The sequence below is a fragment of the Oratosquilla oratoria genome, chromosome 9, assembly GCF_046742065.1.
Source record: "Oratosquilla oratoria isolate Oo_2021 chromosome 9, ASM4674206v1, whole genome shotgun sequence".
Lineage (NCBI taxonomy): Eukaryota > Metazoa > Arthropoda > Malacostraca > Stomatopoda > Squillidae > Oratosquilla > Oratosquilla oratoria.
In genome coordinates, this window is record NC_134785.1 from 50686685 (window position 1) to 50805291 (window position 118607).

Genomic DNA, 118607 nt, shown 5'->3' on the forward strand with positions numbered 1-118607 from the left:
TATGTAAGACAGATGATTGGATAGGTGGTGAGATAAACTCAGGGAACCGTTTAGGGATTCATTCTGACGTTTCGTCCTTACCAGGACTTCTTCAGAGTACTCTGAAGAAGTCCTGGTAAGGACGAAACGTCATAATAAATCCCTAAACGGTTCCCTGTGTTTATCTCACCACCCATCCACTCCTATGCTTATGTGCTGCTATTTCCTAATCTTCTGGAGATCACTTCAAATATGAATTAAATCGCTAGACAACCACGAACTCCCACTCGGGGAACTCCTCGACTTCCAAAGGATCCACGAACTCCAGGTCCAGGAGGCCCAGGAGATCGTGACAAGGCCCCAGGAGTTCGTGACAATTCTCCGCCCTCCTCACCTATCTGCTTGAGGTAGTTCTCCGCCTTCAAGAACCTCTTCCCGATGGCCTCCTGCAGGCCCGTTCTGAAGGCTTCCCACTGAGGCTCAGACAGCGTCACCGAGAGCACCTCCCGGCGAGGTTCCAGGAACGTCCGCGGCTGAGGAGCTGCCTTTTGTCCTTCTCCTTCAGGAGGCTTTGATTCCCCTCCGGTGACGTTGCCCTGCTGTCCCTTTTCTGTGTCAGCCGGCTGGACCTTCTTCCTCGACAGCAGAATAGGCTCGGGTTCTTCCCACGTCCCTCTGTACAGGTGCACGCAGTCGTGTAGCTGGTTAAAGAAGAGATTTGAAGTCAAAAGATCCGAAGACGCCCGAAGGCCTCGGTCTTAATGATACTATAAACAGGGTGGAAGCTAAGAGCGAGGTGAGGGAGGTCAAGAGAAAAACAGATGCGAAGTGGGGCAGGTGTATATCTGAGAATTTTTAAAATTATCAATCATACTGTTGCTACCTTGGTTTTAACGACATTGTCCATGTACCGCACTTGATTAATTTTGTTATGTCTCACGCCTGATTACTCTAACTAGCTGAAGGTAGTCCGCAATAGATCAGTATCACTTATACTCCGGGAGTACCCGTCCTTCTGGTGATTAAAACCGCATAGAGGAGGGGTGCTCCACCTATCTTTTCATACATCCCATACTTATGAACTGCTGTTGTCTATCTTTCTTAAGGTTACGCCAACATTGAATAAAATCGCTATACCTCCACTAACTCCCCCTAGTCTTTAGTGTGTGACCTCACTTGTGAACCACCGTGGTCCACCAGGGGTTCGTGGTCCACAGGTTGAGACCCACTGATCTGGAGACCACCTTCAATTGGAAAAAGAAGACTATGTCATCGACTAAGGCTCACGATCTTTTGCAGTTTATTCGTACTCCACATTACCTCCTTTGAGACCTCGACTCTCATTCTTCCGATCCTCTCAAAATTATGATAATAATATTCGATACAAGAAGTACTTGGCCCTCTTTTGAATTAGAGGTTCCTCTAGGCTGAATGAAATCGTGCGGCCTTAGCAAGAACAAAAGAATTAGGTAAAAATTGACCTAATGACCCAAAACAAGTTTAAACATTACATGGCAAAGGAACTTCAGAGATGACAAAAAAATCCTATAAGTTTCTTTTGACATCGAAGCCCAGTTTGTCCAGATGAACAGTAATCACCAGATACTTCAACCAGGACATCAGAAACATCAGGGATTCCTTCCTTTGATATCGAGGCCCAGCTTGTCCAGATGATACCAGAACCATCAGAACGTCCTTCCCTTGAGTGCAAGACGCCAACCACGGGCCAAGGGTTCCCAAGAGTCGAGGACACCCTGACTCACCTCTCTGAACACCTCCATGAAGGCGGTGAAGACCTCGTGTTGGTTCGGTTGAATATCGACTTGGTTGTCCGTGAGGACCAGGTACAGTTTGACCCTCGGCCCGACCCAGGGCTCTTCCTCGTGGGACAACCACTGAAGGATGACCTCGATGCTGCGTATGAGGACCTCTTGGAGCTAATATGAGGGGAAAAAAACAACAAGGAAAAGTATTGGGAAATAATTATAAATAAAATAACGGAGGAAGAATGGCGGAGTGTAATAATGAACGAAAGATGTTTTCTGATATCAATGGGCAGAGACTAGATTTGATATTTGATACGAATGATAACAGTAATATCGATAATGGTGATGACAATTATGATAAAAGGGCACAGAAACGACAAGAGCAGCTATAATGACATAGTAAAAGCTGAAGAGTGATACTAATCTAAAAAATGGAATTGCTGTGACAAAGAAATACTATGACAGTAAGTGAGGCCAAATCATTACAATATATACATATGTGTATATAAATTTGTATGTATATATATGTGTGTGTGTGTGTGTGTGTGTGTGTGTGTGTGTGTTTGTGTGTGTGTGTGTGTGTGTGTGTGTGTGTGTGTGTGTATGTATATCTATATACACACACAACTATGAATGCTGTGCTGCTTCTCATATGGAGCTTGGGTAGGTTTTCTGGGAAGAACGAGAGCAAGAATATCTTCTTGAAAACCATAACAATAGAATAATATCTGTGTGTGTGTGTGTGTGTATGTGTGTGTGTGTGTGTGTGTGTGTGTGTGTGTGTGTGTGTGTGTGTGTGTGTGTGTGTGTGTATGTATATCTATATACACACACAACTATGAATGCTGTGCTGCTTCTCATATGGAGCTTGGGTAGGTTTTCTGGGAAGAACGAGAGCAAGACTATCTTCTTGAAAACCATAACAATAGAATAATATCTGTGTGTGTGTGTGTCTGTGTGTGTGTGTGTGTGTGTGTGTGTGTGTGTGTGTGTGTGTGTGTGTGTGTGTGTGTATGTGTACGAAAGCGTGTGTGTGTGTGTGTGTGTGTGCATATATATCCACATGTATATGTCTACAAAAGTGTGTGTGTGTGTGTGTGTTGAGGTATATGCATTCACGACAGGAAGACCAAGAGGTCTGCTTTCGGTAGTACTCTACTCGAGGACCCACCTTGGAGGCCAGCAAGTTATTGAAGGCGTGCATGATGGCGTGGCGCCTGGATGGGGACAACCCCGTGGCCGTGGCCGCTTCCCGGATGGCCTCAAGCGCCTTCGGGAACCACTGCTTCCGGAGGCGCGCCCGCTCGCAGCGAGCCGTCGTTCTCCATCGCGTCGTCAGTATGCTCAGGTCCACTGCCTCGCCGCACCCGACGCCGCTCCTGGTGGGGGAAGACCGATTGTAATAGTCGATCTTGTTTGTCTCTCTCTCTCTCTCTCTTTCTTTTTCTCACTCTCTCCTTTTTTTTCTCTCACTCTTTCTTTCACTTTCCCTCTCCCTCTCCCTCCCTCTCTATCTCTCTCTCTATACATATATATATATATATATATATATATATATATATATATATATATATATATATATATATATATATATATACTATCAATGTCCACTGTCTGAGATAAATGAAAAATTATATACTAAAAGTTGTGCGCATTACGGCTGCTAACTGCAGTCCTCCTCAACCAATAGCAACAACAGAGGATAGGACAAAGAATGGAATAGAATAGAATGGAAAAAACTACTCTCCCCTTGACCTCATTCGAGGTCAACAGCCAGGTCAGCCTACCTTAGGTCACGTTTCTCGAGTTTCCCTTTGTTTCCGCCCACGCGAGCATCCTACAGTGTCTGCAGACACAAAAGAGAATATTTGCTTGGTGAAGAACTCGCTTCCTTTGTTTGCGGAAGACAAACACGAGGGACACTTTCCTCGTTCGTCTTCTGCAAATCCTTAAAGGCGGCGGTGAGTCGAGTCACCGAAACGAATAATCCCTTATGGTCCGCAGATACTATAAGACGCTAAGCACAAGACTATTGAGCGCAGTAATATTTGAGCGCCGACATTTGAGCGCCATAATTTCAAAATACAGTTAGATGTAAATAGAATTATATTTAAACAAAATCATGTAAAAAACAGAAATGTGAAAGCTTAATTTTTTATTCATATTGGAATTACCATAAAATACCTAAAAAAAATTATAAAACCAAGAGCAGCGTTTCTCAACCTTTTTACCCTTGCGTAACCTTTAGAATAAATTGCATGTCTCAGGGAGCCCCTGCGCAAAAACAAACACATATGCCATATTTTTCTCATTTTATTTTCATCGTAATAATAGATTAGATAGGATGATGTCTATATTACATTATTACAATAACCAAGAATATGTCGTGCGTGTTTGATTATATTACGTATATGAAATGAAACAAAAAATCAAAAGTGCATTAGCTTATCTCACTTGTTCTCGCGGAACCCTTAGGGACCTTTTGCGGAACCTAATTAGGGTTCCGGGGAACCCTGGTTGAGAAACGCTGGCCAAGAGAACCTCAACCTCGATAACGCCAACCCCGGTCGTGTTTATCAATATAGGCAACTGTACACACGAAGACTTCTTTGACTCACGACTCCCTGACGTGGACGAGGGCCAGGCCGTCCAGGGGGCGGACCACGTGGGCCATGACCCGGCGTACACCCGGGGGGAAGGACGCCATAGCCTTCTCGAGGGCACGACGCTCCCCCTTCACCCAGGGGACCCGCATCACCCCGGGACTCCCGTACCTGTGGCAGGAGAGAAGTCGAATGCAGAAGGAAAGAGATAAAAGCAAATCTGCTCAAATTCATCACTATATCAGGTTTCACATTTATCAGATTAAATTAACTTATTCACCTAAACACTTTTTTTTGTGTGTGTGGATTCGAAATGGTGAAGATAAGAGCTCACGATAGAACACCCTTAGTGTGGGTTTACATACTCACGACTTTATCTCTGACAACGCCACGATCTCGCAATCATGGCCGAAGTCGTGACTATGTTAACCCACACTTAACTATGGACAAAGCTATTACCTTTGCCATGCGTGCTAGGGCAGCCGGCGCAGGTAGCAGACACTTAAAATTGTTATAAATCGATCCGAGGTCTTTGGGTTACAAGCTAGCTGGAATTATCAAGCAATGTAGTTGGCGAAACAAGTCCCTAGCCCCATTAATTTAAGTGTGCGATCTTTGGGATCTGACGACAATGTACGTAGAAAATGATCATATTTCAAATCGTCACCAATGAACAATCTTTTTTTCATTCGCCCTCACTGAGGACCGAGAGGTCTCGCATCAGCATGCTTTACTGATGTAAGTCGTTATAACTTCCGCTGACACGTTCTCAGCTACAACCCACAGGTATCTCCCACCCGCGATCTGGGAAGAGGGTCCTGGCTTCACGACGCGTCACCTCCTGTTAACCGATTCCCTTCCATTCCCCTTACCTGCTGAGGCTCCTGTCGACTCGGCAGGTGACGGCACGCACCTCCCGCTGCTGCAACTCCTTCAGGAGCTCAGGGAGGCGCCTGGCGTACTTGCTCCTGAGGGAATGCGGCAAACACCGCGTCAGGGCGTCCGAGAGGTCCGAGGGCGCTCGCGGGTGGTGAGTGGCTCGCAAGGAACGACATGACGCTAGCACCAGCCTAGCGAAGGTGGCTTGCCTTCGTCTGCGATCGAAGTGGAGCAGTAGCGAATATGTGTGTTTAATATTTAGCGTCTATTCTAGACACGCAAACACAGACACGCACACACACACACACACACACACACACACACAAAATCATTACAACGTACATACAACCAAAGACAACTCCACGGAACAACATTAGCCTCGTCCTAGCTTAAGTAGGACTGGATGATCATTCCTGTGTTGATGTCGTACCCACCTGTGGAAGCGCGACGCGGCCTTGATCCTGCGTCGTCGCAGACTGAGAAGCTGGCTGTGGTCCCACAGGCTGTGGCCGTCGCCCGGCCGAGCGGGTACGCCTCCTCGCTAGCAAAAGGAAAAAGTGGAATTTAGTGTTTTGTCGGCCATGACCACAGCTATCGCACAGAGAGTATCGCATCGATGAGGTGGCGAAGTTTAGAGATTTAAGGAGGGTAAAAGAATGAGGAATAGTAGGAGTCAAGAGTGACTAGCATTCTTTTTTCTTAGTGAAATTTAGTCTCTAATAATCTAATAAAAAAAAAAAATTATATATATCTGCCCATTTGCATCAGAAATCCCTCAAGGGGACACCTCCCCCTCCGGCCCATGATTAGCTGATTAGCTGAGAGAGTGGTGACGTCACGGCAACAGAGATGACTGAGTGGCTACAAGTGATCTCGCCCGGAGTGCCGAGCCCCCGCGTAGCGGGGTCGGGCGCAGCTTGTTGCTCATAATGAAAAAGAAATACTATGTGACTCTGGTCCTTCGGGGTGTCATCAAAGTCCTTTAAATATTGGCTGCACAAAAAATGGCCGGTCAATACCCAATATGGGGGAGGAGGGGTCGTCTTCGATGCCATATTGTATCTAAAGAAAGACAGAGCGTTAAAAGACGAAGCGTTAGAATTCCCAAAACAAGATCAATAACTCCTAAAGGACGAGACTTGCCTTCGTTGGTCTTGTGATGGGACGGATGACGTGTTTGGAGAAGGACTCGTCTGTGTCTTCCACGAGTTGAGATTGATGGGTCACGGTCGACCTCGAGGTCTTCCTCTGCGAGGTCTGTTTACCCGCTGGGTCGAGGTCGCTGTACTCGTCGCTCCAGACTGGGGGCCCCCCGGCAGTGGGCAACCGGATGTCGTGCCACGTGTCTCCACGGGGCGCCTTCGAAGTCTTCGGGGTCTTCGACTCTCTGGTAAGGACGCTGGAGTCTCTTCTCCTGTTCCCAGGGTCGTGGAACATGTCGTAGTCCACTCCTGCTGCCGGAAGCGCTGCGTCGCCCTGACGGCGAGTCACTCCGGAAGGATCTCCCGGAGGAGGTCTTCTGGAGGTCCGGGTCTTCGAAGAGAGCGGGGTGACGTTGATGGGGAGGGAGTTCTGGTTCCCGGTAAAACCCGGAACCGGGTGTAGATATGCGGCTCCTCTCCCGGAACCTTTGTTTGGATTCCGGACCTGAGACGCGTGGAGATCGACGGGGGAATGCGATGTCCTGGGGCAGTTCGGAGGAAGACCTGCCTGTAGGAGGTGTGACCGATCTGGCGAAGGGGTCCTCACGAAGTCGAGGTACTCGAGGTGGTTTGGGGGATTTGAGGGAGGCAAGGACCTAAGTGGATGATGAATCTGGAAACAGGAGGAGGATTTGTCCTAACAATGGCGTGGGTGTTCTTAATTGGCACCCAAGATCATTAGCTTATTCACATCAATGCCCTTTTTACTACAAAGGATTACAAAGGATGAACATGCTGACAGGAGACCTTTTGGTCCATAACTAGGATGGATGCACTTCCCCTTTGCTTAGATTTAATAAGTTACAATGATAATAAGCATACAAATCATTAATCTAGGCATAATCTTAATCATCATAATCTATATCATTATTATTATCAGTAGTATCGTAATCACGAATATATCAGAATTATTATTGCGATTCTATTAGGCTTATAATCGCGGTTATATTAAATATGATACTACTAATTGCTGTAATCATAATTGTAATTATGTATACCGCCATATCTTTGACTATTTCGTAGTTATATTTATATTTACAATTATAATTAGATTCACACTTTTAAAAGCGAGGTTATTTATTATCATAACTATAGTTATGATATCACTCGTCAGTTATCAGTCATCATCATTGTTATGTTCACTGACGTCAGCGTCGTTGTAATTATATTCACCTTTGTATCTATAGTTATATAGTTATAATTACTTCTATAATTACAAATATATTTTATTTTTTTAATTACGACAGTATTTGCAACAATAACAATTATAATCATCATAATAGTCATTGTTATAAATGATTGTTATATGATCGACATTATCTGAAAACTAACCTGGCGAGGTTGAAGGCTTTGTCGTCGACTTAGTTTCTTTTCCTGTTTTTGATCGATCAGGGACGACCTCCGACTCGATTTCTGCATTTGCAACTGAAAACACAAAAAGTACAAGATTATAGAACCACCATTTTTCCCTCGCAGACATCCTAAATTGACCCAGGGTATAAGGCAGAATAATGCAAACTGATTCTTTGTGTTTTGTTACTGAGCAACACTATGCGTTGTTTTGTAAATAAAAATTGTACGACAATGTATAACGTATTTGCTTCGTTCTGATATACCACGAACCAGCTTTAGGTAACTTCTGTAGGACTTCCATCACAGATACATCAGGCAAAGGGACAGACACTATGTTCCACTCAAAAAAAAAAAAAAAAAAAAAAAAAAAAACTTCACCTCCTCAGAGTGAAGAACCGGATCTGACGTCACCAGCAGATCGTTGTCGTCGACGTTTTCTCTCCGCACTCTCTTTGCGGATTTGGCTCTCTCTCTCCTGGAGGTCTTCGTTCTCCCATTCCTTCCTCCAACGTCAGGTCCACATTGGTCAACAACCTCCATAGTAGATCCTGTCCAACGTGTCGAAAATAAACATCATAAAAAATGTAAAAGACAATCTCTATCAACTATAATAACTTATTAGTGACGTGACGCACCCTACGACCCGTCACACACTGAACAAAGAAATCTTCGGAGCTAGCCTTTCCAAGTTCCCGTAGTGCGTAGTTCGCAAGGACGTCCCGACCAGCCAGCGGTTAGCCAATCAGGAACTTGGAAAGCTCCTCACGTTCTCGCCAGCCTCCTTTAAAAGGTCGGCGTTTCGCCGAGATGGGCAGAACAGTACCCACCAGCGCACACAACATCTCCTCGTCCAATCTTCTAGCCGTCCCATCGAGCCTCGCTGACGTTAGGCTCCACGTCCAGCTACAACCATAAGCTCCACTAAGCTGTGGCCTTAGTCCGAGCTTCACCTACATTTCTCATGTGACCCTTCTAGTGTCGCACCTTGTGGCTAATTACCAAAAGAAAGAGATTAGATATTTTGTTTTTCATTTGTCCTGCCGTTGTTCCGAACCAAATACTACTATAACTTCGCCAACCGTGTAGTTAATGAATGGAATGAACTTCCTGCAGAGGCATTGCATTGTAATTCAGTTCGGAGCCTAAGATTCGTTTAGATAAACATCTAAGCAAGATGCTGTAATGCATGCCATATATTTTATATTTCTTTGTTTGTTATCATTTGTCTGTTCATTATTATTTGCTTGATTTTCATTCATTATCATTTACTATTTACCTGTCAGTTTATTATTTAACTATACATATTTATTATTACTTATATTATTAGATTTTTTTTATTTATCAATCATTATATTTTTTTGCATCCGACCTAGTTATGGACCAAAAGGTCTCCTGTCGGCATGCTCCTTTGTAATCCTTTGTAATATTGCAAAATCGATTGTTAATCCAAATCTATTACATACATATACAAATGGCTCATGTGACGTTTTTTCTCATCTCTTTCATAAATTCGTTTGAGTGGATGAAGCTGTTATCACGCTATGCTTTGTTTCCTCCAAGTTCTAAATCATGGGCTCTACCACCAACCAAGTCCAGCACTTTTTCCACCGTAAAATCACTACTAAGAACTATTTTGCTTCCTCAACAATTTACTTAGAATGTCATTTGATATGCTGGAGGTAAATAATTTCCTCCCCAGCATATCAAACTCCAAATCTGCTCTAACAATCGGAAGAAAAATACCCCAGTGTGATATATATATATATATATATATATATATATATATATATATATATATATAAATATATATATCACACTTCATGAAGAGACCGAACACAGACAGAACCACTACAAACACTGAGAAAGGTCTCCCAGACCTCCAGTAACCCGGATCCCCTATTGGCCCAAGGAGGCAGCCAATCAGAGGAGACCCCATCCCGCAGAGAACCCTATAATTCCAGCTCCAAGTATAAATAAGACATCCACAGACCCTGCACATCAGATCGCCCAGAGGGTGGAACCAGGAAGTTCCGAAACGTCGGCAACAATAGGAGAACTATAAAGATACGTCAAATCTGAAGATAAAAAGATTGTGCGTTGTATTGAAGCTACACGCAATAGAATAATCAACACTGAATCCTCTTTAGCCTTCAACCTCGTATTTCTACAAGATATATATATATATATATATATATATATATATATATATATATATATATATATATGGAGGGTGGGGTATCACTCCCTAAATTCGACAGGTATGCAAGCCTGTATTCATGTCAAGATGTAACACATTAGAGCTTAACATATAGCAAAACTGCCTGTTATGCATTGCGCACACATACATGTGCAACAGGAGAAGAGTGCAACAGAGGGCCACTCTCTGTTGCAGAAGCTGGGGGGTGGGCCTGGGGGCCCTTCCCCCCCCCAAAAAAAAAATATATATATATAATTGATGTTTCCATGTGCATTCTATGATTCTGAGTGTCCCCCAGCCCTTCAGTAGGACATACGGGATTTCAGGGTGGATTTAAGGTCCAAAAAACATTTCCTAATTATGAAACATGAAATTTAAAAAAAGACGTTAGTTTCATTCTGATATCAATGTGAGATTTTGAACTATGTCAACATTCAAAAGTACAACTTTCCCTTGACCAGTAATAAACAAGTCTAGATAAATACTCCCTATTTTTCCTTTAAATTTTGTCTGTTTGTTTATTATCTCCACGATTATCATTTATTATTTAATTATCTGTCAATTTATTATTATTTACTATTTACCTGCTTATTCATTATCTAAATTTACCTATTTATTTATCGATTTATTTTATTTTTTATTATTTATATTATTATTATATCTATTTAGTTATTTATTTATTTTATTTATTTTTTGCAGTCGACCTGTCGGCATGTTCCTTCTTTGTAATCCTTTCTAGTAGTACCCAGTGAAGGGACCTGTAGTTTCTGGGAGAAGTGTATTGGTGGGGTAGTTACCAAAAAAGGTTGAAATAAAATAAAATGAAACATTCTAGTGGGTGGCCAATATTTATAAACATACACATACCTTTGGTTCTTTATAGTTGGATTTAGCTTTTCAAAATATATTGTCAGCCTATAACTATTGTCCGCTTTCTCTACGGCAGAAATACATGAGTTGCTCGAGTCTATTATATTTACTTTGTATCATTGATTTAACAACTCTTTTGTGCACGATATATTTTGTTATCTTATTTCTTTATTCTAACTTTGAAATATTTAGTTATGAATAATCAATTTCCTAATATATCTGTGCATGCAGGTTACTTTCCTATAAAATCGGTATTTCAATAGTCGATAATCACAAGCTTTTACAATATTCAGTATGTTTAATTTATGTCCAAATAATTAGCATCTGTTTGATTAACTTTGACGATGTTGTTTGTTTCATGCAGATACACTATATTTATACCCTGAATATCAACTTTAAAACTCACCTGTTCACGACGATGGTGATGTACAATTTACCTATCAAAATTCACAATGTTTAGCCAACTCATTTTTTGTATAAGCTTCAAACACATTTTCCTGATAAATTTGAAATAAGTAATGGAAATGTTGTCACCTACAAGACGCCGTTTCTATGGCAACCAAGTTATTTTTCCCTATATTTTGCAATACAATGGTTATGGTATTCTACTAATATCATTATGGTAATTATTATTTCAAATATAGCTAGATATACCATAATATTCATGCGGTTTTATTAATTGCTTATTTCATTTTGTAAATAGTTCACCGTTTTAGACTAAAAAAAGAATAAGTTTTATTAACTAAAATAAAACTAAATTATTTTAAGTTTAATAAAAATAGTTTTATATAAATTTATCAAATATTGAATGTCGACACTTTGAAATCAGCTGTGTTTACATCCAAAAAATAGATTCTGAGAAGGAGTTACAGATCTTAGCATAACAAACTGCAGTCAATTTAATGACACTCTCTGTTGGCTTCAATAACTTATTGTAACATAAAAATGAAGTGTATTTGAACTATTCGTGTATATTCATGGGAAAGAAATACCTGTTTTTTTCAGTGATAGATATGAGCTGATATTTTGCATGCCAACTTCGAAGAAAAATGTTGGCTCGATCAAAACTTTCAAACGGCTTGAAGCACTTATTAAGTATAAAATCAGTTTTCTGTGAATATGGTAAGGAAGGGGCAAGAGAATTCAATATATGTGTCAACAGCTTACGTAGATGTCTGGTCAGAGTACCAAATAAAACGTGTGTGTGTCACGATAAAGTTCCTTCTCATATTTCAAATATATTGTATCCCAAACACTCAAGTGCGAGTGCAGCCTTGCAAAACTCGAGGACTTTAGTGCAGTATTTTTCGTCACAAGCAAAGACTTTAAAAAGATCAAGAAAGCGAGGCAAAAATGACGACATGGAAGACGTCTCGATCTTGGACTACGGTTCCGAAAATAATGAAGAGGGACAGGAAGAAGAAGGGAGATTTTGTGATACAAAGTATCACAGAGATTTCAAAATAAGTATGGCTGATATTGGGAAGAAGGTAAGATAGCCTTAACATGTTATGGAACTAGTTCAAAAATGCATTCCTGAGTGCTCCCATCCATTTGAAGATACACTGCCCTACAGATGATCATGATTCAGTAATTCTTGAACATTCACAAGGGTTAGGAACTTTATAACCTTGCAGATGAGATGTTAACATTTTGCAAATAATTGCTGCCATCTCCCCTCCAAGACCCCTCCCCCCATTTCCTTATTAAGTATAGATTAAACCTATTTACATTATCATTAAATCGTAAAGATAATGGTAAATCTTTAAAAGTGCACACTTACATGATATAGCAATAGAAAACTAAATATTGATTTTGTAAATTACAATACATGAACATAATATATGTTTTTCGTGGCAGAAATCAATAATAGAAAAAGATAATAAAAGTGATGCACTAACGAACGGAGCCATGATGACTGCTTGAGATGCCATCATCATTTTGATAGATGTAGAGGTTGAGGATTTTAAACTATGATAAATTTGCTTAACCTAACCTAACCTGCATTTAGTAATGCAGTACCTATAATTATAGAGGTCATCAGGGCTGTTGTCATTGTCATGAATATTAATGGCTGGTTTTGGCATCTGATCAGACTGGAGGGTGTAGAGGAGTTTCATAGCTTGAAGAATAGCACTGTTTTAAAAATGTAGAATGTTGATGTCACCTGGAGTGGGAGAACACCTAGTACACAACGTCAACACCATCAAACTGACATTGACAGGACTGAACAAATGACAATTTGGCATCCTGAACCTATTGTCGCAGCTCCATTCCATAGCATATTTGCTTTTACCAAGATTTTTGGTTATTGATTTCCACCAAGAAAAATGTATACTACATTGATGTATTATAATTTTCAAAATTAGTATTTAATTTTCTATTGGTATATTGTGTTGGTGTGCACTTCTAAAAAATACCAAGATAAGTGTATGTACTGTAGTATCTATCCATATACCAAGGACCTCTTTCTCCTCTTAAAGGAGGTAGCCAGTCGAACCATGCACCCATTCCTACCCAGTCCACTCCCATCGACCACCCATCATTTCCCTCTCATCTTAGTTCCTTGTGGACGAAAAGTCATCCCTGTCTTCTGCCCATTGTCTGGGTGAGAAGCAATGCAGCAAGACATAGTACATCCACAGCAAGGCTGCTTCATTTACAAGGCAACCCTTCTTCCTCATGTGGAAAATAGAAAAGGGAGAAATCCCTTCGGGCTGCATCAAAATATCATCCATTCCCAACCGTTCTCCACTCACACCTCTCTCTGCCTTCTCCCTTCCCTGCTCAACAGACATTCCCCTCTCGCTCAAAGTCCCTTCCCCCCCCCATCCTTCTTATTCGTGGTCATTCCCCAGAAATTCACTACACCTACATCTGCTTTCTACACTTTTCATTAATCTTTCATCACTCATTCTTTTGTTGGTAAAAGTTCAGAATCACACAAGCACGGACATTTAACATGAAATCACATAGTCCAATAGCTTCTAACCTAATCTTACCTAACTTAGCCTAACAGAGCCCATCAAAAGAAAGAATAGATCTTTCAAATGCAAAAATGAAAGACATAAAAAATGTGCATGATTTAACATGAAACTTACATTTCCAATAGCTTCTAGCCTAACATAACCATTCCATAGAAAAAATAGATCCTTCAAAGGCAAAAAAGAAAAAAGTAAAAGATATGTTTGTGTGATGCTGGAATAGAATCCTCTTGTTTTGTAATGTCATTTATTTGATGTATGATGTTTCTTTGTTATTTAAAAATATAGGCTCATCTCTACATATCATATACCAGCTCTGGTATCTTATTCATTGTATAGTTTGATAATTACTTATATTATGATAAAAAAAAATCATAATAAATACCAGTATGACAAAATGCTCATCCCAACGTTGAGAGGTAAAGATATCAGAGAAGTAAATAGGTAATACCATCAATACAAATGTAATATTAACTTTTACCCAATTTAGACCACCCTCACTTATTGAAGTTTGTTATACAACAGGTCACTGTGGGTGAAGTTGTTATTGGAGAATTGAATAGGTTATTCAATATCAGCCGTGCTGAAGCTTTAAAGATGGTCAGATCTCCTCAGTTCCTACTTGTTGCTGATGCAGCTATTCTTGAGGTCCTGCATTTCCTTAAAGAGAAGGAAATTGAAGGGACACAATTGAAGAGAATACAGTGGATATTATTGCAATCTGTAGGTGAGTTAATATATAAAAGAAAAATACAATGAAGTTGAAGTTTGTGCATGCTACTGTATTGCAGTGTATGCTTTGATTCCAGTGAGTCCTTGATTGCAGGATATCAGACAGAAAAGAAGGAATGAAGTCCTCATTTTGTCATAATTTGGGTTTATGGAATAAGTAGTTTGTCCTATCTGTCCATCTATATAGAACGAGTGTACCAATGGAGACGCACTTGCCCTATGCAGACGCGTTTGACACAAAAAACTTCTACATGCCAATGGTGAATAGATAGGAGCATATTTATAGGCTCAAAAAATCACATTATGAGGGGATAGTTAAGTGATTTTTTTGAGCCTATAATTATACTCCTATCTATTCACCATCGGCAGGTAGAAGTTTTTTTGTGTCAAATGCGTCTGCATAGGGCAGGTGCGTCTCCATTGGTATGCGTACCCTACCAAGGGGTTCTTCCCCCTTATAAGGAAGGTAGCCAAGTCAAAGGCATCCACCTACTCCCATCCACCACCCTTGTTTTCCTCTCATCTTAGTTCCTCTTGGATAAAGGGTTATCCCTGTCTCCTGCCCACTGCTCAGGTCAGAAATAATGCAGCAAGATACAGTACATCCACAGCAAGTTCACTTAATCAGTGACCCCACCCCTCCCCTTGCTTGCTTAACATAGAGAAGAGAGAAAATGGGGAGAAAATCCCTTTGTGTTGCATCAGTTAAATCAATAGTGGAATATCCTTATTTAGTGGATTTGTGTTCACTAAATTGGGCCCTTTTCTGTTATCTGATGGCTGGTTGGCCAGGTTTGCGGCTCAGCATCATGCAGGACAGAAGAGGAATTTTGAAGAAAGCTGTAGTCCCGATGTCATGAGTGTGAAGCCGTTGTAATGTACAACCGTCATTATAGTATGCAGTACAGTAGATTTATACATACATTAATGTCATTGTATACACTGCTGTAGTTTTTTTTTTTTTCCTTTTGCTTCTGCTAATGGCCAGTGATATTTAGTGGAATTACTTGAAATAATGAAAATAATTCTGTTAAATGGGGTGTCAAAAACAAACGCTCAATTTAGTGAGCCTTCCCTAGGCTTCATATATATATATAGATAGATATCCCCCTTGAAATTCATCTAATTGCACAGGACTTTTCCCTTTATGTGTTGTAATGATATAATAATAACTGCTGCCCCAAGTTTCACTGAATGGAACATACAGCCACATGGTAGTTGGCAAAAGAACAGTCCTTGGAGCCTTCCAAAGATTTCTTCAGGACAAAACAATGGATTTTTGTCTGTACTGTATGTTTGGAAATGTTTCTTTGTCACTAGTTGGTAGGAGGAAAAGGAGGGGAGAAATCACCAATTGTCAGGCTTCTTCATGAGACAAGGTGGAAGAAAGATAATTGAAGGTAATATGCAAGATTTTAGCCTCAGCCTGGAAGCTGAGTGCCAACTCCTCAGGGCTTGCCTCCAGAGAAAGATGAGAACATTGAAGGAATTGGAAGACAATTAGCTGCTAGACAATTCACCTTAGCATTTGTCTTACAAGACCACTACGTGCAACCTCCCATCATTGATCCCTGTACTGCAGTGCATTCAACAAAATATGTTATGACTGTATACAGCTTTTGTGTCGGTATTTACCTGATAATTCATATCATTCAACTTCTTGAGCTTTAGAAAATATTCAGTGATGTAATTTTAATTTTTCAGATAACCTGAAAAGAAAAATCATAAAGTTGCAACACCCACTAATGTTCAACACACTTGAAGAGGGCTTGGGATTCTGCTACTTCAGTGAGAAGCAATTGTCTACATATACAAATCAATTTCAAATGGAAAAATCAGATTTTCCCAATCACAAAAATAGAGTGTACTACCTTGCTGATGCACTTTCGGTGAGTATTAGGCTTAGTTTTCATTTTATGCTTCTGCTGTGGAGGCACTTTGTCTTGCTGCAAAACCTCTGACCTGAGCAATGTGGAAGGGGACAAAGAGAAACCCTCAGTCCACAAGTTGCTAAGACCAGAGGGGTGATAAGTGGATTTGGATAGGTGTGGAGTGGATGTACTTTGACTCACCCACAACCCTTATACCCTTTTGAAGGGTAAAAGACTTGTCTGTGTGTATGCATATATGTGTGGATTTTTAAAGGTTAACAATGTTAGTGGTGTGGAATGGGGGGAGCGGTTGTATGTGAATGATAGTTTGACGTAGCCCAAAGGGATTTCTCCCCATCTTCTCTATTTTCTGCATGAAGGAAGAGAGGGAAGGTTGCTGATTAGGCCTTGCTGTGGACATGCTGTGCCTTGCTGCATTGCTTCTGACCCAGCCACTGGACAGGAGACAGGGATGACCCTTCATCCATGAGGAGCTAAGATGAGAGTGGAATGGATGGGAGTGGAATGGGTGGAAGTGGATGCATACCTTTGGCTTAGCTACCTTCCTTATGAATGGGAAGAACCCCTTGGTATATAGATAGAAGCAATGTGGTTGATATTTGTGTGATGTTTTCTCCTCTGATGTGTAAAAGCCTCACTGATTTAGTGTTGCGTTTCTCTTTCAGATTCCTGTGCAGCTTGTAGTAGAGAGGATTTTAAGACCTAACCGCATCCTCATCATGGATCTTGCAAAGATGAATAAAATTCTTGACGTACTTAAAGGTAATTTGTTTACTTAGTAAACACACACACACATATATACATTATATTTGGTGAAATCTACAGCAGTGAGATCATTTAACTTGCATGAAGTTCTGTCAGTATTTCTTTGTGTGCTCAGCTGATTTTCGAAATCCATAATTTTGTTCACTCAAGATGTCTTTTGGCCTTACACAGCCATCTTCAGATGTAACTTGAGAGATGGGAAGGGTGGTCCCTTGGGTTTTATTTATACATGGTGTGAGTGTGCTGTAATATGGCCAACCCAAACCTCTCCCCCATATATGGGAGAAAGTGCTATTGGTGTGTGTGTGTGTGTATACATACATATATATACCAAAGGCTTTTTCCTCCTTACAAAGGAGGTAGCCAAAGTTAAAAGGCATAATTCCACTCCCACCCATTTCATCTCCACTCACATACATATCATATATGTATGGATATATATATAAGTACCAAAGTCTTTTTTCTCCCTACAAGGGAGGTAGCCAAGGTCAAATGGTATAATTCCACTCCTACCTATTTCATCCTCACCCATATATATATATATATATATATACACACTGGAGGCTTAATTCTTTTTATTATATTTTAAGGGCATGGAGTGCTGGCAGAGGATATTTTGTGTGATATGTGGATCTTCTACCATAATGTTGAGCTTACTAGAGAAAGGCTGCAATTGATTACAGAGGCAGGCTGTGATAGACCCAGAATGTGGATGTGTAGATGCACAGATAATGTATTTCAAAGGTAAGGCACAGGTTTGATTTTAAGTTTGGTAACTTTACAAAAGTTAATATATATACAAGTAATCCCCTGCAACATAGGTGAAGTTATCACAGATTTTCAATTATGTCATACATACATACATATACCAAAGGATTTTTCCTCCTACACGGGGGGTAGCCAAAAAGAAAAAAGCATAGAAACCACTCCCACCCATTCCATTTCCTATATATTCCACTCCCCTCCCTCCCTCTTATCTTGGCACCTCCTGGATGACGGGTCATCCCTGCATCCTGTCCACTGCCCTGGGTCAGAAGCAGTGTCACAAGACACAGCACATCCACAGCAAGGCCGCTTCATAAATTCGGTGACTCCCCCTCTCCGTCCCCTCATACAGAAAAGGAGAAGACGGAGAGAAACCCCCTAAGGCTGCGTCAAATTTTTCTCATACATACTTCCTCACCCCCCATCCCCTCCCCCTCATGCATCACAGCATCATCTATACACAACCCCTCTCCATTCACCCCTATCTTCTGTCCTCTCCCTTCCTTCCTACAATGTGATCCTATCCCTCATTATTGTAGTGGACATCTTTCTGAAATATTCAGTACAAGTACAACCAGGACTATTTGATTGCATCAGAGCTCTGAATGTAGCCATTGACTCAAAAGCTTCATGCATTTTTGTCTTGTCTCACCCATTTAACTGGACAAAAATCACTCCCAAACAGCCAATCAGACAAATGTGTAAAGAATGTTCTCACTTGACCCATTACCGCCATCATCGAGCCTCGCCACAGTGCTCGATCTCGCGCTACCCTCTGCCAGTCCTCCGTATCCATTCATACCTAGGTCTTTCAGTTTGAAGCTTTAAGAATCATTTAGATAACCACCTAAACAAGGTGCTGTAATGATTATAATTTATTTTATATTATTTGTTTTGTTATCATTTGTCTGTTTCTTTATCATCATTTGCTTGATTCTCATTTATTATTAGTTACTGGTATATGTCAATTTATTATTATTTACTATTTACCTGTTTGTTTATTATTTAACTATACCTATGCATTTATTCAGGAAGCTCGCTGGCTGAGTGGGTTAGGGCATTGTTACTTGCGGTGAAGGTTGAGGGGATGGCGGTTCGTATCCTGCCACCAGCGAAGTTGAACCAAGGGCATGGTTTATTAAATTCAATGCTACAAAGCCCTCTGTGAGGGGCACCATCCTAGCATTCCGATAGGGGGGAGTTTGTGACGTTAAACCATATTATGCATTTATATATGTATTTTATTATTTACATTAATATAGTTTTTATTTATTTATTATTATGATTTTTTTCACATCCAACCTAGATATGGACCGAAAGGTCTCCTGTCAGTATGCTCTACCTTTGTAATCCTTTGTCTTCTAATGGGTCATTGTCCTTTGTGGAATCCCGTTCATTATTATTTTTAATGCCTCTTGACTTGGCTACCCCCCTTGTAAGGGGGAAAAAGCCCTTGGCATATAGATAGATTTACCTAATTGTATTATACAGGAAAGGAGCAACGTAGAATGGGGGGGGCTGTCAGCAGCAACTATGTATCTGCAATGATCAGGAATTACCTGTATATGTTATGCAATCTTATAAGGTTTATGTACAACATAATTGTAGGGTTTTTGTCTGCTGATTTCATTGAGGTCTTACATTTTGTTTCAGAACATGTGAAAGGTATAAGAGTGAAAAAGAACTTTTGGGTGACTGCAAAAGCAAGGTTGAATTTCTAGCCAAAAGGCTTGAGTGTTCAACAGAGTTCATCACTACCTACAGTGCTGGCAATCCTGGGTTTCTTCGAGTTCATGTTAGCAAACTACAACGCCAGTTGGACCTCCTGGAAGCAGAAGGATTTACCCCAGAACAGATAAGGTAAACTTAGCCGTCCCAGACTCATTTCTCAAAAAAGTTATATATCTTTCATGTTCTCATTTTCAGGAGCCAAGATAAGACGGAAGGAGGGGGTTGAATGGGAGTGGAGTAGGGATGGAATGGGAGTTGGGATGGAATGTGTGGGAGTGAATTTTATGCCTTTGACTTTTGGCTACATCCTTTGTAAAGGGGAAAGACCATTGGTATGTGTATGTTAATAAAATCCAAGTATCATATTTCTGCCATTGAGACAGTAAATAGGATACTAGGATTAATAGAATGGTCTGGGAAGAAATTTTGTATTGTGGTCTGAGTTGTATCACTGTCGGACTATTTCTATTTCACCAGCTGAAAGGTGTAGGAATAGGAGCGTAGTTGCCAGTCATCAGGTTTACATGTGTGAAAGTCTACGAGATACAGCTCAAGTTGATAGAAGTCCTGGGAACAAGTGCCACCCCCACAGGGCTGCACCTCCTGATGGTGATGAGGAGATTGACAGGTTTTGAAGATGGGCAGCTTCAGTGTCCATCTTGCAAGATCACCGTATGCAGGCACCCAGTATCAGTCCCACAGTGCACGAAAACCACCCCAAAAGAATACTTACTACATCACACAAGCACAACCAGCTGAATGAGAAAGAAAATAGATAAATAAATACACCAGCAGCATACTACTCAAATATATGCAGCAACCATCCACCTGCACTGCAGAAAGCATCCACACAAAAACACATTCACACTCCAGTCAAAAAACAAGCACTCCAAGACTAATCACCTAACTCCTTCCAATAAACCCCTCCAAACATTACCCCCACAGAAATATCCCTCCTAAGAGAACCAAAAATCACACTTGCTTGACTGTGTTAGGTCACCATCCAGCACTACCATATACCCAAAATACAAAGGCATAAAATCCACTCCCACCCATAAATAACCATACTCTTTATATCTCCTACCATCAGAAAACATTATTTCCGAAACTAAGAGAGTACCAGCAAGGAAAGGCCTGGCCACAGAAATAAACTGCCCTTGAAGAAGCCCTTACACAGAAAACACAGAATACCTTATATTACACTGTCTATCCATAGCCATACCAGAAAATGGCACAATGTTTCTTCCTTTAGTGGTATATGAGCCAATCTAGTGGCTGTTGTCAAGCTACCTGGGGTCTCCTACAAGAGAGACCCAGGACGGTGGACTATTGACCCAGGATGTAACACTTCACCCCATACTATTCAACACATAATGGAAGACTGCATTATACACAATCACGCACACAAACAACACAGCACACTCTATAAAGGATTTGTGGGAAAATCCTGGTTCAGCCATGGCGTTCCTTGGGGAGACAGGACTGCTCGGACAGACAGTCTAGGAAACAACAACTCTTTCCACCCTAATTCTCTGCCTCACTTCCACATTTTTCACAATCTCCATCTTTACTACACCTCTCAAACACTTCATCTCAAGACACATTCAGGCTTTCCCTTCATATATATATACCAAAATGCCCTTAAAAGGGGATTGGCATATTCAAAGTAAACACCCATTGTTGTTCCTTAGATCCACCTACCACTCAGCTCAGAAGAAATGCAGCAAGACACATCACCTCCAACAGCCAAATCTGATTTATACCTAATCTCTTGTAGAAGACAACACAATGTATCTTCCCTGAGTGCCTCATGGTCACGTCCAGAGGCTGTTGCCAGTTACCTGAAGACCACAGGTCTTTGGGATTATACCCACTGCTTCGTTATCGTTACTGCCTTAATGTCTTCCTCAGATTCCAAGTCTGTGTTCCATACAACACCGAATTAAATCTGTGTTCCATACAGCACTGAATTAAATGTTGCCAGATTTTGTAACAAAATTTTTACTTATTTCAGGCAGTCACCACGTGTTCTCCAGTACTCAGAAGATCGTCTTATGTCTCGGATTAATGCATTTAAGGAGATTGGATATAAACCTACTGGTGTTGCCATATTGTATAAACAACCTCGAAAGTTTGAAGCTTTCTACCGAAAACTGCTGACTATGAAGAGCAGAGGACTTGAATTCAAGAATGCCATTGAAGAATAAAGTTTCCAGACAGGAGGCAAGTTGTTCAATATAAATTCGGTCAATCATAGCTTTAAGTCGCACTACGTGGAAAACCTGCAACCCCACAATAGCTGGCAAAAGATTTCGGAACCCCCACACATATTTCTGGAAAGGAATTTTGGACTCTTGTCAGTTTGGTATAAGTGGTATTGCTTCTGTGTCACTGGTTTAAAGTTGAAGGGGAAGGAGACCAGTCATTAGTTGTTGTTCCTGTTCTCTAGATTGTCTAGCCAAGCAATCCCTTCTTCCTGCTGAACACCTTGGCTGGAACAAGGTTTTCCCACAAATCCTTTATACATACATATATCAAAGGCTTTTCCCCCCTTACAAGGTAGGTAGCCAAAAAACAAAGGCATAAAATCTGCTCCCACCCATTCCATCCCCAACATACTCCACTCCTACCTATTCCATCCCCAACATACTCCACTCCCACCCATTCCATCCCTCAACATACTCCACTCCCATCCACCCCCTTCCCTTTCATCTTGGCTCCTCTTGGATGATGGGTCATCCCTGCATCTTGCCCACTGCCCTGGATCAGAAACAGTGAGGCAAGACACAGCACATCCACAGCAAGGCTGCTTCATTAAATCAGTGACCCTCCCTCCCCGTCCCCTCGTGCAGAAATGGAGATGGGGAGAAATCTCTTCAGGCTGCATCAAATTATTTTTTGCACACACTCCCTCATACCCCACCCACTCCTCCTCATGCATCACAGCATCATCCATACACAGCCATTCTCCCCTGTCTTCTGTCCTTCCTCAACAGATATTCCCATCTTTCCCTGTGCCCCTTTTACCCCATCCATCCATCTCATCCTTGGTCGCCCTCTCATGTTCACTCCTTTACTAATCTTTCTATGTGTCCAAACAATCCCAATACTCATTCATTAACTGTCTCCCAACTCCCTTTCCCCCCCCCCATCCTCCTCATCTCTCACTCTATCCAACCTAGTAACCCCAACCATATTTCTCAGGAATTTCATCTCAAACACATTTAAACCCATTACCCCTTCATATAAGCTTTTCTTGGTATCCATCCCCAAATGTACATTTCTCATTACACTTTATTGTCCCTCCAAAACAATTACTTGATTCTCTCAATCTGCATTCTACCTCCACCTCCAATCCTCCCTTTCCCACCACATTCAACCCCAAGTATCTAAAGCTATCCACTTCCTCCAGTCTCTCTCCCTTAACCTCTTCACATCACACGTCTGGCAACATTAGTTGCCCAACGTGCAATGTTGCATCATAATAATTGCATTATAAAAAATAAAGTCAGTGCTCAATCGTTCGTTCTCTTTCACCCATGAATTTTTATAACCATAGAAAATATGATGAAGCCAGTTTAGAGAGAATGGAAGTTACGTAGGTACAACTACAATAAATATAATCAAGATGCCGACGTCGGCATCATCGCGTACCCACTTGCTCCTCATGCCGCCTATGTAGGCATCACCGTATGGAAGTGGTTAATACTTCCAATTTGCTGCTATCCTCTACCTTTGTACATCTCATCACCTTACTTTTACCCACATTTATCTTCAACTTCCTTCTTTCACACACCTTCTCACTACCAAAAGAAAATTAGTCAGTACAAGCTAGGAAAGAAAATACTCCAAGTAAACTATTTTATTTATTGTATTATATGTACATAAGTTAATATACTTCTTGGAAAGAAAATTGTAACCAGTTAAGTATGTACTTAACAATTTAAACAAATTTATACGGTCGGTCCTTGTAAGCTACTTGGCCAGTGCGATACATATCTTCTTGGTTTTCCTGCAAAGAAATGAAACAGTATAAATTTTGTTATGCTTTTATTTGATAATTATCCTTCAGTACTTTTTTAAAACATACACCAAAGGCTCTTTCCCCTTTAACTGGGAGGTAGCCAAATCAAAGGGCATTATTACACTCCTACCCATCCCATCTCCCTCCCTCTCATCTTGGCTCCTCATGGATGACAGGTCATCCCTGCATCTTGTATATCATCCTGGGTCAGAAACAATCCAGCAAGACTCAGCACATCCACAGCAAGGCTGCTTCATTTAATTGGCGACCCCCTCTCTCCATCCCCTAATGCAGAAACATTGAAAACAGGGAGAAATCCCTTTGGGTTGCATAAAATTATTCACACATTCACACTTTTTTTTTTAATAGATACATATACCAAGGCTTTTCTTTCCCTTACAATGGAGGCATAATTCTACCCCTACCTCCCTCTCACCCTTGGCTCCTCCTGGAAGATGGGTCATCCATGCATCCCACCCACCTCCTCCCTGGGTCAAAGACAATGCAGCAAGACACAGCACATCCACGTCAAGGCCACTTCATTTATTCAGTGACTCCCACCTCTCTGTCCCCTCATGCAGTAATTCTGAAGATGGGGAGAAATCCCCTCAGGCTGCATATCATTCACACATAACCACTTGCTTCTGTGCATCACAGTATCATCCATACACAGCCATTCTCCACTCACTCCTATTCTCTGCCTTGTCCCTTCCTTCTTCTATGGACATTACCTTCTTGCTCAACACCTTTTTACCCCACCCATCCATCTCCTCTTTTTTTATACCAAGGGAATTAGTAAACATGAGAAAGTCGTGTTAAATCAGAATACAAATATCAAAAGGCCCTTTCCCCACTTAAATGGGATTGGCCTAGTCAGGTATGCATCCACCCTTCACATATTCAACAGACTTCCAGGTACCCATAGGTGGTCTCTCATGAACTAAATAATAAATCAATATTAACAAAAAGATTACATTGTAACCCTGTTATTCACTGATTATTTTAAAGTTAGTACATTGCACTTTCAATCTCACCTTGTCTCTCTTTAGTAGGTATCCATAGGCACCAATGGGAAGGGCTATGAGGAGGAAACCCAGCATTGATGTTCGAGGAGTTGCCCGGAAGTGCTCAACCTGAGTTGATCTCATGGCTAAGAAACGCTGAATGGCTGGGTCAACCTGAAGGTGGAGAAGGAATTTTTTTTTCAAAATGTATTGAATGATTTTGTATATAATTTTGTATTATAAATAAAAAAAATCTAAGCAAAATATGTTTCCTTACTACTGCTGTCATCCTCAATATACAAATTTGGTATATAGACTAGAAACTAGTATATAACTGGATTTTATTACCAGATGAAAAGTTAAACCAATGCTGAAACTAACCAGACTGTCTCAATCATGACCATGCATATATTTACACTGTCCATCACAGACATGACCACCATATACACTATATAGAACCTTGTAAAGGATGATCAGGTTCCTCTAACTGATGTCATAACCCAATGACACCAAGAACTACCAAACAACAATCACCAACTAGAACAATAGATCCTTTTGATGTATTTTGTACACCAATGAAAAATAATATGTTATTTTATGAGGACAGGATTAAGTATTTTAATTTGCAATTGCCAACTACAACAATAGATCCTTTTGATGTATTTTGTACAACAAACCAATGAAAAATAACAGTTATTTTATGAGGACAGGATTAGGTATTTTAATTTGCATACATATATATATATATATATATACCAAAGGCTTTTTCCCTGTTATAAGGGAAGTAGCCAAAAAACAAACAAAAAAACCACTCCCATCCCATTCCATCCCTTACATACTCCACTCCCCTCCACCATCTTCCCTCCCTCTTATCTTGGCACCTCCTGGATGATGGGTCATTCCTTCATTTTGCCCACTGCCCTGGGCAGAATGTGGGGTGACCTAACAGAGGTGTTCAATAGAAGAGTTTTACTTCTAATGAAACAACATGTTTAATGATGCGATACTTGGTTTTTTTTTTCCTTTCTTTTTTTCTTTTTAACAAACATGAACTATTCCCCCTTCAGTATCGCTTCTACTCTGGCCTATTTCAAATTGTTCACATTATGCCACTAACATTTTGTCTACCATTTATATGTGACAATTGTATGGTAATAATAAAAGATTGAAAATATAATCTTTTCAAACCGAAATAAGCAAAGTGAAATCCCTGCATGCATACCAAGAAAATTAGGTTTTACCTCAGTATCACGCAATCACCCTTTTCACTTATTTCGTTGATGTGTTTCAAAGATACTCTATGGAATGGTTAGGTAATGATATATTAGACAATGTAAATTTCATGTTAAATATTCATGCTTGCATGGTTCTCGAATTTTAACAAAAACAGGCCTACTAGATCATGTGTAGTATATTGAGAAGACATAAAAATCAGGAAGAGAACGGACAATGTAAATTTCACGTTAAATATCCATGTTTGGGCGATTCTAGAATTTTACCAAAAATAGGCCCTCTGATATTGTATCATGTGAGTAAATTTTTAGAAGTGCAATATAGCAATAGAAAATTAATTATTAATTTTGTAAATTATAATACATTAATGTAATATGTGATTTTCTAGACAGAAATAAAAAACAAAAAAGTTGCTAAAACAGATTTATTAGCGAACAAAGTCATGGCGGTTGAATGATATGCCACGTTTGTTTTGATTGATGCAGAGGTTAAAGAAATGAAAGCCAAAGGATGATAATTTCACCTAAGCTAACTAACCTATATAAACTAACCTATATTTAGTAATTCAGTGCCTCAAATTCTAAAAATCATCCATGTCATCGTCGTCGTCTCGGATACTGACAGCCTCATTATTATTGTATCTCGGGTAATTAACAGACAATGACAGAAGCCAGTGTTCTCTCATAAACCCCAAAGGGTCCCTATTGGCTTTGTAACCGCGCTTACCAACATCACCTAATTAGAGAACACCCAGTCCATAACATGAATGCCATAATCTAACACAGTGACTAGACTGAATCGATGACAACATGGTGTCTGGACCATATCCTAGTGGCTTCGTTCATTAGTAGATTTGCTTGCAGCAAGGTTTTGTTGTTGTTTATTTCCACCAAGAAAATAGCATGTTGCGTTCATGTATCATAATTTACAAAATCAATATTTAATTTTTTAATGCTACATTTTAATATTGCGTTGGTTTCCACAACTAAAATAATATCGTTAAAAGTACGCAATTGCGACAGATATGAAGTACACCATCGCTCATATCACAACATTTATCACTAGGAACACATGAACCACATATCAAGTTGTATAGTTGTGTGCATCTATAAATTGTCCAAACTAACTTATCATAACCATATAAAAAGTAGATATTTCAAATACAAAACAGAAAGAAGTGAAAATGTGTTTGCATGATACTGGAATAGGTAGGTCAAACACCACCAGAGGCGCCACCGTCGATGACGAGCACAATAGCGCGTCATTTTATGCGCACGCCATGCACACGGCCAAATTTACATACCGCCGGAAATTTCATTCATACAAATGTTATGCGAGTGTATTTACTACGATCGTAGTAAATTTCAAACAATTACATCATCAGTTACGTGTTGGTACATAAAAACAAGAGATAAACATGGCGGCTTGCATTCAGCAGTAAATCGAAAATTGGTTTATGTTTCAGCGTAAAAAATGAGCTAAATAAATTCAGAAAACTGGCAACTAACCAAAATAAACGAAAACTAATAGTCTCGCGGATTATTTTAATACCAAAATAAAGGCAGCGTGTTACGGTAGAGCTGAGAAATCGGTTGTTTATTTATTTATTTTTTTCTATCGGGTCGGATTATCGGATAACAACGTCAACATCCATCCCGCCATTTTATCTATCACTGGTGGTGTGGATCAAACTTCACTCTATTAAGTTTCTTACTATTATGTTATTAGTGTAATAGACTTATAGTTGAATTATTTGAACTATTTTCTTTAAAATGTGTGATTTTCATGTAATTTGATCAAAGAGAAGTTACGTTTTTATCCTCCGTAATATTACGGACCACAGCTACGATTCGTCCTGCCCGCTATCTATGATCACTGGTGGTATGGATCAAACTACACTATTAAGTTTGTTACTATTGTGTTATTAGTGTAATAGCTTGCATATAGTTGAATTATTCAAACTATTTTCTTTAAAATGTGTGATTTTCATGTAATTTGACGGTATTCGTAGCTGTGGTGGGTAATTTTGCAGAGGATAAAAACGTAATTCTATGATCAAATTACATGGAAATCACACATCTTAAAGAAAATAGGTCAAATAATGCAACCATATGCTAAATTTTTATATAAAATTGTGCTTGTCAGTAAAAACCGTCATTGTTTACGTTTGATCGGCGATTAGTCAGACCGCACGTTTCGGCCCGATTTCCTCGGACAAAATAGGCCCGATTTAATTCCATTCAAAATGCAATATCTCGAGAACTAGGACAGCTAGATGGATAATTCAAATTGCATTATACTCATAGCGACTTTTTGCATCCCATGAGAACTACTTCAGCTCAAATATCAGGAATTCCATTTTCATGTTGACCTAGCTAACATGGAATAGAACCCACCCTGGGAATAAAATTATTTCTAGAAATGTTATCTACACTGAAATAATGGTAAGAGCACAGAATCGCGCAAACAACATGGATATTTAACATAAAACATATGTTGTCTTGAAGTTCTTAAACTAACCTAAAATTCTAAATATAAAAAGTAGGTATTTTACAAATTATATTTAATATCTGTTGAAGCGGTCTTTAATGATTGAAATTTAAATAAAATATATTATTGTTATTACTGTGAAAAACAAGTCAATAAGATGACTAGCCCACCCAAACAATGCTTAAATCTTTGTGACTGAAAATAAACACATACCGAATCGGATGACGAAACTTCGAAAGGAAGGGAGGGTTGCTTCAAACTTCCCCAATGTACTTAACCATAGCGTTATACTTACAACATGTCCAGCTTGTCCAGCTGCATGTGTATGAGGATTGGTAGCTTGTCTAAGGAAATCCAATTTCAGCTGATTTCGCCTTGTAAGCCTTAGCCGTGCAGCTTCAATCTCGGCATCAGTTGCGGGCGCCATGTTGTTTTCCTTTCCCAGCTGATATTTTAGTATTAAAATGGTAACCTCTAAAAGTGCTAGATTAGCACTTTTCGTTTTATACTTTTAAATTTAATACATGATTTTTAGTTCTGTGGTTGCAGTGATTGAAGATCGAAATTGATTCATCTATATGCTGTAGAAGTATCTGAAAGTTGGTGAAATGAGATATACAATTATTGCTGTAATCGAATTATGTTTATGTCATCTTTATGTTGAACATTTTTAGGTGTGGAGGACAAATCACCTTCCGCACACCAATTTCCTCTTCAGCATTGTTCTACCATACAGTTAAAATGAAGATCCACTGGAGTTCTTGAGAACTTTTTGTTGACGCAGTGAAACTTAGTGTGTCAAATATACCCTACATAACATGATTTGGGTTTACTTGCCATCACAAAGTTCAGGTAATGAAATTGTGTCAGTTTATGATTATGTATATCAGGCAATGGTCCAAGAAAAATGTATATACACGTTAGTAATTGGTGGTATCCATGCCAAACTGGGGGAGAACAAAGGAGGTGAATCGTGCATTGGAAATTTTGGAGAAGGTGGGAGAAACGACAGATAGTATATCGTAGGCATTTTATAGAGCATGCCATTATTATACAATTCCAAAAGCGAAAGCGTATAACAAGACTATAGAACGACAAATAGTCACTTTTGCAGAGAACCCATCTATATATCTACAGTACATACTCGTACCAAGGAATTTTCCCCTTTACCAGCAATCAGTCCTAAAATCCTTACCTAAACAGGGTGCAAACAATTCAATTGTAATTTGTGGAGGATACTCTTGCGAAAAGCACTGTTGTAATTCGACTACATAAATATACAAACAAGATAAAAATCGGGAAAGGAATACAGTTTCAACCAAGCTATTTACAGTATAACGTTTTTCAGATGGTTGAGTTGGGAAGGGATTGATTTGAAGATTGATGGTGAATACTTCAATCACAGATTTGCGGATATCATTCTTATTTTAGAAATAACAGAAAAATTGCAAGATATTCTGAGTGATCTGAGCAAGGTAGGTCTCAAAGTCGATTTGAAGATGAATAAGAGCACAGTCATACTACAGTTCAAGGTAAAATAATTATAAGTAATCGATGGCGAGAGTCTTGAAGGAGTTAAAAGCTATGATTATTTAAGCCAGATGAGAACAATTACTAGAGATCACGGAAATTAAAAAAAAGTGTCACAATTGACTGGATTTTTTTTTTTTTTTTTTTTTTGTAAATGTTAGAACATCATGAAAGGCTCTTTACCTCTGTCTGAAATGCAAAGTTTACAATGTACGATGCCAGTTATAATCTACGGATGCGAAACTTGGAAACTATGTCGATGGAGACAAAGCTGTACAGAGTAGAATGGAGAGATCGATGTTGAGAATAACGCTGAAAGATAGGGGGAGGGCAAAGTTGGGTTACAGGGCCAACTGAAGTTTAATATACTGTGGACACGAAAAAAAAAAGAGGAAATGGAATTGGGCTGGAAAATTAACGCGAAAGGACAGGCGACTGAGCAAGTGTGTTACTGAGCGGACGCCCACCACGAGACGGGAAGCGTGGAAGAGGGAGACCAAGGTAAAACGAATACTTTAAGGTAAGTTAGCGGGGGGGGGGGGGGCAGAAAACCTCTCCACTGCGCAGGTAGATGATGACGTCAACGGAAATATCGAGACCAGGGTTCCGCGGGTCGAGAGCTGTCAGTCACTCACACACCAGTGTGTGGAGCGAAGCTCCATCTTCTGATTGAAGGGGTAGCTAAGGCAGACAAATAACACATAAAAATGCCAGCAGTTTGTATAGTGCAATACCGTTAGACTGAAAGGTGATCAAAATATACATTTCTTTTCACTACCCAAACTTAAAAAGAAATGGATTGAATTATGTGGCACACACAATACTCGCTCATCTGGTATGTATGCAGCTGTCATTTTGAAAGTAACTATTTATTAGCAACATTTCCTGAAATTTCCATTCAATTGCAAATAAACAGACTAAAGAATCCGGTTAAAACATAACTGAGTTTGGTGGAGATAAAGGTCTACATATAAAATCCACGCTTGAGGAGATATGGAAACCCACGTAAATCCAAAATGTAATATAATAAAAAAACATATGATGCTTTTATGTGTCATTACTACTGGGTTTATATTCAGCTAGTTGGTGTGTATCAACAGTATAATATCTTCCTCATCTACCTGATCAACATGTAAATTGACATGTCATCCCATCTAATAACTCGTCATATTAATATAATCCACCTAATGTGAAAGCATGGAAAACATTTTTATAACTTTCCTGGCGGTCATATCTCAGATACTGATAATTTGAGGATCAGAAAATGATACTGAATAATTTCAGTATTATGTGAACATCATAGTGTAATGTTAAAGTTTACCATACATACAGATGGTTTTCTTTAAAGTTAACATTTTCTTCTACCTCTCACTCTCTCCCCTCTGGATTTCCTATGACGTCACGGTGGAGGTGCGTGGAGGGGGGTGGGTGCTCAACGTAGCTTATAGTATTCGTTTTACCTTGAGGGAGACCAGGCAAAAGTTGGAGAGACGAGGTAGAGTTTACAGGAACGACGTGGAGCAGTCGTGCGAGTCGTGGAGTGGTCTGAGAGGCCATTATTAACAAGTGGACTCTAAATGACTGATTGAGTGATTGGCTAATTGATCTGTTGGCTGGTTGGTTTGTTGGTTGAATGATTGATTGATTGATTGGTTGACTACGTGGTGTGCAGTGGCGGGACTGAGACTTCCAGCACTGAGACTGTCATCTGATACAGAATTAATTTCATTCATGCACTCGCGAGCAAAATCCCCGTAATAAGATTAGTTCTGGTCGTAGTTCTAAACTATTTTACTCGACTGAGGAACAGAACCGAGCAAAAATGGGCCCCCTTTGGTAAATTAAATCATTGGCTACAACAACAAACAAAGGCAACGAGGCAGTCAAGACTGTTTAGCCTAGAAAGTATAAACAGAAATCTTCCCCCAAAGACTCCTTTCTTTTAGGATCCTTTCCTCGATTTCCACTGCACAAACCTAACTTCCTGTATATTTAATTTTATGACACGTGAGATGTATAGACAACCCCAACGCCAAAATATCGGGGAGAAAACACAGTGTGATGCAAAGTGTAGTAGTGGAAATTTGATTTCCACCTCAAGGAAGCGTCGGTTGCAAACACAGCGATACTCTCTCAAGGTAGTGTTGATGTCATACGATGATGCTATGTTTTCTTAAACAACGCTTGTTTTTATTACATCTACCTATTTATTTTATTTCTGTATATATTTCTGTGCCTCCTTTGATTAAATTGACTATATTGTGTTGAGTTCAGAGGAGGCGCTTCTATAAACAAGTGCATTTTGCAACACAGGAACTACGGATACTAAGTTATCGTACATAGGGGCCAGGGCTACATGGATGTGACGCCATGTTAGTAGGCCTCGTTTGTGATGATTTTATTTACCTTAGATAGCAGTAATCCATCTCATTCTTGGGCTTCCCCTCAAGTTCACTCCATCCACCTCTACCTTCCACACTCGTTTTGTAAGTCTCCTCATTCATTATTGAAGGTCAAACCATCCTACAATATTCTTTGATCTGGCTGGAATGTCTATCTGTATTAGGCCGCCGATAACGGCTGAGCTCAGGATCGTCTGATGGATGACGAGATTGTGAGTTTAGTCTTAATTGTCCTTTGTTGGATCAGCGTAACCTCTGGCTGGTAATACAACCTTCATACCTTGCTATGCTGTTCGAGACTTCGAGTAGGTTGTGTGGCGGGAACCACTGGAGAAAGTATGGGCAGGGCGCGCATGTGTTTCAGCAGCCATTTTTCACAAACGGAGGAGAAACGACACACTTGCGATCTGCGCTCGGACTTCCTGAAACTTTATGCTGCTGGCACAGAAACACATTTTTTTTTTCTGGAGCCTCCGAATGCTCAGCCGCTTCACTCACTAATAGGAAAATGATTGGCAATAATAAATTGACACCCACGTTGGTTTAGCGGTGGTCTAAAGAGAAAGACAGCTGTTGGGGCTATGAGTCTTACGGTGGTATCCTAAAAAAATCTTTCCTTCTATAAATCTTATATAAATCCTTGGAAGGGAAATTAAAATAAGAGAAAAAAAAATAAGGATACCACCGTAAGATTCTTACGGTAAAATTCTTAAAAAAAATATTTCCTCATATAAATATTTCCCTTCCAAGGATTTATGTAAGATTTACATAAGGAAATATTTATTTAAGAATACCACCGTCAATTTTTCTCACAGCATGACTGTCATAATTCATTTTTTTCTTTATCTGTATAAATACGAACGCAAATTTTCCAGTGGGATGGAGACTGTCAGCCCCCCTACCAAGGCTTCTTCCTCCTTACAAGGGAGGTAGCCAAAAGGGAAAAGGCATAAAATCATTCCCACCCATTCCATCCCTGAATACACTCCACTCCCCTCCACCCTCCCTCTCATATTAGCACCTCCTGGATGACGGGTCATCCCTGCACCTTATCCACTGCCCTGGGTCAGAAACAGTGTCGCAAGAAACAGCACATCCACAGCAAGGCCGCTTCATTACATCGGCGACCCCCCCCCCTCCGTCTCCCCATGCCACGGGGGGACGGAGGCTGCGTCAAACTTTGCTCACACATACTACCTCACCCCAAGTCCCCCGTCCATTCCACCTCATGCATCACATCATCCATATACAACCATTCTCCATTCACCCCTGTCTTCTGTCCTCTCCCGTCCTTCCTCAACAGACATTCCCCTCTTCCCCAAAGCCCCCTTCACCCCATCCATCCACCTCATCTTGGGACGTCCCCTCATGTTCACTCCCTCCACATCTGCTTTCCATACCTCTTTTACTAGTCTTTCTTCACTCATTCGTTCCATGTGTCCAAACCATCCTAATATTCTTTCATCAACCCTATCTCTCAACTCCCTTTCCACCCCTGTTCTCCTCCTCACCTCCTCATTTCTCACTCTATCCAGCCTAGTAGCCCCCATCATGCTTCTCAGACACCTCATCTCAAACACATTCAAATTCCTTCTCCCTCCCTCTCTTATGTTCCATGTTTCTGCCCCATACAGTGCTGTTGGCACAATCACTCCTTCATACAGTCTCCTCTTAGCATCCATTCCCAAATGTCTATTCCTCATTACACTTTTTAATCCACCAAGGCATTTACTCGCTTCTCTCAATCTACATTCTACCTCCACCTTCACTCCACCTTTTCCTGCCGCATGTGCACCCAGCTATCTAAAACTATCCACTTCCTCCAGTCGCTCTCCCTTTTGTAAAATCAAAATAAACATTAAACTGACAAAGCCTATTAGTAATTTCACTTAGGCTCCTGACAAAAGATTTTATCCAGCTGAAGGAGATACCTGGTGTTCACAGAGTCAAACAGTTTGCCTTTATCAAGATTGTGTGCAAAGATTGAAATACAACACTGGACAAGAACTGGGTCGTTTGTCAGTGAATCAAGGTTTAATGATGATGCGTGCGTCTCAGTTACCCGCCTGTGTGTATATGTGCGTGCGTGTGCATATATATATATATATATATATATATATATATATATATATATATATATGTATATATATATATATATATATATATGTATATATATATATATATATATATATATATATATATATATATATATATATATATATATGCGTGTGTACCTAGTATTATACGGGAAGGGAGCAATGCTCGTAGTAACCCGTCTTTATTTTTCAGCATCAAGTTTGTTATTAGATTCTTGAATAGTGTTAGCACACACTGTTGCCTTGTCTAATTCATTCCATTTGTGTGTGTATGTGGGTGCGTGTGGGTGGTTATGGATGTGTGTGTGTGTGTGTGTGTGTGTGTGTGTGTGTGTGTGTGTGTGTGTGTGTGTGTGTGTGTGTGTGTGTGTGTGTGGGTGTGGGTGTGGGTGCGTGTGGATTGATTCACCTATATACATCTTTCACAAAACTTAGAATGCATTTTCTCTTCAGAAAAAGAGTGAGAAGATGACAGTAATATATATTTATCTCCGACTGAATCTATATCACCTTTGCCCTATGTACTCGTAGTGCCAAGGTAATTAGCAGGATTAAAAGCAACGCCACATACTAACAAAGAACAAAACGTCGACTCAAATCCTTGTCGCCAAATTAAGTCCTGTCGTAACTGCAAAAGTGAGTTTGTTTATTGGTCCACACTACACCAACGAATCCTCAATATCTTTTTCGGTGTGTACAGAGTCCTAAAAGTATCGCTTAGATATTCAGTGAAATAATAAGAAACAACGAACAAGAAATAATGGAATGCGCATGGTTCAGCGTTAGAACTGAAAAGATGTGGATGACTTGCGATAGGTCGATTGAGTGAGGACTATGGGACGGAGTAAGGCAGGTTAGGAAACCTCGGTAGAGAAGCAGGTGTGCCAACTCTACCGGCACGTGGTGTGTTGATATGATAATAAAATTTTGAATTATTTGTGCAATTATCTACATTTTGTATACAAATTAGCACGCATATCTGTGTGTGTGCTTGTGTGTGTGTGTGTGTGTGTGTGTGTGTGTGTGTGTGTGTGTGTGTGTGTGTACTGCCAGGTTATTTTATTCGGTTACGTGAGACTTTCGGTAGTAAAATGGGAAGGAAGCACATCCGTTAGCCTATGAGCGCATGCGCGCGCGATCCTAAACTTCTTACGGATTCATTACCCCCAGCGATGAAGATAATCAAAACCTAAATATAGCAGAAGCATGTGTCATTGCTCGACGCAAGCACGCACACACAATTATGAACACGAACGCACACACACGTACACACGCACACACACAAGCACACGATCACACAAAGGCTATATTCATGTGCAAACAAGTTAAGAGTATTTTTTCCACTCCCGCACTTGCACGGGAAAGAGAGCGAGCGAGGGAAAGAAAGAGAGCGGTGGGTGCGAAGAGAGAGAAGAGCGAGGAAGGGGCGAGGTGCTGGATGGAACCGAGAGGGCGAGAAACGGCCAGTGCCCGGCTGGATTTCAGTGTGGGAGGGTGTGATAAGCGCGTCGATCGACATTGGCTGGCTTTTCCTTCCCACGATTCCTAACCCCATTGCCGCCCTCGGCGAGCTGTCATCTTACCGTCAGCTGGTTCTCCTCCCCTCGGGCAGCTGTCCCCGTGAAAATCAGCAGCTGCAGAGCAGGTCAGTCGGTATTCCGGCGCTCCTTCCAAGTGCCAACTTGCTCTTTCCCCTCAGACGATGCAGCACCAAAGCGATGTTTGTGTGTGTGTATGTGCATGCGTGTGTACGTGCGCGCGCGTGTGTATGCGATTCACTGTGGTACTGGACCATAGGCTGGACTCGTGATCGACAGCTATCACTCCCAGGTTAGAAATCCATCGTTCCTATGGCCTGATCTATGGGTAATGATGGTTTTACACACACGCGCACACACACACACAAACGAAGAGGACTCAGGTGTTTGAAAAAGATCTAGGCAGCATATTTGCATGGATATAAGAATGAAAATGAATTTCAGCACAAAATTGCATAGTATTGGAAACGGACAAAGACTGTAAAAGACCTCTGAAGTATTCCTTTGGAAGCGCATCTATTATAGCAAGGAGAAAGCTTTGGGAGTGTTGGTAATTGACGTCATGTTACCGGATAGACGTATCAGCAAGATTGTGAAAGAGATCTACAGATTGCTTCATGAGACTAGAATACATGTCCTCTCACTGCATGTTCGAAATGATACAGACGGCAGCAACGAAATTGGTTCTAAGTCTGGTAAATAGACCATGTTAGGAAAAACTGAACATTGGGTCTGCCAACTTTGAAAGATCGAAGAGAAAGAGGTGATATTGTGGCAGTATTCAGGTCACTAAAGGTGATAGCTCACACAGGCAGGAGAGATTTCTTAGGAGGGCTTTAAGAGGTTATGAGAACAAATTGAGTATGAATAAATGTCTGGATGATGTGAAGTAGTACCGTTTTCTATACAGATGCATAAATACCTGGAATAGTTTGGACGTTGATATTGAACAACAAGTGAATTAAAATCAAAGTATGATTATTGGAAAATAAAGATATAGGCCAAGTTGGAACTATGGTAAATTTGAGAGTAAGAGGGGGTTTACACGGTTCGACAGACACGTGTTTAAAGTAATGTGTGAACGGGGTATTTGGTTGTCGAACACGTTGTTCACACATCACTTTAAACATTTGTCTGTCGAACCGCGTTCGACGAGCCGTTAGATCGTGTGAACCCCCTCTAAGGGACACCACGCCAACGTGCTTTGTTCCTTTTCTGTACATTACAATTAGGTAAATACACACGTAGTCCTGTTCAGAATAGACAGTGACTGTTTTTAATTTTGTATTTGTGTGTGCGCATGTATTTTGGTTGTTAGTCATATGTTAGTTCACTATGGAGACCCCATCTCCTCAATGTGGGCGTCTTTTTGTTCCCTTTTGCCCCAACCACAATCAACCTGAGATAGACTGTTTATCTACGAGGGAATAATGGTGATTAAATATAGTGTCTTGCGTGGTCCCCAAGACTTCGTGGCTGACCTGTTTGTCGTATTCACGTAACTTATAACGTTACATTATCTCGAAGGGCTTTTTTTAATTGTCTTCTATCCGGATTGTGAACCAATTCCCTGTGACTGGGGTCCTCCAGCGGCCTGAATAGGAGAGCTTCACTAAGGGCTCCGGAGGAAGCTCTGGCATGAGGACATACTACTCGCAACCACTCACTGGTTCGTAGGTTTTGTCACGTTCCTTCTCATCCCTCCAGATCAGTGTTTCTCAACCTTTTTACCCATGCGTAACCCTTGAAATAAATTGCATGTCTCAAGGAACCCCTGCGCAAAAAAAAAAAAAAAAAAACATATACCATAGCTTTCTCTCATTTTATTTTCATCGTAATAATAGGTTAGATAGGATGATGTCTATATTACATTATTACAATAACCAAGAATATGTCGTGCGTGGTTAATTATATTACGTTTATGAAATTAAATCAAAAATCAAAAGTGCATTAGCTTATCTCACTTGTTCTCGCGGAACCCTTAGGGACCTTTTAGGGAACCCTGATTGAGAAACTGCTCCAGACACTAATAGTCTGCCTTTGCTACTGTCCTTATTTAAAGGGTGACCCTTCCGAAGTAGGGACCAGCTTTGTGGTTCTATGTTGTAGTTTTCCCTTCAAGAACTTTATGTCGTTAGCTAGGTCCGATAACCAGGAATGCGCAGGATTTGGGGGTAACAGTACCAAATAAAAAACACGCTAGGATTTCTTGGCTAAGTGTTCAGACATCACTTCTAATTATTCCCAGTCTACTCGTGGCTGTTACAGCAATCATGGCTTTGTGTTCTGAGGGGCTCAAGTCAGGCGACGCCATGATCGCAAAGGCCATCCCCAGAGATGACGTTTGAAAAGGTTTCAGTTAAATTTCAATTTAACAATTTATTAAACAAAATATTACACATTACATTTGCATGTTGAAGATGCACATATATACATACATATAAACATTAATTTGTTGAAAAGGGCTGTTGATTGTGGTGTTCAGTGTACACCATCTTGGATTTGTTGACACAATATCAATGGCAGTTTCCTGCGCCAGACATCTTCGTATTTCTCTTAAGAACTTCAGTATTGTCCTCAGTGTCAGTTGTTGTCTTGTAGGTTTTGGCGTTGGCTTGCAAATAGGGTGGCTGTTGGTTCCATGTTGCCTACGATGTTATTGATATAGGCCAGGAAAATGATTAGTACTGAGGGCTGCGGGACGCAAAAGCTGGAAGTTTATCTGAGGCCTAGTCTCTCTGTCCTATTTGCAAGCAAACTGCAAATCCATCGCTCTTCACGTGGAAATAAGGTGTTTGTTTTTCTTTGTTTTTTATGGTCTGTCTGAATAAAACACCAGGCTAGCGTGGTAGGGTACAAAGATAATTAGTAAATACGCACGGAACACCAGCATCTATTCATTGGGGCTTCACCGAGGATCTGAACTGAAAGTTACTCACACACTACGATCCTAGTAGACGTTCAAAGAAAAAAAATCATTTATTTTTTAGTGTGATTATTGAATTACTGTTATTGTTTACACCTTTATAAATATGCATAAATACACATTTTCCTCTATAACGATACGCCTGGGATATTGTAAAATGCACTGTCCCCGTAGATCAGCAGTTCACAACCTTTTTCATTCCTTTTCGAATCCTGTTTTCAAATGGGATGCGTTCAATAAATAGTTTGAGTTCGCATGGTTGAAAGCAACTATAACGCTAGTAACTGGGCTACATTGTTTTTTATTCCAGTAGAATACAAACGTGAAAATAAATAAAAAATTAATAGGCCTACTGAAAATATCTTATGGAACGCCATTAGGAGCCAATGCTGCAAAAATTGTTGCAAGGGAATGTGTGTTGCTCGTAATCGAATGCGGGTGTGTTTGTGCGTCTTGAAGTCAGGACCCGTATGTTGTCAAGATAACGTTCCTAGAATTGCGATTTTGCTTGTTTCCTTTCTCTGTTCATTCCTCTATATATTCACTTAATATTGATATTATAATTTGTCTGTTTTTTTTAGCTTACGGTGAATGTTAATGAATCTTGGTGTCCATGTGAAAGAAGAGGTGTATGAAAATAGTGTGCTTGATCATTTTTCATATTATTATTAATACTATATACTATTATTATTATTATTATTATTATTGATATGATTATTGTTATCATCATCATCATCATAATTATTATTATTATTATCATTGTTATCATTAGTAGTTGTAATAGCAATAGTAGTTACAATAACCTAACTATTGAGGCGTCCCACTCCCGGAACGAGAATGAGAAAATATGGATGTACGAGGAGCGAATACAGAATGTGGACCAGGGCTCATTTACTCCGATAACCTTTTACAAGTTCAGGTGAGATTGGTCCTAGGGCAAAGACATTCTACGCTCGTCTGGCAGAGGTGATGGTAGAAAAGAAACAACCAAAAAGGAGCATTGTATCGTGGATGAGATGTAGACTGTCATTCTCACTCTTATGTCTGAGAGGTACCAGGTCCCCACCGCCTAAATCAGTCTGATTTCAGAGCGGCGACAGAGGAGTGGGGAGTTGAATAGAAGTGTGATGGTTGAACTGATAGACGAGGATTTGCGAAGAGTGCTTCATTCAAGAAACTCTTGACCTCAAGAAACGAGAAAAGAGGAAGAATTAGCATCACCAAGTGGATCGATTGAAAGAGGCGTCACAGGGAAGAACTGCGTTCGAAAACTGAAAGAGACGTAAAGTGAAATATTTTCGCTGAGCGCGGGAAAGGTAAAAGAAAACGAGAAGAGAATAATAACGAACAATGCATGAGACACATTCTGGATTTTTTTTTTCAAGGTAGAGCGAACAGGTCCACGAACGAACGCAAACAAGAGCTCATGAAAAAAAACGTACCAAGAAGACGAAAAAGAATATTTGAAGAGTCTAAACGGAGACGGAGAGAGTGTCAAATGAGACGACGCCTTGCAACTGCCTGTGGTTTCGTACGCTTTGTCGTAGCCGACACGCACTGGAAGTAGACGCTAAGGATATTGTAAGCGTTACGGGTGGAAGTTGTTTGAAACTAACATCTTCAATGGAGTTGCCTTTCCGGACCGTGTAGCTTTTCTCAATAACTCCCCTATATTGCTCACCGGATCTCTTAGCTTTATGAGTATGTCCGACTCGTACACAAGTTGTAACATTTGGTAATCACTTCCAGCATTGGTAAAGATAGTTGGAATAAATAAATTATATATATATATATATATATATATATATATATATATATATATATATATATATATATATATATATATACATATATATATATATATATATATATATATATATATATATATATAAAATATGTTAAATATCAAAACAAGTCAACAAATATGAAACGTATTACTCGCCGCATTTTCGAAACCCCTCCAGACAACTCCAGTAATTTAACATCCACGTAAAACCACGCCACTAAATTGTCACACGTAATTCTCATTGATATTTACTTTTCAACAGTCCTATTTTTCACAATCATTCTCAAAATTTACGTTATTAATTACTTTTCCATACAAAATTGAGTCTTAATTGTTCCACTCTTCCACTCTTCAATACACCCAGACGGGCTCACAGTCAGGCCTCAGATCAGTAAAAGAGAAAATACAGTTAGCAACTCCACAATATTAGTAAAAAAAGAAAAAAAAAATGGATTTCTGTGAAATGCTGACTGCTGACGAAGCAGATATGGTGAGTGTTCAAGTGTGGATTGAAAAGGCGAAGACTTGCATCTGAACAAACGCACGCACACGCATGTATGTGTATGTGCAGTTTGCGTACACACATACAGATTATACATTATACACATTCATGCTGATATGTATATACATGAACATAGATATATACATATACTGTACATATACAAAAACATAAATATATAGATATATACATGTATATAAGCACACACACACACACACACACACACACACACACATATATATATATATATATATATGTGCATATACATATTCACATATACATATCCCATTTGTACATGTACACATATGTACCTACATACATCCACACGCACGTACACGCGTGCAAAGATACACGCCTGGTAGAGAACATGAGCATTTACACAGCAAATATATGCTCCGACTACCCAAGCTGGTGAATAAACGCGTCTCATTGCTGCTGAAGCGACATATGTTGTCTGAGTTTGCATTTTTTTTTCTAGCAGATGCACGCGAGCTTCAGTTTTTACTATTATTACTACTATCATTTATTAGAATGTTAGTCGATTTTTGTATGTTATCATATGTATGATCTTTTTACTCATTATTTATTCTCTTTGCTAACCGTGTTATCACTTCTCTGTACGCTAAATTGTAATGCAACGAATATAGTATTTGTAATCAGATACGTGTCGAGTTCTGGACTGCTAAAACCAGAAAAAGGAAACGTTAAATTGAGGTGATCTCAAAGTTAATATAATTATTTTTTCTTTCTTTTCAGTTTCCTGCATTATCCCGTCATATGGCGTTCAAGACTACATCGTGAGTAAAATTTGCAAGACTGAAAAAAAAAACATTATGCATGAGCTGAGCATCTATTTAGAGAAAAAACTACATTTTAAAGTGATTATCTATAATGATGGCATGTTTTAGAAGATAAAGGTAGAAGAAGTTAAGTTGATGGCTTTATTGAAATAGAATTGTGCATGATAGTTTCCTGCAAGCATTTCTAAAGTTCTACTTCACGACCTTCTAAAAAATATGATATGCAGAACTCAAGAAACTATTACCTAAGTTAATCTCGGCGAAGTATTATACCCGGAATGTTGAGAAACTTGTTAAGAAAATGCACATCGCCAAATTAATGAGACATTGAAAAACAGAAGAATGGAAATCTGAAGTGTCGTATGGAAAACTGAAACAGTCGTGGACTAACTCCCGTCACCATGAAATCTTTACAGAGATATATGATGTAAGTAATTTCTTTCACGAAAATCTGACTATGTTGGGGCGAGGTTTTATTAACGTTGTACAGTAAAGGGTAAATTTGGATACCTGTGCAAAAAAATTATATTAAGATTAAAGAAAATAGGTAAGGGTTAATTCGTATACCTTATTAGCAAATGATCCTTCCCCGAGCATAATAAAAAAAATTCTAACGTTAATCAAACTAAAATGTGTCATTGCTTCAACAAAAGTAAAACATAGTGATAGAATACCCGTGCAACATGTGAACATCAAGAAGATTAATCAATATCAACAGCATTTGCTGTAAAACAAGTCGCCTATGCTCTTCCATTGTATTCTCTCCTCCCTTTCTCCTCGTCTCTTCACATTCGTATGTGTTTATATACGTGTCAATATTTTTATTTTCTCTATATGCTTCTTATTGTAGCATTTTTGTATTGATTTACAAGACTATGTGTTCTAAATGCAACGAAACCGTTTTATCTCACCATCTTTGATTCGCGTTCGATTTGACTTTTTTTTATCGTGCATTTGTTCCTCACTTATTTATTTTTAGCTAGATGTATATTTGATATTTTAGTATATTGTTTATCGTCTATATTTTATCACTGATTTCAAGATTAGCCTACTTATCTATTTTCTTATTAGCTTGCAACATATTTTCCTGCTAACGCAAATAAAACGGCTTACGCTACCATCATTGAATTTGGCGGGAAAGTTCAGAGCGATCGACCAAGCGATAGCATTGAGAATCAAAGAGCTCGTACATATTTCATGAATTAATTTCTTGACTTGTCACGAATATCTGCTGCAGTGCTATTTTGTTGTTAAAGCCTGTGAAAGAAAACAAAAATTTTCTGTATCCAAATGATATATATATTCAGTATCGCTGCGCTTCGAGCCGTTACTCCAACTATCGTGGGTGGGGAGTTGAGTGTGTGTCAGGTCACAGTATTACCCATTACATAAGCTTTGAGCTCTCATCCGGGAGGGTAGTAGCTGTCGATCACGAGTCCAACACGTGATCCAAGACCATGGTGAATTACACATACACAGACACACAAATACGCACGCAAATACACAACTTGCCCACCAGTGTTGGAGTGCCGGATTACAGTGCAGCGATGCTGAAATTTTCAGCCCTGGGCGAGAGTCGAACTCGGACTGCTGAAGTTATTCTCGAGAGCGGTGTTTTTCCCCGTTTCATATTTTTAGAGTAAATTCTACTTTGTAATCTTTGGTACGCTACTAACGTCTACAGATGAATTTACTGACTCAACTACGGTCTTCCACGAGCAAAGCTCTTGGTAGAATTTTACTCTTTACCATTCTGTCTCTGCATTTAATGAACTCTCCATTTCTATCTTTCAAACATATCATTTGCTGTCTTCTTTAAGCATATCTGCGCTCGGACCCCTTAATACTTTTACCTTTCCGAATAGTTTCCTTTGTTTCATCCCTTTTTCTCTTTCTTTTCTCTAAGCTCTGCCTAATGTTGATAAGCTTGTCTAGCTCTACTCTTTCTATTTCGTCTCTCCTGCTTTTAATATGCATGGTTCTTCTTCCTTTAATTAGGTCATTTGTAGCTTTGGAGTATTTGTTCTAATATTTTTGTACTTCCTACTTTCTCTGCCAATTTCCTAATGATATTCATTCGAATTCATATCTTCGACGGTGTCCTCGTTAGTTCTTAGAGCTTCGAATCTATTTTTGATTTGTAACTGAATTTTCTTATTGTTATCCTTAACCTTTGTAAGGCTTATTTTCTTTTTTAAAACTAGTTTATTTCTCTTGGCTATGAAATTTAATTAAGCTGTGCAACCTATGGTCACTACAAATGTTGACTTTATTTATAACCGTAACATTGCTAACGCTCTTGTTCTCATTTAATATGAAAGGTACTTCGTCCTTCGTTGTTCTGTTTGGACTTCTCCAGGTCCATTTACGACCTACACGCTTTTGGAAGTGTTCATTATCCTCATGTTTTGGTTCTCTGCAAAATTGACTAAGATCTAGCCTCTGTTATTTCATTCACCTACTCCAAACTTCCCAATACACAACTCATCTCCCATCTTCTTTCCCACTTTAGCATTAAAGTCGCCTATTACCACCGTGTACCTACATTTTTCTTGATCCATTACCTGACTTAAATCATCATAGAAGGACTCAATTTCATTGTGTGAACTCTGTGAAGTTGGTGCATAAACTATTTTTAGAGTGTACCTTTTACATAGCTTAATCACAATCCAAGCTACCCTGTCTAATAAACTACTGAACTTGACTACGTTACCAGCAACCTCTCGGTCTATCAAGAATCCTATTCCACTAGATCTTTTGTCCTTACCTCTATGGTAGAACAGGTAGTGACCATCTTGTAATTGTATCAGCTTTTCTTCCGCTCTTCGGACTTCGCTCAGTCCTACGATGTCCCACTTGATGTTGTCTAGTTCATCCATTAAACTCTCCAGGCTGTGGTCTTCCGAGTATTCTTACGTTGTAAGTATAGGTCTTCATTTTCTTCATGTTGTTTAATGTCCAAGACTTGGATCTGCATGGGCAGTGCTTACTCATGTTCGGTGGCACACTGCCCGGAAGCACACAGGGCAATGCGGTTGGACCTTTAGGAGACGATGATCCAACAGGAACGCTTTCTCTCTCTCTCTCTCTCTCTGCCAATTAATTCCCTGTGAGATATTTCTCTGGTGTCATTTTTTTTTCATTATATTCGGTGAAGCCTATAGTGTGCCCATGGTCCATGCCGCCATTATGACAGAACCCCATATATCTATGAGGAATTTCCCTGTTCGCCTTCAGGGACGTGCCATATAGCAGTGGGTCCTGCTACTGTGTATGTGAGCTGCTCTTTGTCTGATCTTTCTTATAAAACCTGTTCGATATATATATATATATATATATATATATATATATATATATATATATATATATATATTACAACACCATGATTCTCTATCTGATGGCTTTTCCAAACACACGCATACTTTAAATAACTAGTTATTTATTTTTCCAGCATATCACAACTCCATCACTAACGAGAACAAAATCGTTGATGCATTGTCGGTGATAATGATATATTTTTAAAAGACCATAAGATCATAGGCATTAATGAGTGTTTGAGTGTTCTTATTTATGTCAATACCGTGGAATTCAATAATGGGCATATGCTCATTATTACAGTTAAGAGACAAATATACTGTCCATTTGTATCTGAATTGATGTCTTACATTACCTACCTCGATCGCATGCAATCGTTTTCCCCCGCCCGCCTCACCTTTCTCTCTGTACCCACCCCGTCCTCCCCTCCGCACTCATGACCTTGCTTGCGCAGTAAACATGCGCACAACGGCGGAATTCAAACGCCTTCTTGCAGAACAGCACCGCTAATGCAAATAATTCACGCTTGACCGAAGACATTGAAGTGGTATATTTACCAGTTGTCAATATGTATATGTATATTTTATTTGAATTCCGTTGCTGCTTCGACTAACGTTCTCTCTTCTTCGTCTATTGGCCTCTCTGTTCTGGTCGGTTGGTAGGGTGGATGTACGAACTCCGAGGTGCAAGTTTACGTTCCGTGCGAACACCGGGTCCTCGGTATCGATGTTGTCAATGCACTCCAAGTGCAGTAGTAGCGTTCGCAACCCATACTCCAGCGGTCCGAGTTCGAAACCCGCCCTCGGATGAAATAGATTAAATATCGCTACGCTTTGATCCGTTACTCCAATTCTCGTGGGCGGGGAGTTTGTGTGTGTGTGTGTGTGTGTGTGTTTGTGTGTGTGTAAGGTCACAACATTACCCATAGATCAGTCATATATGACCTCTGAGCTCTCATCCGGGAGGGTAGTAGATATCAATCACGAGTCCAACCCGTGATCCAAGACCGTGGTGAATCACACACACGTGAATCCACTTGGAAGTGAGAATTAATAAGAATAAAACTAGAGATGAGAAAAGCCACGTATTTCTCATGTTTGTGTTTGTCATGTTTTAAAGACTGGGGTCATGTTGATAGATTGAGATACAGAGGAATCATCTTGTGTGTTCACATTCTCTTAACCCGTGGCCGAAGTAGGGGAAAAGTTGAATATATATATATATATATATATATATATATATATATATATATATATATATATATATATATATGTGTGTGTGTGTGTGTGTGTGTGTGTGTGTGTGTGTGTGTGTGTACAACACTGAATGGGTCCCAGTGATTAGGGATACATTTTTATCAACCACACACTTTAATTCTAAGCCATCTAGGTGCATGCAGAAATTGAAATGTAGGACGTCCGAGGACTCGAACTCATGCGGCGAGAACAACATTACCAGTGCCGAGTGACTAGACCAATACACCATCAAGAGAGATGGTGTATTGGTCTACTCACTCGGCACTGGTAATGTTCTCGCCACATGAGTTCGAGTCCTCGGGCGTACCACATTTCAATTTCTGCATGCGCCTAGATGCCTTAGAGTTAAAGTGCAATGTGGTTGATATATATACATATATATTTTTATATATATATATATATGTGTGTGTGTGTATATATATATATACTTTTTTTTTTTTTTTTTTTTTTTTTTTTTTTTTTTTTTTTTTGTCGCACAAGCATCACTCTGTTCAGACTCTTGGACAAGAGTTCACCAACGCTTCTATCCAACAGAGAATAGACATCTTCGAAGCTCTTAGGCGAGATATTAACCCTTTGCCTCTTACACCAGACTTGCACGTTATCTGTGTCCGTCGTCAGGCGATTTTATTCAGCTGAGAGGGAATCACCAGAGGACCTCAAGGTTGTAGATTTTCCCCCAAAAAACGATGTGACTTTTTGACTTAATATCAATGTCTATTGCGCTGAAACAATCGGTTGTTTTAAGAAACGGTTAGACAACTTTATGGATGGGGATGACAGGTGGTGATGGACATTGAACTACCTAGTGTAGGCCTTATGGTCTCTTGCAGTCTCCTTCATTCTTATGTTTCCTGTTTGTCTTTGGTGGATTTATGACGTCATCGGAAGCGGGATGGTCTAGCAATTGCTTAATCGTGGGTTCGAGTCTCAATTCTCTCCAATTTCCAGCAGTGACTGTGAGTGTTCCTGCCCCGCAAAAAGTCCCTAAATCGCATATATATAGGGCAAAGGTGACGGCTTCGGCCGCAGGTAATCTTCTTATGTCTGCCTCAGAGCGGTTTGCTTCGGCCGAGGGGAAATTCCAGAAAGTCGTGGAGGAGGTTTGTTGCAAGGCGTGTTGCACGTGTTGCACAGAAGGCCCGTTTCACATCAACCCAAGGACTGCACTGCGGGACCTCTCTTACACAGCAGACCACAGCAACTGCGAACAGATCCAAGAAAATGTCCTCTTAACCCTGAACAGGGAACGTCCAAATTTATGATTTTGCATGGAAGTTGTACCACTTCTGGCACGCCCACTTTTAGAAACAATAAAAACCAAAGGTTTATGGGAAGAAGTGCTCCAAGTTATAAAGTAAAGTGGGCGTGCCAGAAGTGGTACAGCTTCCATGTAAAATCATAAATTTGGACGTTCCCTGTTCAGGGTTAAAGCAACCAGCACTAAAAAAAAAAAAAAAAAAAAAAAAAAAATATAAAATTATATATATATATATATAAATATATATATATATATATGTGTGACCAATGTGTGACCAATGTGGAAGGAGTTGTGCCTCTATGGCTGGCCTCAGGAGCCACCAAAGATCCCATGTAAATACATAATAATAATAATAATAATAATAATAAAAAAAAAAAAAAAAAAACTTCACCGATTCACGCACGGAGTGACGTCGTCATCGTATCGATGGACAACAATAACTAACTAATTAATATATATATATATACATATATATATATATATATATATATATACATATATATATGTATGTCAAGGGATCTCCATGATTAAGATAACATCTGAATATAAATACCACAGGATTTTTTTTATAGCTCTTCATACATATACCAAACGGTCTCCTCTTCCTTATAAGGGAGATAGATAGCTAGCCAAAGCACACGACCCTCAGCTTTTTTTTTTTTTTTTTTTTTTTTATCCCTTGTGGATGAGGGGCCATCCCTGTCTTACACCCACTGCCTGGAAAAAACAAAACAAAAAAACAGTAAGGCACAGTTCATCTACAGGAGGGCCAAACAGCTGAGCCTGGTTTACCCCCACTGCTTCTTTTACGTGGCGGCCCTGTCCACTGGTCCCTCCGCGCGTAAATAGAGAAGACAAGGAAAAATTAATCTGAGCTCTGTTACAATGAAATCTAAGATTTAGCAAACGACTGACGGAAACCTTCGTCTCATATAAGGAAGAAACTGATTTTCCACAGTTTTCATCTTCCGTTACTGTTTCCTCAGAACAGGTTTGGTCTGATCAATTTACATTAGTTTGCATTCAGGAACACGCAACATCGCCAGGGACCTTGAGATCAATCTCCATTTTCCCATCAATTTTGCTTCTTTTAGATCCGGTAGAATCTCTCTTTCTCTTGCTCTCTTCCTCTCTCTCTCTATCTCTCTCTTCCTCTCTCTCTCTCTCCTGGTTTCATTACGGTACCTGGAGCGTTACACTTTTTCCCCCCTCTCCCGTCCCAGCTTCCGTTTAGATCGACCACACCCACATGACTTTGCTAATCCTTCGTTTTTATCAAGACATTACGTTTGCGTCGACTTGATTCCTCTCTTTAGGCTTTCGATCCTCGACGTCCCAAACCTTCCTCATTGAGACCTTCGGCCCAGAATTCTTCTTTGGGATCGGCTGATGCGTTCTTCCTTTGTGTCTCCCGGAGACCCTTTGACACTCTGCCTAGTAAATCTGTGGATGTAAACACGGGAGAATATAACCCTTTCTCTTAGGTTCTATCTTTGCCTAAGCTACCATAAGACTTTTTACTTCTGACAATGGGTTACGCAAATACGCTTCACTGATGTTATCAAATCCAGTTAAGTCTTTAAGACATTTTGTTTGTCTCAGCTGAGCAAAAATGTCTGGTGCTAAGCTCGGCATTAGTTATGAAATGTACTTCGACTTTTGAAGGATTGACTAAGGGAGCTTAAGACCTCAGAAGGTCAGGTTAGGTCAGGTCAGGTCACGTTTCGTTGACTTTTCGTGTTCATTAAGTCCCTTCGTATTCCAGTCGATGACCATCAGCTTTCTGTGCTTTCAATCTGATTTCTTCGTTTTTTTTTTTTTTTTTTTTTTTTTTTCTTTTGCTTAAATGTTATTTTCCTTACACTCCTTCCCCCCTCCCCCCCTTTTTTTGGTGGGGATGGAGGGGGAGAATGAACTTCAAATAAGAAAAAATCCCAGGAACCAGGGGGTCACAGAAAATGGAAAACGCGGGAGGAACCATGTTTGTTGAGTGCAATTCACCATGGTCTTGGATCACGTGTTGGATTCGTGATCGACAGCTACTACCCTCCTGGACGAGAGCTCAGAACTCATGTATGACCGATCTATGGGTAATGCTGTGTGACCTTACACGCACACACACACCCAGCTCCCCGCGAGAGTTGGAGTAACGGTTCGCAGCGAAGCGATACTGAAGTTATCTCAGCCCTGGGCTGGATTCGAACGCGGACCGCCGTAGTGCCAGCCGGGAACTGTACCAACAGTGCCATCGCGCGCGCGCGTGTGTGTGTGTGTGTGTGTGTGTGTGTGGAGGGAATCGGGGAAAATGAAAGAAAATGAAAATGTAAAGAAAATGAGTTCCTATGAGACCACAACGAACTCGAGGCAACAGCGCCACATAAAGGAACGACTGTCGACTGCAATTAACGAGGGAAGTTCTCCTGAAGTTTTCCTTCCTCTTCTTCTAACTTCTGAGAACTCGTGCAAAACCAGGAGTTCATTCGAAGATTCCAGACTATTTCGTTTAGTTAAAGAAAATGTTTCTTGTCAATTCATAACAGCGTGTTGCCCACTTAAAGGATTTTGTTTTAACGCCTGGCTATTCTCTGTCCATTAGAGGGATTTCCTGTGTTGAGGAAACTGAGGATTTCTCTCTCTCTCTCTCTTTCTCTCTCCCTCTCTTTCTCTCTCCCTCAATATCTCTTTCTCTCTCCCTCAATCTCTCTTTCTCTCTTCCTCTCTCATTCTCTCTCCCTCAATCTCTCTCTCTCATTCTCTCTCCCTCTCCCTCAATCTTTCTCTTCTCCTTCTCTATCTTTCTCTCTGTCTCTCTCTCTTTCTCCCTCTCTCCCAACATAGTACACGGAAGGTCTTATCCTTCTCCATTGACGCAATCCTCCTTCAGCACACTCCTCCTCCTCCTCCTCCTCCTCCTCCTCTTCCTCCTCCTCTTCCTTTCAGTCTTCACCTCACCTCCATTAGGCCTCCCCACAATGAAAAAAGTTAAACTATTCTTCCTTCTTCGCCTCCTCTTCCTCCTCTCGGTCTCCACCTCCATTAAACCCTATAAAAAATATTCCTCCTCCTCTCCCTCTTCCCCCTCTTTTTCTTTCTCCTCTTTCTTGCTCTAGTAATCTCTTCATTTGCTCTTCAATCCTCCTCTTACAAACCGCTTCCTTTAACTTCACACTTTGCTACCCCTCTCTCTCTCTCTCTCTCTCTCTCTCTCTCTTTTTTTTTTCTGAACTTGTACCACCTGCCCTGAAGTAGTCTGGAGCTGTGAAGGCGAACCAGGAGATTCTATTCATCAACGTGACGTCCCCCCCCCCTCGATGGCAAAAGGCTACATCGGATGACCCCTCACCAGACCAATTGGGTGGTCCACAACATGCGGTGGAACAAGCAGATGATCCACAGAGTTTGAATCTGTTACGAGTCCCAGCGTTTCTCAACCAGGGTTCCCCGGAACCCTAAGGTTCCGCAAAAGGTCCCTAAGGGTTCCGCGAGAACAAGTGAGATAAGCTAATGCACTTTTGATTTTTTATTTAATTTCATATACGAATTATAATTAAACACGCACGACATATTCTTGGTTATTGTAATAATGTAATATAGACGTCATCCTATCTAACCTATTATTACGATGAATATGATATGAGAAAGATATGGTATATGTTTTTTTTTTTCTTTTTTTTTTTGGCGCCGGGGTTCCTTGAGACATGCAATTTATTTTAAAGGTTACGCGAAGGTAAAAAGGTTGAGGAACACTAAGTTAGACAGTTTAACTAATTCCTTAAACGTTTTCACACCGACTGGAGGCAGAGTACATAAATTTTATTCTGGCTAAAAGAAATGAGAGAGATCCAAGTATCAGGAAAGCAAAATATCCACGTCGACTTTCTTCTGCTTTACTAACAAGATTCAGTCACGCTTCAGATTCAGAATTTCAGTAGCGACTCAGTTTTTTGCGAGGATTTGTCACTTTTATAGAACGAAATAAAAGATGTGTCGTGCTTTTCGAAACTGCATTGTATTGCAGAAACGCGTCGTTCCACTGACTGTTAACTTCATATATGTTTTTTTTTAGCGCGTGCGTGCTACGCGCATCGCTCGTCGAATTCCACCAGTCTGTCTAGGTTTTATGTATTATTTTTCTTTTCTTTTATCACATAAACGTGTCTGGTTTCCGTTCACGGTTGCAATATATTTGAAGAACAAGGAACGAAGTCGTCCATTGATTGACTAAATCTAAATCACGGGCGGAATGTGTTTGTCGTTTGTTGTTCTTGTTTGTATTTGTTTATGTCGATTGATTTGTTTACTCGTAAGTTTGTTCACTTATCTATTTGTTCTATTATTTGTTTATTCTTATTAATATATTAATTCATTGATTTGTCAATTTATTTACCTATTTACACATATCTGTTCAATCATTTTTATTCGTTTTGTCTATTACCAATTTTTTAAAGATTTATTCAAATGAAACTGTAGCCATGATGATTACATTAGGCCTGGAAATTTATTATCAAATGCGTTTCAATCTAAAGGGAAGAGCGACTCTAAGACCCTTGAGATATAGAAATGAAGCTTATATATTTTTTCTGGCTAACGACGTGTGATTTATTTCTCGAGGGATCACTTCTCACACCGAAGGATCTTCTATCTTTATTAATCCTTCTCACCCCGCGGACAAGTTTATTCCTTATATTGCGTCGCAGGATCCGGGCCTGGGCTTTTGAATCTTTAGCAGATGTCAACGAACTCCTGCAAGCAACAGATTGGGGAGCGGGGGGCACCTTACCCGGCACACTGAGCAATGTCGTGGTAGCTGTTACATTCCCACCGGCCCCCCTTTCCCTATCCAAACAGAGGTATGGGTCCCTTGGTGTAGGGTCAGTGTTGTTTGAGGGATAGATGAAAGATTGGGTAGTTATTGTAGGCCAGCGACCTAGGGCCAGTAAACTGCTTGAGCTTAGTGCTGATGGTTACTTGTAAGAGTGTTAAACTTGCTTAATAATACCACAATACCATGTAACCTCGACTTTTATTTTCTCTTATATCCATGTGTGATCTCATGATAATGCACACCATACACGTATTCTTACCGTTTTCTATATCATAATCATTAGAATTAATGTTTTTCATTAAATGTTTAAATTATATTCAGAGGAAAGGACGTGTCATAGATGATGAAGCCCTCATCACACTGAACCTGTCACAACTAAGCGATTTCGGATGTCTTCCAAATGCTTCGGTTTCGGCATTATGGTGTAACAAATCAAATAGCAAACAAAGTTTTCGTTATCTAATAGTCTTGAAATAATGAATAAACTAATATTAGATCATCACTTTTGGTATACCAGGGAGAATATTCTGAAAGAAGTGATAAATGTTGCAATATAAGTTCTTTTCAGGCAAACGGACAGCGTGTGGTTGGATGGTGCGTGCCGAATGTCGCCTGAGTATACATCAGTTTTTGACGATAAAAAAAAATGCGACAGCAGATGGTTTCCGGTGCTAAAAATCTGCAAAAATCAGCGCATATTCTCCAAATTCTGTCTCATATCACAACGTGATTTCGTTATAAGTGAAAGAAAATTATCTGTACTCAAAGCACCATTTCGGACGGTTGTCGTCATGAACCCCAGTTGCATCGTGTAGATATTTTGCTTTGTTTAGTAGATGATTTTATTTTGTTCAATAGAGTCCACAAATTGAATATTTTGTCACTGTAGTACGTATTCACTTTGTCTCACCATATTTCAGATTTAAGTAGAATCTCAAATCTATCACATATTCATTCATAGCCCCGCGAACTTGTTATTGCATGATTAAGGGGGAGGTTTTTTCCTCGTGCATCACCGAAGACGAACACGCACATCCACCCACAAACACGCACATTTTAACGAGTTTACCACTATGTAAAATAAGTTAACATGATTTGTACTCATTTTTCACACTCGACATCTTGAAAACTAAACAAAGGACGTCAACAAACCAGGAAAATATAAACAAAAAACGTCTAGACCCCTGGACGGGCGGGGAAATTAAATTTATAATATACGATAGATACCAGGAGTGATAGATTCACCAACGTCGTTGTCTTTCGTAAATCATTTCTATACATTTTTTAAGTTTTCTGATATATAATTTATCCATTTTATCATGGAAGCTTCCGTTTGGGGTATTAGCTATATTAATTTTAATAGTGAAGACTAAGAAATAGAATAAATATTATTTCTATATTTTATCATCTATTCAATCTTCTACTCTTCTTAAATTTTCTGTGACTGACTTCATTTATTTGATGTCATTTTGTTCACAAGATGTGTATACATATGTATGTATATATATATATATATATATATATATATATGTGTGTGTGTGTGTGTGTGTGTGTGTGTGTGTGTGTGTGTGTGTGTGTGTGTGTGTGTGTAATAAAAACACTTGGAAAAAAATGAAAGGTGACCGAACGTTTGTCTATTTAAGGCATTTTCACCTTTCGTTTTATTTTCCAAGTGGTTTTATTACACATTTTGTGAATCACGTGTTTTTTGTGATTTATTCGCATATATATATATATATATATATATATATATACATATATATATGTGTGTGTGTGTGTGTGTGTGTGTGTGTGTGTGTGTGTGTGTGTGTGTGTGTGTGTGTGTGTGCAGTGATTCGAACTGAGGATTCGTTAAACATGCACGACTAAATGTTCTCGATATCCGGCGGGGGGAATATTCCATCAAGGTGCCCCAAGGTCAGCTGGCAGTTGCTCTCAAGCTTCTTTCACTTCGTGAGGGAGGTGGAGAGTCAAGACATGCCCAGTTTCCCAACTGTCACTCTTTTTAGATTATCGTGGACACACGCACGCACACACACACACACACACACACACACACACACACACACACACACACACACACTATATATATATATATATATATATATATATATATATATATTATATATATACGTGTGTGTGTGTGTGTTTGTGTAGGAAAAACCTCAAGTGAAAAATGATAAACTGGACTGAGCGTTTTCGTTTATTCGAACATCTTCAGGGTACATTAAGGAAAGAAACGCGAGTATATATACAAAGGCGGGGAGGTGAACAGAACTAGGGAAAATTGTTGGGGAATCTATAGGCCATGGGGAAATTTCCCGATAACCTTTCCTTAGTTCCTTCTCCTCTCCTCCCTGCCGTTACATTTATACCCATGTTTCTTTTCTCAATGTGCCCTGAAGATAGACGAGAGCGCTTGGTCCACACTGTTTTCCCTTGAGTTTTTTCCGCATATATACAGTCACCAGTCCATGTGATTTATCCTGCATATATATATATATTTATATATATATATATATATATATATTTATATATATATATTATATATATGTATATATGTATATATATATGTGTGTGTGTGTGTGTGTATGTATATGTACACAGCATATATATACTGTACATATATGTATACATCAAGGACTACTATTATAATGGTAGTCCTTGGTGTACATAAATATGCGTCAACTTCTAGAATAGCTTAGATATGTAGCACAAGCTTAAATTATAGAATTTAAAAATGTCTCGTGAAAAAGAATAACCTACGAGTATTCTATTCCTGTATATTACATTTAGGGAAACACCGAGATGTCCATCAAAAAAGACGAATACGTTTAAGAGAGAGCCTCCATGTTAGTTTAGATTTGTGTCAATGCATTAGTTTATAATAGGATTTTTTTTTTCTTTATATTTGTCATAGAGAGGGGAGAGGCGATATGAAGGCAATGTGCCAATTGCAGTAAAATATCATTGTATTTTTCTAAAACAATACATATTTCGTCCTGAAATATAAATGTATGATATCTAAATATGATATGGATAGGTTCGTGTGAAAGGAAAATATATTGATGTGATATTTTTGGTGTGCATTGATTTCCAATAAGATACATTTGGCACCCACGCTTGCGTCATTGTCAGTTGGCGTGTCGCTTCACTTCCCAGTTTCCCGCCAGGCTGTAGTAACGCACTTGTCCTGCGAGAGGGACCACGGTCGCCTCTGCAGTGTCCCGCGTTCTAGTGATTTTTGTTATGCGTCCGTTTCTTTAAATTGTGCAAGGAGGAGCCGATTATATATGTACATTGAATAATCGCTTGTGTAAACGTGGAATCATATCTCTCCTAGTGTATCCTGCTTCCCGCCGCACAGAAATAGTTATTTACACCAAGCTCCAAGATATTTTTCAGTGCTTGCAATTGCGCGAACTGTCCGTACAGATCTGCCAAGCGAGCGGGCATGCCAGAACCGCGGGCCAACAGCTGATGCTTGCACGACTTTGCCAGGTGGATTGATTCCCTGCAATCAGGGAAAATAAGATGGTCTTAGGAATGGCGCGCCCGCGATGTGGGCATAATGCTGATTCAAAGATGAAGTGAGATTTTCTTGTATCTGTATTTTCACTTTTTTCTTCAACTTTCCATTTCTTTCTTTCTCCATTTTATATATATGTATTTAGGATTTTGTTTGTTTGCTTGCTTATTAGTTTTGCACCGTATAGTATAACCTAACAACATTTCAAAGGAAGTAGATTATTCATATAACCTCGCACGTAATCCCTTGATTTTCTTCACGTAGTTCCTGTGAATAATTTGAATTCAAAGCGCATGAGAAACATGAAAATATTATTGAGGGTGCTTGTCACAGTTATTTTCGGTAGGATGTTTAATGTTTAATGCAGTTGAAATGGTAATTTAAATGCGGCGGCGCGTCATCCGTTGATACCCTGCGGTACCTGGGCAATAGGGTATCGGATTTATGTTCATGTATATTTTGTTGTTGAGTATTTGATGATATTCTATTTAATAAAAAAGGTTTTGTAAACAATTTACAACAACAATGAAACAATACTGATATTCATAAAGCATCGGCCTTGAAATTAAATGTCCTTGAGTCTGTGTGTGTGATTCACAATGGTCGTGGATCACGTGTTGGATTTGTAACCGACGGCTATTTCCCTCCCAGAAAAGAACTGATATATGACCGATCTATGGGTAATGCTGTGACCTTACACGCACACACACACACTCAACTCCCCGCCCATTAGTTAGAGTAACGACTCGCAGCGCAGCAATACTGAAATTATCTCACCCCTGGGAGGGATTCAAACCCGGACCGCCGTAGTGGCGGCCGGGAATACTACCACCGCGCCATCGAGTCGTGTGTGCGCGTGCGCGCGCAACCTATTCTATGGTCAAAACCTCAGTTAGCTTTACAACCGTAACATTGGTAAAACTGTTAATGTATTTATCAAATATTCATTCTTGTTCGTATTTTGTTGTCATTTGGTGTTCTCGAAGTCCATTTAAATTTACACGCCAGTGGAAGAAATTATTCTCATTTTGTAGTTCTCCGTAACATTATCTAGCATAATGGCTCTGTAATTTTTCTTATTTCCCAGTGCACGAGTTATTTGACATGTTCCTCCCCACTTTAGCATTGAGGTCGCCGACTACTAACGTGTATTTATTTGTTATTGATCCATTACATGAATTATATATATCACCCCATATATATATATATATATATATATATATATATACACATTTTGCAGAGTATACAGGAAAATCAGTAAAAGTAACATATACAGAAATAAGAAACTAGGAAAAGTCACATGTGCACATATACGTATATATATATATATACGCACGTGAAATATATATATATATATATATATATATATATATATATATATATATATATATATATATATATATATATGGTTAGGATGTATTATTCCTACACGTGCATCCGTAGATTAAAATAGTAATATCCAATAATAAATAACTTGAGCCCCAGATTCTATTTATGAATTCTCGTATATATTCGTCAACAAAAATATGGCTGATGTGTCAGACTGACTTGATCAGCGTCAGCATCTTTGCTGACTGTCAGGCCGCGATAGCGATCACAACTTGGAAGAGAGAGAGACTAGTTCGAGCTGACGATTCACTCTCTCGCTCCTTTATCCAACTCATCTTCTCTGCCTCTCATCTCACCTGTCTCTGTTTAGATGTCAATGGAATTCTTTCTCAAAGGGTGCTTTCCCTTTCTTCAGAATCGCTAACCTAACCTAACCTAACCGCGTGACGTCACCTGAAATGCATTGGGAAGGGATCCGAAGTATAATATGTCGGGTGGAGGTGTTGGGGGGGGAAGGGACCTTCTGGGAAAGGATTCTGTTTCCCGCCCAATATTTTTTCTCCTTAATATTAGAAATAAACGAAAAAGACAACTTCCAACCGTAGCCATGTAAATGCATCTCTTCCATTTTGCCTCCTTTCTGTCTTCCTTCTCCTCTTTACCTCCAATTCTGGTCCAACTTCTCTGCCTCTATCCTTTCCTCCTCCCATGCTCATCGTGTGTTCCTACCTCTTACCTCTGACGACGTCAAACGATTTTATTCAGCCAAAGGGTGAATGTGTGCCTCCTATGAAGAGGTTGAATTATCTCCTCTTTCATGCTGTATGCCCCCCCCCCCACCCACCCGAGTGTGTTAGGCCGGCAATCGTATTCTGGGACTCCGTCATCGTTCTTGTATGCATTCCATCCCCCTACCGTATCATCAACTGCCCCCCCCCCATCATCATCATCATCACCATCACCATCATCACTTTTATCGTTCTCCCATATCTACTCGTAGTTTCTCTGTTCCGGTATTACATGGTCCAACGTCTTTCTGAATTTTCTTCAGTAGTCCTTTGCAATAACTTCTACTACAGTTCTCCTATCTGATTGACTTCATAAGTTTTATGCTGTCAATACTTTAGTGGCACCTTTGCGGACCAGAATCACGCACCAATAACCTCGACCCCCCATACCCCACCTCTCCCCCCTTTTGTCAGTTTCAAACCCCTCTCTCATTCTTCCAAGCGTATCACACGCCATTTCCTCACAAACTCCAAACCCTTGCCGGCTCGGGGGTTGGGAGATGCAACCCCTCTCCCCCTCCCTCCCTCCCCCTCCCAGACGCTAGGACGCCTGCCAGCCATCACACAGTGACCGTTGGCAGGTGCCCTGTGCTTGCATGCGTATGTGTGCGTTCGTGTAAGCTTGGGGGGTCGTGTGCGTGCATATTCGTGGTCTTGTAAGTGTGTGTTTTTCGAGGCCAAACCGAGCATGTTTTGCATGTCCAATCGGATGTTGAATAGCAAATCTTGATTTGCTCAGGACAGTGTCACGCATCTGGTAAAGATTCGTTCTCGCAGGTACAATTATTTTCTGTTCGGTGCGTTTGTAGCAATACAACATGTCGAGAAAAGTGTATGTGCGTGCGTGTGTGCGCGTGTGTAACCTAATTGTAACATACAAAAAAGGAGCAACGCTCGTCTCCTATTTTCTAAATTTCTAACATAGACCCAAATTCATGCACGGTGTATATTTATGCGTTGTGATTCACCGTGGTCTTGGATCACGTGTTGGACTTGTGACCGACAGCTATTACCCCCCCCCCCCGAATGAGAGCTCAGACTGTATGAATACATATCCCAATCAATAGGTAATGTTGTGACTCTCTCTCTCTCTCTCTCTCTCTCTCTCTCTCACACACACACACAGTTGGTAGAGTTCCCGGCTGTCACTACGGCGGAAAGGGTGCAAATCCCGCCCAGGGCTGAAATAATTTCAGTATCGTTGCGCTGCGGGTTGTTACTCCAACTCTCGTGGGCGGGGAGTTGGTGCGTGTAAGGTCACATTATTACTCATAGATCGGTCATATATGAGCTCTGAGCTCTCTTCCGGGAGGGGAATAGCTGTCGATCACGAGTCCAACACGTGATCCAAGACAATGGTGAATCACACACACACACACGCACACACACACACACACACACACACACACACACACACACACACACACACACACACACACACACACACACACACAACTCTTTGCCCAGCAGATTGGGATGTCAGCTTACAAGGCTGTGATGTTCTTCAATCCTGGGTGGGAACCGAACTCAAAACCGCTTAGTTAGCAGGCAAGGTCGGTACCACTACACCAGCAAGCGGTGTGTATCTGTCCTCACTCCACAGTTTTCAATATCTCGTCTGCAGAATATAAATTCTACCGGGTTGTAACGGACAGTATACTGAAAGTTTAATCCCAAATCGACCAGACTCCCTCAGGGACATTCTGGACCTAAGCACTCAGATCAATTGCTTTCTGGCGAGTCTTCAGCGAAGGAGGATAGAAGACTATTCCAGAGTATCTTCAACGATTTTAACACTCCACCTAAATCTACCTTCCTCTCTTCGCAAGCCATCCATTATTCAAGGTTCATAGTTTATTTATGTATTTCATAGTTTATTTATTTTATTTATTATTTACATTATTATAGTTTTTATTTATTTATTTATTTTTATTATGATTTCTTTTTTCGCATCCGACCTAGATATGGACCAAAAGGTCTCCTGTCGGCATGCTCCGCCTTTGTAATCCTTTGTAGTGCATTTCGACGGTGATATTTCACCAATGCTTCTGTCCTTGAGGACAAAACGACGCCTGAATCGAAGATCGTAATTGGACTAAGGAGTAGGTGGGAGTTAGTAAGGCGGCGGATATAAAAGGAGTGTGGACTTCGAGCAGCAGAAGTGGTTGGGCACTTCACCAGGCGTGCATAGGATAAGGGGATTGTAGTTTGAAAAGGTGGCGATTCTGTGTGTCATTTTGACAAATGGAAAAAAAATAAGCTCCACGGCAAGAACTCGAACCTTTGCCGTAGCGACTGCATATTCTGAAACAAAGGCGATAGTATCGTGGGTCGACGCTATCGCATTTGTTTCAGAATAAGCAGTCGCTACGGCAAAGGTTCGAGTTCTTGCGGTGGCGATTCTCCCAGAATACGATGTACAAGTAATGGAATCATTGTTTGAGGAGGTGAAAAAGGGAAGAGGAATGCGGTTGCGAGAAATTGAGTAATGGATTCGAAAAATGAGGTCGCCACTAGACGGACGTGAGAAAACTATGGGTAAGACGAGAGTGATCTGTTCTAAATCATGTGAATACTGCCTCAAAGCCCCGGTTATGTTCGTGGGGGAGAAACCCATGGGCGAAGATGATATTTGATGATCTAAATCTTTGCCACAGACTTAAGCCAGGGACACGCTGAGCTTCGTGCCGCGCTGCACGAGGCAGCTGGCAGTGTTGAGCACAGCGCCGAGTCTGTGACTACCCAGAATGCAGCAGCTCGTCAGTCGCCTCCGAACGTTGTCCAGGGAGGGACGTGCGTCCTCGTTGTCCAGTTCACAGCTCATAATATGAGACATTTCTGCTTTAATTACCTCCAAAGTTGCACTTCTTATCTTTAATTTGTTTATTCTCATTTGATTATATTCTTAAGTCCCTCTGCTTGTACTTGCGCTTATGTTACAAAGGCAAGGATGCTGCTGTAGTAAATATATAGATATTTTGGATGGATGTATTTCTTTTGTGAGCTTTGTTAACATACATGTATTATGAATCAGGTAAAACAAATTGTCGGTCCTACAGAGCGCTCTGGCGTAGTAGGACAAGATAAACAAGAAATACGAGTGTTGCTGCTTGTCCACTCGACTATTGGTGCCATCCTGGTCAAAGGATAAAGTTCATTGAAGGAAGTGATGGATACAGGGGTGGAGATAAAGGTTCCTGATACAGAAAAGGGACAAGTCGTTGTGTCCAATCCGGGGGCACTTCCAGGGAGTGTGTGTGTGTTGATATGTCGTTGATGGGTAGGGTGAAGACAGATACGCTAAAGAAGTTTCCCTTGGGGGCGTCGTATGTAAGGTGAGGAGGGACAGACCCACGCGGACACAAAAGTTCCGTGAAATAGAAAATGGGCTATGAAGATTATAATAAGAGTTCCGCGGAAGATTAGGAGAGTGTGCGTGGCATCAGACGTCGCCAGACAGTTTCGTGGGTTGTTTTTTTTTTTCGCCAGACAGTCTCGTAGTTTTTTTTTTATTTTTATTTTTATTTTTTTACAAAGAAGAAGATAACGAGAATAAAATGGCAGGTTCTCCTGCCCTCCTTAATATCCACAAGGTTAAAAAAAAAGATATCGGTTACCGGTGGTTAAATGATTTTTTTATTTGCTAAGCTTCTGTGTATCCATGTTTTCTTCCTACTCTCGCTAAGCTGCATTTGTTCGTGAAGTATACATGATATCTACCTCCTAATATAACTTATATGTATTTTTTGTGAGGTTCTGCTGATGTATTCAGTTCCTTTTCACCTTTCAATAACATCCTTCTACTTCTTCGTCTCCTTTTCCTGCTTTATAAGAAGTTCCGGTATGTTTCAGTTAGTTCTGCATCGGAAATGTTTTGGGCAATTTTATATCTAATATATCTGTTCCACATTAGACCATTTTCTTTCACTTTCCTGCATTTTATAGCTTCTTCATGACGATTCTCTCTTTAATTTTGAGTATAGAATAATTGGTATTCTTTCGACCCTTTAACTGACTTTAAAAGGTCAACTGAGGTTTTCAAAGAGGTGGTGAATATTTGCTGGATGTCACTTTTTGTTGAAATAAAGCAAAAACAAATCCTAATTATTTAGTATGAAGCTTGGCATCCAAATCCGATAAATCTTCATCACTCGGTGTGAAATCACTTCCGTAACGCTGGCCATGTCCGAAAATGCAAACAACAAACCTTACGTCATCAGTTGCCCTAGCGGTGGAAAATGTAACTACGACATAAAAAAGTTCGTCTCCTATCAGGCACGTTAAGATCATGCTGTTTGGATAAATTCAAGATTATAGAATACTAGAAACGTGCATTTTAGTGTTCTAACGTCTTCTAAGTTATATTTTCATACATGAAATAGCACAAAAGTAAAGAAATCCCAAACCTCAGTTGACCTTAATGACTTGCATGTGTAGTCTAGCTGCCGTCTGGCGATTTTATTCAGTCGAGAGGACAACCAAGACTTAGAGATAGAGTTTATAGTTCAAGATGTTTACTCCTGGCTTACCTCCTTAAAAATGAACGAGTTTAAAGCTTGTGTGATGGTCTCACTAGCCTAGTCTGTCCTCTCGTATGTCGATATTTCTACCACCTTGTGGGTCACCGTGTCACCAAAACCTTTAACCTTAAGATATCTCTTAAAGGTCAGATATCAACAGATATACCATTCACTAAAAATCATCGAAAAAGTAATTTTTAAAAGCATACAAATAAAGTTTTTACCAATTACAGAAGTCTTGATATCTGACCTATAAAGGTCAGATATCAAGACTTCCATAACTTTGTATTTACAGTTTAATGTACATAAAAAAACATACTGACAGTATTCTATATAATTCCACCATCTACATCTTATCAAATTTGGCAAAAAACAGTTTTGTCTTCATTTCATTGCGTCGTCTGCTATTCGAAACATTCCGCCCGTGCGCTTCGGGAAAGGTTCGGGGAATTCCGCGTTCGTGACGTCACAGTTGCCAAACAAACAATATTGTTATTCTGAATATCTAGACTTCGGAAAAGTGGTATGCGAGGCGCAATTAAAAGTGAATTTTCTGAATAAATTCTTCTGTAATAGGTAAAAACTTTATTTGTATGCTTTTAAAAAGTACTTTTTCGAGCAATACGATGATTTTTAGCGAATGGTATATCTGTTGATATCTGACCTTTAGATGTGTGTGTGTGTGTGTGCATTGTGCGTGCATGTGTGTGTGTGCATTGTGCGTGCATATGTGTGTGCATGTGTGTGTGCATTGTGCGTGCATGTGTGTGTGTGCATTGTGCGTGCATGTGTGTGTGCATTGTGCGTGCATGTGTGTGTGTGCATTGTGCGTGCATGTGTGTGTGTGCATTGTGCGTGCATGTGTGTGTGCATTGTGCGTGCATGTGTGTGTGTGCATTGTGCGTGCATGTGTGTGTGTGTGCATTGTGCGTGCATATGTGTGTGTGTGTATGTATATGTGTGTTTGTGTCTGCGTGACAGTGTGCGTTTACCTAATTGTAGCATACAGGAAAAGAGCAATGCTCGTGGGGTTCTGTTCAACCTGGTTTGTATCCTTATTTCCCAATTATAATACGTAGATTTGAATCCATGCATTTCTCCAGCTTTGTGTATATCAACTTCTAAGTTATTCTAAATATTTATGGAACCGTATGGAAAAATGTGTGTGTGCGTGTGTATTTACATAGTTGTGTTTTACGGGGGTAGAGCTATGCTCGTAGTGACCGTCTTTGTATCTTTCAGCATCAAATTTCTTCTTAAATTCTTGTGTGTGTGTACATTGGCATACTAGAGGATAACATTTTCATTAACACAAGTTTTCAAAGATAACCACCTAATTGCAACTTGCAAGCTTTTGGTGTGCCTTTTCTGATTTCCTGATGGTATACTTAATATCGGATGGAAAGACATGTGCGTGTGTGTGTGTGTGTGTGTGTGTGTGTGTGTGTGCATTTGCTTAGGGATTACAAGGGCGGAGCATGCCGACAGGAGACCTTTTGGTCCATATCTAGGTCGGATGCGAAAAAAAAAAAATAATAAAATAATAAATAAAAAACTATAATAATGTATATAACAAATAAGATACATAGATAAAAGCATAGGTATAGTTAAATAATAAACAAACAGGTAAATAGTAAATAATAATAAATTGACATATAACTAATAATAAATGAAAATCAGACAGACAAAGATAACAAAACAAAAACAAATAATACAAAATAAATTTGTGTATTTGTGCACAGTCCGCGCATATTTAAGATGATTGTATAGCTAGGCATGTGCTCACATAAACTCCGTTAGGTTAACTTTGCCTGCATAATCAATAAGCAAGACAATGACGTCACTTCCGGTGTAACGCCCTCAGTTACATATCATGTGGAACTACATGCACACATGTACACACTACTTGCATACACGTGAACGACCAAACTTGACTCAAGTGGACCATTATCATGAAAATAGATCTCTTGTTAATAGTGTTACATAAACGCACTATCGTATTTGGAGATATACTTCCAGTTCAATGTACAAACACACAAACACCGTTCATTGGCATGTACACGCGCGCGCACTTGATGTAAACAGCGTACAGTTTTGTGTGTACACTGAGATACAAGTAAACCCATTGAACACGTATTGTACACATTAACCAGTGTATGGAAGCGCAGAGGGGGATTTAGGTAAAGAAAATACAAACTGGATTACTGAAATTGTTATACGTACTCACACCATGAAATGATGTATGTATCCAGAAAAATAGCACGTAACAATATATATATATATGTGTGTGTGTGTGTGTGTGTGTGTATGTATGTATATTGGGGTCACATGAAGAATTGTCACCCCATGAAATCCCACCAGAAGAATTGTCACCTTAGGTTAGCCCACATGAAGAATTGTCACTCGTTCGAAGTCTGAGGTGACGATTCATCATGTCGTTGAGGCATTCTGACAGGTTGACATCAATAAGAAATCCAAACACAAGATTAAAAGTGATTTAAAGTTTTATGTGAATGCATTAGGGACATATATTATCAACCCCGACGCACCGGTCACGCTATGTATTATTATTATTATTATTTTATTGTTATCTCATTAATCTCCACCCAAAGAAGAAGGCTGACGACTTTCAATATCAAGAATTATGGCCTCTACTTCTGCAGGGGCAGTATTGTTCCTAGATAGCTTTATTTATTGATGTTTTGTTCGTGACATGACACTGCAGTTAGGCCAAACATCATAAACGTACCACCCATTTTTGCTTTCGTAAATACTCCTTTTATCATGAACTAGCCTATCCCAACCCATATCAGCATAATCTATAGCATAACCTAACGTAACATAACATAATCTTTAACATAACAGAACTGTACGCATTGAAACACGAAAAATAAAATGAATTTGACTTCTTGAAAATGGTCTACCCGGAAGAACAGTAACGCGAAAATGTAAACAAACTGATCGTACCGAGACGGTTCAGCCGGGAAACTCCTCCTCCCTACCGCCACCACAGAAATAATATTGGAACCAACTTGATCACCTTGATATTCAACAAACCCCCGTCCACCCGGAAGGTTCGAATATTTATTAGAGGATCTTTGTCATATTTGCATGAATACAGCAGCAAAGATAATTGTTATTAATAATGATAAAGAGGTAATGCCAGGTCGTGTAACTGCGGCCGAAGCAGTCAACTTTGCTCTAATATGCGCTTGGACTGTTGGGGCAGTTAACAGTTACCGATTCTATTCAGGGCGAAGTGCGGGATTCGAACCCACTACTAGGCGAATGCTAGACCAGCACGCTTCCTATGACGCCACCAGCTCATACTGTTGATGGTAATATTAATGACAATAATTGTCATAATAATAATAAAAGCTATAGTAGTAACTGTTATTGATAATGGTAGATATCATAACATGATAATAATGATAATAGTAATAAGAATATTTAATAACGAAAATGTAATTGCCTACTGCCCCAACCCCCCTCCTCTGACCCCGGGTCAGGTCAACACTATTGTAAGCCTTTCCATGTATATGTAAAGACGTCTCCTTGTTCAGTCCGTGAAAATGTAGTTGTTCCGTACCTGTTTAATTGTGTTGAATCATTTTGAGAATGACTCCTTGAAGTCGAAACGTTAAATTGTATTATTAAAACGGATAACTTTGGACAATTGGTTTATGATCACCCTCCCAGAGTCAGAACTATTGTGAGGAGAAGATAAATAATTGTAACAATGCTGTGGTGTTTAACTCGGTGTGTGTGTGTGTATACATATTATATATATAATAATGATAGTGATAAATGTCCTTAATTTCTTGGGGTACCGCTAGATCGGAAAAAAGAGGTTCTCACACAAAACTGCCTGGCCTCAGCGACACCCCTACGGCTCCGTGTCCCGCAGTATGCTGTTCTACTCTCAGTTTTTACTCTCCCTCCTTTCCACTGCATTTCCCGAATCTTCTTGACCGCCCTTGGGGATAGAAACGCAGGTTATCGCCAAAGAGATAATAAAAATGCGCCATAATTCGACAAAAAAAAAACAAAAAAACAAAAATCTTTGTCCACTAAGGTAATTGTTTTTTTCAGAGAAGTGGATTTCTTGGAAGTGTGTGTGTCAAGTCATGCATGAAGTCGACTTGTTAACCCTGGTCTAAGGGGGGGATTTTGCCCCCCCACACTGGACTTGGGGTACGTTGCCCCCACTCTGGTCTAGGGGGTACGTTGCCCCCCACTCTGGCCTAAGGGGTACATTGCCCCACCTTGGTCTAGGGGGGACATTGCCCCCCACTCTGGTTTAGGGGGTACGTTGCCCCCCACCTTGGTCTAGGGGGGACATTGCCCCCCACTCAGGTCTAGGGGGTACGTTGTCCCCCACTCTGGTCTAGGGGGTACGTTGCCCCCCACCTTGGTCTAGGGGGGACTTTGCCCCCTACTCTGGTCTAGGGGGGACTTTGCCCCCCACTGGTCTAGGGGTACATTGCTCCCTACTCTGGTCTAAAGGGGACTTTGCCCCCCTCCCTGGTCTAGGGGGGTACGTTGCCCCCCAAACTGGTCTAGGGGGTACGTTGCCTCCCACACTGGTCTAGGGGGTACGTTGCCTCCCACTCTGGTCTAGGGGGACTTTGCCCCCCCCCCCTTTTTTTTTTTTTTTTTTTTTTTTTTTTTTTTTCTTTCTTCTACTGGTGCTGATTCCTGCCCGGACTTCAACCTTGCAGAGGATCCGAAACACTTCAAACATGAACGCAGGAGAGACGGTGTCCACGCTATGGCCACATCAGTGACGACACCTCGAGGAAGCTGATGCATCATACACACAGTGACGTCACCAAGTCACCTCAGGTCCTGAGGTGAACAGTCAGTGGGCGGGGGGGGCCATGACTCAGAGTGGACGCCGCATCCAGGGTTCGAACATACGCCCAAAATCCCCCGTGCGATTACCAGACAAGAAAGTGTCTGACGTTTGTGTTGTCGATTCGACTTTTTGTTGGACATTATGTGCAACTTTTCCTGATCGCACCGTATCGGGTTGGTAAGAATAGTTGCAGATATACATCGAAACGTATAGTCGGTATCGCACTAAAGTAAAAATTTAAAAACACCGAGTGCCAGCTCCTCAGGGTTACACCTCCACATGGAGTCGAGGGTGTTAATTGATCTGGAAGACGAGCGGGGGTGGGGAAGGGGGGTGATGTTCCTCTTCGACGTCCGTCTCCCAGGACGACCGCGAGTACCTGTCTTTGAGAGAATGAATAATTAATCTGTATTCATGCGTCTGCAAGACTCTTCATGGATCCGTAAATATCGCGCGTGCCGACTGGAGAGTCCGTTTCCGTTTTCTAACAGCTCGAGAGTCCGTTTCCGTTTTCTAACAGCCCCTGGCGTCGTCTTCGGCGGAAGCCTAGCACCCAGGCCAAAGGTGGGGACCTTCTTGGTGGTGGTTCAAAGCACCATGGCGTGGGCGAACTTAAAATGCGTTTATTCTCGTTCGGTCAAATCATCCACACCATCTTGCGCGGCGCCATCGACCTGCGGGGTCAATACGACATGGATCATATCACATTCCGTTTGCTTCGTTTCATGTCCGCTGCACCAGATTCTCGTACCTGGTGCTGTGGACTCGCGGTTCAGAACTGGGGCAGAACTGGCACGGAATTCGCAAAAGTAAAATTCTCCAGTCAGTTTAGTAAACTGTATAGTGCGACAATGCACGAATGTGTCATTGCGGTAGGGTCTGATTTGTTGCACAGGAATGTGTAACCACGATAGGGACTGGTTTGTTGCACATCCATGAGTTATGCAACGTGGTGGTGAAATTGAATGCAGTCACACAAGCCTAGGAAGGAAGAAAAATGGAAAGGAAGGAATGAGTAATGTATAAGAGTTGTGTGGATTTATCAAATCCCCCCCCTTTTTTTTTTTTTTTTTTTTTTTTTTTTTTTTTTTTTTTTTTTTTTTTTTTTTTTTTTTTTTTTTTTTTTGCAAATGACACCTCTCGAGATGCCTTATACCTAGTTCACCTGAACTTGGCATAGGAGTTCTTTATAATTGTTCATTTGCAGAACATACAAACTGTTGTTCACAACGTTTTTTATTCTGCTTCTGACCCAGGGCAATGGACAAGGTGCAGGGATGACCCGTCATCCAGGAGGTGCTAAGATAAGAGGGAGGGTGGAGGGGTGTGGAGTGTATTCAGGGATGGAATGGGTGGGAATGATTTTATGCCTTTTCCTTTTTGGCTACCTCCCTTGTAAGGGGGAAAAAGCCTTGGTATATGTATGTATTATTATTGTTATTATTATTATTATTATTGTTATTATTATTATTTTACAATCTTTGTTTTCCTGGTAAAATATTCAACGTAACTGCCTCAAATAACTCATCGCCAAGTGATAGTAAACCCACACTAACTAGCCAATAATGTGGGTTCTAGCAGCGCTAGAAACTCTTGGGACTGGAGCATTCTATTAGTGGGACATTTCGCATGTTGGCGCTTTATCTAGTACATAGACATGGCACACAAATCTCCCAGAATAATCAGGAGGACAGAGGTTTGTGATCTTTTTGATACGCTCGTCGGAAACTGACAGTTGCATACTTTTACCACTACTGCTACCACTATTACTATTACTACAACTACTACAGCAACAACAACTACTACTACAGCAACAACAACAACTACTATAACAACTACTACTACTACGACAACAACTACTACCTGTGTCAGTATGCTTTTGACTGTGTGACCTATGATCCTGGCCTCGTTGGTAAAAAAAGTTTTACTATAAAAGAATAATTGCAAGTGCCCTATCAATCCACTCCTGTAACACATAGATCTTCCATGACACACACGGCGTGAATTGTAAAAATATATATTTTTTCGTCCGTGTTTTAACAGGAAGAAGTACCGAGTGTCAAATTACAGTACCTCTCTCTTTAGAATTATGCATGGCATATTTAGTTTTGTCCTTGTTTGTGAGGTTATGTATTATTCCACGATGATTTATGATACTCGATGTTTGTCACGACTTGACACAGTATTTTGTAACCGTCTCTTAAGTATTTGGAAATCTTACGGACACCGTAAATTTTAGAGAAAATATTCGTGAAATTTTTGTCAGTATTTTCTCTCCGCCAACTGTAGCGATGATCCCTTTCATACCTCGTGGTCCTGTTCCTCGCCTTCTCCCTGTCGCCAGTCGATTTCATTCATCTGGGAGGTACTTCCTCGGTATCACTGGCCTTGTAAACTCTTATCATTATTGTTATTATTATGATGATGATATGGTTTAATGTCACAAACTCCCTTCTATCAGAAGGCTAGGGCGGTGCCCCTCACAGAGGACTTTATACCGTGGAATTTAATGAACCATGCCCTTGGTTCAACTTCGCTGGTGTCAGGATTCGAACCACCATCCCCAAAGTAGTGAAAGGGCTTGAACCAAGTGTTCACTTGGAGTGTGAAATGTTCATTGTTCATCGTCCCCTGTTCACCCCTGTTGTTCAGTTGTTCTTATTGATCAATCATGTAATGACGCTACTCGCCTCTCAATTTTTTCTTTTCTTTCTTTAATGAGCTCTTTGTGATAGCTGGGACAAGTGCACATCACTGTACCCAGTCTATTCAATTAATACATTTCACACGGGTCGACCGTGCAGTGGTACCGCTCTCGACCGCTGATTCAGTGATCCGAATTCGAGTCCCGCCCAGGGTTGAACAGATATCAACATCGCTGCACTGCGAGCTGGTACTCAAACTCTGGTGGGCAAGGAGTTGTGTGTGTGTAAGGGAAATAGCAAATCATCTGATGTATAGTTGGTTAAAGATGTTTGGAATTTTGAAGACAAAACGCCGTGCTATCAATCCTAGAACTACCTGCTTGCCCCTAGGAACAGAAATGAATAATTTAAGGTCATTATTGATAATTACATCAAGATTTTTTTCTGTTTGCACAATTTTGCACCGATTTGAGTTAAATTTCCTTTACCTCGTTTGTCTAATTCTCAAATATCCAGTTGACGTGAGCGACCATATGCCGTTCCGCAAAATTGAATATCTTAATTAGATTTGAATGCAGAAGTTTACATCAAATTACCCAAACGAATAAACCGCTCAGTCAGACGCCATGACACTTAAAGCTCCTGTTATGCAACTTTTTATGTTCCCTTGTTATGACTAAGCAACCGTGGTCAGTGGCCCCTCCCCCCTCCCCGCCACCGTGCATGTTCAGTTATCGCCAACTCTGATCTTTTCGTCATAAAGCGATTGCCAGTGGTTGGTATCGATCTGACCCACGGTTTATGCGCATTGCGAACCCACAGGCACCACCAATTCGCGCCAAACCTCGGTTTACGAACCAAGGCGTCCTACGACAAGCCCCTCGTGAATCCAACATGATGTCAACATGTCGACATCATGGGATCCATCACGGTCTTGGATCACGTGTTGGACTGGTGATCGGCAGGTATTGCCCTCACGGATGAGAGCTCGGTGCTCATATATGGTCCGATCTATGGGTAATGCTGGGACCTTACACGCACACACACACATACTCAACTCCCCTCCCATGAGAGTTGGAGTGCAGGCTCGTAGTACAGCCATGCTGAAAGTATTTCAGTCCAGGGCGGGAATCGAACTCGGACCGCTGGATAAGCGGTTGCGAACGGTACCACTGTGCCGTCGAGCCGTATCCTAATGTTGCTCCTCGTCCACACAGTCTCCGTGTTAGAGACATGTTGGAAACACATCTCTGTGTTGGACACATGTTGCAGACACATTTCCGTTTCGGAGACATGTTGGAGACACATCTTCATGTTGGAAACACATCTCTGTGTTGGACACATGTTGCAGACACATTTCCGTTTCGGAGACATGTTGGAGACATGCGCGCCATGACCCCAACCTATAGTAACTGAGGGAATGGGAGGTTGTGTATGTGGGGTGGGGTGGGTGGGATTTGAGTGAATAAGATCACCTGACGACAACCAGAATTAAAGAGTGGGGTAATGCCACATAGTACAGAAGGAAGTGATCAAGTAAGAATAGAGCCCTGTACTGCTGAGTCCCATAAAGATGAATGAAATTGCTTGGTGGCAGTCAGAATGGGATGAAAGAGGACCTGCTGAAAATAAATAGATAAAAAATAATCCGTGTCAGTTATCATTTATAGCAAATTACAAAGGAGGAGTATGCCGACAGGAGACCTTTTGGTCCATAACTAGGTCGGATGCGAAAAAATATATAATTATAAATAGATAAGAAAACAATATAAAAATGAAATAGAGAAGTAAATGCATAGGTACAGTTAGATAATAATAATAAAGCGTCTCCCAACTGAAATGTAAAGAGAATATGAGCTGCTCCCTGGCCGGCAGATGCGGCCAAGACACAGATAGAACCTCACCACACTGCACCGATCCTGCGCTCTCTTTCGAGCCAAACATCGACACAACATGTCATCCATGAGGGACTCACGGGCAGGACCCGTTGTCGTGACCGGTTGCTTTGGGGGCTGCGGGTCTTCTGTGAGAGAAAACTACCACGTTTGAATTTCTGCATGTATGCCTCCTCGAGATTCTCGATGTTGATGGCTTAGAATTAAAGTGAATTGGGGTTGATAAATGCAAATCTGTTCACTGGGACCCATTCAGTGATGTACATATGTATAACAAGGTCATTATATTAAGACAACAGGGCAGATCTCGCAGTAATGTAGATTTAACAAGGAAATAGTCAAGAATTAGTTTACTAATCCGGTAGTCAACGAATGGAATAGACAGGTAACCATGTAGTAGTGAGCACTGAAACTATAGGTTGTCTTAAGAAACAGTTAGACAACTTTATGGATGGGGATGACAGGTGGTAATGGACATGGAACTGCCTAGTGTAGGTCTTATGGTCTCTTGCAGTCTACTTCATTCTTATGCTCATATATATATAGAGAGAGAGAGAGAGAGAGCAAGTACATTTTGCCAAAGCTCTTTATCATTCTTCTCTCCTTCGTGATGCCTTCGTGCCTTCTGTAGGCAGTAGGCCAAGTATTTCTCTTTTTTATGCTATGCTGTTGGGTAACAGCCATGATCCGTTTATAGCCAAAAGGGTCGTTCAACCTTCCGGTGCTTCTTCAATCCCAAGAAAATATCTTGAATATTATTCTATTTCACGGAGTTTAAGCACTTCGCTCAATTACACATTCTTAGTATATAAACATTGCGAAATATAATAATATTAAGATACTCTCCTGGGATTGAAGATACATCAGGAGGTGGGGAAACACTTTTTGGCCATTATCGAATTATGGCTTAGCTAACAGCATAACATAAGGAGAAATAATTGGCCTACTTAAGGCAAGACTCTATTACGAAAGAAAGAATATTGCAAGATAAAACTTTGTCAAAATAAACTTGCCATTCACACCAATGATATATATATATATATATATATATATATATATATATATATATATATATATATATATATATATATATGTGTGTGTGTGTGTGTGTGTGTATTTAATTCACCGTGGTCTTGGATCACGTGTTGGACTTGTGATCGACAACTATTACCCTCCCGTAAGAGAGCTCAGAGCTCATATATGACCGATCTCTGGGTAATGCTGTGACCTCACACGCACACACACACCCAGCTCCCCGCCCACGAGATTTGGAGTACCGACTCGCAGCGCAGCGATACTGAAATTATTTCAGCCCTGGGTGGGATTCGAGCCCGGACTACCGTAGTGGCGGCCGCGGTCGCTACCAATGCGCCGTCGAGTCGTGCTTGTATTCACTTGGTCTTTGGATCACGTGTTGGACTCGTGATCGACAGCTATTTCCCTCCCGGAAGAGACCTCAGAGCTCGTAGGTCCGATCTATGGGTAATGCTATGACCTTACACACACACACCCAACTCCCCGCCCACGAGAGTCAGAGTAACGACCCGAAGCGCAGCGGTACCGAAATAATTTCGGCCCTGGGCAGAATTCGAACCAAGTACTACGGGCACCACCATGCTAGTAGTTCAACGCTCTACCAACTGCGCCACCGAGTGTGCGTGTGTGTATATCCATTAGCATAACTTGCCAACACATGAACAAATTCCTGTTGCATATTTATTACACCCACGGCCTCTGTGATCAAACTCGAGAACTTTTGCACGTAGAAATGTATTAAAATGATATAAAAAAGTTCACAATGAAAGATGATATTTGCAACATATCGATAAAGACTCGTGGAATCCACATTACATGACTGAAATCGCCGACATCATTTAACCCATCATAGACGACACAGAGTAACAAACGCATGAATTCCCCTCCCCAGTATTACTAATTACCTAGCATGATCATGTTGGGCAAATTTAGGTCTAAGAAGGAAATAGGCAATAACGGGTTTACCTACTTAGTGGTTAACGAATGGAATAGACTTAGTAACTACGTAGTTAGTGAGCGCTTAAACAATTGGTTGTTTCAAGAGATTAGATAATCTTATGGATGGGGATGACAGGTGGTAATGGATATGGAACTCCCTAGTGTAGGCCATATGGTCTCTTGCAACCTCCCCCATTCTTTTGTTCTTATGTTATATTCTTATATTCATACTGACGATTTATTTTTCTTCTCCCCCCCCACAACCTTTCTCGCCTCCTTACAAAAAAAAAAAAAAAAAAAAAAAAAAAAATCTGGTACCTTTCCCCCCTCTCCCCCTTTCTCCCCCCCCTCTCCCCCTTCCCCCCCCCCCTCGATCGCCCCTCCGAAGCAGTTCGATAACGCGCCCCCCAGCGCCCCGGTGGGGAAGGGCACTTCTCTACGCTGTCATCGCCATTCTTGGAATCTCCTACACCGTCCTGCATACCACAGGTAGGTCGCCTTTTCTCTTTTCGTCTTAATTCATTTCTCTCTCTCTCTCTCTCTCTCTCTCTCTCTCTCTCTCTCTCTCTCTCTCTCTCTCTCTCTCTCTCTCTCTCTCTCTCTCTCTTTTCAGCATGAGCTCCCTTTAGGCAACAGAAAATGATTCCTTCACTGGGGTTTTGATATTGAATAAAGTGATTTTATGACCACAAATGCATCCAAATATTGAAACAAATACATTTCATACATTCGACCGGAATTATTCTAAGGCGCCTCGCCCATTCCCATATCTCTATCTGTGTATCTATCCGAGTATCTATCTCTCCTATTATCTATCGGTGTATCTGCCTTTCCTTTTATCTATCTCGCTTCCCCTCTCCCTTCTTTCCTTCTCCCTCTCTTTCACTCTCTCTTTCCTTCTGTCTCTTTTCCTACCTATCTCTCTTTCCCTCTCTCTCGCTCGCTCTTTCCCACTATCTCTACTGTTCTCTCCCTCTCTCTCCCTCTCCCTCTCTCTCCCTCTCCCTCTCTCTCCCTCTCTCTCCCTCTCCCTCTCTCTCCCTCTCCCTCTCTCTCCCTCTCTCTACCTCTCTCTTTTCCCTCTTTCTCTTTTCCTCTCTCTCACTATCTATATGTGTATCTCTCTTTCCTTTTGTCTATCTCTCTTTCCCTCACTCTTCTTTCCATCTCTCTTCCCCTATCTCTTTTCCTCTCTCTTTCCCTCCTTCTCTTTCTTTCCCACTCTCATCCTCTATTTCCCTCTCTCTATCTCTTTTTCCCTCTCATTCAATTTATTCCCTCTGCGAGTTATTTTTCCCCTTCTTTTGTGACGGGCAAACTTTCTGTCCCGATAAATGACCCAATATTAAATTCGATTTTTTTTTTCTTTCTTTCCTCAGTTTTGGAATCTCCTTTAGCTTCACGCTCAATACTTCCAACAAATTCAGCGCAGTGCCCGCCCAGCGCTGGCAACAATGAGGTACGAGTAAGTCGCATTTCACTTGTCTAAATTTTCGGAAACTGCACCTCATAAAAAATAAACTGCGAATAGTTTACGAATGAGCATATATATATATATATATATATATATATATAAATATATATATATATATATATATATATATGCATATATATATATATATATACATATATATATCTATATTATATATATATAATTATATATATATGTATATATATGTATATATACTGTATATATATATATATATATATATATTATATATGTATATATATATATATATATGTATATATATATAATTGTATATATATGTATATAAATATATGTATATATTTATATATATATATATTTATATATATATATATATATATATATATATGTATGTATATGTATATAATATATAATATGTATATATATATTATGATATGTATATATATAATATATATGTGTATATATACTATATATGTATATATATATATATATATATATATATATATATATATATATATATATATATATATATAATGCAACTGATTTGAAAATGGATCTCACAGTCCCACATGGCATGAAACAAATCTGTCCATGGAGTAATTATTAGTATTAAGAAACAGTTTTGTCAATATTAGAGTTGTTTAGATTTATCAGAAATCTTTCCCAGTGGAATTTTCTCTCTACATTTTTACCACCATTCTAACCCATACAACAGGTAGGGAAGGGTTAATAAACTATTTCGATCGAACTGCCATGGTAATAAAAGACGGAGGATTTCCCAATTTAGAGAAAATGGATTCGATTGAGAGATAAGATGACCCTGTTTGCGTGCCGACGATTCGTGATAAAGTTGCGAAGTACCACGAGATATAAAATCTAAGGCATCTGGTGTGGCTACCAGTACCCTGTTTTTAATGAGGAATTGTTTTACGTGGTGCCAGTTTATATCTTAAATTTCTGGTACTGGCGAAAAACAGCAACATTTATCATGGTAATAATAATGATTAATGATGAAATTAATGATGATGATAATGTTAATAATGATGCAATATTAGATTATTATAATGATAATTAATAACAATAACAGTAATGGTATATCAATAGTAATGATACTGATAATGACTAGTATTTCATGTCATTGCATCTTGCATTCATTTAGGTCCCTCTACTCCATTTTCATCATCTGAAACTGCGAAAAGTCCGACGCTACGATATGACGTCATGTCGCTTCTTCTCGTTCTGCCAGTGAACTGTGCGTTTTAGCTACAAGTACAAAACAGCCGAATATATCCCATCGTATTGTGGTTAGACGTGGTACAAGTTGACTAGCCCAGATATATTTGTGCGAGTTTTTTATAGAGTATTTCTGGCTTTGTACTTTTAGCTGTTTGTCCTTTGTGGAATTATTATTATTACTTTTTTTTCGGCTCGCAGCCGTGCAAGATTCATATTCCCCCGTTTTCTTTCTTCTTCGTCAGCCCGTTATCTGTCTACCTCATCTCTTTTTCACTGGATTCCATATTGATCTTTATAATCTGTATACTTATATACATACTGTAAAATCTATATATTTTTAGAATTATAGAGGAAAAGCAACCGTCTTTTATTTATCTATATTATCTTTTACACATTTTTGTGGGTGAAATATCTACTATTACAAATTACTTTTCGTTTTATTATGTCTCCTATTAATATTTTTATCATGAAATATGTAATTATGCAGTATATAGTTTCAATAAGTACGTGATTTTTTCTCAGGTATGATAACTGATGAATTTCTGTAAGATCCAGTATCGTCCTTCTTGATTCAATTTCAGTATTCTTTATATCAGAATTATTGAGGTTTTTATTTATCCACTTATGTATTTATTTATTTGTGTGTTTATTTATTTTGTTTTTATTATATTTTTTCCTCTTCTGTCCCTTCCATATAAATTGGAATCGTGATCACCTCGCACCCAAAGGAGACAGTAACGGCTTGTTTATAGTACTGACATGTCTGTTAATCCCTGGTTGGGCTTGATATTAGTCTGCTGTGTTTGCAGCCCAAATTGGTGACTATGACAACAAGCCATGAGTGTGTTAGTCATCGTGGTAGTGTGGCTATTTCGAACAAGTCCAAAGTTCAATCGATAACGCACTTTCCACCCAGTCTCCCAGACTTCAATCCACCCTGTCTGATCTTCCTCCCCTTCCTCTTCCTCCTCCTTTTCCCCCTCTTCCTCCTCCTCTTCCTTCTCCTTCTCCCCTCTACATATACCCTTTTTAAAAGAAACAGTAATTCATAAGAGCGAGTGTTTTGTACATTTTCTCCATTTGTGCTTTACTTCTGAAATAACAATAAAAGATTATAAATTAATTAACGAATGAGTATGAGACTTCACTGTACATTACAAAAGAATTTCAGCTATTTTGAGACCTCTTTTATCACTCCAAGCGATTTATTCGCCTGAAATGAGCTGAACAACCCTAGGTTAATGGAACACCAGTTTTAGAGTAATCTTGATTAAGTGATTCATGCAGTGGTCGAGGGCTTCTTGGAATTCCCGCCATAATTTACATGCGACATGACGTCACGATATTCTGTTATGTATACATGCGGCGTCGTTACATATTTTTTCAACAATGTAAACAAACTATCTCAGAGAATAATTAGAATAAATATATGTAGGCCAATACGCTCATATCATACGTGCGTTTGTGTGTGCGTGTGTTTTATTCAACATGATCTTAGATCAACTGCTGAACTCGTGATTGACAACTATATCCTTCACAGATGAGAGTTCAGAGCTCATATATAGACCGATCCATGGACAATTATGTGACCACACACACACGCACACACACACACACACATACATACACACACACACACTACAACTTTGCCCAGGGGGAACAACAACGGATTGCAGTGTTAATATTTCAAGTCTCGAACTTGGAACTATTTTGGGTTAACGTCGGTACGAGCCTTTGGTGCAAACCACTTCTCAAGCAATCTATGTGATTCACCACCATGGTCTTGGATCACGTGTTGGACTCGTGATCGACAGCTATTTCCCTCCCGAAGGAGAGCTCAGAGCTCATATATGAACGATCTATGGGTAATGCGGTGACCTTACACACTCACACTCAACTCCCCGCCCACGAGAGTTGGAGAAACGACTCGCAGCGCAGCGATACTGAAATTATTTCAGCCCTGGACGGGATTCGAACCCGGACCGCCGTAGTGGCAGTCGGGAACTCTACCAACTGTGTGTGTGTGTGTGTGTGTGTGTGTGTGTGTGTGTGTGTGTGTGTAAAAAGTCCATGACACTGCCCGCGACTACAGTATTGTTCTTACTTCCCCTGCGGTCAATAGGTTCTGCCCCGGCTGGAGTCTGGGTCCGGCCCGGAGGTGAGGGCACGGTGGGAGGCGCTTCAGGCTCAGCGCAGAACCAGAGTTCAGTCCGCTTGTGAGCAGTTTGACATCAGCCAGAATTACAGCTACGATTTGTACCGACATTTGCTGGTGGATGAAACACACAAAATCGTTTTCTGCTTCGTTCCAAAGGTAAGATTTTCTTTCCCTTTTTTCTTTTTTCTTTCTTTTTTTCACTTAGCAAAAGATGGGTGTGAATGGAAAATAGTTGTGAATAGACTATGAATTGACGCGGCCCGAAGGGATTTCCCCTCGTCTTCTCTATATTCGCATGAGGAGACAGTGGAGAGTCGACATGTAACTAAAGCGATAGAGCCCTGCTGTGGATGTACTGTGCCTTGCTGCATTGCTTCTGACCCAGGGCAGTGGGCGGGATACAGAGATGACCCGTCATCCACGAGGAGCTGAGAAGAGAGGGGTAAAGGGTGGTGGAGGGGAGTGGAATGGGTATGTGCCATTTGATTTGGCTACCCCCGCCCCTTATGAAAGGGGGAAGAATTCCTTTGGTATATAGATAGATAAGAACAAGCTTCTTTCTCTCCCCCCTCCCTTCTCTCTCTCTCTCTCTCTCATTCTTGAGCATTTTGTCATACCTCTCCTGAAATGAACGCCAGGGCCGTTGTTTATTTATTTCAATCCTTGGCACTGATAGGTATATCATATAAAGACTTTTTTTCCAAAAGAGGCATCCCTTATCCTTGTCAAACCGCAGGCCAGAAGCCAAATAAGATAAAACAGCCCATATGACGTGTAAAGGGATTATTCAAGTAAGTTTCATCACTACGTGTCTCTTCCTGTACCGCCATTCCACAAGTACACTCACTCAAGGTGAAAACAGGGAACTTGGGGGAAATTTTATTGATGTAAGGGATTTTGAGGAAAGGGGACGGGAGGTTAAATGGGGTGGGAGGATCGGAGAGGCCTATGGGGTTTGCTAGGATTAATATGAAGGAGGAATTGGATAGAAGAGATACAGTATTTTGGTTATTTGTTGAAGTCGACCCAAATATCGCTCTCTGATTGGTCCATGGAACACAGCCTTGACATGACGTCATCCGTCGATCAGGGAAAAAATACAACTCATTGAAATCTTATTTTCCTTTTCTTTTTATAATGTATCATAGTATATATTTTGTAATATGGCCATTTACAATAAACCATTTTTTCCTAATTGTGACTATGTGCACAGATTAATACAACCACTCCTCGTTTAACGACCTACTCGGTTAACGACAACGCGGAGTAACGACGGGCTTTATGACAGACCAATATTCGTTTAACGTAAATCTCCCGAAGTTACGACGTCGTGTACGATAAGTTGGCTGAGGCAAATTTGTATGATGTTATAAATGAACTTGTACGGTGGATATTAGCTGTGAGGTAAAGTGTTCTGAAGCTTAGGTCTACATTACCATCCTGCAAGCTGCAAAAACTACCTGGGGTACAGTATATACCGGTATTGGTAAATTTTTAGTTTCGACCATGGGCGCAATATAGCAATAGAAAATTAATTATTAATTTTGTAAATTATAATGTATCAACGTAATATGCAATTTTGTGAGCGGAAAAAAAGGTGCTAAAACAGATTTCGTAAGTAACGAAGTCGTGTCGGACGAATGGTACGCCATGTTTGTTATGATAGATGCCGACGTCGAAGAAATGAAAGGATGATAAATTCGTCTAACCTAAACTAAACTAACCTAACCTGTGTTTAATAAATCATTACCTGCAAATTAAATGTCATCCGGCTCGTCCTTGTCGTCGTGAGAGACGTTGGCGCGCTTTTCAACCACTCAGCTTGCGGGGTATACAAAGTTCTTGCAGCTTAAAGGAATGCATATATCTCTGCTCCATAACATTCCTTCAAGAAAATGTACCTGGCGAGGTACTGTCGGAAGTACCGAGGCCGTCAATTGACAGACGACAAGATGGCGTCCCGATCCTATGCTACCGACTTCGTTCATTAGCATATTTGCTTGTAGCAAGGTATTTTTTTATTTTCATTTCCGCCCACAAAATTGCATATTACGTTGATACATTTTAATTTACAAAATTAATGATTAATTTTCTATTGCTATATTGCGCCCATGGTCGAAACTAAAAAAATACCCCGGTATTTAATATGGAATGTCAGCATACGCGGATTTGGTCATATACGTTATTTGAGGGCTTTCTGTACTATCAAAACAGTAAATAAAGCTTTAATGTACTGTATAAAAGCGGGAAAATACACGAAAATAAAGATACATGTATTGCTGGACATTGTACATACAGTACACGTACGTATATGTATACACTTTCGCTTACCGACGGCGACGCCGGTCTCAATTGTCGTCGTTAAACGAGGAATGGTTGTATTACCATTCCCTTACCTTCAGTCTTGCGAGTAGTTTCATCTTGTTTATATGCCTTTGTTTCAATGACCACTTTCTGCTGCCCGTGTCCTTTCTTCGTTAACTCAAGCTCTTCTCTTCCCGAAGGTGGCATGCACATCATGGAGGCGCATGTGGCTGTGGCTCACAAATCTCCTGGAGGACGATGAAGACATCATGGAAATTCCGAGGAAGACCGTTCACGGTTCACTAATACCTTCGCTCACACACGTGTCAGGTATTACCCTAAATGCAAATTGAAATGCAGGCGTTGCAGCACAGAGGAGAGGCAGACTTCCTGTTGCTGAATTGAAGTGAAGTTTGAACCTCTCACTTGAAATACTTCTAGATGTACTACCTCAGTATTTCAAGTGAGAAAGAAGTTCAAACAGTACTTCAATTCATCAACAGTAACTGCCTTCACTCTGTGGTGCATTGTCTGTGTTGCCTGCTTAGGATTATCCTTGTATTTTATCAATGAGGGCTATATATCACCCAGGCATTGAAGATCATACTGAGGTGATGGAGTCAGGTGGAAGGTGTGGATGGGTTGGTGGAGTGATCATGCTTCTTTCTTCCCCCAGATGAACTTCGGGAGGAGGCCTTGAAGAACTACCGGAAGTTCCTCTTCATCAGGAACCCTTTCGATCGTGTGGTTTCCGCCTACAGAGACAAACTGGAGAATACGGACACGGAGAGCGTCTTCGACTTCCACGCTAATGTCGGAGTTGAAATCGAAAGACTGATTCGAGGCAAGGTAGGAGAACTCTATGTACCCAGAAGCCCGTGAAGAACATTTTCCTTTCAACTAATCGCACCTTTATAATTACTCTGCCCTACTGTGAATGTTTAACTTTGAATCCTGAATCATATAAGAATAAATCTAACGAAAGCTCTTGAAGAATAAGTTTTTGGTATAGTGTGATGCTGGGAATATCAGACTATTGTCTTATGTATACCATGTTTATGTGATGCTGTTCATTGACCAACTGGAGACCACCTCAAGATTGGATTGTATCACTAAGCACCCACTAGTTTCCACTAGCTTTGGATTCGTAGTTCCACTTTGGGGACAACTCTGTCCTCACCCCTTGGGGTTCTTGTCTTTGCAATTGAATGGAGGACTTTCGTTTCAGGAAACTGGAGGCCACAACGTCACCTTTTCGGAGTTCATCCGTTGGGTCTCAAAGCCCAGAGAACAGGAGCTACTAGAGCTGGAGAAGAAGGAGGGGGGGACCGTAGCAGAACAGGGAGTTGACGGGAAACCTGGAGGAGGAAGTGATGCTAGCAGACCTGGAGGAGAACAGGGTAATGATGAAGGACAGAAGTCCATAGTGGAACAAGAAAAGCGACTCGAGGCTTTGGTCTCAGACGATGAAGAGGGGAAGAGAAATGAAGAACCCAATAAAGAAGGAGGAGGGAAGAAGGAAAAGAGAAAAGACGAGAAGAAGGACAGGGTTAAGAGGAGCAACGAAAAGGGAGAGAAAGATGGAGGAGTGAGTGACAACAACGCCATCAAGAGCGGAGAAGCAGATGAAAAGAAAAAGAAAATTGCGCCGAAGGGATGGACAGAAGCTCAGTGGAATGAGCACTGGAGGCCAGTCGTCGACATTTGCGCTCCGTGTTTGATCAAGGTACGCAAGCATATCGTTCTCTCTCTCTCTCTCTCTCTCTCTCTCTCTCTCTCTCTCTCTCTCTATCTCTCTCTCTCTCTCTCTCTCTCTCTCTCTCTCTCTCTCTCTCTCTCTCTCTCTCTCTCTCTCTCACTTGTTGCCAGGAGGACTCTCCCTGGTCGGGTGCAGATATCCTGCAGGTACTCTAGCCTACGGGAAATTCCCTCCATCTAGGGCAGGAGTTTTCATCCAGGTGAGGAATCCTCCCAGAAGTGGGGTTTTAGGATTTTTTTTCTTTCATTATTACAATGTCCCACCTCTTCTGGGTACTAGTGATAATGAAGAAATAAGATTTAGCATCAAATGGGGAGAATTGAATACTGGTAGTAAGAATAACGTAGTACCTGACTTTCGGAGAGCCAATTTCAATGATTTAAGTAGATACTTGAGTAAGTTTGAAGTTCCTGTACTAGGTCATGACATGTTGAATGTAGGGGAACTCTCAACTGAGGTCAGTAGCGAGGTCATGAACAAGGTCAGGAGTCTAGATGAATTGTACAACACTTTAACTGCTAGGATCTTGTGCAACCAGTGAAAACCCTTAGGGCAGATACTAATACACCCAAATCGATGACGGATGGATTGGAAAATGAGATTGTAATAAGAAAAAAGAGGGATTTATTTATTCACGAAAAGAGGAAGAAACACACGTTTGGACTAGGTATAATCAGATGGTTGGACTGGTTAAAAAGCACATGTGCAGAGTGAAATATATTGACAAAATTAAGGTTGCCAGACAAGTGAAATTTAACCCCAAGAGCTTCTTTCATCTCCACAAAACTAGAAATTAGGAAATGATAGGCCCAATTAATTACGACAAGGATGTCTTGATAGAATCAGAAAAAGAATTATTAAGGTATTTGATAGATATGTTCTCTTAGTATTTACAAAAAAAGAGGGTAGATAGGGTACCTTAGAACTTTGTGGATAGGGATTATATTGATAGGTGGTAATGGACATGGAACTACCTAGTGTAGTCCTTATGGTCTCATGCAGTCTCCTTCATTCTTGTGTTCTCCTCTTACAGTACGATGTGATCGGTAGCTACGAGAACCTTCTAACGGAGGTGGACTTCGTGCTGGACTGGATGGGTGCCGGTGACTTCAGAGGACGCTTCCCCTCTGCAGATCGGCCTTTCCACGCGTCCAAGTACCACAAGAGCTACTGGCAGAAACTCCTGCCTCAGGAGAAGAAGAGCTTCATGCAGGCGTACTTGGTCGACTACCTCCTCTTCGGCTACGACTTCCTGCAGAAGTAGACGAAGGAGGAGGACCAAGAGCATAGGGACAAAAAGCGCAAAGAGTCGAGTAGGGGCTGGGGGTGACTTTCATTCGGTACAAAGATGGTAATTTGCGTTGGTGTACAGGGAAGTTGTACAGGATGGTGTGATGCACATATGTGCTTTGGGTAAGGGTAGTACGTGTGTAATGTGAGGGTAGTGTGAGAATGGTGTGTGAATGATACACTGAATAGTACATAAATGATGCTACGAGATAAAACGTCATGGAAACATACAATATGATGAAGAATGAAGAGTGCTGTGATCAGCTCCATTGCACTGTGGTTTGTCTTGCTGTGTGGTGCTTTCTTTCAAATTTTGTTTGCTCCCTTGTGTTCCTCTTTGCTGTGCTGAGGCTTTTGTAGTGGATTCAGATTCTTCATTGGACAGGGAAAGTGTTTTAAGTGATTTTTTTTTTTTTTCCTACAAATTCAATGAGTTATGAATGACAGATTAAAAAATAGTTTCCATGATTGCTTCCATCAATGGCTTTAGTTTATGGAGATGAGATGGGACCACATGATCCGACCTGTATTGTTTTCACCCCACAACGAATAGGGAAGGTGGACAAGAACAAACAGTGGCACATAAGGCATGGAAATGATTGATGAAAATCTACCACACAGCAAAGTATTGGCCTGTGCCCTGGCGAATTGTCTCTACAATTAGGAAGTCATACTTTACCCCCTTTAAGTCGAATTCATCTGGCTTACTGGCTTATCCATAAGATAAAACGTTAATTTTCGTAAGGAGTTGGGGAAATTGTCTAGCCAGTCAGGAGCGGGTGAGACTAAGAACACGTATGAAAGAAACAAATTAAAAAAAATAACAATAATAAAGATATGGACAAAAGGGATTTTATTTATTTATTTTCTCTGGGGTTTCCAATGTTTTCTTAAGAAAAAAAAAGCTAAGTCACGTCCTAGAAAATAGTATTATTTACATCGACATAAAATAGAGTGTAGGACCTATAATGTCTTGACTGATGTTACAAGGATTTTGAATACCGTGTGTCTTTTTTTTTTTTTTTTTTTTTTCTCCTTTTCTTAAATAAGAAACGGATAGAAAGAACTGTGTGGAATAAGAATAAGTGAGAATGTACCTCTTTCTCCCATGCTTATAGACCTCACTTTGTGGCTGACTTTTGAAGGAAAAAAATGCATTTAGGGCACATTTGTACATTAAATTTATATGAAGTGGATATGAATTGGTGGTATACAGAATTTAGTAGATCACATTCCGTTTTATATGTGTATTTTAAGTGTATTTATGCGGTTTCATGCAGATTAAGTCTAAGAATTGTCTCCAGCTTGTATAAGCTGCTTATGTACCATTATGCAGACCGAAAGTATTTCCATAACAGAAGGCTAGTCGTTTCACGGAAACAAGCACTAAGATGATTTATTTTTTAGAACTTTCATTTTTCTGTGTCCCAGTGTCATTGTATTGTGTGTGGCTTAATTTCTTTGTTTTCTGTGACCAACGTTACTCCATTTCTTTGTCTGTGAACAAGTTTCTTTTCTGTGACTGAGATTTGGGTTTTTATGTGATTGTAAGTTTTTAAGGTGACTATCCATCCGTGTCAACAGTGATTACTCCAGGAGTTATACTGTGGTCATCGAATCCTTACATTTCAAACCTGAATCTTTATAATCCTTACATCTTCCTGTCTATGACTATGTCATCGAATGACTTCCTCTTATTTTTGTCTTTCCTCTTCTGCACTTTTTCTAGTTTCTAGTTTCCTGGTTTCTTCATAAGTTTTATTATTGAAACTGTTATTACTGGTGTTACTGTTGGCATTAATTGTATTGTAATATGTGCACCAATATCCTATTTCAGTTTTTTACTTAATGCAATTATAGCTTAGTTTGACTTAATTTAACATTGTTAAGCCTATGAATCATAGATGTTGTGCATTGATCACCACAGTTACCAGAGAGAAATGAAGCTGTCATTGCAATTACCACTACAGATATCACGAACTGCCATTCTGCGTATAAATACCGTCACTTTTATCATTAGTGCAATGGTACACTACATGACAACATATTTAATTCACAAACCAGTAACTCCTCATTTTTTTCACAATTTTATTTATTGTCTATTTCATCTGGTTTACTACTTTTGGCTTTTATTTCGTGGTTTTGGGTACCTTAGTTTAGAAAACTTGTGAGAGTAATGACGAAATTCTGACGTCCGTAACGATGATGACATTGGGACCTGCCGTAGCTCGGTGGTATCACGCGCGTCATCATACAGACGCCCAAATCCCCCACGCGGTTACCAGACGTGCGTGATACCATCGATTTACGGCGGGTCCCACTGTTATCATCGTTTTTGACTTCGGAATTTCATCATTACTCTCACAAAGTTTTCTAAACTAAGGATGACTGTTAAGCAGAAGAATAGTAATAGAGTTGTGAAATACTTGTCCGAGCTATGTTCTGAAATTACTTTGTTCGAATGCATGGAAAGATTATTAAGTTATAAAAAGTAGAATATAGAATATTGTGTACAAAAATATTGCGTTTGTAATGTGATATACATTAGATATTTATAATTTAGAGTAAACGTAATTCATGAAGTTTCAGTGAAACTGGGAATGAGAAATATACATTCGATTTTATCGAAATCCGTACATTTGCCCTACGTAAGAGCTACCAGGCTCTGATTTTTTCAACTCTCCAAAATATGTTTTCTTTTCATAAGTGACAAAAATGTTCTGCAGTTTTTAATGCCATTTTGCTTTAATACAGCCTGATAGTGATAAATACACCAAAGAAAAAAACTTAAGTCGCTATAGGTATAATCTTATTGTCAGGCGCTGCAGTTTTATTTTTTATTCGTTGTCTTCTTTCCATGAATCGTAAAATATAATTATTGCTGTAATGCAAAATATCTCAAGTCAGCATTGGTACAGTTGGAGTTGTCAGACTAAAAACTTCGGTAAATTAGATGACACAATTATTCCGTAACTATAAAAAAATGATTGTGTTGTAATACAATCGAGTTATGTTAAACGGACCAAAGAAATTCCTATTTTGACGGCACCATTTGGCAACTTTACCGATGGGGAATGTCGGCGTTCGGAAGTTGTGACGTGATTGTTGTTATTTCGGACACGTTTTGTCGCCAAAAAAGAACTACACGAGCGTGTCACTGCTACAGTAGTCACAGCCACAAGCCCATAAACATATTCTGATTCAAATACTATTTAATGATATTCTGTACAGTTAATGATCTAGTTGAAGACAGTTTCGCTACATCTCCAGTAGAACTGGTAGAAGCAGCATTTGTGCAGTAGTATTTTCATCTTACAATCTGAAAAGTAAAGGCATTATTTCTCAATGTGATTATTGAATAATTCTTAATGTGATTTATGACCATGACATCCTTATTTTTATTTCTAATTGTTTAAGTTGACCTTATTTAATAATTTTATGATGACTACGTAAATAGTACTTACCAGTGCGTATGACTATAACGAATCACGGCAGTCGACATTATCCTGAGCATTTCGCAAATAAATCAAAACTGAAACGTATTTGGTTACAGATTGTTTATTATTATTATTTTTTTTCAAAATCACTTTCCACATCTGGTTGATTTGTTGAACGTTAACACTGACACTTTATCCCAATAGCAACTTCAGTTGGATATTCCCATATGCACGGCTTCCGTATTAGTCTAGAACCTTCTCGCGTCCTACAGTCGCCCAGCTCTTTCGTAGTCCTTTAGTTAAGGAGAAAGACAACATTGTAGTTAGGCCTGTAGCCAAGACTTTTTAAGACTATTTCTATCGTGGAGAAGTCATTAGATTAATATGCATTGCTTTCTGGATATATTTATATTAGAATATATCATATGACCATGTAATAAACTAAGTTATATTAAGCAAATTATGATGGTATAGATTATGATATTGTTAAAAAAAATCATTATGAATATGAAATACACTTAAATTGGTTGTAAAATATTTCTGGCGTTCACAGGAAACTGATCCATGCAAAGCCATAACTATAGGGTTACCCCTAAACTTCGAATTACTTACGGTAGATTGTTTTTGACCCAGGAGCTTTCGTCACTAAAATCGCCTGACGACATCGAGGAGTTGCCGTCAAGTGCCAGAATGATATTTCTGATGTAATTTTCTCGAGCTCAATCCGGGAGCGTAATAGTTACTGATCACGAGCCCAGCACGTAATTTGAGAGTATGGATGGTTCACTGAACAACGTAGAAGTCATCAACTATTTTTTTTTTCTTCTTCTTTTGTTACCTGGGTGGTGCCGACAACCATTTCAAGTATTTGTTTTCATTGCGCTGCGGTCATAGGAAGTCTGTCAGAAACCATTCCACGGATGTAGCCCGCGTGTGTTCATGCACATTTCGGATTAATTCCATTTATTATCCACATTCCAGTCTTTTATAGAAAACTGGAACTCTTAGCTCAGTGAGCGTTCCATATATCATAAGCTGTAACTATTTTTTTTATATATGTTATCCTGTATTTGAGGTAGGCTTTAGTTAACACGACATTGACAGAATGTCTTGGTATGCGTGCGCGTTTAGTGTGTTTACTGATCGCATTTACATGTGTCAATTTGGGATCGTACGCTTTATTTCATAACATAATGATCGTACGCTTTAGTTCATAACATAATGATCGTACGCTTTAGTTCATAACATAATGATCGTACGCTTTAGTTCATAACATAATGATCGTACGCTTTAGTTCATAACATAATGATCGTACGCTTTAGTTCATAACATAATTAGTTCCTTTGAACATTGAATGCTTAGTGTGGCATTAATCTACCTGTAAGTAATTGAGTGTTCCACTGTGCGTATAGTATAGACATAGTACATATACATACTCATCCTCTCGCGTTTTTTTTTTTTTTTTTTTTTTTTTTTTTTTTTTTTCTCTGCCTTTCCTATATCTGAGAATCATTAACCAGTGTTATATGCCTTTGGGTTTCCTTTTTATTCCTCCATCGTACCATAAATGTTATATTAAAGTTAAATTTCTTCGTTTTCTTCTTTGTGTGTGTGCGCGTGCACGCGTGGATGAACGGATTGTAGAGAATTCAACATCTTCCCGCGCGTTGCAGCCATGTCGTCTTGTATACAGATCGATTGGTCTGTCAGGCGTCTAGTGCAGTATTTCTTTCACGCACCATTTGTATGCTTCAAAAACGTTTACTAATGATTTATGTGTGTAGCATATCGTACTGGCTATCTTTGTTTTATTGTATAAAAAATGTACCACAAAAGTGCGTTCATCAAGTAAATATTGTAGCGTTATCTCTACATGTACATTAAGTAATGAGCCTGTATGTGATTATGTAATTCTCGTGCATATTTTCCATTGTTAGGATCAGTTTGATGTATATCATTGTGAATAGTTTGTCTATATTCATACTGTCAAGCACCATAACAGAATTTATTTCCATTATCGGGTGGGAGGAAAGAACCGAGAATTTTAATTTGCAAATTCGCGCGCGTGTGCCCTAAACTCAACGAATATTGAAGGTTTACTGTTTGTATGTGTGTGCGTGTGAATGTTCAAGTTTTGAGTGCACGAGCGTTCGTATGCGTTTAGTAACTACATGGACAAGTTTTGTGGAAATATAAAGAATAAGGAGGACAGGGATGGAAAGGGAGACAAGACGCCTGGCATTCCAAACCTTTCATTGTTGTGCAGTCACCCAACATTTTAAACATACACATTTGCAAGCGAGTGAGCAATGTCAACTTCTTGTCACGCTTCGAATTTGTTCATGCGTTCGAATTGAAAAATAATTTGTATTCATGTTTGGTACTATGAATATTTCTGTTATCCACTATATTAGGTTCTGAAATACTACTTCAGAATCTTTAAGAAACAATCCGTTGTAGTTCAGTTTCGACAGTGATCTAAATATCAGAATTAGTGTGTGCGCTTGTTTGTGTATGAAAGTAAAATAACTTAAAAGTTAAGACTCGAGAAAGTCACACTATTCTCACTTCAGCTCGGTAGAGATTTATGAAAAAATAATTCTTCAGCTACTGCATTGAAACTATTGGAATGTACCTTAGGTAAACATTATGGAAATGATTATATAGTAAAAATCATGTAATAAGTGTGATCCAACGAAACTGGACAAATGCAAACCAATGGTTCAACATAATTAGGAAAGATAATATCTGGGAAGTACAAATGAACTGTCAGTCCGTTGTGTTGATGTCGTGTCACACCACCCAAGAACGACCGGTTGGGCAGCAACCGTGCAACTTGGCGGGAATGAAGCGTCAGATTGGTGACCAATAGGAAACGGAGGAGATACTACGTCATCCTTCTTGCGGGCGGGAGCATCGCAATGACATCGAACACAATATTTCACTGAGATTTTACAGCGCATTTCTATTTTTCCTTTTCTAGTCGTAGATGAAAGACATTGTTTATTTGTTTTCATATGTTATTCTGTAGTTTTAGTTATTAAATCCAATCAATTATTAATGATTTTCAACGGTTATTCATTTCACAAGCTGAGGTGGCAAATCGCCTCAACCATAGGCATTCGTATATAAGGTCTGTTTCTCCACGGTTTCTTTGAAGACTTTAGCCCTTACCCGTGTCAGTTCTTTTGTTTTCTATTCACTGTATCATCCTGACTCAGCTTTAATGCCGACGAAAATTTTGCTTGGAATTAAGAATCGACCACCAGTCCTTTATGTAATCCAAACGGATATTTTGTACAGAATGTACATGTATCGAACAGATACATATTGACAGAAATAACTACTGGCTTGATTTTTTTTTCGCAGATCGACTTAACCCATTCAACTCATGTCAGCCGCTTGTGGTGTAGATACGAAAAACCGTATATGGTAGGCCTCGCGCCGGCCCGTACATCCGAATATAATCTGATGGGGCTTGACAGCGCGAGGATTGACGTCATATTTTTCTGGTGTTTGATCAAACATTTTGGTGTTTTATGATTTTTTGTTATATTTGACCTAATGACAAGACATCTTGTCATCGGAGTTTGAAGGGTTAACTCACCTATTGTAACCTTACTACTATAGTTGGTGTAAAACACTAAAAGTAATAATTTTTTGTTGTGTTCAGGGAAATGTATGTTTTCCGCTTATTCTACTTAAAGAAGACCGTGATTTTGATTAGAACATTTACAAGGTTTCGAGCTGGGTATGTGAACCGCCATTCCTCCATTTACTACGCATCACCATGTCTTATTCGTTGCTGTTGATTGGCCGCCTGGGGACACTTCAACGCGAACTAAAAGCGTCACTATTTGTCGGTGTGTGCTTGTGAGACCCTGTGGGCCCATGGGAACCCCCCCCCCCCCATTGGAGGGGTGGATATGACCCAATTGGACCCCTGGGTTTGAGGATCCTGGTGAATTGAGGGCACCTTCTCGCCCTGCTCGATGATAATAAAGTGCCTTTTTCTGTTGAGGGTATTATTCAATATTCCTTCCAACCCCAAGCAATGCCTACGCAGCTTTTCTGTGGTATCTATCACTTCGCTGGCAATAACCAGCGGTTCTATCCTTGGGGGCAATATTACACAGAAGAGGTGGAAAAGGGGGAGATCAGAACAGAGGGACATAAGTTAAAAGTAAAGATTCTTCTCTGACACCCCAATCGTAAAAGAAAGCTGGATGACTGGCAGAATAGCGTCAACCATTTGAACGCTATTGGATTAAAGATTACGCTTAGAACGTAAAATGACAGTGCCTATAGTTGCAGAGTATTCCGTTACCTGCCTGTCTCCCTCATATATGTCAACGCAACAATTTGAACGTCATCTGTGAACTGGACAATGAAGACGCACTACCTTCCGTCGATAATGTTCAGAGGCGACTGACGCGCTGCAGCATTACGGGTAGTCGCAATGTGGACACTCCTCACTGTATTGAACAATGCTACCTACCTCATTCAGCGCTGCACGAGGCTTAGTGTGTACTAGGCTATAGACAGCACTAAGGTAAGTACATACATATACCAAGGCTTCTTCCCCCTTACAAGGGAGGTAGCCAAAAAGAAAAAGGCATAAAATCATTCCCACCCATTCCATCCCTGAATACACTCCACACCCCTCCACCCTCCTAAGGTAAGTACGGAATCATAATGCAAACGGCACGATACGCGGGGAAACACTTGATGTAGGGTGGGGACAATCTGTCTGAATGCTCATGTATTTTAGATAGGATTTGTTTGTAGACTAGAAATATAAGGTTCTTATATCTAATCTCGATATCTTCCTTTTATGATAATTTATTAGATAGATACAGTTTATTTTCAGGTACTTTTCGTTTGTTACAATTTCTTGTGTTAGGGTTCATAGATCAAATCGCTTGTCGGCAGCTTCCCACATATGCTTGCCTTTACCCATACATTGTATAGGCCTCTATCCTATATATGCGAATACTTGCAATATGTAATAAAGATATATACAACATGTATATTGTGTGTAGGCTATAAGTGATCTGGTGATTTTGGCCCACGGCCCTGGTGGATTCGATCCCCTGGTAATTAGGCCTAATTTCAATGAACGGTGGTTGTGTGGTTGATTGGATCAGTTGATAATGGAAGAAGAACTATTCGTTGTCTGGAGACGTGTATTTTAATGCGTCACCCATTAGTCCATCCCTCTTTTACAAATCCACTCGCGTTTTGGTAATGTACGATTAAACTCAGGGCGTATTATAGAAAAAGCCGAAATCACCGGAGACGGGATCATGGTGTGATATTGTTTTTCAGTCGGAGGAAACTAATGATTCAGTGTTAGACAAAGTTACACTAATTACTGATGATAATGTAACGGGTTCTTCAGTCAGTGACATTATTTACTATATACTGATGACGATGTGATATAATTCCTCCAAGGTGTCAGAGTAACACTTATACCTACTGATGATGATGTGATATGACATGTGAGATTAGTTCGTCTGTTGGAGAAAACCTATGATTCAGTCAGGAAATGTTTGTCGCCAATGTTACTTCAGTGTGAAGTAAGCTAAATGTCCAGCCTGAAACGAGTGGCAGGGAGAGGGAGGCATGGGAAGTTTTTTCATAAGAAAAGTCAGAACACATAATTGAGCTCACCGCAGTATGGTTCCCTTAGGCACAATTGGAATGAACACTTCCGTGTTCATTGCCAACGGCTGGTAGAGTTCTCGTCAGAATGTACGTACCTATCAGAACATTAGTCCGTCGCAGTATGGTCTTCTCTTAAGCACACTATGAACAATGCAAACGGCTGGTACTATTCTATAAAGAACAGCTATCTTGTCGGAATATGCCTGTCGAAACATATTCGGTTCGAAGCGGCATGACCTTCCCTTAAGCACACTTTTAGTACGCGTATAATGCAAATGGGTGGTATTCTTCCATGAGAATACCTAGGATATTTAAAGACGATCCCATGACTGATCTGTTTATTATATATAAAGATAGAGGACAGGATAGATAAGATAGGGGAGTGGGGGATTTGGGAGTTAGTGTAAGGAAAGAATGAAATGGAAGGAAGTTAGAGATAAGATAGATGTGGGGGCAGACCCACTTGATCGGTTATTTTCTGTTTATTAGTTAGAGGGCAGGATAGATAAGATGGGGGAGAGGGAGGGAGGGGGGAATTCAGGGTTTAGTGGAAGGAAAGAGTGAACTGGAAGGAAGTAAGAGTTAGGATAGATGTGGGGCAGACCCACCTGCTCGGTTAGATATGTTTTTTTTTTTTCTTCTTTTTTTTATCAAAATGCCGACAATATTATGTACAATGATGATGAGATTCTTAATTATTTGTTGTTGGTATACAATAGTTTACAATCTATGTACTATATATATATCCTTGTTACGGGATATACAGAAACACATTTTTATTATATTTACAAGAGAAATGAAATTGTTAGAGTGAAAGCATACATATACAAAAGTATAAGATAAATACAAGTGCCCTATTCAGGGGTGACCATAGTCTTGACCTGGTCCAGAGGCATGGCACTTGGTGGTCATACGAATCTTTTAAGGGGGTACTTTTCTTGTTGGCTACAAACCTTTGTAAACTTAGACATATAGATATTCAGGACACTACTTGTACCACTTGTCAGACCTCATATAGAATATGCTATCCAGATTTAGTGCCTTCACCTAGTGAAGAACATTGAAGCATTTGAAAATATTAGCCATAGGAACTTTAAGTTAGTACCGGAAATAGAATACCTCTCCTATGAGGAAAGATTTAAGAGGCTAAATTGACAAACATCGACATATCGTAGATCTCATGGTAACCTTACTAAGGGTTACAAGATAATTGATAATTTCAGAGCATATGTGTAACGTGATGTGATGCTAGCAGTATAGCAACCGGCGTAGTATTGGAGATAGGAGGTGTGGTAGTCGAAGATGGGGCTTGGCAGCCCACAAAAAGGATGACTACCATCACATTAACGTACCGGAGTTGAATACGGTTGTAAAATAAGTCAATTTGGCTCTGAAATGGAGTCTGTGCGAAATCGAAATCAGGACAGACTCAGCCACGGTGGTGGGATGGATGAACTCTGCTGACGGCTGAAAAGAGAATAAGCACGAAAGTGGCAGCAGAGGTCATTGTGAAACGGCGCCTTGGGATCCTGAGGGGGTTAATAGACGAGTTCAGCGTGAAGGTGAGCGTAACCCAAGTGCCGTCGGGAGCGAACAAAGCGGACGCGCTAACCAGAGTAAAGAAAAGGTGACTAAAAGTGCCGGAAGAACAGGAAGAGGAGAAGGTTGAAGTGTGCGCTGCAGGGTCCATATGCGCGGAAGCATTGCATGGAACACATCACCTAGGTGTTGATAGGTCATTGTTCTTAGCAAGGAATGTTGACCTGAATAAAACTAGGGAAGAAGTCTGGCGGGCGGTGAAAGCATGTGTCCGATATCAATCAATAGATCCCGCCCCGAGACCGCACGCAACGGGGGAACTTGGCGTAGACAATAACTGGAGGAGGTTGGCGGTCGACGTAACCCACTATCGACGGGGCATGTACTTATTGATGGTTAATTTTGGCCTAGAACGCTTCGCCGTCTGGCGGGAGCTGAAAACGGGGACGGGAAAGGAAATTGCACTAGTGGTGATGAATGAAAATTTTCTGGAACGGGGTCTAGTGGATGAAGTCCTGATGGATAATAACACCGAGTTTCTGTCGAGAGCACTGAAAGAAATGCTGGACAAGTGAAGCTCGAGACGTTTCTTTAGGGCTCTGTACCGGCCGAGCGGAAATGGAATAGTAGAACGGCACCATCGCGCTATTAAATCCATCGCCGAGAGGACACTAATACCGCCCAAGAAGGCAGTCTTCGGGTACAATATGTCGGCCAAGACGAAGACTCGGTTCCACAGAGAGCCTTATTGAAATATGACTGGTGACATCCCAGGGTAGCGCCGGTGCTAGTGGCCATTACTGAAGAAGACGCTGCCTCAGTACAGGTCGGGGAGGAGATATGGGTGAAGCCAAAGGATAATAAGTTCACGTCACAGTGGACGAGGAGTATTATAGCGGGGATAAATTCGCAGAACAACATCTCAGTCGAGGGAGTGCCGCGACATATCCTGGATCTTCGTCGTGTAGTGAATGGCGGAGAAAACGAAGGAGGAAATCACGATGCGGTAGTGGGTGGGTGGGTGGGGGCGACATCTCGACGACCGCAACGTAATAGACGTTCTCCAGGATGGCTGTAGGACTACGAAGTAGGAATTGGAGGAGACGAAGAAGGCGAAGAATAGGTTGATCTCGAGATCAAGGAGTGTGTGTAGTACGAATGGATGCGCAGTTGGCACGGGGTCAAAGGTCACCGGGTAGAAAGGAGGGTGAACGGGGTGTTGGCTGATGCGTATGGACAGTGCGTATGTGGGGGTGAACGGTGATTCACCATGGTCTTGGATCACGTGTTGGACTCGTGATCGACAGATATTTCCCTCCCGGAAGAGAGCTCAGAGCTCATATACGACCGATCTATGGGTAATGCTGTGACCTTACACGTACACACACCCAATTCCCCGCCCATGCGAGTTGGAGTAACGAGTCGCAGCGCAGCGATACTGGAATTATTCCAGCCCTGGGCGGGATTCGAACCAAACCTTAGCTGGAATAGGAATGATAGGTGATACAAGTGGAAGAGAAACTAGTGAGAGGAGTCTTCGTTAGCAACGTTAGCGAAGAAACATGAATCAGAAGAACCAGGAAGTAACGTGGATAAGGTAAGTGATATGTCGCACCGTGAACGCATACACATATGATAGCAAGCTAACTGATGGAAAAAGAAAATCATAAAACACGACCACACAGCAACAAATGTAGAGCTGGATGTATAGACCTAACCAAGACCTCTTCCATAACTTTTCTATGTTTGAATATTCCGTGAAAAAAAAAGTGTGGTTAAGTGAAACATCGTTTGCTAAAATATCACGGGAGTTTCTTTCGTAGGGCTACGCACGACCAGAGACAAGTACTTGTAGGTAGAACATTATATATATAAATATATATATATATATGTATATATATATATATATATATATATATATATACATATATATAACATAAGGACATAATAAGGTAAGAGAAACCCTTACATAAAATGAGGAGTTTTCATGCAAAAGGGGTGACATTATACTAAATAATAAATGAACAGTCCAAGAGTCAACCCAAAGCATTTTGGAAATTTTCTAACCAGAAGTTGAAAACCAACTCAGGTGTGGCACCTCTACTAGCAGACCCAGAAAATCCTCACTCTCTTTGTCATGATGATAAAGAAAAAGCTGATATATTACAGAAACAATTTGTTTCGGTGCACACGCATGAACCATCTGGACCCGCACCTGAACCACCAAAATATGTTGAAAATGTTATTAATGAACCACATATTTCTGAATCAAGTATTATGAAAAAATTGAGTAGTTTAAATGTCAGTAAGAGCTGTGGTCCAAACGAGATACACCCCAGAATTCTGAAAGAAATATCTGCCTAGATTGCTGGACCAATTGTTGTTCTGTTCCGCAAAAGCATTCAACTGGGTGAATTACCGCCTGACTGGAAGGAGGCTCTAGTAGCACCCATCTACAAGAAAGGATCTAAAAAATTGGCAGCTACCTATCGACCAATAAGTTTAACATCAATCGTATGAAAACTTCTTGAATCTTATATCTATGAAGCATTAATCAATCATCTAACTACCACTAGTGCAATGTCACTACGTCAGTATGGATTTATACATGGTCGTTCTACAGTCCTGCAGCTCTTGCACTACCTTGATCACTGCGCTGATATAATGGCTAGTGGTGGTGTAGTTTATGTTGTTTACCTAGACTATGCAAAGGCATTTGATACATTACCCCATCATCGTCTTCTATCAAAACTCGAGAGCTATGGAATTCAGGATAAAATCCTAACATGGGTTGAAAGTTTTCTTGTTGGCAGGTGCCAAACAGTTATAGTGAATGGAAAAAAGTCCAAGTTGTAATGTATTAAGTGGTATCCCCCAAGGTAGTGTTCTGGGACCCACGCTCTTTACTATCTACATTCATGACCTACCTGACCATGTACACTCAAACACATACATGTTTGCGGACGATACAAAAGTTTTCCGTCAAATAACCAAATATGAGGGTGCCCTTGAGCTGCAAGATGATCTGGATAGGATACAGAGAGGTCCGACATCTGTCTGCTGAAATTTAACCTATCCAAATGTAAAGTTATGTCTGTGGGGGTCTTTGAAAATATTGTGTATGCTCATCGTTATCAAATCTACGGAGAAGAATTAGAGCACGTTGACGAGGAGAAGGATCTTGGGGTGACAGTAGACTCGGCCTTGAATTTTGAACATCATATACTTTAAAAAAAATAAAAATAGCTAATTCAATCATGAGTCTCATCCGGCGTGTCTTCTCACATATGAGCCCTGAAATGTTTAAGCTCCTCTACCCAGCCCTTGTCAGAAGTCATCTCGAGTATGCGCAGGCTTTCTGGTCGCCAAGATTCAAGAGGCTAGAGGATACAATTGAGCAGGTGCAGATAAGAGCGACCAAACAAGTAGATGGGCTCCAGCACCTTGACTATCCGGAGCGTCTAAAAACCATGAACTTACCAACGCTTAAGTATAGACGGTGCAGGGGAGACCTGATTGAAATATGGAAGCACTTCAATCAGTACGAGGAGCAGTTGTGTCCAGCATCTTTCAAGCCCCTGTACAGGCCCAGTCACACAGCAGGCAGTTTTACCAGCATCGTCCAGCAGACGGCGCAACAGCTCCTATTACAGAACGACTACTGTGTGGAACCATCCCCCTGCCGAAGTTGCTGAAGCGACATCACTAAATATGTTCAAAAACCGCCTTGATAGCCATTGGCAAAATCAAGATTTTAAATTTGACCCGACCAAACCGCCACCACAGTCTAGTCAACGCACTGAACATCATGGGGGCGCAGCATAGAGTCGTCACCGACTGGTCTGCGATATGTACGTGTAAGTATATGGAACATAGGCGTGACAACAGCGCTTAAGCTCAGTGTGTATGCTCTAACGACACACGTAGAGCGGTTACGTAACGTAATTACTACGTAGACTACTTACATAAAACATTTACTATATATTTAGATTAAGTACTACATATACAATAAACGAGTATTGCATATACAATAAAAGGGAAGAATGACACATATTAACTTTAAGAGAAGAATTACTACAAATGTATTTACTCGTAAACTTCTAGTAATCATAAGGTATTTTGGCTAGAAACTAGATTGAACATGTAAATTTCCTTATCATATTATAAATGCATATTTTTACCTTGCTTATAAGCATTTGTACTGTCAAATTTAAAATACAAAAGTCTTGTTTCGGAAATTTTTGTCGACAGACAAATCGGACAATTCGTTTGTTTGACAACAAACGTCAGCAGCTGGTAAACAATGAGCAGTACATGGTGACGTCTGGCGGAGCTGGAAACTGAAATGATGTGGCAGTTGATAAAGTAGGTAATCAAGCCCTGAAATCTAAGATTGTTAAGTCTTTTTTACAATCATGAAAACATAGAACTAGAAATGAAACTTATGTTTGGTATTTGTTGTTAGAAATAGACATAATGATCATTGTGGGCGAGGGGCAGCCAAATTAAAAAAATTGGCAAATGACATGTCATTAAACCGGTCTTCATCATTTACATGTTGCCTATTTAGGCTCAGCATGTGCAAGTTTCCAATGATCTTAAGTTGCTTATTTCCGAGATAGAAAGGCTAGAAAACATGAATATAACATTAAAATATTTATATATAGATGCCTTAGCCCTTACCTTTAGATTTTTAATCTGAAAACTAATTTGCCAAGGTTAATAACCAAATTTGCGTTTAAATCTGTGAAAATTTGTTTGATTTAGAAGAATTGGGCATACACTTGCAGAACAACAAGACAATTTGAATGTGATGCACATGTGCTGAACGCTCCAAGCATTCAAATTAAGCCAAACAAATTCCAACGGGCCACAAAATATGGTGAAGTAAACTACATCTGCGATGGTGGCGTCGCGCGCGAATTCGCGCGTACCTACTTCATGGTGATTCTTAGTAAAAAATATAAATGTTATTTAAAGTAACATTAAATGAGTTCAGCCAACTATGGCAATGTTACCGTAGTGAAAGGCTAATACCTCGGTCAAATGCGTTGCTATGTTGACATACGTTAAAACAGAATGAAGTTACGAAAATAGGTTGGGGTATTTTTTTTAGTTGTGCATACCTACACAATATAGCATTACAAAATTAAATATTAATTTCGTAAATTATAATATATGAACGTAATATGCAATTTTCTTGGCGGAAATAAATAAAGAACCTGGCTACAAGCAAGTCTACTAATGAATGAAGCTGCTATGATACTGTCAAGATGCCATGTTGTTGTCTGTCCAGTCTAGTCACTGTCAGTTAGGCAATGGCTTTCATGTTATGGACTGGGTGTTCTCCAACTCCAGGTGACATAAATAAGTGCTGTTACAAGGACAATAGGGCTTCCTTGGACTTTATGAGAGAACATGGACTTTGCCGTCATCTGTTAATTGCCTGAAGTACAATAATAATCACTGCTTCTGACCCAGGTCAGTGGGCCAGATGTAGGGATGACCCGTGATCCAGGAGGAGCCAAGATAAGAGGGAGGGAGAGTGGTGAACGGGAGTGGGGTATGTGGGGATGGAATAGGTGGGAGTGGATTTTATGCCTTTATTTTTTTGGCTACCTTCCATGTAAGGGGGAAAAAGCCATTGGTATATGTATGTATATACATTTCTGTTTTTCCTAGGGTTGCTCCAAACATCACACTGGTGCTGGATAGATTTAACAAAAACCCACCTCCTGAAAGAATGGTCATAGTAGCAGTAGACATAAACAAGGCATTTTGAGACACTCAAAAAAAAAAAAAACACACACACACACACAAGAGATGGATATCCACAACAATGACAAGAAAGGGGCAAACAAACTTTTTAACAGGAAAACAGTTCAGTTACCCAAAACATCTAAACCTCTGAGACTCAAATTCTGTACAATGGAGTCCCCCATGAATCAATATTCTGACCTGTGCTATTTAACCTCTCCACAAATGATCTGTCAACACCAGATCCAGAGTAGAATACCAAAACAATTATGCATATAATCAGACAATAATAACCCATTACAGTATCTATAAAATGGCTGCTAAGAACACCAAAGCACACCTAAACAAACCAGAACAATGGCTGAATAATAACAGGATTGCATTCATTCCTTTAATCATTTTCTTATGTTATTTGGACCCAATCTTTCATTATATCTGTTAGCTTCTTGCCTATGAATTTTTCTTCTTTAAGTATTTATATGGAGTAATCATCCTTGGATTTTTTTTTCTAGAGTTGGTATCCCTAGTGTTTCTCATCTCTTTATATTATAGCACAATCCTGAGCAGCTTTGGGAATTATCTGCTGTGGACCTTTCCAATATTATACTTGGTCTATAGATAACTTTTATTTTATGTGCTCATCATAGAATTTGCTTCTGCAGTAATTGAGGATAATACAGGAACAGAAGACAAGGAAATATACAAAAAATATGTTTTACATCATATTTTTAAACCATTCAAAAATTCAGTATTTTCTTTATAATTGTATAATCAACTTATGCCATGCTTTTTTTTCAGATAAAATTCCTTATTCTGCATCTGCATCACATTGTAGAAAATCTTTAATAATGTATTGAGTGATCTAGTTACAAATATGTAATGGTTATGATTCATTCATCTGTGCATTACTTTTGTTTTTTCCTCTAAGATTTGATTTACCATTCACAAACAGTAATAAAGTTCCTTTCAATAGGACTCTCCAGGACCAGGGGAAGGTATTACCTCTCTTGGTAGCTGTATTATATAGCTCCTGTTCAGCAGTGATGGCATTTTTCAACAAGTTGATTGTAGACACCTATGATTTCAATTTCCCATTCACCATCCTAGGAGGACAGGTATGGATTTGTTATGAATTCAGCCATAGTAATAGCTAGATTCTAGATGTAGATTTGATTTAGACTTCCTCAAAAATGATAATTAAATAGATATATGCTTGGTGTAAAATTTTGCTAATGCTCTGCTTGCGAATCATAGATTAACATGAACCTCGAAATCAATTTCACTCTGTTATTGATATTCTTACAAAGATATGACCAACACTTTTCTAAAAAGAATAGATAAACTGTTTCCATGAAGAAATATTGAAGAGAGCAGACATACAAAATAGTAACAATAGGATGCACCAAAGCCATCCCTATAGTATATTTGTATACAGACACCAAAATCCTCCTCACAGAACATCACATGAAAATGATAGATACACATTTCTATGCTAAAACCCTCAACTCTTCTCACACATCTCATTACATAAGAAGCAAAACCAATTGCTTGCAATAAAAAATTACATCAGCAGCACATTACTCGAACTTCTGCCACAAACTACTACTACCACCACACAACACATCCATACAAAAACACATACACATACAAATCACAAAACAGTCTGTACAAGATCAATCAACCAATCCTTCACCCCAGATCTCATTTGCAGGAGAACCACAGATCTCGGGTAACTGGCTACAGCCTCCACATAGACCCAGGAGTCACTCAAAAGAGAGATATTGTGTTGTTGCCTAGGGATTTTTAATGTAGGGTTTGTAGGATGTGTACAGTGTCCTACGTGTGATGGTTGTATCTAGGGCTGTTTGTTCTGTAGACAGGCCTATTTTATGCTTATATTGTTTTAATGCAGGATGGTGTTGTGAGAGGGATTTCTCTGTCTAGGGGTTAGAGTATTGAGTTTGGTGGTCTGTTTTGGAGAGCTTGTTTGATGATCTGGGTATAGATTCTTTCCTGGTGGTAAGTTATTGTAAATATTAGAGTAGTATAGAGCTTGGTATATATATATATATATGATGAAGGTGGAAAAAGAAGTCACGGGTCTAGTTCCGAGTTCCTGAGTTTATTCCTGACCGATTTCGCTCTATGCTTCTTCAGAGGAATGTGACTGGAATGAAGCTGGCGGTATACATAGTCTGAGTAGGACCGCGTTCCCTCCTTGGAGGTGGGTTCCGTTTTTGGTTGTACAATGGTTTATAATTTTTATAATAACATCACAAAATTTATTGTATACTGTACTATAACTATTGTTCATTGTATTTTTTTTTTTTCTTTTTAATTATAAACCATTGTACAACCAAAACGGAACCCACCTCCAAGGAGGGAATGCGGTCCTACTCAGACTATGTATACCGCCAGCTTCACTCCAGAGTCACATTCCTCTGAAGAAGCATAGAACAAAACCGGTCAGGAATAAACTCAGGAACTCGGAACTAGACCCGTGACTTCTTTTTCCACCTTCATCAACTTGTCACAATGTACCAGCATATATATATATATATATATATATAGATATATTATCTTTTTTTTTTCATTCAGCTGGTAGTGCTTGTGTGATATAATGAGATGGATGTGTATTTACCTACCTAGTTGTATTATAAGGGAAGGGGAGCTATGCTTGTATTGACCCGTCTTTGTATCTCTCTCATCTAGTGGAGAATACTTCAAGACTGAACCCCAACACCCTACTCCAACAAAAACCCCAACCCCACAGAAAAATTCCTCTCAAGAGAAATAAGAACCACACTCTAATGGCTGCATTTAGACCACCATCCAGCACTGAAATAATACCAACACAGAATAGGCCTGGCCACAGAAACAAACTTCTGAGATGCAACCATTGCGCAGGTGCTGAATAGTCATAATGTGACTGTTTCTTGGGTTAAAATCACTATTCAGTAGATTTTAGTTATGTATCATCTGTTTATACAGAATAACATCATTGAGTATTTAGCGAGCTCTCAGAAATCATGGATGTATTTTTTATTTTTATTTATTTCAGATGGTGACCACAATACTTGTACTGAAAATACTGAACAGGTCTGGGGCAGTAGTTGTTCCAGATTACACACGCAAGTCAGGGATGGCCTTCCTTGCCCCATCATTTGGTTATGCTGCCCATGCTTCTCTCTCCCTCATGGCTGTCCATGGTGAAGTAATTTAGGCTGACTTTGAAAATTTAAATAATTTTACTGCCTAGGATATACTGCTGAGGTATTGGCTGGATGTTGTTGTGCAGTATGAATTGCCCGGCAGCAAAAAGCTTATCTGGCAACCTTAATTTCTTAGTTACGTTTTGCTGTCCTCTTATTCATTTTAACCAGTCTTGCCATATTGTTATATTTGGATGTAAAGTGTGTTTTCCTATTTTTTATTCTTATGTAAAGTCCTCTTTTCATTCTGATCTCATGTTTCACATTTACTCATTCTCCTTTGCTCTGAGTAATAATAAACACAGAAAACGTGATCCAACCAGTTCACAGAATCCGGGGGGGGGGGGTTAACTCATGTACATACATATACCAAAGGCTCCTTCCCCCTACACGGGGGGGTAGCCAAAAAGAAAAAGGCACAGAAACCACTCCCACCCATTCCACCTCCCACACACTCCACTCCCCTCCACCCTCCACATGTACAACTACAAAAAAATATATATAATCAAGATGCCAATGCTGGCATCTTTGTGTACCACTTGTGCATCATCATTGTACAAAAGTGGTTAAAATGAAACTTAGTCAATTATTGTCTCAATTTTCTCTTACTGAGACTTTTGGTATCCAACCATAGCCATTCTATAAAATTATGGGTGAGACATACAGATTTTTGATCAAATTAAAGTGGTTTTTGATTGCATGGATGAAGCAGTGATGAACAAAATCATAGCCTTATCTGCTCTAGGTTAGAATATGTGTCAGTGGTGTGGTCTTTGCACAAGGTGAAGGTTGTCAACAAAATTGATGATGCAAAGAGCAGTAACCATATTGGTTCCTAGCCTTGCAGATAAGTCATATAAGGAGATATTAGAAATATTACAATTATTATTATTAAATTAAGAAAATGGAGATGACGTGATAGTGTTCAAGTCAAGGGAGTGACAGCTGTCAAGAATTGGTTTACTAATAGGGTGGTCAACGAATGGAATAATCTTAGTAACCATGTAGTAAGCGCTGAAACTATCAGTTGTTTTAAGAAACGATTAGACAACTTTATAGATGGGGATGACAGGTGTTGATGGATACGGAGCTGCCTAGTGTAGGCCTTATGGTCTCTTGCAGTCTCCTTCATTCTTATGTTCTTATTATCAAAAGGAAGAAGAGTGGAGGTGACATGATGATGGTTTTCAAATGAATTAAGGGAATGATTAAAACGGACAGAAGATCTTTTGGTTTGGGATGGGAGATCTTTTATGAAATTTATTATTTCACTTCATTGACCAGATTACACCTTTCTCTCCTAATGATGGCAGGCCCAGTGACAATGTCTTTCCTCATATGGTTTATCTGCAAGGCTTAGAACTTGTATAATTGTACTTAACATGAGATAATGAAAGTCTGCTGATTGTAAGACAGATTTATCAAGAAAAAACACAACCATATGAAACAAAAGAAAAAGTTTACATGTTGAAGAATGAAAATGTGTGCCACGGCTTCTTTTGACAATTCCATCATCACTCCCTGATGTTGTAACTATGTTCATTGGTAAGAGTAAAGATAATCCACCCCTTGAACCATGAATATCCTCAGGCTTGTAGTGAAGCAGTTCTACATCAAGTAATTTAATTCACATGAACATGGAATGCAGTAAATTTATCATGAACTGATGTAGTTATTGCTGATATTCCTTTGTTATCATAACCTGCATGAACGTATAGTATGCATCAGTGGAAATAAGTATGAATGGAGAGTGGATGAGAAATTGATATAGCCCAAAGGGCTTAGGGAATGTATTGAAGTGTTGGGAATAAACAACTTCAGCTGTTGGCTGGTCCTACTGACTTGTCTTGCTGTCCATATATATCCTCTCCAAGCAGTGGACTGGGTAGAGGAAGGACCCTTCATCCACATGGATCTAAAACAGAAGGAAAACAAATGGGATTTGGATAGGAGTACATACATACATACATATACCAAGGCTTTTTCCCCCTTCCAAGGGAGGTAACCAAAAACGGAAAGGCATAAAAACACTCCCACCCATTTCATCCCTAAATACACTCCACACCCCTCCCACCCTTCCTCTCATCTGAGCACCTCCTGGATGACGGGTCATCCCTGCACCCTGCCCACCGCCCTGGGTCAGAAGCAGTGTCGCAAGACACAGTACATCCACAGCAAGGCCGCTTCATTTAATCGGCGACCCCCCCTCTCCGTCCCCCTTTGCATATAGGGCGAGGACGGGGAGAAATCCCTTCGGGCTGCGTCAAAATTTACTCACACATACTACCCCACCCCCCACCCCCCCGCCCATTCCTCCTCATGCAGTCACAACATCATCCACATACAACCATTCTCCACTCACCTCTGTCTTCCGTCCTCTCCCTTCCTTCCTCAACAGACATTCCCCTCTTCCCCAAAGCCCCCTTCACCCCATCCATCCACCTCATCCTAGGACGTCCCCTCATGTTCACTCCCTCCACATCTGCCTTCCATACCTCTTTTACTAGTCTTTCTTCACTCATTCTTTCCATGTGTCCAAACCATCCTAATATTCTTTCATCAACCCTATCTCCCAAATCCTTTTTCACCCCTGTTCTCCTCCTCACCTCCTCATTTCTCACTCTATCTAGCCTAGTAACCCCCACCATACTTCTCAGACACCTCATCTCAAACACATTCAAACTCCTTCTCTCTTCTTCTCTTATGTTCCACGTTTCTGCCCCATACAGTGCTGTTGGCACAATCACTCCTTCATACAGTCTCCTCTTTGCATCCATTCCCAAATGTCTATTTCTCATTACACTCTTTAAACCACTAAGGCATTTACTCGCTTCTCTCAATCTACATTCTACCTCCACCTTCACTCCACCTTTTCTTGCTACACTTGCACCCAAGTATCTAAAACTATCCACTTCCTCCAGTCGCTCTCCCTTAATGTTCACTTCCAGTCTACTGCCACTTTCACCCCTTGTACATCTCATCACCTTACTTTTACCCACATTTATCTTTAGCTTTCTTCTATCACATACTCTCCCAAACTCTGCCACCAGCTTCCTCAATCCCTCCTCTGACCCTGCCACAAGCGCAATGTTGTCCGCAAACAACAGCTGGCTCACCTCTCACTTTTCTCCATTTTCTTTAACCATCTCCAATCCCTGACTCACTACCCTAGCATTCACCTCTCGCACCACCCCACCCATGTATAAGTTGAACAGCCAGGGCGACATAACGCATCCTTGATGAAGTCCCACCTTTACTTCAAACCACTCACTCTCTCCATTTCTAATCCTAACACATGCTCTACTACTCACATAGGAGTGGGATAGGCAAATGGCTGGTATATGCTTTAATGTTGTCACCTCCCCCACCTTATAAAATGAAAACGGCCTTTTAGTATAAGATTGTATTATGAATTCTAACCATTACACTCTCTTAACAGGAATGAACATCCCTATGTATGCTGCCATCAAACGCTGCTCTCCACTTGCAAGTTTGATTTTATCAGTTGTCCTGTTGCATAAACCAATCCCTTCTCCCAAGGTGGTATCATCAATCCTGATAATCACTGTAGGATGTCTAGTTGCAGGTATGTAAATTACATAATGTTGTATTGGATCTAAAGTGCCAGACAAATGCTTAACATATAAACACAGCATTTCTTTGAAATTCTTTTCTTCTTAAAGAATGAGATTTTGAGTTCTGTAGCTGCCGAAGAAATTGTTCAGCGACATTGAATTCAGATAAAGTAAAACAGATGTCAATGTCTTTGTGATATGTACAGTGCTTTGTTTGTATGCCATTATTGTTGATGATAGGTGTATCAGATATTTTGTGAAATGAAGAAAGGTTGATTTATATTTTCAAAAGTCAATGACAGATCTTCTCTTTTTTAATTTTGTATTCTTTCATGAGACATAAGTTTTTTAAACTATCTATGACTGTATACAAAAAGACTTCTTCTCCCATATAAGGGAGATAGCCAGCAAAGTCATGCACCCCCCCATCCATCCCACACCCCATCAGTCACCCATTTGTTTCCCTTTTATCTTAGCTTCTTCAGGATGAAGAGCTATCCCTGTTCCCCACCTCTGTCTGGATCAGAGGCAATGCAGTAAGACACAACACCTCCACAGCAGGACCTGACAATCAAATTGGTTTACCCCACTGCTTTATTTACATGGTAACCCTCTCTTGTTGTCCCCTCATGCATGAATAAACTATTCTCCATTCACACCTGTATCTTGCCTTCTCCCTCCACTGCTCAACAAACAATTCCTTTTCACTCAAGGTCCCCATCACCCCATCCATCCACCCCTTTCTTAGTCATCCCCACAAGTTCACTCCATCCACCTCAGTCATCCACACTCCTTCTGCTAGTCTTTCTTTGCTCATTCTTTCCAGTATTCTTTCATCAGCCATATCTGCTTGCTCCCTTTCCATCCCCACTTTCAGCCTCACTTCCTCATTTCTCAGTCTATTCATCCTTGTAATCTCCACCATGCTTTTCAAACACTTCATCTCAAGTACATTTGATATTCTCCTTTCTATCTATATACCAAGGTCTTTTTCCCACTTATAAGGGAAGTAGCGAAGTCAACAGGCACACCCACTCCCATGCATTCCACTCCCACCCACCACCCTTTCCTCTCTCTCATCTTAGTTCCTTTCTGCCTCTCTTAAATTTGTGGGCTGTACTCTTCTTTTTCTTCTCCAATTTCTACTTGTTCCCCTGTCTTCTCATGAATACTTATTGTATTTCTCCTTATATGGTCCTCAACTATCTCATTTCCAATGAGTTTATTTTACTTTTCTCTCTTGCATTCATCATCCAGGCTCATTCGCAGATTTAGGGGGTGGGGCCATGGCATACCCCCAGGAAGTATGTTGGTGCTCCCCTGGAAGTCCCAGTTATTTCAGTATAGTGGTCACATGGACACATAAAATTGTATATTGTTAGTGTATTTACTTAATTGTATTGATCTAATTGTAGTATACAGCAAAAGGAGCAACACTTGTTAAGTCCTGTTTAATCCTCTCCAAATTATCATATCTGGCCTCATAATCATGTACAGTTCCTATTTAACCTATATCCTTGATTTCTAACTACCATCATGTTCTTCATACTTAATTTTTTGCAATAGAAGCTTCATACTCTCATATGTTTCCTTCATGTTAGCTGCATGGGCCAGAGGAACAGAAGGAATCTTATTTCCATTGTGTAGCAAAACAGCTTTCAGGTTCACTTTTGAGGAATCAATAAACAAGCACCACTCATTCCTCTCATATTTATGGTTAAGATTCCTCCATAACAGAATATACATCATTGCAAAACACCACACCATCCTCAAGTGAGAAAAACTGTTCAAAATTACAATGTCGCTTATGATAAAAGCTAAATTTAGGTTCTTTCTGGAGAAGATTCCAGCCATTTAACCTGGAAGTTCAGATTGCTTTTTTGACAAGTTTAAATGCTGCACAAGATCATTCAGATCTCCCTGACAAACAGATTGGCTGAAAGTGTATAACAATCTCACATAGTGTTGCCAAAATCAGTGTTGCCAGCCAGTTGATTGAAATTTATCCCATGTAATAGTTAGTTAGTTAAGGTTTATTCAACAATATAAAATACAATTTAGACATACATACATACAAATTTTTTACAAAATTAGTAGTTGAAAAGGGAGAGTGTTAAGCAAAGCTTATGTAACGTAACATACCATGGAACACAAAAAATGTGGATGATAGGAAAAATTGGACATTATTTTTGGATTCTGCATGCAAAAACATATAAGATACAGCTATTGTTTTCCTTGGTATACAAATTCTTTGTTGACCAGGTTAGGATGTCGTTACTTGCAGTGAAGGTCAAGGGGATGGCAGTTCAAATCCTGCCACCAGTGAAGTTGAACCAAGGGCATGGTTCATTAAATTCCATGCTACAAAGTCCCTTGTGAGGGGCACCGTCCTAGCCTTCTGGTAGGAGGGAGTTTATGATGTTAAATCATATCATATCATATACATACATATACCAATGGCTTTTTCCCCCTTGCAAAGGAGGTAGCCAAATTCAAAGGCATAAATCCACTCCCACCCACTTCATCCCCCACAATACTCCAACTCCCATTCACCACCCCTCCCTCTTTTCTTGGCACCTCCTGGATGATGGGTCATCCCTGCATCTTGCTCATTGCTCTGGGTCAAAAGCAATGTAGCAAGACACAACACATCCACAGCAAGACCATTTCATTTAATCAGCAACCCCCCTCTCCATCCCCTCATGTAGAAAAAGAGAAGATAGGGAGAAATCCCTTTGGGCTGTGTCAAAATATCATTCATACATACTCCCTCACCCCTCCATCTCCCACCCACTCCCTTCCATGCATCACAGCATCATCCATACACAACCATTCTCCACTCACCCCTATCTTCTGTCTTCTCCCTTCCTTCCTCAATAGACATTTCCCTCTTTCCCAGTGCCCCTTTTACCCCATCCATCCATCTCATCCTTGGTTGTCCCCTCATGTTCAATCCTTCCACCTCCGCCTTTCACACCTCTTTTACTAATCTTTCTTCACTCATTCTTTCCATGTGTCTAAACCATCCCAATACTCTTTCATCAACCCTATCTCCCTACTCCCTTTCCACCCCTACTCTCCTCCTCATCTCCTCATTTCTTACTCTATCCAGCCTAGTAACCCCGACCATACTTCTCAGACATTTCATCTCAAACACATTTAAACTCTTCCTCTCTTTCTTATGTTTCATGTTTCTGCCTCATACAGTGCTGTCAGTACACCCGTACAATCTTCTCTTAGCATCCATTCCCAGATATTACATTTTTTTAATCCCTCAAAGCATTTACTTGCCTCTCTCAATCTACATTCTACCTCCACCTTCACTCCTCCCTTTCTTACCACATTTGCACCCAAATATCAAAATCTGTCCACTTCTTATATGTGAATCATATTTTGACACAGCTCAAGGAGATTTCTCTCTGTCTTGTCTTTTTCTGCATAAGGGGATGGAGAGGGGTGGGCTCACTTATTAAATGAAGCAACCTTGCTGTGGATGTGCAAGATGCAGGTATGACCTGTCATCCAGGAGGAGCCAAGAAAAGATGGAGGGAGGGTTGATGAATGGGAGTGGAATGGGTGGGAATGGTATTATGCCTTTTGACCTTGGCTACTTCCCTTGTAAGGGGGAAGAGACACTTGGTATATGTATCATTATTATTATTATTATCATTGTTGTTGTTATTGTTATTATTATCATTATCATTATTATTATCATTGTATTTTATTATTATCATTATCATTATTACCCTGTCTGGGGTATTGGCTGCATGTTATTGTGGCAAAGCTGCATGCAGATGACACTTTAGGGTCTATATGGGGCGCCCCTATGGACCAGAGCCTCACATCATTTTGTCTGTGACAGAGTAAGTCTCTGTTCATAGAGAAATGATGACACTTTTATTATACTGCAACTGTTGCTCCCTTATGCTGTTCTCCCACCCCTTGTTACTGTCCTGTACCATTTCTCTGAATATTCATTTCCTTTTTTTGCCTTACCCTGTGGTGGGGGAAAAGAATGCTGCCGCCAAGTCTCTCCACTTGAGTCATGTGAGGCGACAAAAAGTGGGATGGGTATAGGACTAGGAATCCTGCTACCTGTAGCCCCAAAGGGGACATTAATAAAAAAAAGGTAAAGGCATAAGAGGGTCTAGGAGTTTTTCATCTGGTACCCAGAGGTTTGGGTCTTTTAATGTGTGAGGATGTGGTACAGATTAGAGTAAGAGGCGATAGGCAGTATGTTTGTGAGAAGAAAGATGGATGTGTTGGCACTGAATGAAAATAAGTTGAGATGGAGGGGTGAGTGTGAGTTTGGAAGTGTAGTTGGGAGGTTCTCAGGAGTGAAGAGAGGATGGGGAGAGAAGTGGTGGCTATGCTAGTAAGTGAAGAGATAGGTGGGCATGTGGTGGAGTGGAGGGAGGTTTCTTCAAGGTTAATGTGGGTGAGGGTGAGGCTGGGAAGGGAGATGTGGGTTTTTGTAAGTGTATATGGGCCTGATAGTGAGAAGAGTGTGGAGGGGGGGCTTTTTGGATGGATTTATATGAGTGCATGGAGGGATTAGGGAGAAATATCAGTGTAGTTGTGCTGGGAGACCTTAGTGCTGGCGTGGGGGATGAACTGGTAGACAGAGTGATTGGGAAGTGTGGAGTTCCAGGAAGAAATCATAGTGGAGAGTTGATGATGATGTGTCTAGAGAGTTGATGGTGGCAAGTACAGAGTTTAGGAAGAAAGTAAAGCATAAGTACACATGGTAGAGGGTGGTGGATGGAAAGGTGGTAGAGAGTTAATGGACTATATAGTGGTAACCAGGAGTATAGTAGGAAGAGTTAAGGATGTACATGTTTTATGGGGAGAGAGTGGGGGAATGTCAGATTGTTTTTTGGTGGAAAGTGGGTTGAGAGTGGAGGATGGGTGGAAAAAGAGGAAAAGGGCAGAAGGTAGGGAGGTACTTAGAGTGAACTGCTTAAATGAGAAAGAAAAGGAGAGGAAGTATAAGAAGAGGCTGAGAGAGGAGTGGGAGAGGGTGAGGGATGGAGTGGAGCTGGGAGTAGAGGGGGAGTGGGGATGGTTCAGGGGGGAGGCATAAGGTGTGCGGGGATGGTGTGTGGAATTGGGAGGATGGGAGGAGATAGAAGGAGGATTGGTGGGTGGTGGGAGGGGGAAGCAAGGAAGGGTCTATAAGAGAAGAAGCAGGCTTTCATAGATTGGTTACAAATTAGGGTGGGGAAATCATACGAGAGGTACAAAGTAAAGAGAAGAGAAGTAAAGCAAAGCAAGGTGTGGAGTTAGCTTCATCACTAAAACCACCCACCTATAATCAAGTTGGGTACCAGTCTTTAGATGAGTTGGTAGAACTCTGGACTCTACACCAATGTAGCACGGGTTCAAATCCTGTTGGCAGCATTCTTTCACTACAAGCTAACTCCACACCTTCCAGCATGGGACAACACCTGTAGCTCCATGTGTAGTCAATGTGTGTCCTTTGCCACAAGTATGTTCATTTGCATACCAATTTGTATTCAATCTATCCTATGCTTTAGAACACTTGTGAATCTTATGCATTCATATGACCATCATGTTGCAGTGCAGTAAATCCAAACTAATAACCTCCATTTTCTCTCACATATGAATTTGTTTTTCTTTCCTTTACCCTTGACCTTGAATGCTGGCTAAGAAGAGGTCTAGATTATCCAAAAATCTGGACTAGTTGTGCAGATTTTTGAGCTTTTACTGTAAGTAAAAGGAGTTAGAGGGGGACCAACATAATTTACTCCAGGGAGTGGGTCCCCCAAAATAACCATCAGTATCCACCTATCCCCAGGCTTTATTCTCATATATGTATAACAGTTGGCAAAACTAATACTTCATACATTCCTTTCATTGCTTTCACTGATATCCCATCAGGATTAGGAGACCTTGCTTATGATGGCTTTGCATACTCCATGGGGGCTTTAAGTTCGTTCTTCCAAGGATTGTATCTATGTCTTGTACAGCGGTGCACAGAAAATAAGTTATCTTCAATTGAAATTCTTAATCTCAACAGCTACAATACATTTATCCCACTTTTATTTTTGGGATTTTTGTCTGGAGAGTTTATTGGCGTTCTCAGGAATCCATATATTTTGGGTAAGAGTGAGTAGTACTTTGACATGAAAACAAAAGTGCAATACCATCATTTGATTTGATTGATTGATTGATTGATTTTTAAAGGATTTCTTAAACATGTGTTGATTTATTTTCATTTATTATTATTTTTTTTTACTTTCAGATCTGACCTTTATCATATTGTTAATTATTCTTCTGTTGATGGGGTTGATCTTGAACTTCTTGCTGTTCCTTTGTACAGCCCTTAATTCTGCTGTGACAACAACCATAGTTGGCATACCTAAATCCATTATCCAGACTGTTGTAGGATTTTTTGTGTTTGGTGGTGTTAAGTATCATCCAGTCAATATTATAGGTAAGAAATATTGATAATGAAGGAGTAAATTGATATTCATAACTCCTCAGCTAATAATTAGTGATGTGTTTAATGAGGTAGATATGAATATTGATGACTGATTTTTACATTTACAGGTATTGTGATGAATACCTTTGGTTGCGTTTTATATTCCTGTGCCAAGTGGGAAGAACAGATAAAGAAAAAAAATAAAAGTGACACCAATGAACCAATAGATACCAATGAAAGTGTTGGCTTAAACAAATGACCTAATGTCAGCAGTTGTTGTGTATTTGTGTAAATGAATACCAATTTCATGTTTTCTTAATTTGTGAGTTTGGTTTATGGATGACATGGATAGTGTGTTTTTTTAATCAAGAAACTGATAGGTGGTGTGAAGTGTTAAGTATTTAAATGATATTCTGTAGTGCCTCTTAATTTATTGTTCCTCACCTAGCCTTATTATGGATGGAAAGTTCATAATGAGGCTAACTGCACAGCATTCTATTTTTTTATGATCCATTGTTGTATGCTATGATATATTTATGTGAAATTCCTATCACACATATATAAATATTTTTATTGTGAGGTCTATAGATTGAAATGCTCAACAAGTTTGAATTATTATTGCTTTAAATATTACTGACTGGAAACTCAGTAGCTGGCAGCAGACTCCAAGCCCATCTATAGCTCCCTCTTGGAAGAAACATTGGATTGTTTTCTGTGTTGTGTTAAGGTGGGGTTACACTAGTCAACGAAATGCTTGAAGTCCAACCTTTGCATTCATTTACCCCATTAACAAGTGGTTACATGCAAATCCAACCTTACCATTCAGAAATGTTCATATCAGTCACGGAAAAGGAGCTACACTATCCCCACTCTATCCAAAATGAGGAACTCTCATTGGCAGAGCAAATGCCTATGCCAGTCTCCTAAATATTTTAACCCAAGTAACTTTGTTCCTCTTAGCATCCATTCCCAGATGTCTATTTCTCATTACACTTTTTAATCCACTAAGGCATTTACTCGCTTCTCTCAATCAACATTCTACTTCCACCCCCACTCCTCCCTTTCCTGCTACATTTGCACCCAAGTACTTAAAACTATCCACTTCCTCCAGTCTCTCTCCCTTAATGCTCACTTCCACCCTGCTGTCACTCTCTCCCCTTGTACATCTCATCACCTTACTTTTGCCCACATCTTCAGCTTCCTTCTTTCACACACCTCAAACTTTGTCACTAACTCCCCAAATGCTAAGAGGAGGTTATGTGAAGGAGTGATTGTGCCGACACCACTCTACGGGGCAGAAACATGGAACATAAGAGAGATGGAGTTTGAATGCGTTTGAGATGAAATGTCTGAGAAGTATGATAGGGGTTACTAGGCTAGATAGAGTAAGAAATGAGGAGGTGAGGAGGAGAACAGGGGTGGAAAGGGAGTTGGGAGATAGGGTTGGTGAAAGAGTATTAGGATGGTTTGGACACACGGAAAGAATGAGTGAAGAAAGATTAGTAAAAGAGGTGTGGAAGGCAGAGGTGGAAGGAAGGAATATGAGGTGGCATCCTGGGATGAGATGGATGGATGGGGTAAAAGGGGCATTACAAAAGAGAGAATGTTTGTTGAGGAAGGACAGAAGATAGGGGTGAATGGAGAATGGTTGTGTATGGATGATGCTGTGATGCATGAGGGGGAGTGGGTGAGGGATGGGGATGGTGAAAAGTATATATGAGAAACATTTTAATGCAGCCCGAAGGGATTTCTTCCCATCCTCTCCTTTTCTTCATGAGGGGGGGTCGCTGAATTAATGAAGCGGCCTTGCTGTGGATGTGCTGTGTCTTGCGATACTGCTTCTGACCCAGGGCAGTGGACAGGATGCAGGGATGACCCGTCATCCAGGGGGTGCCAAGATGAGAGGGAGGGAGGGAGGGTAGTAGAGTATATAGGGGATGGAATGGGTGGGAGTGGTTTCTATGCCTTTTTCTTTTTGGCTACCCCCTGTGTAAGGGGGGAAAAAGCCTTTGGTATATATATGTATGTATAACTTTGTTCCCCATCTGAGGTATTGGCTGCATGTTAGTGTGTGGTTAAAATCTGCTCAGTAGCATGTAGCTGATACTTTAGGGTCTATATGGAGTGCCCTTACAGACCAGAGTCATATGTCATCTTGTCTGTAATAGAGGAAAATGATGATACTTTATTATACTGTGACTGTCCCTCCATTATGCTGGCCCCCTACTCTTAATACTGTCCTGTACCACTTCTCTGAATATTAATTTCCTTTTTTGCTGAAACCTGTGGTAGGACAGGAAGAATACTGCCACCGAGTGTTCCCACTTGAGTCATAAAAGGTGACAAAAACGGGACTGGGATAGGACTTGGCATCCTACTCTCTGTAGCTCCAAAGTGGACATTCCTAAAATAAGCAAAGGCATATGGTCTGGTGGTTTTCCAACCAGAACCCTAAGGATTAGGTTTTTTAATGTATGTGGATGTGGTACAGATGAGAGTAAAGGGGAAGAAATAGGCAGTATGTTTGTGAAAAGAAAGATGGATGCGTCGTTGTTGAATAAAACTAAATTGAAAGGGAGGGGCAAGTTTGAGTTTGGGAATCTAGTGGGGAGGGTGTCAGGAGTGAAGAGAGAATGAGGGAGAGAAGGGATGTAAGTGAAGAGATAGGTAAATGTGTGGTGGAGTGGAAGGAGGTTTCTTCAAAGTTAATGTGGATAAAGGTGAAACTGGGAAGGGAAATGTAGGTTTTTGTAAGTGCATACGGGCCTGGTAGTGAGAAGAATGCAAAGGAAAGGGAGGCTTTTTGAAAATATTTAAATGAGTGCATAGAGTGTTTAGGGAGAAATGTCAATGTAGTGGTTTTGGGAGATCTCAATACTAGGGTAGGAGATGAACCAGTAGATGGAGTGGTTGGGAAGTGTGCAGTGCCAGGAAAATAATGTAGTGGAGAGATGATGGAGTTGTCTTGAGAGTTGATGGTAACAAATACTGTGTTTAAGAAGAAAATCAAGCATAAATACACATGGGAGAGGGTGGTGGATGGAAGGGTGGTACATAGGGTTTTATGGACTATATAGTGGTAACCAGAAGAATAGAGTAGGAAGAGTTAAGGATGTACATGTTCTAAGGGGAGAGAGTGGGAGACTGTCAGATAATTTTTTGGTGGAAGGTAAGTTGAGAGCAAGGATTGATGGGGAGGGTGTCAGGAGTGAAGAGAGACGAGGGAGAGAAGGGGTAGCTACACTAATAAGTGAAGAGATAGGTTGTGGAGTGGAAGTTTCTTCAAGGTTAATGTGAATGATGGTGAAACTAGGAAGGGAGATGTGGGCCTGGTATTGAGAATAGTGTAGAGAAAAGGTAGGAACTTTGGATAGATTTAAGTGAGTGCATAGAGGGTTTAGGGAAAAATGTCAGTTTATTGGTATTGGGAGATGTGTCTAGAGAGTTGATGGTAGCAAATACAGTGTTTAGGAAGAAAGTCAAGCATAAGTACACATGGGAGAGGGTGGTGAATGGAAGAATGGTAGATAGGGCTTCATTGTAATATATAGTGGTAAACAGAAGAGTAGGAAGAGTTTTGGATGTACATGTTCTTAGGCGAGAGAGTGGGGTAATATTAGTTCATTATTTGGTGGAAGGTAAGTTAAGAGCGGAGGATGCATGGAGAAAGAGGAAAAAGACAGAAAGTAGGGAGTTGCTTAGAGTAAACTGTTTAAATGAGAAAGAAAAGGAGTACAAGAAGCTGAGAGAAGAGTGGGAGGGAGTGAAGGTTAGAGTAGAACTAGGGGTGGAGGAGAAATGGGGATGTTAGAAGGAGGGAGTCACAAGGTGTGCAAAGATGATTTGTGGAACAAAGAGGATGAGAGGAAATAGAGGGAAGGGTAGTGAGTGGTTGGATGATGAAGCAAAGAAGTTTGTAGAAGAGAAGAAATGAGCATTCACAGGTTGGTTACAAAATAGGACAAGAGAATCATATGAAAGTTACAAATAAAACAGAAGGGAAGTAAAGCATAAGATAAATGAGGCAAAAAGGAGAGATGTGAAATGGAGTACTAGCATGACAAAAAATTTAAATTAATAAAAGATGTTTTGGAAGGAAATTAAGAGAGGAAGGGGAGGGGAATAAAGAAGAGAAGAAAAGATAAAAGGTGCAGATGGAGAGATGATAATAGAAGAGATGACAACAGGAGGAAGATAGGTAGAGTATTTTAGGGAGTTACTAAATGTGAAGGAGGATAGGGAGGGAAAGGTAGTTGCAGTGAGAAGTGCTAAGAAAATGACAGTGATGAATGAGGAGAAACAAGGAAAGATGAGGTGAAAGCATTTATTAAAATTATGAGAGTGGGTAAGGCACCTGGGTTGGATGGGTGCCATGCAGAATGTCTAAAGAAGGGAGGTTTAACATTTGCCTAAAAGAGAGTAGAGTGCTGGAGGACTAGAGGAGTACTGGGCTGCCCGGACTGCTTGGGCGCCCAGCCAATCATCTCTCAGAGCAGCAGCCACGTGACCCAGCCCGGTTAGCGTGGGCGGAGCCAACAGG

At 40.2% G+C, this 118607-nt stretch overlaps 4 protein-coding genes and 1 pseudogene across 14 annotated transcripts; 3 read left to right on the forward strand and 2 right to left on the reverse strand.

Annotated features, from left to right (window-relative positions):
- The window catches only part of LOC143028070 (dynein axonemal heavy chain 7-like), a 72063-nt pseudogene extending 63741 nt beyond the window's left edge, over positions 1–8322 (reverse strand).
- A 3374-nt stretch (positions 8323–11696) lies between these two features.
- Positions 11697–23147, forward strand: mTTF (mitochondrial transcription termination factor). Its single transcript, XM_076190395.1, has 7 exons — positions 11697–12339; positions 14359–14560; positions 16270–16454; positions 17123–17219; positions 17813–17966; positions 19641–19847; positions 21733–23147. The coding sequence occupies exons 1-7, from the start codon at positions 11899–11901 to the stop codon at positions 21923–21925; spliced, it is 1479 nt and encodes a 492-aa protein (XP_076046510.1). The 5' UTR covers positions 11697–11898; the 3' UTR covers positions 21926–23147.
- A 424-nt stretch (positions 23148–23571) lies between these two features.
- ND-B15 (NADH dehydrogenase (ubiquinone) B15 subunit) lies at positions 23572–28927 on the reverse strand. Its single transcript, XM_076190402.1, has 3 exons — positions 28765–28927; positions 24777–24920; positions 23572–23730 (listed from the first exon to the last, which is right to left on the reverse strand). The coding sequence occupies exons 1-3, from the start codon at positions 28894–28896 to the stop codon at positions 23662–23664; spliced, it is 345 nt and encodes a 114-aa protein (XP_076046517.1). The 5' UTR covers positions 28897–28927; the 3' UTR covers positions 23572–23661.
- A 7021-nt stretch (positions 28928–35948) lies between these two features.
- LOC143028394 (carbohydrate sulfotransferase 14-like) lies at positions 35949–91887 on the forward strand. 6 transcript variants are annotated; one of them, XM_076190399.1, is made up of 9 exons: positions 35949–36142; positions 42003–42473; positions 74630–74730; positions 75621–75706; positions 79047–79238; positions 81587–81716; positions 82063–82235; positions 82615–83112; positions 84179–91887. In XM_076190399.1, exons 2-9 carry the CDS (start codon positions 42448–42450, stop codon positions 84407–84409), a joined length of 1437 nt encoding a protein of 478 aa, XP_076046514.1. In that variant the 5' UTR covers positions 35949–36142; positions 42003–42447; the 3' UTR covers positions 84410–91887. The 6 variants fall into 6 exon arrangements, with proteins under 6 accessions (XP_076046514.1, XP_076046515.1, XP_076046516.1 ...); XM_076190400.1 differs by having other exon boundaries at positions 74633–74730; XM_076190401.1 differs by having other exon boundaries at positions 42003–42043; positions 74633–74730.
- A 7468-nt stretch (positions 91888–99355) lies between these two features.
- LOC143028396 (uncharacterized) lies at positions 99356–115955 on the forward strand. 6 transcript variants are annotated; one of them, XM_076190403.1, is made up of 7 exons: positions 99356–99443; positions 101809–101950; positions 103897–104044; positions 107487–107633; positions 113524–113745; positions 113888–114079; positions 114196–115955. In XM_076190403.1, exons 1-7 carry the CDS (start codon positions 99424–99426, stop codon positions 114324–114326), a joined length of 1002 nt encoding a protein of 333 aa, XP_076046518.1. In that variant the 5' UTR covers positions 99356–99423; the 3' UTR covers positions 114327–115955. The 6 variants fall into 6 exon arrangements, with proteins under 6 accessions (XP_076046518.1, XP_076046522.1, XP_076046523.1 ...); XM_076190405.1 differs by having other exon boundaries at positions 99357–99443; positions 101819–101950; XM_076190404.1 differs by having other exon boundaries at positions 99380–99447.
- The last annotated feature ends 2652 nt before the right edge of the window (positions 115956–118607 follow it).

Coding starts and splice junctions, on each gene's coding strand:
- mTTF (XM_076190395.1), top strand. CDS start 11,899: ATGTTGGCTCGATCAAAACTTTCAAACGGCTTGAAGCACTTATTAAGT. Junction 12,340..14,358: donor TGGCTGATATTGGGAAGAAG/GTAAGATAGCCT, acceptor GTTATACAACAG/GTCACTGTGGGTGAAGTTGT. Junction 19,848..21,732: donor TTTACCCCAGAACAGATAAG/GTAAACTTAGCC, acceptor TACTTATTTCAG/GCAGTCACCACGTGTTCTCC.
- ND-B15 (XM_076190402.1), bottom strand. CDS start 28,896: ATGGCGCCCGCAACTGATGCCGAGATTGAAGCTGCACGGCTAAGGCTT. Junction 24,921..28,764: donor CTGGACAAGCTGGACATGTT/GTAAGTATAACG, acceptor CTCCACCTTCAG/GTTGACCCAGCCATTCAGCG. Junction 23,731..24,776: donor ACCTACTAAAGAGAGACAAG/GTGAGATTGAAA, acceptor ATTTCTTTGCAG/GAAAACCAAGAAGATATGTA.
- LOC143028394 (XM_076190396.1), top strand. CDS start 56,238: ATGGTCTTAGGAATGGCGCGCCCGCGATGTGGGCATAATGCTGATTCA. Junction 74,731..75,620: donor CACCGTCCTGCATACCACAG/GTAGGTCGCCTT, acceptor TTCTTTCCTCAG/TTTTGGAATCTCCTTTAGCT. Junction 82,236..82,614: donor AAAGACTGATTCGAGGCAAG/GTAGGAGAACTC, acceptor CTTTCGTTTCAG/GAAACTGGAGGCCACAACGT.
- LOC143028396 (XM_076190403.1), top strand. CDS start 99,424: ATGATGTGGCAGTTGATAAA. Junction 101,951..103,896: donor TCACCATCCTAGGAGGACAG/GTATGGATTTGT, acceptor TATTTATTTCAG/ATGGTGACCACAATACTTGT. Junction 113,746..113,887: donor CAGGAATCCATATATTTTGG/GTAAGAGTGAGT, acceptor TTTTACTTTCAG/ATCTGACCTTTATCATATTG.